Source organism: Diospyros lotus, chromosome 8, assembly GCF_014633365.1.
Source record: "Diospyros lotus cultivar Yz01 chromosome 8, ASM1463336v1, whole genome shotgun sequence".
Classification (NCBI taxonomy): Eukaryota; Viridiplantae; Streptophyta; class Magnoliopsida; order Ericales; family Ebenaceae; genus Diospyros; species Diospyros lotus.
In genome coordinates, this window is record NC_068345.1 from 17,321,579 (window position 1) to 17,465,757 (window position 144,179).

Here is a 144,179-nt window from a genome sequence, read left to right on the forward strand (position 1 = left end):
ATCGACGTCGCTCTTGCTTCCCATTTGCGCCTGATATTGAAGTTCTGAAGAGGTTACATCGACAAGGATCATTGTTGTTATTTGCTTCTGATGGCGCGCTCACTTCGTGTGTCGTTCGAGAAGAACAACAGTGATAAGATGGAAACTTCGGCAAATAACACGAAGAACAAGACGGTAAGGGATAAGGACTTGGAGGACAACAAGTATTTCACTACCAGAGTCAAGCGAAATGATCATTTTGAAGGCACCGTTGATGGCATTCGGACTATACTGAAGCAAAATCCTCGCCTGGAGGAACATTTTAAGGCATCTGCTTTTGGCCAGATTATATATGGGGTACATGGAATAACTTGGAGCATTCAGTTAGTCCACAGGCTATCGTTAAGCCTGTTGCAAAAGACAGACGAGGAAGGATCATTGTTCTTCAGGGTCAGAGGTAAGGAAATAAAATTTGGGAGGGAGGAGTTTGCGCTGATCACGGGGTTGAAGTTTGGCAAGAGTGAAGCAGCGAAGCAAAAAATCATATTGAAGGAGCCCCCACAAATATTTGCCAGGTTTTTCCCCGATTACAACCTAAAGACTGGGGTTTCAGGGTCGAGCTTAATTAAGGTGTTTCATCAGAATATTGTTAGCGAAAAGGTGGAGTGTTCTGATGACGAGCTCTTATCCATGTCATATCTGATGATGATGTGGGAAATAAATTCCAAGGCTCATGCCACGAAGGTGGATATCAGGTATTTTCACCTGGCCACTCATTGGGATGAGTTGAACCGATTCCCTTGGGCAACTGACTCCTTTATCACAACTACAGAGAGTGCCAGAAAAGACATATTGAATGAGTTCAAACAGAACGCTAAGAAGAAGACGTATTCCATTGGAGGTTTCCCACTTACCATACAGGTATTGATTTATTATGTGATATAGAGATATAGAAATTTAGTGTCGTTGTTGTTCCAATGATATGAACCGATATGTCTGTTATTAACCGACGTGGACTAACCGATATATCGGTGGAACACCGATGTGTACTAACCGATATGAAGGTAGATACCGGTTATACTATATCTGTAATTGTCCGATTCTTTTAACCAATGTCCTTGGTTAATCGATATTTATAATATTTATGTATATGCTGTCGAGAATCGATGTGGACTAACCGATACAAATGTGGATATCGGTTATTCAATATCGGTAATTGCTCAATTTATTTAACCGATATGTATGTTATTAACCGATATTTATAACCGATGTGTCTAATTTAAATCGTTCTTTTTTTTTCAATTGCAAATCTTTTTGTTTGAGGTCATGCCACATTTGGTTGACCTGAAAATTGTGAAAAGAATAAGAGAAGGCCCTCAAGCTCCAAGAATAAAGAAATGGAAACTTTATCCTTCGAAGATCTCCCAAGAAGAAATTACGGAGCTTGGAATTTTTAAAAAAAATGTTATCCATATGGTGCCAACAGAAGAGATCTTGCGTGTAGATTATTTTTACAACGCACATGATGTGGAGGTTGAAGAAGAAGAAGATGAAGCTGAAGAAGAAGAAGAAGGAGAAAATATCGTTGAAGGAGAAGGAATGGGTGAAAATGTGGTTGAAGCAGAAGAAAAAGAAGAACGAAGTGGTGAATCAAAGAAAATGCATGTGGAGCCGAAGAAAATAAAAACTTTAAAGAACTATTTACAATGTATAAAGAATGAAGTTGGGGAAATTAGTAGGGAAGTTCAGGATTTGAAAATGGAGATCGGAATGATGAAAATGGAGGTGAATAGAGAGACTGGAATGATGAAGATGGAGGTGAAGAGGGATATAGGTAACATTATGGATTTATTAAAAATAATTTGGGGGAAGGTGGAGATTATGGGGGAGAGGAATAATGGGGATGGGGAGGGGAATGAAATGGAGGTGGAGAAGGTGGATGAGGGGAAGACGGCGGAGGTGGGGAAGAATGTGAAGGTAGGGATGGTCATGGAAGGGCCGAAGGTGGAGGAGTTGGAGAAGGTGGAGGGGGGAAGGATATGGAGGCGGGCTGGAAATAGAGGGGACGAAGGTGGAGGAGTTGGAGAAGGTGGAGGCAGGGCTGGAAATGGAGGGGACGAATGTGAAGAAGGTGGAGGCGGGGCTGGAAATGGAGGGGACGAAGGTGGAGAAGGTGGATGAGGGGAAGGATGTGGAGGCGGGGCTAGAAATGGAGGGGCCGAAGGTGGAGGAGGGGGATAAGGTGGAGGTGGGGAAGGATGTGGAGACGGAGAAGGTGAAGAATGAGAAGAAGGAGACGAAAAATGTAGAGGAGAAAAAGGAAGGTATGACGGATGTGTCCTTATAAGTAGTCAGTCCAACAAGTCTTATTAAGGCGACGTATAAAAAGGGACGTATGCAGAAAGGGCAGAAAAGAAAAAGGCTAATTGAATCAATATTGAAGCTTGATGCTGAAACGGAGGACAAATGACCACCCACATACACCTCCAAGCTTGATAAGCTGAGTCCTCTAGACATAAGTGCTCCAACTGGTATTATTTGGGAGTCCTTTGAAAAATATATGAAAAAGCCAAATAGTCGGATATCAACTACAATCGCAAGCTGCTGTTCAATGAATAAGGACTTTTTTGAGACATTCACCACACTGAACAAGTGGCTCCAATCTGAGGTAAGTAATTCTCTAATTGTATAGTAATTCTGCTATTGGTATTCATATATCGATATTCATGTATCGATGTGTGATCGATATATGTTACCGACGGTTGTATTGCTATGTATATATCGGTTATGACACATTTATCGAAATTCATATATCGGTATTCATACATCGGTTAATGACTGATATATGTTACCGACGGTTGTATTGCTATGTATATATCGGTTATGATACCTTTATCGAAATTCATATATCGGTATTCATACATCGGTTAATGACCGATATATGTTACCGACGGTTGTATTGCTATGTATATATCGGTTATGAAACCTTTATCGACATTCATATATCGGTATTTATATATCGGTTAATGACCGATTTATGTTACCGATAATGTATTATACTTATATATCAGTATTCAATATCTGTTACGATCATTTATTTATAACCGATATGTGTTTATGATATTTTGTTTAAATCCTTGCAGCACATGGATTCCTACGTGTACATGCTTAACAAGAGAATGAAGGAATCGCATACTTACAATAAAGAGTTAACATTGGTTGATACAACATTTGCCATAAGTTATACAAAAATCAATATATATCCCAATATTTATATGGAATTAACTGTTTATTTTGGAAATTAATCATTTATCATTTTGACCTCACACAGCAAGCCTTGAAAAGTGATTGGGATCTTTATAAGGCTGGCAAATGGAAGACGTGGGATGATCACGACATCCCTGTTGTATTTTTTTGGGCTGAGACAGGTTACTTCAACCCTTTTTTGAACGCGGATAACATGCTCTGCCCTGCAAACATCGATAATAATCACTGGGTTCTGGTTAGGGTTGATTTGGGCGCTCAACGTGTTCATGTTTACTCCTCTACCAAACCCATTGGTTATGAAAAGAAGTTTCAATATATGGTAGAGATGATACCAAAACTTCTAACAAAATGTGGATACGGAGATTTGAAACTTGGATTTATTATGAAGGATAAATGGGAATTAAAGATTGAGGACGCTCCGCAGCAAACTGGGTAAGCAACGTTAATTTATTTTTATTATTTAAAATTGTTTTGATTGTGATGCCTATTGATTTTTGCAACTTGATTACAATTGGCAAGGATGGTGATTGTGGGATTTTTGTTCTTAAGTGGATGGAATTAATGGCCCACAACAAACCAATTGTAAAAATGACCCAATCAAAAGCTTCAAAATTCAGAACTCGAATGGCTTGGGAGGTTTATACGTTTGCAATATTGGATGCAAGGGATTTTACAGCCAAGATTGCAGATAAAACAGACAAAAAGAGAAATAAAAACTGAACAATTATATTTGTACTTATTTCTAAATTTATATTCTTTGCATAGTACATATTGTGTACAAGTTATTGGAATAGTTGCAATGATTGTTGTCACTCGTTGAACATAGTTGTATTATAACTGTAAATTTACCTTATTGTAATAAAAATTTAAATTTAATATAAATTATAAATGAATCTAGATTATTTTAATATGATTGGAGAATTTAAATATACATGTACTGATATCGGTTATGAAACCAAAGTATGTAATAAACATCTATACCAATATCGATACAACATATCGACCAAATACCGATATAAATTACCGATATCTTTTTATTCTATTTCATCGATTTACATACGTCGGTTATATGCACCGATATCCTAATACAAAGGTTATTCGTTTGCAAAATATCGGCCGATGATCGATTCAAACAAACCGATATCCTCCTCATTCATCGTAATCGGTTATCGTACGTCGGTTACCTGACCGATACATAAAAACTGATACCCTATTACATAATTTTGCATGTCAGTATATAACCGATATCGGTTTTTAATTATAAATTAAACTAGTGTTCCTTGTTAGATCGGTCTCTTAAAATCGATAGTGTTAGGACATGGATGTGTCGGTTAATATAGATCGGATATTAATGCTAATATATCGGATTCCATATACATTGTGTCAGTTACCGATTGTCGGATTCCATATACAATTTTGTTTCATCGGTTTACATAAATGATGATGATAACCGATATGTCCGAATTGATATCGATCATCAAAGAATTTCTTTTTAAATACTGCAATGATACCTGCTCCATGGTTTTTAAATATTTGAATGTATATTTAAATATTTATTATAACATTGGTGAAAGAAGCAAATATATGGGTTCAATACAAGCAAATGTATCAGATGAGTCAAACATGATCCACTCTTGCATCTTTATTGCTGCCTTCCTTTTTTTCATCCAGACTTATTGGATTTGAGCAAGTTTTGCGATTGTGGCCAATTTGACCACAATGACAACATTTTACCCTCTTCTTCTCTTCACCGGCTGAAGGAATTCGACATGTCTTGCGTCTTCCACATGGGTTAACAGATGCACTTTCGTCCGGTACGATCCAATCGGCCTGATTGCCCACCGCATAATCGGATCGGCATAGGCACACAACAGAGCCTCTGTTTGGTAGTATGCAGACGACAAAGTGTATGGGTCAATATTACGTGAACGTGCAGCAGCCAGGGCATGTCCACATGGCAATTTGTCGAAATCAAACACCCGACATGTGCAAGTTTTCGCCTTCAAGTCTACTATGCCACCGGAGTTACCATATTTAACATTGAATCTATACATATCAATCGGTTCTGACAGCCAATATTGGGATAATGCAAATCTTTTGGCTATTTTTCCTTCAGCCCAAGATGTGAGATGTCCACCCATTTGACTAGCATGACCCCGTCTCTCATAAAAGCATTGTTGCAGCATATTCCTAATATACTCCATCAAACATTGAATAGGTGTAATACCCCGAGAGTTCAAAGAAGTTAGTATATATCGAGGATAGTGTAAGAAAGGAAACAACACCAGCTGGATACCTTTTGGGCTGAATGTTGGCAAAGAACTCCCAAGTTAAGCGCGCTTAACCTGGGGTAATCCAGGGATGGGTGACCCCCCTGGGAAGTTCGTGTAGGCCCATCAGGATAAGTTGTTCCGGTTCTTCCTATCGCTCGAACGGGATGTTACAAATGGTATCAGAGCCGACCCCTGAGCCTCTGAGCGCGGTGGTGGGGCAAACCTCAGCGAGGAGGTTGAGTCCCGAAGGGGGCGTGAGGCCCCTATGGGGGGTGTGTGTAGGCACCTTAGGCAAATCCCACATCGGCCATGCAAGGGGGGAGATCTGGGACTGGTTGTAAGGTCTCATGACGGGGACGTCATGTGCTTAAGGGGGGGAGAATGTAATACCCCGAGAGCCCAGAGAAGTTAGTATATATCGAGGATAGTGTAAGAAAGGAAACAACACCAGCTGGATACCTTTTGGGCTGAATGTTGGCAAAGAGCTCCCAAATTAAGCGTGCTTAACCTGTGGTAATCCAGGGATATGTGACCCTCCTGGGAAGTTCGTGTAGGCCCATCAGGATAAGTTGTTTCGGTCCTTCCTATCGCTCGAACGGGATGTTACAATAGGCAATTTACGTGCATCCGCCAAAGCTGCATTGAGGCATTCTGCAATGTTTGTCTTCATTATATCAAACCGCTTCCCATCCGAATAGGCACGTGCCCAATGACTGAAGCCGGCCTCTCTAAGATAGGTTCCGATGGCTGGATCATATCGCTCGAGCTCGTTAAAAATTTCATGGAATTCTGATTCTCGATAAGCCTTCACTGCTTTGTAGAACAAAGCATGCACATTTTCATGCTTGAATTTAGCCTTAACGTTCTGGCCAATGTGATATATACAATGTATGTGTAATGCATTAGAGAAAACCGTCAGTATCGCCTTACTGATGCTTTTATGCCTGTCAGACACAAATACAAAATCAGGTATCTCATGGCCAATTGCTGATCGCAAATTAGTGAAGAACCATTCTCATGATGCATCATTCTCGGAATCTCCTACTCCCCATGCTATAGGATATACATTGTTGTTACCGTCTTTGCATGTGGCAACAAACAAACTACCAAGATAATTACCCTTGAGAAAGCAAGTATCAACTGCAATTACGGGCCGCATTTGGCTACGAAATCCGGCAAGACATGCACCAATTGCTATAAATAGGTACTTGAATCTGCTCTCACTCTCACTATCAATGCCAACAAACTCCCTAACTTCACCTGGCACCGAGCTTGAGTAGACCCCACATCATAAATTTTAATTATTGTATTTTGGCAAACACAATTTAGCGCCATCTATGGGAAACGCACAAAAAAATCAATCTTAACATAAGATGCCGAGAGGGATAAGATCAGCCGATTGGGCAAACCCGCCTGACCCTACCCGAAGGAGTGCTCGTACTAGGATGGAAGCCACGAAGGGGCCCTATCAGGTGCACTTTATAGTTCCAGAATTTTCAGTAGATCACCCTAACAACGAAGTGCATTCCGGGAACTTTCATGTGCTCGAATGTAACCATATCACCAGACTAAGGGGTATGAAACGTTCAGAGCAAGGAAAAGCACACGTACCTAGATTGAGGAGATATGCAACAAGGCGAGAAAAGCAAGTCCCACATGCAGCACCCGCTAGTCAGGAACAACACTCATTTGGGAAGTCTTCAATTTCAAATGGAAACCTCGTGGAAACTTCAAGAATAGCTCCACCCACAGTCTTACTCTCAGATTATGAACTATTGCGGAAGAATTTTGAGGAGCTGAAACAACAGAATGATGAACTCATGATGAATAATGAGGAGAATATGAGAAAACTACAAGAAGTCACTACTTTGTTACGTGAACTAATGCTGGACATTCACATTCCCCACATGGGACAAATCGATACGAGGGGAGAACATTGGAGATCCTAAGACAACCCTCAAATGGGCCCTCGGCAGGGGATAAGAATCACAACTCCAGGGCTAAATAGCCAAGTCCCGGAAGTAACAGACTCGAGAAGGAAAAATAGCATGAGGGCAAGAAAAGCTCCCACGTATAGAGACAACAAAAAACACCTACTCAGGAGTCCCTTATGACCCATTTCTTTGCCAAAATGAAGCAAAATATGAAACACTTAGCGTGTCTGACATCAAACGCCTCACAGAAGAAGTGTTGGAGTAGAAACATGTGATGATGGTTCCAAATGTAACTCCCCCGAAAGGGTTCCCTCTATCAGATAAAGTCTAAAGGTAACCAGTGCAACCAGGGTTCGAACTGCTACATCTTTCGATATACTCAGGAAGGGAGGACCCTGAGAAGCACTTACAACGTTTTGTCATAGTGGTCGTGTTACATGGATGGAATGAGGTCACTAGGTGCAGGACTTTCCCGCTCTCCCTAACAGGATAAACGTAGCAGTGGTTCACTGAATTATCAGCAGGATATATATGATCATTCGAACAATTGAAGAAAGAATTCCTAAATACATTATTTGTCTATCTCCCGAAGAAGAAAAGTGCAATATATCTAATGATCTTGCAGCAAAAGCTGAATGAATCCCTAAAACAATAAATCGAACGGTTCAAAGCTGCGATGCAGGAAGTAAAGGATCTCCTATTCGGATTGGCAACATCAGCCCTGCTAAGCGGAACTACATACGCCCCGCTTAGAAGATCATTAGCCTTATCTGAGCCAAATTCTGTGACTGACTTGTTCGACCGAGCAGAACAATTTGTCATCCAAATGGAAATTTTGGACACAGGGAAGGGTAATAAAAGATGAAGGGAAACCCAGCCCGAAGGGCGAAGGACCTTACAAAATTCAGAAGATGTTAGGCCCCAATATGTGCACACTATCGACACTACAAGGTGAGGTAATAGGAAAAGCTTGGAACACGGTGCACCTCGAGAGGTACTTCCCAACTTTAGGGACGAAGCACGAAACGTAGAGTTAAGCTTATCATTGGAAGCGTTACTCGATCCGGTTGGAGGCTAGAATTGTCTTTAATTTTCCATTGTAATAACATCCCTCGATAAATAAAAGAATATACCCCCTGTATTCCCGTAGAGTAGGCAAAACTATTAGTCGAACCACGTAAAATCTCCATGGGCCCAGATTATTTGTATGTGTCATGCAGGTATGGCGACTCAAGCACAGCTTGCTCCCGAAGGTCAAGTCGCCTAGTGGATATCTGGTGTTGATGACCATGGGTTGGCCTGGGATTATCAGAACATCCGATGCCTATGCCCGCAGACTCACCCAGATCCCTCGTTTGAGTTTGATGATATGCCTTTTTGGGCTAGACCCAACTCCTTGATAGATATGGCGCCTAGTTCTCCCAGCAAACTAGAATGTCTGGTAGAAATCCCGCGCTAAACCACTGGCCAAACCCAGATTTTCTGAGGTAGACTGGCCCTAGGAAGGCGGAAAAGAAGTGAAGTGATTACATGATAACTCTAGCATAAACCCACTCCCTAAGGTCAAGTCGCCTAGTGGCAATCTGATGCCGATGACCATGGGTTGGCCCGGGATTACCAGAACATCCGATGCCTATGCCCGCAGACTCACCTAGATCCCTCATTTGAGTTCGGTGCTATGCTTTTTTGGCTAGACCCAACTCATTGCTTGATCTGGCGCCTAGGTCTCCTGACAAACTTGGATGGCTGATAGGAATCCCGCGTCGGACCACTGGGCAAACTCAGATCCCCAGAGATAGACTGGCCTAAGGAAGGCATGGAGAGATAACAACCCTATGACGGTTCTGCTATGACCCCGCTTATCGGAGTTGAGCCACCCAGTCGTAATCTGGTGCTGGTGACCACAGTTGGCCCGAGATTACTAAAACATCCGATGCTTATACCCGCAGACTCACCCGGATCTCTCGTTCGAGTTGGGTACCATGCCTTTTTTTGCTAGACCCAACTACTTGATTGATCTGGCACTTAGATCTCCCGGCAAACCTGGATGTCTGGTAGGAATCTCGCGCTGAACCACTAGCCAAACCCAGATTCCCTAAGGTAAACTAACCCCTAAAGACAGACATGGAGAACACAATGATCCATCCTGGGATCACTGGATGCTCTGAAGACTGTGCCTGTAGGCTCGTCGGGATCCCTTGACTGAGTCCAGTACTATGCTCCCAAGCTAGACTCGACTCCTTGGTTGATCCAACGCCTAGGCCTCCCGGCAAGCTCGGACACCCGACAAGAATTCTGCAGTGGAACTTATCTATCGAGGGCATGGTTGCCCAGAGGTAATTTGGTATTCCAGCCCCCGGTCGAAGTAAGATATTTGGGTATTTTGGAACCCTTGATCGAGTCTAGGAGTTAGACCCGACTCCTTAGCCGATATTTTTACTTTTCAATTTTGTCTAAGGACAAAACAAAAGAGTGAGAGGTAATTGTTGTGCCATGAAAAATTGGTAGGAGAAAGTGAGGGATTTTTAAATAAATAAAAAAAGAAAATCCCTTTCGAGGAAAAATGCTGGCCGCAAAAGGCTAAGCTCGCGGTCGCTAGCTGGCCTTACGGTAGGATAAATCTCGCGGCCAATAGGTGCTGGCCGCGAGTTGCTGGCTACTAGAGGCTAGCTGGCGTAAGGGCCAGCCTCGCGGTCAGGCTAGCCACGAGCAGGCCGCAAGGGCCTTCCCCATGGCAGCCTACCGCGGGCTGGGCTGGCCGCGAGGACTAGCCTTGCGGCAGCTTGCCGCAAGCGGCCTCACGGCAGCTCCGTGGAAATTGCCCCATTTTTTTTTCCTTTTGCTAAATATTAACCCATTCAGTGGTCGACACGTGTCAACACTAGCCATCCTTAAAAGTCATGCCCTATAAATACCCAGCTACAAGACAATGAAGGGACTTCCAACTTCAATAAAATTTAAACATTTTGAATGCATTTTTACCGTTTTCGTGAATAGACATTGAGATTCGAGTATGACTTTAGCATCGGAGGGTCTTCGCTAGGGAAGATTCCCACAAGTCTTCTAACCCATTTTCTGAGCATTAACAGAGTCAAATCCTTGTGGTGAAACTAGCGGCGAAGTGAAATCTTTGTGGTGAACCTAGCGACAAAGCCAAATCCTTGCGGCGAAATTAGTGGCAAAGCCTTGTGACAAGAGTTAGTGGTGAAACCTTGTGACGGGAGCCAGTGGCGAAGCCTTGTGGCGAAAGAGCTAGTGGTGGAGTCTTGTGGCGGAACCTTGTGGCGAAAGAGGCTAGTGCAAAATTCTTGCGGTGAGCATTCTAGCGGCAAACTGCCGAGAGGTGACCTCTCTTACAGCAACCTAACTTCACCCGACACCGAGCTCGAGTAGACCCCATATCACAAATTTTAATTGTTGTATTTTGACAACAACAGGTATAATAAAAGTAAAATAAAAAATTGACTATGCATATGCCTTTTGGATTAGTTTGTTTTGTGAATGATAATTAACTTGACTATGCATGTGATTGATGTTTTAGTTAGTTTTGAATGTATGTTTTTGCTAAATAATTAATGCTATGTTTTAGTTAGTTTTGAATGTATTGGTAATTTTTTAGCATACTTGATTGTGTATAAATTTGTATTCTTTAACTATGTTTTTTACATACTTTTTTTGCATATAAATGTTAGGATAGAATAATCATTTACGAAAATAATCTTTTTCAAATTTAAATATTTTAGTTAAGATGACGTCTAATTTAGAAATGGGTGAATTTTCAATCAACTCGTCAACCTCGGATCAAGGAATCATGTGTGAGCATGGTGTGCTGTTTGATGCTATACTTCATGGACTAAATATAATCTTGGAAAGAGATTCTTGCGATGTCGATTCTAGAAGGTAACTTGTATCTTATAAATGAAATAACTGTTAATGATTTTTTTTAAGATTGATTGTTGGATGGTTTGGTGAACAAGATGATGATTGCAAATGGTTTCAATTGATCGATGATGAACGAACCAGTTGTGAGAAAATATTATGCGGAGCTTTGTTGGATACATTAAAACGCAATATCGCAGAAATAGCAGAAAATGAGAGATTATTTGAAGAACAAGTGAGGGCTCTTGAAGAAAAGATATCGAAGCTTCAAAAAGACCATAGATGTACAATAGAAGAGAACTTTCAATTGAAAATAAGGTTTCAAGAGTATAGGACGAAATAAATGAAGTTTGTTAGGGTTTTAATAGTGTTAGGATTGAGTTATTTTTTGTTGATTATATGGCTGATGAAAAACGATAATAGTAGATTTAGGTATTTGGCTTTAATATAAAGGATAATCTATGTTAGTAAAACTTTACTTGTTATGTGCAAATTGATGAGTAAAACTTTGCTTGGCTTTAGTAAAACTTTGCTTGTTATGTGCAAATTGATTGGTTATGACTTTGATGTGGTAAAGGCAACAGTTGTTTTGATATTTTATGCTCTTATTATTTGATGTGGTAAAGGCAACGAATTGGCTCATTTCTTATATAGGCTCAAAAACTAATTCAATCATATTAGTTATATTATACCATATTCTTCATACAAATCAGGAACTAATAACGTTTACTATGAATGAACAAGAAAATATTAAGGCTAATGAACAAGAAAATATTAAGGCTGCTTTTGTCAAAACCTAACAAGGGTGTTCGGATATTCAAAAGAAAAATATATTGACTTCTAATAGGAGGGCATGACAGAAGGCTGTGAATATTAGGGCTGCTTCTGCTTCTTCATGGCTCTGCTGTTGCCGCTGTCATCTACACAGCCATCATGATGATCTTCAAAAGATTGTTTCCTTTGCGGGTTGTGGTTTCTGGAAGCCAACTTTTTGAAAAAATTTCCACGTCTCTACAGTTCACTTCATATGACTGTATCATAGAATATCAAGTGATAATAATCAGTGCATAATATTCATGTAGAGCTATACCAAAATTCCAAAATTGGGCAATTGAACGAATATCTAATGTAAGCGTAATAAGTAACTATTTTCAAAAGACCCACACCTATTGAGTCTAAAAGAGTAGAATGGTTTAACTCAAAAGGTAAATGAAAAATCCAAGTGCGATTCTTAGTTTCAATCGCATATCCATATGGATTTATGACTAACCAAGAAAGTTTTGGTGGCTTATAACATAAATGACCAATATATTTAAGCCAAATAGGGAAACAATTCAAACCTAAATTTTCAAATTTCATTACACAAGTTTATCAGAATAGAAAGAGTATTCGAGTCAAGAATAAATGATATCAATTTAGCAAAAAAATTAAGAAAAAGAAAAAATGATAACCATGCCATCATGCAGTTTACAATAGGTAGCTCCATTTAGTGTTTAAAGAAGACGCATATTAAAATCAAAAGCCTTTACCTCTCTCATCTTCACCTCATCACATGACAACTGTAATACAATTGAAAACAAGGAAGTGACTATTACGCCAACAATTCAAAGCTTGGAAAGATAAAGTAGATTAAAACTGTGAGATTTATCATTTCATTAGAAATCAATTTAGCCAAGGTAACCATATAAAGGAGAAAAAAGGACACAAAATAATGAAATGAAAAGAAAAGAAAATCCATGAGGGAAAAAAAAGAGCATATCTAGCCAACCATTACTCAATTCAAAGTATAAGATTTATGCTGAAACAGAAAGTAGAAAGAAAGAAAATAAATAATGCTCTTTTCGCTTCTCTAAAAGATTAGGACAAGCAACAGAAAAATCTAAATCAGTATTCTTCACCAACCACTTTCAGTTAGTACCATTTATTTTTCAGTTATGAAAAACCAATGCCAGTATGGACATGATCGTTCATGAGACGATGAAGAAGGGTCGCATAGTTTAGCTAATGCTGCAAAAATGTTTTAATTACAAGTGTTGTAAGCTATTTGTGAGCTATACTACAAAGCAACAATCATAAATCAGAAAGACACTTAGAACACAAAGAGGGTTAGTGCACAATATAGTCGAAATCATAAATACCGAGCATAAAGACACTTAGAACACAAAGTAAACTCCCTGTTAATTGGCAACAATAGCAGTCACAAAGGTTGCATTCAAGGCTCAGATATGGGCCAGTCCATGCACCATTTAGGCAACATCGAGAATGGGGACACCAAGCCACATAGGAACCTAAGCAACCAAAAACCAAAATACAAAATACTTACCACTTAGGCTTGGGCTCCCCTATTTCTTGAGAAAATGGGCGAAGGCCCATTTCTCCTCCAAATAGAGGGTTAAGGGCTGATGGGCCATCTTCTATATGGGCCACCAATAAATAGTGTTGGACTTTATTCACTGGCCAAGGCCTATGAAGTTTAGATACACCCAATTACATCATTGCCTCGGGCCTTACCTATCATATCAATCACCTGCAAGATAAAGAGTAACATCATGAGCACAATTTCGGGATATATGGATCTCCCTTATTAAAAGCTACATTTCCATAATATAGGGATAACCCAAATTGAATGCAATAATGAAACAAAAAATACTTACCTTTGACTTGGAATGAATAACCCAAATTCTGCCTACTGGAATCACTACAACCTGCTAAATTTACTTACTTATATTTTGACAACCAATAAAATGCAATAATGAAACATAAAATAAGAAGACAAAAGAAAACTAGAACATGGAATGAAGAGTTTCTCGATTGAATTAGTGAAGTGAGTTCAACTTGGAATGAATGCCTCAAACATCTGGTGGGTTGTCATCGGGTTCTAAATAGGGCACGTACATCGGCATGAAAGGCTGAGTAATGCCAAAAGTAGGCACCATATGTAGTCCGTGAGCAGAATTCCATGTTTGATAGTCAGCAACCTGTAACAAAAGATAAGGATGCTATGCTTCTTGTGATAAACCTTCATTGAATGCTTGAGTGACTTCAACAGTGTTTTCTACCGAGGTCTTGGCTTGTTTTGATTTCGAGGATCACACCTAAACATCAAACAAAAGTAATAGCAATTACAGTTGGGAATTCCAGCATTACATCTTGCTTTCAGGTAAGTAAAAAATAGATTAAAACATACTTTTGCTTTCTTTGAACTCGTTTCCAATGAGCCTTTTTTGCGAAGGTTCCTAGGGGCTCCCTTTGTTTGCGAGCATCTTGGATCCAAGATTTGTGCACTTGAAACTGTTACTGCCTCTCCACAATTAGGAACTAGTTCTTGCACAATGTTCTTAGCATATTTATTACTACCATAGCTTGGATTCGCATTACATATGCTCAGTTTATTCATTTGAGATTCCATCCACTCCATAGTTGCTCGAGTACGTTCTTCGTCATCTGAAACCACGTTTGTAATCTTGAAAAACTTATTGCACAGTTCATCATATATTAATTGGCTAAGAGTACTGATCCACCTGTTGTAATTAATCTTGACTTTCATGTAGGCTCTACTTACATCTCTCCTCCATCGCCTTAAGATATACCTCTCAGGAATTGTTCTAACACAATTTTTTATCAATACTGTGATAACATGTCTGTAAATTATTCCCCTACACTCAAACATGTGGCAGCTGCAAACAAAATCGCATTGCTCTTTCTAAAAAATAATTGAATTTTTTTTTCCTTTACTCCTTGATCAAATATTATATCTTCGCGGACCTCGTATCATATCGAACGATCCCTCTTCGATAGACAAAACCTCACAATACATCTTCCCTGTGAACTCGTCCTGAAACTCCTTGAATTTTGAGATTGTGTACACTTCCTGAAATTGTTTCTCCATAGGATATCTCGAGGCACATGGGACCATCTGAGAAAATGACTTAACGTCAGTCTGAAATTCCTTTTCAACTTTAGACTTCATTGCCCGCTCATATTGTTCAACAAATTGTTTAAGCGAGGTTTTTAAGTGCACATAACCATCAAAAAATGCATTCATGCTCTCACTTTGTTGTGTTGTTGACATCCCAACCCAAAAACTAGTCTTCAAGAAACAAGGGAGCCAACAAGATCTTTCTCTATAGAGTTCAGACAACCAATTGTTCTCATGCAGTGCATACTTTTCAATCATTAAAATCCATCCATGTTCGAATTCTTCTGGACCCTGTGATTCATACACCACGTCGTGTAAGGCTGAAAGAATGGAGACCTTATATCTATGGTTCCCAAATTTTTCTGACAACTTCTTTAATATATGCCATAAACACCACTTGTGCTTTGTATTAGGGAAGACTATCTGAATTGCATTTTACATTTCCCTATCTTGATTGGTAATTATTCCTATGGGAGCTGGATCCTCAATGCACTAAAGCCATGTCCTAAATAGCCACACAAAGTCTTAGTGTCCTCATTGGATACTAGCCCACATCCAAAAAATGTCGACTGTCCATGGTGATTTACTCCAACGAATGGAGCAAATGGCATGTCATACCTATTAGTAAGGTATGTTATGTTAAATGTGACAAAATCGTTAAATTCTTTATATGCTTCTCTGCACTTAGAATCAGCCCAAAAAATATTCTTTAATCGACAATCTTCGTCCAAATCGACACTAAAGTAAAAACCTGGACAAAGGGCTTGCATTTTCGAAAAGTACGCCTGAATAGCTGCAGCATCTCTTTCCCCAAGTCTTAACTTTCTCACCTTATCAATATAATTTCTACAATCCTTTTTCACAAACTCCAAGTTCTCATACCCACCAGCCTCAACAACAGCTGAGTTATAAGTTTTATGTAGTGAAATTCCAGCTATATCATTAACTTCAAGTTGTCGCTTCACATGTTCGCTCAATTGCCTATTGCATCGATACAACCTAGATTTGCTTGGACTTGTTTCATAGTTATGCTCAAGATGGACTGTGCTTATTCACCATATTCCAAAAATAACTAAAACGGCTGTGATCTTAGCTTTACACCCTATTCAAATAGTTGGTTGAGGCTTTAGAGGGGTGCTAGCTTGACTAATTCATCTACATTCTTGACTACATGCATAGGTCACATATCTTACCACCCCATCCTTACTCTTCTTTGAATTCATTTTTTTTTTACTGGAAACCGCACATCATAAGCATATCTTTTATAAAATTCATAAATTTCATTCTCGTCATTAAATTTCATTTCAACCTTAGGGACAAGATCACTGTGTTCTCCTACCAGTTCGTCATTTAACAGAGAACACTCGTTATCTTGGAAAATTTTCTCATTATCTTCAAATGATTCCGGAAGCACACTATTATTTCCTATATCATAACAAGGTAAAATCATAAAATAATACAATGTTACCTAAAAATAATCATATATAATTTGCATTATCCACCTCCACGGCGGAAATGGAGGGGCCGAAGGTGGAGGAGGTGGAGAAGATGGAGGAGTTGTAGAAGGTGGAGGTGGGGAAGGATGTGGAGACAGAGAAGGTGAAGAACGAGAAGGAGACGGAGAATGTAAAGGAGAAAAATGAGGAGATGAAGGATGTGTCCTTAGAAGTAGTCAGTCCAACAAGTCCTATTAAGGAGACGTATAAAAAGATATGTACGCATAAGGGGCAGAAAAAAAAAAGGCAAATTGAATCAATATTGAAGCCCGATGCTGAAACGGAGGACAAAGGACCACCCACATACACCTCCAAGCTTGACAAGCTAAGCCCCCTAGACATAAGTGCTCCAACTGGTATTATTTAGGAGTCCTTTGAAAAATATATGAAAAAGCCAAATAGTCGGACATCAACTGTAATCGCAAGGTGATGTTCAACGAATAAGGACTTTTTTGAGACATTCACCATACCGGACAAGTGGGTCCAATCTGAGGTAAGTAATTCTCTAATTGTATAGTAATTCTGCTATCGGTATTCATATATCGGTGTGTGATCGATATACGTTACCGACATTTGTATTGGTAATTATATATCGATTATGACACCTTTATCGAAATTCATATATCGGTATTCATACATCGGTTTATGACCGATATATGTTACCGACGGTTGTATTGGTAATTATATATCGGTTATGACACATTTATCGAAATTCATATATCGGTATTCATACATCGGTTTATGACCGATATATGTTACCGACGGTTGTATTGCTATGTATATTTCAGTTACTAAACCTTTATCGAAATTCATATATCGGTATTCATACATCGGTTAATGACCGATATATGTTACCGATGGTTGTATTGGTAATTATATATCGGTCATGACACCTTTATTGAAATTCATATATCGGTATTCATACATCGGATTATGACCGATATATGTTATCAACGGTTTTATTGCTTGTATATTTCGGTTATGAAACCTTTATCGAAATTCATATATCAGTATTTATACATAGGTTAATGATCGATTTATGTTACCGATAATGTATTGTACTTATATATCAGTATTCAATGTCTGTTACGATCATTTATTTATAACCGATATATGTTTATGATATTTTGTTTAAATCCTTGCAGCACATGAACGCCTACGTATACATGCTTAACAAGAGAATGAAGGAATCGCACACTTACTATAAAGAGTTAACATTGGTTGATACAACATTTGCCGTAAGTTATACAAAAATCAATATATATACCAATATTTATATGGAATTAACTGTTTAATTTGGAAATTAACCATTTATCGTTTTGACCTCACACAACAAGCCTTGAAAAGTGATTGGGATCTTTATAAGGCTGGCAAATGGAAGACGTGGGATTATCACGACATCTCTGTTGTATTTTTTTGGGCTGAGACAGGTTACTCCAACCCTTTTTTGAACGCGGATAACGTGCTCTGCCCTGCAAACATCGATAAAAATCACTGGGTTCTGGTTAGGGTTGATTTGGGCGCTCAACGTGTTCATGTTTACTCCTCTACCAAACCCATTGGTTATGAAAAGAAGTTTCAATATATGGTAGAGATGATACCAAAACTTCTAACAAAATATGGATACGGAGATTTGAAACCTGGATTTTTTGTGAAGGATAAATGGGAATTAAAGATTGAGGACGCTCCGCAGCAAACCGGGTAAGCAACATTAATTTATTTTTATTATTTAAAATTGTTTTGATTGTGATGCCTATTGATTTTTGCAACTTGCTTATAATTGGCAGGGGTGGTGATTGTGGGATTTTTGTTCTGAAGTGGATGGAATTAATGGCCCACAACAAACCAATTATAGAAATGACCCAGTCAAAAGCTTCAAAATTAAAAAATCGAATGGCTTGAGAGCTTTATATGTTTGCAATATTCGATGCAAGGGATTTTGCAGCCAAGATTGCAGATAAAACAGACAATAAGATAAATAAAAACTGAACAATTATATTTGTAGTTATTTGTAAATTTACATTCTTTGCATAACACATATTGTGTACAGGTTATTGGAATAGTTGCAATGATTGTTATCATTCGTTGAACATAGTTGTAATATAATTGTAAATTTACCTTATTGTAATAAACATTTAAATTTAAGGTAATTTATAAATGCATCTAGAATATTGTAATATGATTGGAGAATTTAAATTTACATCGGTACGACATATCGACCAAATACCAATGTAAATTATCGATATCATTTTTATTCTATTTCATCGGTTTACATACGTCGGTTATTCGTTTGCAAAATATCGGCCGATGATCGATTCAAACAAACCGATATCTTCCTCATTCATTGTAATCGGTTATCGTACGTCGGTTACGTGACCGATAATAAGAACCGATGCCCTATAACAGAATTGTTCATGTCGGTATATAACCGATATCGGCTTTTAATTATAAATTAAACTTATGTTCCTTGTTAGATCGGTCTCTTAAAATCGATAGTGTTAGGACATGGATGTGTCAGTTAATATAGATCGGATATTAATGCTAATATATCGGATTCCATATACATTGTGTCGGTTACCGATTGTCGGATTCCATATACAATTTTGTTTCATCGGTTTACATAAATGGTGATGATAACCGATATGTCCGAATCGATATCGATCACCAAAGAATTTCTTTTTAAATACTGCAATGATACCTGCTCCATGGTTTTTAAATATTTGAATGTATATTTAAATATTTATTACAACATTGGTGAAAAAAGCAAATATATGGGTTCAATACAAGCAAATGTATCAGATGAGTCAAACATGATCCACTCTTGCATCTTTATTGCTGCCTTCCTTTTTTTCATCCAGACTTATTGGATTTGAGCAAGTTTTGCGATTGTGGCCAATTTGACCACAATGACAACATTTTACCCTCTTCTTCTCTTCACCGGCTGAAGGAATTCGACATGTCTTGCGTCTTCCACATGGGTTAACAGATGCACTTTCGTCCGGTACGATCCAATCGGCCTGACTGCCCACCGCATAATCGGATCGGCATAGGCACACAACAGAGCCTCTGTTTGGTAGTATGCAGACGACAAAGTGTATGGGTCAATATTACGTGAACGTGCAGCAGCCAGGGCATGTCCACATGGCAATTTGTCGAAATCAAACACCCGACATGTGCAAGTTTTCGCCTTCAAGTCTACTATGCCACCGGAGTTACCATATTTGACATTGAATCTATACATATCAATCGGTTCTGACAGCCAATATTGGGATAATGCAAATCTTTTGGCTATTTTTCCTTCAGCCCAAGATGTGAGATGTCCACCCATTTGACTAGCATGACCCCGTCTCTCATAAAAGCATTGTTGCAGCATATTCCTAATATACTCCACCAAACATTGAATAGGCAATTTACGTGCATCCGCCAAAGCTGCATTGAGGCATTCTGCTATGTTTGTCGTCATTATATCAAACCGCTTCCCATCCGAATAGGCACGTGCCCAACGACTGAAGCCGGCCTCTCTAAGATAGGTGCCGACGGCTGGATCATATCGCTAGAGTTCGTTAAACAATTCATAGAATTCTGATTCTCGATAAGCCTTCGCTGCCTTGTAGAACAAAGCATGCATATTTTCATGCTTGAATTTAGCCTTAACGTTCTGGCCAATGTGATATATATAATGTACATGTAGTGCATTAGGGAAAATCGTCAGTACCGCCTTACTGATGCTTTTATGCCTGTCTGACACAAATACCAAATCAAGTATCTCATGGCCAATTGCTGATCGCAAATTAGTGAAGAACCATTCTCATGAGGCATCATTCTCGGAATCTCCTACTCCCCATGCTATAGGATATACATTGTTGTTACCGTCTTTGCATGTGGTAACAAACAAACTACCAAGATATTTACCCTTGAGAAAGCAAGCATCAACTGCAATTACTGGCCGCATTTGGCTACGAAATCCGGCAAGACATGCACCAATTGCTATAAATAGGTACTTGAATCTGCTATCACTCTCACTCTCGATTTTAGCAATCGTCCCAGGGTTTTTCAACTTCAACATGTACAGATAAGATGGCAGCAATTGGAATGATTCCTCCACACCCCTCTCGGATCATGTCCAAAGCCTTTTCTCGCGATTACCATGCCTTTGAATAACTTATGTTCACTCCAAATTCCTTGCGAACATCGTTGATAATGTTCTTAGGCTTATGAATACGCTTCACATCCTCTTAATAGGGTTTTACATGAGAACCAATTACTTTGCTCTTCGCTTGGCAATGACCAGGCCGCATTATTGAAGATGAACATGAATGAGTATTTACATATTTCCTGACTACCCAACCAAAAGAAGTGCCAAGCATTGTTGCCCTCAACCGCCATTGACACTGATCGTTCTTACACTTCATGTACAATACCTTTGTAGTTGACTTTACCACCTTGTATTCATAATTATTTCTCAATCCCAACAAACTCATCCTTTGATGCAATTCAGATTTTGAAGCAAAAATTTGGTTTAACTCAACTTCTGACACCTGGGACGATGTTCTCGAACTAACCCTTGATAATCTCGAAGATGGGAGAAAAGTAGGTTGCTCAGCGCCTTCATCAACTTGTACATCGATATGGACCAATTTTTCAACATCAATCACATGGAAAACTTCTACTTCTTCAGACCCCGCTCTTGCATCATCACAATTAAAAACATCTTCAACGCCATGTCCACCATCAATACAATTGACTTCTTTAAGTCCATTCCCATCCACAGTATCATCACAATTAACATCGTGGTGAAAACCATCCATATTCATGTTCCTTGTGGCCTCGTTGTTCGACCATATTGGACTATCGCTGCCCAACCGTATCACCGGCAAATTACTGCATCCTTGATTCTCTGCAACCTCTTTATTCGGCTGTGTACTCGGTTTTAATTTGTCCACAAAATCAACACACAATGAGCTTCTGGATTCTATCCGAGAGCATTCCACTATAAAACACTCAACATCCATATCACTTTGATTCTGCATTGGTGGTGCCGATATATCTAGAGTCCTAAACTTGTACTTCATCACAACCGATTTCTCAGCATGACTAAAATTGAACCTTTTATATACGGAACTTACCAATTGGTTGAATGTGAAGCCTAGATGCACATGTATTACACAACAACATTTATCGGTCACATACTTATATTCCCCTCTATCAACATCCCACCAACCTCCATACATCACAGGTACAAATATAGGTCTATGAGCTGCCATTCTTGTAAATTATAAAAACATCGGTTGGATGCAAGTAAAAAAAGTTAGTTATCATTGGTTATATCGGTTTCATAATATCGGTCGCGCAAGAATATGTCGGTTATCATATATCGGTTCAAGTAAAATTACATCCGATACAGTTATACCGATATAGTAGTTGAAATAGGAAGTATATCGGTTACTATGTATTGGTTTATATGAAATTAAAACTGATACAATTATATCGATATATGATGTCGGTACATAAAACATTTTTGGGTACCGATATATAAACCGAATGGATATAAAACATTTTGGGTGTGCTTCTGGTTTGAACCTATAGTGAAATGCATAGCCTTCACTCAATCGAGCTTTAGAATGCAGAACCAGAGCGATGTTCATTTGCATACCCATTATGTAGTCATTACAAAAAATGCATCGAAGAGAGTAAAACACTCTGAAATTACCTGCAATGGTTTTGAAGGCGAAGACCGATGAAAAAACAGCAACCCTAGATGCTTAGAACAGAGGACGAGCGAGAGAGATGACGAAGAGGACGAGCGAGAGAGATGTTCTGATCGACGGGCGATTGGGGATGTGCGTGCGAGAGGAAGAAAACAAAGGGATCAATCCGGGGCATTTTAGTCCAATCAACTATTAAAAATCATAATTTTACAAACAAAAATTAAGTGTTCTATTTTTGCAAAGTTATTTGCCGGCGGTCCTATTTTTGCAAATTTCCCGTCATTGAGGCTGGCCGAATAGCATTAGTGTATCTGATCAATCAACCCGACCGACTTCAGTTATTTTCCTTCCCTGTATGTATATTTTTTAACTAAATCCCAAACGGGGTGCTTGCTTGAAGATTCGCCCGCTGGTGTGCTTGGCCTTGGGTTAGGTTATTTGGTTGTTCCCTTCACAGAGATGATGATGATGTATAATCTGTTTTCTCAAGCTTAATCGTCAACTCGCTTTTCTATAATGTCGCGCGCGTCACAATTTGGAGAGAGTTCGCACATCAACGGGGCTGCGAATTAATTTGAAAACCCAGCCGCCTCAACTTGAGAGGTGGAACTGTGTTTTCGCCTGAGAGAGACAACACAGCTCTTTTTTCGGCGAAAACAAATGGGGGACCGTTCCAGTAGAAGAAAAATGCAGAAGGGCGGCGGAGATACAACGTCGTCAGCTTCGTCTTCGTCCTCGTTCTCCACCAACTCTGACGATGACCACCGCGTCGAAGCCTCTTCGAAGCGCTACAAGGGCCGCCACAGGCGGCGCCGCGGGGAAGGCGGCTATGGGAGAGAGAGGGAGGAGAAGAGGACAAAGAAGAAAAGGAAGGAGAGGGAGAGAGAGAGGAAGCGCCATAGCCGTAGCAGTCGGAGATCGCGTCGGGAGCAGAAGAGAAAGGTCTCTGACTCCGACTCTTCCAGCGGTGAGTCCGAATCTGCCTCCGGGTATGATTCGGAGCCTCGGCTTCCACCCCAACAGATCGTACGAGGTATATTGAAGGAATTCCCTGATGTGAGTGCTGATCTGGAGCAGGTACTATTAATTCTTTGTCATTCAATGCGTCATGCTAATTGGGCATTAAGATTTACGGTTTTCTTTTTGCCATGCGTAGGTTAACTTTTGACTTGTTTCTCAATTTCGAATTGTTGATTTCTGACATAAGAATTGGCAATTCTATTTATGTTTGTCTGCAATATAAGCGTGTTTTGTTACACTGCCAATGTTTTGGTCTTCGTTTCTCTGCTTGTGTGAGCTCCTAGCTCATATTGGTCATGGGTTGAGAAGGGGAACTGCAATATCAACAACAAAAACAACAACGACAATCACAAGCCTTGACCATGCTAAAAGATTCAAGAAGTTTTTACAATGTGGAGGAGGTTATTATTATTATTATTTGAGAGACAATATGGGGGAAGTTGAGATAGGATTGAGTAACATATGCATTTCAACAAGTTTCCCAAAGCCAACTAAAAGAGAAGTCATGTTGCATCAACCTAAATTCTTTAGGAATAGGTAGCCACAGGATGGTGGTCATGGCCATGGTGCAGCCTAAAAATTAAGGAGATACCAGTTGCAGTATGATATAAATGTATATACCTTTTAGCTTTTCATTTGTTAATCTATGAGACAGAGAGAGAGAGAGAGAGAGAGAGAGAGAGAGAGAGAGAGAGTCCCAGTGTGCAAAATGTGCTGATAAAACTATGGCAATGCCCATGGAACAGATTTAGGTATGGAAGGCACACTCGATTTTTTTTTGACATCATTTTAAGAATTCTTTTAGCATAGGGACCTCATAAGTTTTGTATTATTTTTGACAGTCATTATTCTATGCGCATAATTTCTTGAAGGAGTGTTTATTATATGTATTTTGCTAAACGTGACTTTGTTTACATATACATTTGATGCATCAAGAACTATTAATGACATTTGTTATTTTTTGGGTAGCTTCTCCAAATGATTGATGGTGGACAAGCTGTTGACATAAGTGAATTATCTGAAAGGTCATTGGTTAAGCATCTGAAGAAGTTATTTCAGTCATTAAATCTCGAGGAAAGCGGGAACCATGTATTTCTGCTGCCTACAAATGTTCGTCCTACACTTGAGGTTGTTATGCCAATTATTCGATCTCAAACACAATCTGAAGGGAACAGTCTTGATACTTCAAAAGTACTTCAAGATGCTCCGTCCGTACCACCTGATGTAGGATGTAAAGATAAGGTGGATGATAATGTAGCAGTGTCCTGTCCAAGAGAAGATATTGCAGGTCCCAAGAGGAGGTAATTATCAATATTGTATAACTTGTTTAGTTCCCTAACATTTGTTGCTGTAATGCATTACATGAGATATATTTTGCAATTTATCCTTGAAACAACCATTCTGGTCAATAATCCTGTGTCTTAGTTTTGTATTTCAAGTAATCTGTTTTGCTCTAACTCTTGTATGGCATGTTTCTTTGTAAAAAAAGTTGCAAATGCTATCATGTTGAACAAAAGGACAGTTTTTACCTTTCTTCATGTTCACTGTTTCATTTGGAGTTGAGGTTGAATGTGATGGTCCTGATATGGATATCAATCACACCATTGTTACTTTCATGCTTGTTATTCATTCTTTTTATTTATTTGGGGTTAGTTAATGCTTGTGTTTATTTTTGTTTGTTTATTTATGAATTTATGGGTTACAAATGTAAAAGTGAGTAGAATTTCTTTCTTGAATCTAAATAGCACGGGGAAAAACTCATTACTAAATACCAACACTTGCGCCTAATCTAACATCAAGAATTTGGAGAGTACTCTCTCTCTTTCTCTCTGTCTCACTCTCTCACTCACTCACTCACTCACTATTCTGATCTTCTCTAGTTCTTTAATTATAATTTTGGTGGCTTTTCTTTTTAAAGTATCTTCATTGAATGAATAAATGTTCAAGAATGCTTTAGTGTTTTATTTATATATAATATTTGGTCTTAAATTGGTGCATAACTAAAGGACTCCTTAGAGTGATCACCATATTGAATTTGGATTTTTGGATGAGCAGTTGAATTACTATTGTTTTGTAGAGAGGACATTGAATGTTTTTCAAGAATCCATGTTATGAAGGTTCAATGATTTTTATGTTGGTTATTGATTACCTAATGCAACCCTCCTCCTTTATTTGGGTTAAGGTTATCAATGGGTCAGATTTGATTAGAATTTGACTCAAATCTGACTTGCAAAATCTGGCTTGTTTACACGTAGACCTGATTCAAATCCAACAAGCACTATGGATTCAATTTCATAATTGGGTTGGATCTGGAACATCCCAGTTGAATCCAGTATTAAACAGAATCAATTGTATAAACACCCAACTACAAAGAGCTCCTTTGGATGATTAGCTTGTTGCAAAAAGCCAAAATAAAGTCCCATATTTCTAAATGGTAATATTCAATTTTCTATGTTTTAAATCCTTTATTCCTCATTCTTAAGTAGCAGTTAACTTTCTAATTTCAGTATTGCCCAATAGTGAATTGGCACATTATTATTTGCCTTGGCTGCCGCCCTTTTACAATGCACCATTCCTCTACCAAAAGGCAATTGGCTGCCTCCCGCTACAATGCAGAACTTGCATCAGATTTGGTCTACTGAACAACTGAATATTTCTCTTTGTAGCTTATGTCCATGCTTTTTCATCTCCCAAGACTTCTTTATTTCAGCATCTCAAGCATGCCATTTCGTTCTCATTTATAACAAAAACTATGTAAAACCTGAGAAAAGCTGTCTCCTCATAATTGCTCCACAATCCAATCATTTTGTTTCCTAGTCATTTTGCACGTTTTCACTCAATATACATATATCACTAGAGAATGAACCTAAAGTGATTCAAATGGCCTCTATAATGGTATTTTACACACCCTCATGCACTTAAGAAAAATTTTCTACCTCAATTGCTTATGTTTAGTCCAGGGTAGTTAGGGGCGAAAGGCGCCCTTAAAGCGCTGTGAACAAGGAGACACCTAGTCCCTCAAGGTAGAACAACCCAGCCCTAGCCTTAGCAAGCCCAATCCTCTTCCTTGTGCCTTGCTCCTGTATCTCACAATGAGTTGAATAAAAAATAACATTGCAATTAGTATTCAATATGAGCTTTTGAATGGAGATTAGGTTAGTGAATAACTTAGGAACATGGAGCACATTTTTTAGAGTGAGATGTTTATTAAGAAGAACATCTCCTTGGCTCGCAACAGTGGTTAAAGAACCATCTGCTAGGGTGATTTTTTTGGAACTAGGACAAGGGCTATAGGTAACAAAGTGATAAGAGAAAAGGGCAATATGATTTGTAGCTCCAGAGTCTAAGATCCAAGAGGTAGAATGATTTTTTCCTGAAGCATATACAGCAAAAGAATTAGAAGAGATACCTGTGAGAGCAAGAGAGCAAGCACCCCCTTTTGCAGTCCCTTTTTCGAGAGATTCTGAGAAGTTCTATAACCTTTCAATCTCTGCTCGGTTAAGCTCTAGGGTGTCTCCTTGTTCAGACCCCTTCTGATCCAATTGTTGATGGCTGCTAGCCATGTGCACTTGGCCTTGATTCTTTAGTGATCCACCTTTGGAAGGCTCTCCATGGAGCTTCCAACACTTCTCTATGGTGTGCATCGGTTTCTTACAGTACACCATATAGTATCTCTATCTGTAGCCTTCTTTTCCTCTCTTCCCTTACCTTGACCATGAGTTTTCAAAGAAAGCAAGGCTGATGCCTCCATTGAGGTAGTCTCCAACATGACACCCATTCTTCCTTCTTTTGCACGAATAATAGAGATAACCTCATTTAAAGAAGTCAAATCCTCCTTACCAAGGCACCCTTACCGCATCAAACTCCATGTTTAGGCCGGCTAGGAGATCATATGTCCGCTCTTTCTCCACAAACTTCTTGTGTAAGGCTGCATCTTCGCTACACTTCATCTTTAATCATGTGGAAGTATTAAATACTTGAGGCAGTTTAAGTTGTTAGTTATATAGTTGGTGTTTCCTTTTCTTTGTTTTATGTTGTTTGCTTTCCGTGTATGTTGAGCTATTTATATAAATAGCTCAATTGTTTATTTTATATGATATGTAGTTTTCATTCTTGTGATCGGCTATACAATATACATTTGTTTTCTCTCTCGACTCTCCTTGTTCCTTTCTGCCCTATCTTAAAATCTCACATGGTATCAGAGCCACACTAATGGCTTCCGATCGAATTGTTGGCTTCGCCTCTTCTTCTTCTCCTCCTCGTCAATCTAACTCGAGTCTTTCAATTACCTTGCAATCTAATTTTTCTGCAATTGCGAAGGCTTTTAGCTATATTCCTCTGAAACTGGACATGAGAAATTACATCTTCTGGAAGGCACAAATTCTCGCCATTGTTCACGCCTTCGATCTTGTTTCGTTTTTGAACAAGACAACTCCTCCGAAGAATGTGACTGCTCCTGACGGTGAGATTGTGGTGAATCCGGAGTACATGAATTGGCTCCATTTTGATCAACTCTTGCTCGGCTGGTTGTTCTCCATAATCAGTGAAGAGGTGCTCGCTCAGGTAATACACTTAAAATCATCGGCTGAGGTATGGATTTTGTTGGAGAATTTATATGCTAGGTAGACACTAGCGAAATCTTTTCCACTTAAACAACAATTACGTTCTGTTAAGAAGGATAGTATGTCTATTAATGACTATGTTTTGAAGATCAAAACCATAGGCCACGCACTTGCAGCCATAGGAGAACCTGTAAATGACAATGAATTACTGCTGGCCATTCTAAATGGTTTAGATAAGGATTATGAGATTGTTGTGAGTCTCATAACCTATCAAATGGACGACATAGACTTGGAGAAGGTCTAATAACTATTACTGATGCACGAACAATGATTGTCTGCTAAGAATCAGCCTTTAATGACACTCAATTTTGATGTTTCTACACCTCTGAGTGTGAATGTGGCGTCATACTATACTGCTCAGAGCAGTGGAGGATATAGTAATAATATAGGAGGATTTGTTGATTGAGGAGGTGGTATTGGTTTTAGAGGCGGTAGAGGTCGTGGTAGAAATAACATACGTATCTATTGTCAATTGTGTGGCAAGGCTGGCCACTTTGCAGATCGGTGCTACTACCAGTTTGATAAGAATTTTCAAAGAGTGTCTGGTTATAGTAATGGCAGATCACAAGGAGGTAACGAGAGTGTTCCTTAATTGGATGCTTGTGTTTTTGGTCCTCAATTGGATGCTCATGCTTATGTGGCCTCCTTTAGTGACTCTAACGGAGCTTTCATGCCTGACTATGGTTTAACCCAGGGCTCTCACTATGGTAACCCTTCTAAACCTATTTTGCAGCCTTCTGACCAATTTACTTCTCCATCTGCTCTTCCAGACCAGTCTTGGTTCGTGGATTCTGGTGCCACAAATCATATTACCTCGAGTCTGAACAATTTGTCGGGGGATAAAGTTATTATAGGTAATGGTAAGCAATTACCTATAACACATGTCGGCATAGGTTCTTTACAAACTTTACCTCACTCAAATTTTGTTTTGTGTGTTCCAGACATTCTTCATGTTCCAAGTATGAAGAAAAATCTACTTAGTGTGTCTCAAGCTTACTCGAGAACATAATGTGATAGCTGAATTTCACTCTAATGTTTGTTTTATCAAGGATAAAATTACCGGACGGGTGCTGCTCTAGGGACACCTTATGGATGGGCTATATCGGCTGGAACCAGCTTCTAAGTCTACTATTTACAACAAGTTGGCCCATTCTCTAGAATGCATTTTAGTTCCTTTAGTGTCTTACCTTTCTTCTTATACTAGTGATAATAATCAGTGTAATAGACAGTGGTTATTTGGTCATGAGATGTCTAAGTCTGTAATTGTGGCTCAGATTACACCCAGAACAGTTGTATGTAAATAGTGGCATGATCGCTTAGGTCATCCCTCTCTACATGTGTTACGTTTGGTGCTAAGTAAAATTGGATTACCATGTTCTATTATTGATTTGTCTTTTTGTGATTGCCAGCAGATATGGTTTCCAATATTATAGATTATGATTAATTGATTTATTTATAAGGAATGTAGACTGTGTATCTTGTAGATTTAGATTGATTGTTTCTATTAGTTGCTGTATCCTAAAGTTATGTAGGTTTCCTAATTTAGTTTTTAGAATCTTTCTTTAAATGTTTTAGGGAACTTCCTAATTCTAATAGGAAGCTGGTGTATAAATCAAATCAGCCTCTTTTGAGGTGATTGAGACGATAATGAAGAATTTTCTTATCCTTCTTTTGTGACATGGTATCAGAGCCATAGAAGCGCTAATCCAGCTTCGATCATAGCCTGTTCTTCCAATCTTCCTTTGTCAGATCATCCCTCTTTCTTCTCCTTCTCATCATCATGTCTATTACGCATGATCCTATACCTGAATCTGGAGATTCCAGCCATGCGACTGAGGTTCCATCTACTGAAACTCAGTTTGCTGGGACTCATGGCAGTGGTATAGGAGGAGAATTACAAAACCTTCAAGTAGCTTACCGGTTGAATGGTAAAAACTACTTAAAATGGTCCCAGCTAATCCGCACATTTCTTAAAGGGAAAGGGAAACTTAGCCACTTGTTGGGAACAGGTCCTAGGGAGACGGATCCAGCATTTGGAGCATGGGATGAAGAAGACTCCTTGGTGATGTCTTGGCTCTGGAACTCAATGGTTCTAGAAATCAGCGACACGGTTATGTTCTTGACTACGACTAAGGATATTTGGGATGTAATAAATCTCACCTGCTCTAAAGTCCGCGATGTAGCGCAGATCTATGAAATAAGAGCAAACGTAGCAGCAACCAAACAAGGAACAAGGACCATCACCGAGTATGCTAACCTGCTGCAAACACTATGGCAAGAACTTGACCACTACTAGTGCTTGAAGATGAAGTGTAGTGAGGATGCAGCCTTACACAAACGATTTGTGGAGAAAGAGAGGATCTATGATTTTCTAGCCAGCCTCAACCTTGAATTTGATACGATAAGAGTACAAATCCTCGGTAAGGAGGATTTACCTTCCTTGAATGAAGTTATATCTTTGATTAGAGCAGAAGAAGGAAGAAGGGGTGTCATGCTAGAAACCCCTTTTGGAGAAGGTTCTACCCTAATCTCCTTGAAGGCTAATAATCCTAGTAGAGGGCCTAGAGAAGAAAAGAAATCAGTAGATAAGGACTCTTTGTGGTGTACTTTTTGCAAAAAACCTGGGCATACCATAGATAAGTGTTGGAACATGGGAAACCACATAAGGGAGGACCGGTGAGAAGTTCAATGCAGGGACAGGGGTACATGGCCAATTCCCAGTCATCTGAACCAGGAGATTTAAAACAAGGAGAGGTCCAGGAGCTAAAAAAATCAGAAATTGACCGGTTGAGAAGTTTCTTGGGATCCCTTGACAAGAAGACTGACAAGGGCACCTGTTCTCTTGCTATCACGGGTAATACTTCTTCTTCTTATTCCCTACAAGCTTCATAAATTATGCACCAGAATTCTTGGGTCTTAGATTCCGATGCCTTAGATCACATGATTCCTTTTCCTCATCTATTTCTCTCCTATTACCCATGTCCTGGTTCTCTCACCACTGTTGCAAGCTAAGGGAGTATTTTCCTTAATGAAAATCTTACTTTAAAAAATGTTCTTCATGTCCCCAAGCTGTTCACCAACCTAATATCTATCCAAAAACTTATTGAGGATACTAACTGTCATGTCTTGTTTCATTCAAAATCTGTGAGATTCAGGAGTAGGGCATGAAGAGGATGATTGAGCTTGCTAGGGGGGCTAGAGAAGGACTCTATTATCTTGAGGAACCTGATGGGCAGGACAATCAAGGATTTTTCTCTCGGGTGTCATGCCTGGTTCAGTCCAATTCAGATCAGTTTTGGTTACACCATTATAGGCTTGGTCATCATTCTTTTCATACTCTTAAGTTGATGTTTCCTGATTTAGCTAGAAATCTAGAAATAAAAAATTTTCACTGTGCTGCGTGTGAGTTTGCAAAACATAGAAAAGTGTCTTTTCCCTTGTCAAATAAAAAATCTGATTCTCCCTTCTCTCTAATGCATAGTGATATTTGGGGTCCATCAAATATCCCCAACATTTCTGGGGCAAGATGGTTTGTCATATTTGTTGATGATTGTACTAGGGTTGTTTGGATTTATTTGCTGAAAATGAAATCTGAAGCTAGCCAAATTTTTCCAACATTCTATAACATGATTAAAAACCAATTTGGTGTAGAGATAAAGAGATTTCGATCTGACAATGCTAAAGACTTTTTTAATCAATCCCTCTCGCTGTTTTTTTAGAAAAAAGGTATTATACATGAATCCTCTTGTCCCTATACTCCCCAACAGAATAGGGTAGCAGAGAGGAAAAACGGACACCTATTAACTGTGGTTAGAGCTCTTCTTTTCCATCACCGTGTCCCTAAATCCTATTGGGGGGAAGCAGCACTTACTGCCACTACTCTCATTAATAGGCTTCCTTCAAAAAGCCTAGCATTTCGTAGTCCAATTCAACTCTTGATTGATTATTTTCTAGATTTTCACACAATTAGTCATTGGCAACCCAAGATATTCGGGTGCACAGCCTATGTCCATATACTTGCTGTCAATAGAGGAAAGATGGACCCTCGTGCCCTAAAATGTGTGTTCACAGGGTATTCTCCAACCCAGAAAGGGTATCGTTGCTATCATCCCCCTACCAGAAAGTTTTTTGTGTCTGCTGATATGACCTTTGCTGAGAATGAGCCTTACTTTAAAAATTCTACTGCTTAAGAACGACATTTTAATCTGTCCACTGAGGAGTATCCTTTCATTCTCTCAAACCAGGACGTGTTATCATCTCTTCAACCACCTATTGATCTGCAGGAATCTCTAGGACTGACATCAGGAGAAAAGTTCCCAAATACTCCTAGACCACTGCAGGTATACTCAAGGAGGTAGAGGCCGGAACCTAGTCCTATGCAAGCCTTAGCATCCACTTCTGACTCTACTCCACTTATAGACGAGAAAGGCACTCACAAATTACTCTCTTTTTTGGAATCCTCTCCAGGTAATTCCATCTCTAATTTCTCATCTGTGTTTGTTTTTGATAAAGTAGACCCTATTTCCACAACTGATACATCTCATAATGATCTTGATTGGCCTGTTGCTCTTCAAAAAGGGACAAGAACCTGCACTAAACATCCCCTACATCTCTTCCTCTCATATTCTAAACTCTCCTCAGCCCATAAAACCTTTCTTAGCAATCTTCATACCATTCCCATTCCAAAACTTTTTCTGAAGCCATAAGGGGTAAGCATTGGAAGGATGCCATGGAAGCTGAGATGGTTGCCCTTGACAAAAATCGGACGTGGGATTTAGTCCCATTGCCTAAGGGGAAGCATCCGGTGGGGTGTAAATGGATTTATACTGTGAAATACAAATCTGATGGGACCTTAGACTGATACAAGGCAAGATTGGTGGCCAAGGGATATACACAGGTGTATGGAGTGGATTACTTAGACACCTTTGCTCCAGTAGCTAAGCTTAACACAGTTAGAGTGATTCTCTCATTGGCAGCTAACCTAGATTGGTCTTTATATCAATTTGATGTAAAGAATGCATTTTTGCATGGAACACTCGAGGAGGAAGTCTACATGGACGTGCCACCAGGGTATTTTGCCACTACAAAAGACCCTGTTGTTTGTCGCCTCAAGAAAGCCCTCTATGGCTTAAAACAGTCACTCAGGGCGTGGTTTGGAAAGTTTACCAGTGTGATGCTTCGTATGGGGTATCGGCAAAGTCAGGGAGATCACACTTTTTTTTTCCACCACTCAGCCACAGGGGGAGTCACAGTTCTGCTCGTTTATGTGGATGACATAGTAGTCACCGGTAACAATGAAGAGGGCATACAACAACTACGAGAATGTTTGGTAAAAGAGTTAGAAATTAAAGATTTGGGAAGTTTGAAATATTTTTTGGGGATAGAGGTGGCTCATTTCAAAGAAGGTATTTTTATCTCTCAACAAAAATATGTAGTGGATCTCCTCAGAGAAACATGGCTTCTCGGTTGCAAAGCAGTGGAAAACCCTATTGATCCCAACCATAAGTTAAGTGAGGCATTAGAGGATGATTTGGTTGATAAAGAGGCCTACCAAAGGCTAGTTGGGCGATTGATATACTTGGTTCATACTCGACCAGACATAACATATGCCGTGGGAGTTGTTAGCCAATTCATGCATACCCCAAGGGAATCTCATCTTAAAGCTGTCTATAGAATCCTACACTATTTGAAGGGCACACCTGGGAACGACATTCTATTTAAAAAAGGTGAAGCTATGTTACTAGAAGCATACACAGATGTTGATTATGCAGGATCCGTGGTGGATAGAAGATCAACGTCTGGCTATTGTACCTTCTTGGGGGGTAACTTGGTCACATGGAGGAGCAAGAAACATAATGTGGTTGCTTGGTCAAGTGCTGAAGCCGAGTTTCGATCCATGGCCCTAGGTATGTGTGAGCTATTATGGTTAAAAATATTATTGGAGGATCTCAAGGTTGGGTGGACAAAACCTATGAGACTCTATTGTGATAACAAATCAGCCATTAGTATCGCACATAATCTAGTTCAACATGATAGGACAAAGCGTGTTGAAGTAGATAGACATTTTATAAAAGAGAAATTGGATAGTGGGATGATTTGTGGGCCTTATATCTCCTCAGGAGATCAGCTTGCAGATTTGCTAACCAAAGGCCTTCCAGCAGTCGTGTTTAAGAAGATGACAAGCAAGATTGGGATGACGGATATCCACTCCCAATCTTGAGGGGGAGTGTCAGCAGATATGGTTTCCAATATTATAGATTATGATTGATTGGTTTATTTATAAGGAATGTAGATTGTGTATCTTGTAGATTTATATTGATTGTTTCTATTAGTTGCTGTATCCTAAAGTTATGTAGGTTTCCTAATTTAGTTTTTAGAATCTTTCTTTAAATGTTTTAGGCAACTTCCTAATTCTAATAGGAAGCTGGTGTATAAATCAAATCAGCCTCTTTTGAGGTGATTGAGACGATAAGGAAGAATTTTATTATCCTTCTTTCGTGACAGTGATGCTTGTAAAGTTGGAAAACTAAGTCAACTTCCGTTTTCAAGGTATGATATCACAGTTAAAGCACCTCTTGAACTGGTCTATTCAGATCTTTGGGGTCCTGCCCTTGTATTGTCCATAGAGGGTTTTCGGTATTATGTTATATTTGTGGATGCCTATACCCATTATACATGGTTCTATCCTCTTAGACTAAAATTCGATGCTTTGTTAGCATTCATGATATTCCACAAACTTGCTGAAATTCAATATAAAACCAAGCTTTGTGCATTGCAAACCGATAATTTTTTTTTTTGGGGGGGGGGGGGGGGGGGGGGGGAGTTTAAGTCTTTTGTTCCTTATCTTCAATCTCATGGAATTCAATCTAGATTTACTTGTCCTCACACTCATCAAGAGAATGGTATGGTGGAAAAGAAGCATCGACATATTGCTGAAATGGGCCTTACCATGTTGTCTCATGCTTGTCTACCCTTAAAGATTTGGGTTGAGTCTTTTCAGATAGCTGTGTATCTTATAAATTTGTTTCCCTCTTCATCCATACAATTTCAAATTCCTTTTGAAAGATTATATAATCACACCCCTAACTACAGCTTGTTGCAACCATTTGGCTGCACCTGCTTTCCTCTTTTACGACCCTATAACAAACATAAATTCGATTTTCATTCTACCTAATGTTTTTTTCTTGGCTACAGTCAAAACCAAGCTGGGTATTAGTGTCTCCATCCTTTAGGCAGAATTTATGTCTCTCGTAATGTTGAGTTTAATCCTTATGAATTCCCGTTTCTTCAGTTGTTTTCTGTTTCCTCTTCTTAATCCTCACAGTCAAGTTCACGAGGTCATTCCACTGCCTTTCTTCATCCTATTGTCTCTTCTTCTACGTCTTCTTTGTTTTGTCCTAGAGCAACTCAGTCCGTGTCCTCAGGATTCTCGGATCCTCCTTCCGTGCCATCTTTTAGCACATCTTTATCAGGCACATCTCCTACCTCTGGCATGCCCGTGCCTATTGCTCAGCCTGTTGCTTCTAAGCCCAAACCTGTTAAGCCTATCCCAACACCCTTTATTCACCCTATGCTCACCAGAATTCGAGCCAAGTCTCTTGCTTTGTCTCCTCCACACGCCTTCGTGAGTTCTCTTGAACCTAGTTCAGTTAGTGAAGCTCTTTTAGATTCACGATGGGTTAAGGCTATGGAGGATGAGTATCGAGCCTTGGAGAGGAATCATACCTGGGTGTTGGTACCTTTTTCCAGTGACATGAATCTGATTGGGAAGAAGTGGATTTTTTGGATTAAGTATAATTCTGATGGGTCCATCCTTAAGTATAAGGCTCGGTTAGTGGCAAAGGGGTTTCTTCAAAACCCGAGAGTTGATTATGCTGACACGTTCAGCCCTGTGGTTAAGGCTCGCACTATTCGCGTCTTGTTTTCATTGGCTGTTCAGTTTGGTTGGGAAATACAACAAGTAGACGTGAATAATGCGTTTCTCAATGGTGATTTGAGTGAGATAGTGTATATGGTCTAGTCTAAAGGGTTTGTGAGTTCTCAATTTGCTCAGCATGTTTGTCAGCTCAGGAAATCACTTTATGGTCTGAAGCAGGCTCCTCGAGCTTGGTATACTAAGCTGAAAACAACACTTCAGTGTTTGGGCTTTGTTCGATCAGTGTCTGATGCCTCGTTGTTCATCAAATGGGCTGCTGATCATGTGTTGTTTGTATTGGTTTATGTTGATGACATATTGATTACTGGCTCCAATTCAGCCGTTTTGCATACTTGTATAGCAGATCTTGGTCGTGCCTTTGCACTAAAGACTCTAGGAGTAGTGAATTATTTTTTGGGGTTTGAAGCATATAGAGATCACACTGGTCTTTATCTTAATCAGTCCAAATACATTCGTGATTTGTTGTGTAAAGCATCAATGCAGGACTGTAAGCCCTGTATCGGTTTATGTTGATGACATCTTGACTACTGGAACTTATTTGACTGATGATGGAGAACTATTTTCTCAACCTAGTTTGTATCGCACACTGATTGGCTCACTACAATATCTCACCTACACTCGCCCTGATATTGCTTACACTGTGAATAAGTTGAGCTAGTTTATGGAAGCTCCTAAAATGCAACATTGGCTGGTGTGTAAGAGGTTGTTGAGGTATATTAAGGGCACGATTGGTCTGGGGTTAGTGTTTACTTCCTCACCAAAAGATCTCTCTTTAGTGGTCTACACTGATGCAGACCACGCTGGTTGCCGAGTTACTCGTAGATCCACCAGTGGTTACTGTGTCTACATTGGTCCAAACTTGATTGTGTGGGGATCTAAGAAGCAATCAGTTGTGGCTAGGTCTGTTGGGGAGGTAGAGTACCGCGCAATTGCCTTGGGAGTGACTGAGCTTTTGTGGCTTAAGCAGTTATTGGTGGAGTTGGGTTATCCATGTGTAAATACTCCCATTGTGTGGTGTGACAATCTGGCTGCCAAAAGCATGGCAGAAAATCCAGTGTATCATTCTTGTATGAAACATATTGGTGTTGATGTTCATTTTGTGTGTGAAAAAGTAGAAAATGGTGAGGTGGAAATCAGGTATGTTCCTACTGCTGAGCAAGTTGCTGATGTGTTTACTAAGGGGCTGTCAAGAGATCGCTTTGAACTGCTATGCAAGATGTTAGGCCTCACAGAGATACCAGGTTGCTTACAAGTAAAGGCAATGCAAGAATGTTAAAGGAATCAGAGCCTAAATTGAAGGGGAGTGTGGAAGTGTTAAATACTTGAGGCAGTTTAAGTTGTTAGTTATATAGTTGTATGGTGTTGCCTTTCCTTTGTTTTATGCTGTTTGCTTTCCGTGTATGTTGAGCTATTTATATAAATAGCTCAACTGTTTATTTTATATGATATGTAGTTTTCATTCTTGTGATCGGTTGTACAATATACATTTGTTTTCTCTCTCGACTCTCCTTGTTCGTTTCTACCCTATCTTAAAATCTCACAAAGCACTGGTAATGGTCCAGTTCTTACCACGAAGTTTGCAGTAAATTTGCATACTCTGTGACAGATATGGTGCCTTGTTTTGTGGTTGCCACTTTTGTCCTGATTTCGTAGATTTGAGCTACATCTCGAACCATGGAGTAGGTAAGCTTGATCACCTCCCAAATTTCTTTGGCTTTTGTTAAAAATATTACCATGTCACTAATTTCAGGGGTCATGGAATTCCATAGCTATGATATGACTAGGGAATCATCTTCATCTCATGCTGCAAACATCGGATCTCCGTCTTTAGGACCGGTCCCTTCCAGATGGCTTAGTTTCCCTTTCCCTTTTAGGAAGGTACGGATTAATTGGGACCATTTCAAGTAGTTCTTACCGTTTAATCGGTAAGCCACTTGAAGACTTAGTAAGTCTCCTCCGGAGCCTCCACCATTGTTTCTAGCAAATAGAATCTCCGTTGTGCTGTTGTTGCTAAAATCAGCTCCATCGATTTGGGTATTTTGAGAGTTGGACATGGTGTTTGATAATGAAGATTGAAGATGGAAAAAAAAAGGAGAACAAAATAAAGGCGGAAGACGGCCACAATAGTCCCAAAAAAGCGGCGACTATTGTCCAGGCTTTGATACCATGTTAAGGGATAGAAAAAATAATTCTTCAATCTTATACAAATCAATGGGATACATGCTAATATATAAACAATCTTCTTGCTAAGTTAGGAAGCTCCTAAAAACTAAACAAGAAAGTTTCAAAATCTATTTTGGAAACTATACAACTTAGGATACAACTTAAAGATATAAAGATACAACAATATATACATTCCTATTCTAGAAAAAAAAAAGGGCATCAATCCCAATCTTGCTTTGATTGATTGACAGAATCTTGATTGACACCGATTGTTGACAGTAAGCACTGATCCCAACAAAGTGGCTGCCGTGGTTGCTTGGCCTATGCGTACCAATGTTAAGGGCCTTGGGGGTTTTTTTGGGGTTGACGGACTAGTATCGAAGGTTTGTAAATGATTATGGGGTAATTAGCCGTCCCCTTTTCGAGTTGTTAAAAAAAGAAGGGTTCAAATGGGATTCTAAGGCTAAGGAAGCATTTGACAAGCTCAAAAAGGCAGTGAGTGAAGTGCCAACCCTTGGATTACCAGATTTTAGTAAACCTTTCATTTTAGAAATAGATGCTAGTGCTAATGGGATTGGGGCTGGTGCAAGGGGACAGACCCCTAGCATTCCTTAGTTAGACCTTGGCTTCTCGGCATCTTGGTTTGAGTATTTATGAGGAGTTGTTGGTAGTGTTGATGGTTTTGGACAAATGGTGACATTATTTGTAAGGGAACAAATTCGTGACTAGAATAGACCATGAGAGTGAAATTTTTGTTACAACAAAAGTTACATACTTACTTGCAAAGAAAGGGAATGACAAAGCTGATGGGCCTAGATTATGTTATACAATATAGAAAAGGGAGGGAGAATATAGTTGCTGATGCATTGTCTAGGTGTTATAAAGAAGGAAGCTCTAGCCAAGTAAGTAAGTATCTGAAAAGGGGTCAGAACCTGTACCAAACACCCATTAGCCAATTATCTCTCTTACCATCGCCTTTCCATAAGCCACAAGAGCTTCCTAACCTCATTGGATGCTATTCTTGTTCCCAAATCAGTGGAGGAGGCTCTAAAGGATCCAAAGTGGAAGGAGGCTATGTTGGAAGAGATAAGGGCACTCAATAGAAACTAGACCTGGGAATTAGTGTCTAGACCCAAAGGAGTTAAGCCATTGGGTTGCCGGTGGATCTTCACTTTGAAGTACAAAGCTGATGGCACACTAAACAGGTATAAAGCTCGACTTGTTGCCAAGGGTTATACTCAATCCTATGGCATAGATTGCCTTGAGACCTTTGCCCCAGTGGCCAAGATGACTATAGTTCGAGTGCTTATATCCTTTGCAGCCACTTATGGGTGGAAGTTACAACAATTGGATGTTAAAAATGCTTTCCTACATGGGGATTTGAAAGAAGAGGTTTTCATAGAGGTGCCTCCTGGATTTCACCAGGAGGGAGCAGGGCACGTATGCAGGCTTAAAAAGGCCCTGTATGGGCTCAAGTAGTCCCCTCGTGCCTAGTTTGGCAGTTCTCTAAGGCTATGATTTTTATGGGATATCATCAAAGTAGAGGGGATTATGCTCTCTTCATCAAGTATTTGGGTGAAAAGGTAACAACATTAATAGTTTATGTTAATGATATTGTGATAACTAGAAATAAAGCAGCTGAACAGGAACTTCTAAAACAGAATTTAGCCAAAGAGTTTGAGATTAAAGACCTTGGGGTGCTGAAATATTTTTTAGGGGCTATGGCCCTTGGTGTGTGTGAGTTATTGTGGTTACAGATTCTACTAGAGGATTTAAAAGTCTCAGTTTAAAGACCTATTGAGCTTTAGTGTGATAATCAATCGGCTATTCGTATTGCCCATAATCTGGTCCAGCATGACCGAACAAAACATATTGAAATTGACTGCCATTTTCTTAAGGAAAAGTTAGATTATGGTCTACTCACTATTCCCTATGTGCCATCTAGCCATCAAGTGGCAGATGTTCTTACCAAAGGGCTGCCTATCACACGGTTTGAAGATTTAGTAGGCAAGCTAAGGATGATTGACATCCATTCCCTCGCTTGAGGGGGAGTGTTGAAGATCACAATTGGCTATTTGTGTGCGTGTTCATGCATGGTAATGTGGGGCTTGCATATCAATCAAAGATGCTGCAGTATCCACTGATTCCTTCCTCTTTAGAATAAGAAGTTTCCTAAGTTTAACTTAGGAAACTTACTTAAAGGTGTAAATATTTCTCTCTCTCATTTATGGTAGTTCTTGTAGATGGTAAGGTTATATAGATTGTAGTTTCTATTTTATGTTTCTCTTCTTCTCTATAAGAGGATGTCAACTCGTGTACATTGGAATACAAGATTACTATTCTTTTTCTACAAGTGTCTTGTAGGAGGGACGCCTGGTATTTGGTTTTTCTAACTACTGATTTTGCCTTTAACAACTGTGTTAATATGTCCACCGGTAAAAGTCCTTTTCAGATTGTTTATGGTTACTCCCCTTGCACCCTTATTGATCTTGTGCCCTTACCCCCGAATGCTCAAATTTCTAAGGCTGTTGAAATCTTGCCCAACACATCCATGACCTACATGTTGAGATTAGAAGGAAAATTGCAATGAGTAATGTTAACCATAAACTTGCTGTTGATGTACATCACAGGGCTTGGGAAATTAACGAAGGTGACTGTGTCATGGTTCTTATTCACCCCAAGCGCTTCCCTAAACATTCCTCCAAGAAACGACATGCTCAAACTAGTGGCCCCTTTCCTATCATTTGAAAACATGAACTTAATGCTTATTTACTTGACTTACCTAATAGTATAAATATTAGTCTTGTTTTCAATGCTGAAGATTTAACTCCTTACTGAGGCACATTTGAGCCTCCTATCTTGCGTACTATTGTTCTTGCTGGTCACTAGGTTCCTTGTATCCCACGCATATTGCAGCAAAAGGATGTGATTGATCTTGTGCTTGATAATGAGATTGTGACTTCTTCTCGTGGTGGTTATTGCCGTTTTCTTATCAAATGGAAAGATTGACCAAATTTAGATAATACTTGGATTACTTAAGAGGATTTCGACTCCTAGGTCCTGAGCTCTTAGAGTGGTATTTACATTCCAACTTGTTGGAGTCAAGTTCTTTTCAATGGAGGGAGAATGATGAAGATCACAGAGATAAATATTTTGGGAAGCAATATTTTAGACGTAAAAGTAGAAATTAATATTGTTTTGTTAGTTTCTTTATTTTAATTTGTCTCCCAAGTTTCTTTTATTTCCTAGAATCCTAATTAGATTGAGATTTCCTTTTAATCTTAATTAGATTATATCAAGGAATCCTAGTTTGAATAGTTTGTATCAATTAATTGTCTATAAATAAGCCTTTAGTGAAGTATTGAATGACAGATTTTGATAAATAATATTGAATATTGCTATTGGTTTCGAGTAATTAGGATTATTCTTGTTTCTTTGGTTTGGGTTCTACATCAGCATGGTTTATCCATATCACAATCTGTAAGCATTTGCAGCAAAGGTAATTAAGGATATAGTCAATTTTGTCCCACCCCAAATCATCTGATAATTTATCTTTAAGTTTTTCTTCATGAACTTATACCTTCTAAGGATCACAATGGGGGAAGCTAATCTTGTGTCAGCAATTGAAAGAACCCTTAGACACAAACTCATTATACATTTTAATGTGAAATGCTTGATCATCATCACAAGCTCTACCATATCACTAATCCAACAACAATCTCCATTTGTGAAAGCATTGTTTTTAATGTTCCTTGTGGCTCAAAAGTTCTTTAGAACAAGATTTATAGTGTGGACAACATAAGGTGCCCATAGGATGTGAGGAAATTGTGCACTCAGGTGTTGTGCCACCTTCTAGTTTGGATTACTTGAACAATCTTTTGAGGCACAGCCTCCAGGAATACTACCTTTAGCAAGTTAGAATGAAGCACTTATCCTTTGTTTTACCTGAACAATTCGTTGCTTTATAAAGAGAAGGCTTAACCAAATGAAGAGGGAGGGAGGGAGCTAAAATTAAGAGAAATTGTTGCCTTTATTAAAGTACTATGCTTATATAGTGACATTCCATGTTATCTTTGCATAATTTCAAGAAATGATTAGTTCTGTTTCTTATCATGTACCGGAGATGTATCTATGGAACTTACTATTTTTGCCTGGGGGCATTCATTCAACAGTTTAAGAATGAGCTTTTATCTTGCTTTCCACCCCACTTACCATGCACTTTGTAATTATAATAGTTACCGAGGGTAAATGAAAATGCAATAACTATTATAAGTTGTGAAATTTTGTTCTTTGAGCTTCTATAAATATTATGACAGTTATTTCTAGCATCGTGTTCTAGTGGATTATTGTCGGCATGGTGCAGGGTGATTGGGCCTGAAATGCCTTCTGCTGAGCTGCTTGCTGCCGCGGCTAAATTGACAGAAGCAGAAGCCGAGTTAAGGTATTTTATGAAAAAGTGTCATTCTACATGCATTATCTGTTCAAAGTGTTAGAACATCTGGAAGGTAGGCGAGGATTGAATGGTAGGGGTTGAAGTTATACCCTACAGCTCCTTCTCTTTATTTATATAGAATGGAAGATACAAAATAGGAAACATAAAAAAGGAAACAATACAAAAGCAAATTACTGAATTTACAGCATATTTACAGAATAACAGAAAGCTGTCTCCCTTGACTATTGCCTAGGAATTAGCTGTCATAATTGGCTGTCATTCTAGTCAATCATCCTATATTTAGCTCATAATATCATATATTTATTTTTTGATTTCAAACTTGATACCCACATAAAGTGTGGGATATGCTTATTTTACTCATCATAAAGGAAAAATATGGAAAAGAAAACTTTTAATAGGTCAGTTTTGTTGATTTGACATTATATCATTGTCACGGCTTATCAAATGCAGGGAGGTTGAGTTGGAGGAGGAGGCTGAACTGTTCATAGGACCTCCACCACCTGCTATGGTTAAAGAAGCTGAATCAGCAAATGAGGCAGAACGATTTGAAGAGGTGACTGATTCAATTCCTATGCCTTTCTAATCTCTCTCTCTCTCTGAATTCTTTATCAAGATTGAGAATATCTTTTTCTCATTTTTGATATCTTTGGTCGTGAAGATGTTTAATATATTTTCCATAAAGAATTTCTTAACCCCCCAATCAGCTCTGGAAAACTTTCATTATTAGTCTAAAATGCAATTAATTTTTGAAGTAAAATGATGACATGGTGATGCAAGACAGGGTTAAGAATGAATCAAGTTAATACCAATTGGTGTGTGACAATCATCAGGCCTGTTTGACATGTCTATGTACAAACAGAGTGATTGTTCTTGAAACTGTTGAAATCTAAATACATGATGCCTATTAGGAAAGTTATGGAATTATGGTGCTCTTCTTGTTATCCTCTCTGCTGATGAACATCATCTGGGATGTGTGTGGTCTGTTAAGAACAAAACTGTCCTTTATGATGAAAAACTGAAGTTGATAAACCACTAGATATGTGAAAGAAACAAGCCTGGAATGTTTTCCTGATTGCATGGTTTTTGCAGGGAAGTTGAACCAATTCCTCAGGATTGCAACGGAAACAAATCTGTTCCTACTTTGGTTTAGGAACATATTCTTGGAAATTTAAACTTACTTTATATCAAGCTCTTTGCATTGTCATACTGATTTTGGAGGATTTTTGTTTTAGGATTCCTTGATGATTCAATATCATGTTATGCTGCTGGAAATAATTTGGGTTAATGTTCTGTTTTGCTGGTAAAATTTATGAGGGTAGGGAGTATATCGGAGTTTTAGGCTTTTTTTATTGTCACAACAGAATATTACCTCTGGCAAATATATATATGGATTACAGGCTTTCCATCCAGTAATTTTATTTTTTTAATTACAATTGTACTGTTGTATTTTAAAATTACCAGTTGATTCAATTGCTTATGAGATTGCTGCATATATCTATTTAGGTTACAAGAATTATGGGAGTCGAGGTTGATAGTCCATATGATGTTATTGGAGTCAATAGAAATATGTCAGCTGACAACATAAAGAAAAGGTAAAGCTATAATTTGTTAGAAACTAGACTGATCATCTATATATTTTTTTTAATCTTTAGGTCTTGAATCTGCATGGTTAGCAGGTGCTTTCCAATTTCTTCATGGGGACTTAGTATTTGTTCAAGTACTTTAATCATGAAACAGTATATTTCAGCTCATGTTACTTATCACACTCAAATGCAATTAAGCTATTAATGACCAACCAATATATAGGTTTTTGTACTGGTTTCTCTAGGTCTTTTTTCTTAATATTATTTTGCTTCCTCCTCCCCCCCACCTGAAAAAATAAATAAATCAAACTTTGGCTGTTAAGAACCAAGTACATGAAGAGTGTAGGAAGCTACACTTTACATGGAATGTGTTGTGAGATCTAGTTCTGATGTAAGCTGAAATCACATTTGATGCTCTGGACATTTACAACACATGCAAAGTAATGCGTTTATAAAATGAATTTGTTGTTTTTGAGTTCAACAAGTGCAAGAGGGCTATGGATAACATTGATTGTGGTGGTTAGTGTTAGCTTCATGTAATCAATGGCATCTCACACCCAAGAGGGGAGGTGAATGGGTGTTTATGATTTTTAAAAGTTTGTGAAAGTTTTCAAAGGTGAATCATAAAGCATTGAAATATGAGCCAAAGAATCAATCAAAATATGCTAGACACACAAGAAATTTAGAGTGGTTCGGCTAAACCCAGCCTACTCCACTATTTTAGCTCTCCACTAGAGATTTCAAAATTCACTATAGTCTTATACTTCACCAAGTAGACTCTTTAGTAAAACTGCTAGGAATTCCAACCTCTTACTTATACATAAGTAGGCCCTTTAACACAATCGCTAGGAAATACAACACAATGTACAAAGAGAAAAATCTAAGAGTTAATACTCATAGTTACAAAGATCTCTCTAAAATATGCAACAAAGCTTTAACAAGATATTACAAAAGATAAATAGCCTTGGTTGAGAGAAAAAATTGAAAGTATAAGCACTATTGAGAAGAATTAAAATACTTGTAAGCTCTTATCACTTCATTAGCCTCTCTAGTGCATCCTTGGGTTGGTATTTATAGGCTTCTCTCAAGCTTGAATTAACTAGCCGTTATTTGGAGCCGTTGGAGACTTTTAGAGCTTGCAAAAACAAGCCGTTAATTATGTTAGTGAAGAAACGGTTGATAGTTTTACCAAACCGATCAATAGTTTTTTTCAAGAAATCTGAAGCACACTGATGGCTTTGGGCAAACGGTCAACTTCTTTACAAAAACAGTCAACTGTTTTGACAATATGTTGATATTATACAGTGATGGTCGACAGTTTTTGAACTTACGAGAAAAGAACCAAGACTTGAAATTTGCTCTGTTGACAGCTCAAGAGAACGATCGACTGTTTTTGCTAAAAGGTCTAAAACGGTTGACTCTTTAAGCAAAGAGGTTGGCAGTTTAAGCTTGATTCAACAGCTCAAAATACAAAGGTACAAAATTGGCGACAGTTTCACTAATAGTTGACAATTTTGCCTTCAAATAGAGTGTTCATGATATAGAAAATATTTTGACACACTTAACACATTTGATATCAAAATAAATACAAAAAATTTGATTTCATAATAAATGTAAAAGATTTTACATATATTGAAAGCATATTTATCCTTTGTCATAGATTGGATATTTCATTTTCAATCTCTTTCAATTTCCAAAGATAAAATGTAATTCATTTTCAAATGCCAAATATATAAATTTTTTTTATCATCAAAACATCATCAAAGGCAAAACAACAGTCTTCTCTTTTTCGATGATGACAAAACTATTATGAAAAACCCAAAATTCTCTCCCTTTTGTCATAATCCAAAAAGGACATTTTTTGTAAAGATTTGAAAAGAATTTGCCATTTGCAAAGGAGGGAATTGGGGCAAAACAAAAATATAGGGTAGGATAAAAATTCAATACTCCCCCTTAATGACATATATCTAAAATTTAATACTCCCCCTTAATCACTACATATATCAAAGGTTTGAAAATAACTTTGACAACATAACTCCCCCTTAATTTGAGAAACCAATATGACTGAAACTTTTAGACAAGGATTTGTAAGCAAAATCTTAAAAAAAAAATCATCAAAATTATCACAATAGGGATAGAGATATACCACCAAGATTGAATTTTTAAAGCTTCTTACTCTTGGTTGGTAAATTAAGGTACTTCATTTGAGGGGTGATTTTCTTCTTCACTTCCCTCTTTCCTTCATGCTTGATTCATCCTTTAATGATTTGACTTTGAGCTTCATTTGAATGTCAAGCATACCTGCAAAAATAAACTATCCACAAGATTTTGGTGTCTAAACCACTTTGGGTTCACCATTGTGAGTTCCCTTTGGAACTCATATTTGTTTGAATCTTGTGGGATGATTTCTTATAAAGCATTTATTTATAGAATGCCCACATTTTGCACAATAATGACAAATAATTTTATAGTGTGGGGCAAATTTTTGTTTTCTTTTTATCACAAAACTATTTTGTCATTTTTTTCTTTTGTGAAAGTCTTTTCTTTGATCAAGGGCATTTTTCAAATTTTCCATTTATTTGTTAAGATTTTCAAGAGATACTTCTAAACATTGATTATTCTCTTGAAGTTCATCATTTTGAGCTTCCAAAAATTCCTTCTCATTTTTCAAAGAATTGCTTCATTTTCTAGAGATAAAATTTTCTTTTTCAACGTAGTATTTTCAAACTCAATTTCTTAAAATTATGTGCTAATTCATCAAAGCCATCTTGTAATTCTTCAAAAGAAAAATTATCATCTAAAGTATCAAAATTTTGAGGATCTTCATGTTGAGCCATTAAGCATAGGTTGCCATCACTTGATTTTGCCTAAAGTGGATTGATCTTCATCACTCCATGTTGCAGGGGCCTTCTTCTCAGATTTTTTCTCTCTTCTTAAAAAATGTACATTTGAATTTGATATGTCCAAACTTTTTACATCCAAAACATTTTACGTCTCTTTTATATTTTCCCCCCTCAAACTTATCCTTCTTCTCTCTCGGGTTTCTTCTTCTTCCCATTTTTTCTCCAACGTTTTTCCCTCTAATGAATCTCTTGAACTTCCTTGTCAGTATTACTATATTGTCAACGAGGAAGCAACCAATCTTGTCCTTATTCTCGGACAAGATTGGACCAGCAGTGATTGGGTTTGATTGATAGTGTTTGATTGATAGTGATTGATTGACAGTGATTGATATTGGTTTCCTAAACCAAGGATGTGCTTTCTAGAAGATAGATTGCTGTATATTTGTTGTTTCCTAATTAGATTTTTAAACTTTCCCATTTCTGTTTCTTAGAAACTTCTTAATTTGGTAGGAAGTCTTGTATATATTTTTATCTAACCCTTTAAGGGAAATGAGATTGATAGCCATTTTTCACGTGTTTCTTGACATGGTATCAAAGCCATAAGATTGTAGGCATTGTTTTCTGATTTTTTGTGTGGCCTTCATCAATCTTCTTTTCAAGACACTATGTCTAATACTCCAAACCCTATACTAGACTCTGCCGATTCCAACAATACAATGGAAATTCCATTTGTTGGAACCAATTGTGGAGGATTAGGGGGAGAGTTACAAAATCTTCAAGCAGCTTACCGGTTGAATGGTAAGAATTACTTGAAGCTGTCTCAACTAATCTGCACGTTCCTAAAGGGAAAAGGGAGGTTGAGCCACTTATTAGGAACGGGTCTTGGGTAAGGAGATCCAATGTTTGCAGCTTGGGATGAGGAGGATTCCTTGGTAATGTCCTAGTTATGGAACTCCATGGTTCTAGAAATCAGTGATACAGTAATGTTCTTGACCACAACCAAGGACATTTGGGAGGTAATCAAGCTTACCTACTCCAAAGTTTGTGATGCAGCACAGATCTACAAGATAAGGACCAAAGTGGCAGGCACAAAACAAGGTTCAAGGACCATTACTGAATATGCTAATTTGCTGCGGACCCTATGGTAAGAGTTAGATCATTACCAATGCTTGAAGATGAAGTGCAGTGAGGATGCTGTCTTGCATAAAAGGTTTGTGGAGAAGGAAAGGATGTATGACTTCCTAGCTAGCCTCAACATAGACTTTGATGCGGTAAGGGTGCAAATCCTCGGTAAGGAGGATTTGCCTTCCTTGAATGAGGTTATTTGCATAGTGTGTGCAGAAGAGAGTAGAAGGGGAGTTATGTTAGAAACTCCCCTGGTGGAAAGCTCTGCCTTGGTGTCCATGAAAGCTCAAAATCAGAGCAAAGGTCCTAGAGAAGAGAAGAAAGCCATGGATAGAGACTCTTTATGGTGTACCTATGACAAGAAGCCTAGGCACACTATAGAGAAATGTTGGAAGCTCTGTGGGAGGCTACCTAAAGGAGGACCATCAAGAAGCTAAGGGCAAGGTTAGGTGCACATGGCCAACAACCATCAGCTCCTTGAACAGAAGGATTCAGAATACGGAGATGCACTAGAACTAAACAAGGCTGAGATTGAGAGGTTGAGGAATTTCTTGGGATCACTCGATAAGAAGGCTGAGAAAGGTACTTGCTCTCTTGCTTTCATAGGTACTTCTTTCCCTTCTTTTTCCCTACACCCTTCAGAAATAGTTCACCAAAACTTTTGGATCCTAGACTTTGGAGCCTTTGATCACATGACTCTTTTTTCCCAATTATTCATTACCTATAGCCCTTTTTCTAGCTCCAAAAAGATTACCATGGTAGATGGCTCTTTGACCACTTTCGCTGGCCAAGGAGATGTTCTCCTTAATGAACATCTCACCCTAAAGAATTTCCTTTATGTCCCTAAATTATTTACCAACCTCATCTCTATTCAAAAACTCATTTTGGACACTAATTATAGTGTTGTTTTTCATTCAAATCTATGTGAGATACATAAATAGGGCATGAAGAAGATGATTGGGCTTGGTGGGCCAGGGCTGAGCAGGAAAAAAGGGAGAAATTTCCTCTAATGTCATGCCTGGCTCAGTCTAGCAAAAACCAGTTGTGGCTGCACCATTACCGGCTTGGCCATCCTTCCTTCCAAACTCTTAAGAGTGATGTTTCCAGATTTATATAAAGGTCTAGGTATTAAAAATTTTCATTGTGCTGTATGTGAGTTTGCTAAACACAAGAAGGTGTCTTTTCCTCTATCTAATAAAAAAATTGCTCTATGTTTCTCTTTAATCCACAGTGATGTTTGGGGTCCATTAGGTGTTCCAAATATTTCTGGGGTACGATGGTTAAGAACCAATTTGCAGTAGAAATAAAAAGGTTTAGGTTTGATAATGCCAAGGATTTTTTCAATCAAAAACCTATCTATTTTCTTTCAACAAAAAGGCATTATACACAAGTACCTAAACATTATTGGGGTTGGGGAGAAGCAGTTCTAATAGCCACCTTCTTAATAAACGGACTACGCTCACAAACTCTTGAGTTCCACAATCCAATTCAAGTGTTAATCAAACACTTTCCCAATGTACATGTGTCTTAACCACTGGAAACCCAAGATATTCAGGTGTGTATCCTATGTTCATGTCCCAACTACTAACAGAGGAAAATTGGATTCTTTGGCTCTAAAGTGTATATTCATTGGATATTCTCCTAATCAAAAGGGCTATCGGGGTTTGTCATCCACCCTCCAAGAAATTCTTTATGTCAACAGATGTAACTTTTGTAGAGACTGATTCTTACTTTAGCCATTCCAATTCTCAGGAACAAAACCTAACTATAACCAAATATCAGCCCTTTACTTTTACTAACCCTAAGTTATGTTCCTTCACAATTCCCTCAACTACTTTGAAGGACTCACTGGGTATGACATCAGAGGAATCTTCACCCGAGACTCCTCGACCATTGCAAGTGTGCTCAAGAAGGAAAAGGCTAGACCCTGCGCCTATGCAAGCCTCAGCATCCAAGGCAAGCCCTAGCCCTGCTTCAGACGACACTGACCGTTTAGATAGTCCTATAGATAGATCACCAAGTAACTACTTTGATTATTCTTTAATACTTGATGATGAGCCTATTGAACCTATTGAAACTATACTCGAAACGAACACCTCTATTAGTGATCTTGATTGGCCTATTGCACTTAGACAGGGACTAGAGTCTGCACTAAACATCCCTTACACTTGTTCTTATCTTACTCTAAGCTGTCATCCCCACACAAAGCTTTTCTTACCAATCTTCATACCATTCCTATCCCCAAAACTTGTCAATTCCGTTGCCTACATCAGGGTACTCTTTTTTTGACTGCTCCATTTTAAGGAAGTCCTCTTTGTTAAGACTCCCATGATAATTCTCGAAGAATTCAGCAGCAAAGTTGTAATGATACTTCTTAGTAAGTATCATTGCAAACTCTTGCAGCTGTTCGTGTAACATACGTCCAAATTCCTTGCATGCTCCATGTATCCCGCTATTGTTTTTTTTGTCAATTTGGCTAGGCTCATTATTTAACCTTTTCTTTGCTTGATTCTCCTGGCTAAAATGATCATGATTCTTGTTGTTGCCAACTGAAAATGCAGCCTTCTCCTGCTGCCATTGAGGCTCTAATTGCCTCATGTATGAACTGCTTCCCTTGGCTTCCCGAACAGGACACCCCACTGAAGATACAACATTCTTCTGCTGCAATTGAGTCTCCCATGGCCTCACGTGTATGTTATCTATCTTGGCAAAACTTTCACGGGCGAAACCAGCCACAGGCCAAGAAACTGGAACTCTTTCCACCTTGCTTCGCATCCCAAATTCACACGTCCAAACTGAGGTTGTTCTATCGCTTGAAATTAACCATGTTAGCCGGTAAAAGCCTAAATGGATCAGAATTCATCTGGTTAGCTTGTTGATGAAGTTTGCTTCTCGAACTCCAAACCTCAGTGCTATGACATCCATCTATCATCCCAGGCATCAAAATCAATTTCCGAAAATCAACTGTCTCCTGCACTACTCCCAAGTTGCTTCGAAATTTAAGCGATTCTACCTAGATTCATCCAGATCCAATTCAATGGCCGAAGATTTAATTAGCCTCCTACAAGTTGCCCCTCTCTGTGACGCCATCCAATTCACAGTCGCCTGGCCTTGAATCCGCTTCAGCTTAAGGCAAGTTAGTCGCAGTTCCAGCAATGCACGGGTCGGAAGCTTCACTGTCTGTCCGCTCCAGTCACGATCACTACTAGTCACATACTTCTTGCCAATGACAACCTAACTTGTGATGCATCAAAGCTTCCTTCCCCTGGCTCTGCCCAATCACCGACTGTAATTTGACAATGGCCGCGACACCCACTACCTCGCTCGACCAAACAACGACTGCCAGAAACCCACTGCACAATCGCGATCGCTCGGAACTCCTGCACCAGTCGCGACCTCTTGGCCGTCTGCATCAACCTCTAGTCGCCCGACCAAACCACGTCACCCCTTTCCAGTCACGACCTCCTGGTCGTCTGCGTCAACCTTCGATGGACTCAAAATTGCCTCAGGACGTCCACACTCTTCGTCCGCTACAGTTACGAGCGCATGTTGGTCCACGTCACCTTTGATAGACTGTCGCCTCTCATGAATGACCGTCCGTTCACGTCCCCTCCTGTGTGCTCACGGGTCGACCCACCTCTGTTCGGCTGCCCAAACTGTTAGCTTTGTTGCGATTAACAGAGGTTGTTGGCTCTGTTATGAATTGGCGACGGGAATTACGACCGATAAAAATCGACCAACTCACTTACAAGGACGATTGAATTTACAATCGAGGAATGATTGGCTTTGGTCGGAATCACCTTTCGATCCAAATGAGCAGCACACCGCTGATCCCCAATCGGATTCGCCTTCAAAGTGGAGTTGTAACAGAATCAACACCAAGGATGGTACTGCTCTGATACCAAATTGTCATGGTCTTAGGGTTTTGCCTTAGACTAGAATGGAAATCGGAAGGATCCGATACCATTAAGGTCAAGAATAAAATGTATAGAAGGGAAATTGAAGAAGAATGGGGGGAGAAAATTAGAGAGAATTGAGGGAGAATGGCAGAAGAACGAGGGAGAGAGATTAAAGACAAAATGTAGAGAGAAATTAGAATTTCAATTATCATTCAACATGAGAATCCCCTCCATTTATAGCAACCTTATATAGGCATATTTGTCTCCTAACAACCTTGCACATGTAGCCATGTGCTCCTAACTAATTGCTAAAATATCCAAAATATCTTCTAACTATTATCAACCTATTACTATATTACCCTTCTATGGATTCTAGGGTCATGACAGAATGCTATGGAAGCTGAGATGGCAACTCTAGAAAAAACGAAACATGGGAGCTTGTGCAGTTACCTAAAGGGAAGCATCTAGTAGGCTGCAAATGGGTGTATATAGTGAAATACAAGTCAGATGGGTCCTTAGATAGATATAAAGCCAGGTTAGTGGCTAAGGGGTATACACAAGTATATGGGGTAGACTACCTAGATTCCTTAACACCGGTTGCAAAGCTAAACACAATTAGGGTTCTCCTATCTCTGGAAGCTAATCTAGGTTGGCCATTACAATAATACGATGTCAAAAATGCATTTCTACATGGGGAACTAGAAGAGGAAGTTTACATGGAAGTACCATTGAGGTATGGCCCAACAATTAAGGAAAAGGTAGTATGCGAAGTGAAAAAATCCCTATATGGATTGAAATAGTCCCCAAGGGCCTGGTTTGGTTGGTTTCCAAATGTAATGCTTGGCATGTGATATGAGCAAAGCTAAGGGGATCACACCCTATTTATCCATCACTCGACCACAGAGGGAGTGATAGTTCTCATAGTGTATGTGGATGACATTGTGGTTACTGGCATTGATGAAGAAGGAATGAGCAAGTTAAAGGAGTGTTTGCTAAATGAGTTTGAAATTAAGGATTTAAGGAGGTTGAAATATTTTTTGGGTATAGAAGTGGCACATTCAAAAGAGGGAGTATTTATTTCTCAGCAAAAGTATATAGTAGATCTCCTAACTGAGACTAGAATGCTTGGTTGCAAGATAGTTGACATACCCATTGAACCAAATCACAACTTGGGGGAAGCTCTAGAAGACAACATGGTTGATAAACGGTCCTATCAAAGGTTGGCTAGGAAGTTAATCTATCTAGCCCATACTCGGCCAGACATTACCTATGCAGTGGGAGTTGTGAGCCAATTCATGCACAACCCTAAGGAGGTTCAATTAAGGGCAGTGTATCTACATTACTTAAAGGGAACACTTGGGAAAAGTATTTTGTTTAAGAAGGGATAGGCTATGTCACTTGAAGCCTACATAGATGCTGACTGTGCAAGATCCCTTATGGATAGGAGGTCCACATCGGGCTATTATACCTTTTTAGGAGGAAATTTGGTGACATGGAGGAGTAAAAAGCAAAGTGTAGTGGCTCGGTCTAGTGCAGAAGCCGAATTTAGGTCTATGGCACTAGGAATGTGTGAGCTGTTGTGGCTGAAAATATTGCTGGATGATCTCAAGATTGAGTGGGCAACACCTATGAGGCTTTATTGGGATAATAAATCAGCAATCAACATTGCTCATAATCCAATTCAATATGATAGAACAAAGCATGTTGAAGTGGATAGATATTTCATTAACGACTCTTTTCTCCTCATTATCATCTTTCTTCATCATAATCTCATGAGTCATGAGGGATCCAATCAAATCATTAAAAGATAAAGTATCTAAATCCTTAGCCTCTTGAATGGCTGTTACTTTGGGATCTCATTCCTTGGGCAGACTCCTAAGAATTTTTTTAACTTTCTCCCCATTTGAGTAAGTTCCAAACTTGTGACAATATCATTAAATTTAGTAAACATATTCTTAATAAACTCCCAAGATTTCATAAAAAAAAGTTCATACTCATGAATTAGTAATTTTTTTTTTTGTAAACCATGAATTAGTAAATTTACCTTTGTTTCCTTAACTTGACTTGTACCTTCATGAGTGACTTCCAATTTGTCGCAAATCTCTTTAACTGTTTTACATGTGGATATTCTATTGAATTCCTCTAACCCAAGTGCACCAAAAAGGATGTTCATGGCTTTGGCATTTATCTTTACAATCCCTTTTTCCTCTGTAGCCCATTCTCTCATCTTCTCCCTTGAGGGTAATGTGACTCCATACATCATGGTTTCATAAACGTTGAGGTCTTGCATCACATAGCAAACGATCCTCTTCTTCTAATATGCATAATTTGATCCATCAAAGTAGGGTGGCCTTGCGGTGCTTTAACCTCCAATGATTTGTGCCATTTTAGGATCCTCCTTGGGTGGTTAAACTTGAAAAGAAAATAGAGAAGGAGAGCAAGCTCTAATACCATTTGTTAGCTTTGTGTAATCAATGGCACCTCACACCCAGGGGGGTGAATTGGGTGTTTATGTTTTCTAAAAATTTGTGGAGGTTTTCAAAGATAAATCACAAAATAGTGAAATATGAACAAAAGAATCAATCAAAATATGCTACACACAAGAAATTTAGAGTGGCTCGACTAAACCGAGCTTACTTCACTATTCCAGCTCCCCACTAGAGATTTCAAAATTTACTATAACTTCCTACTTAACCAAATAGTCTCTCTAGCTAAATGCTAGGAATTACAACCTCCTACTTATACACAAGCAGACCCTCTAGAACAACCGCTAGGAAATACAATGCAATGTACAAAGAGAAAACTTTGAGAGTTGACACACTCAATTATCAAGATCTCTCTGACATATGCAACAAGGTTTTAACAAGATATAACAAAAGATAAATAGCCTTGATTGAGAGAAATATTGAAAGTATAAGTACTATTGAGAAAAATCAAAACACTCGTAAGCTTTTATCACTTCATTAGCCTTTCTAGTGTATCCTTGGGCTGATATTTATAGGTTTCTCTCGAGCTTGAATTGACTAGCCGTTATTTGGAGTCGTTGGAGACTTCTAGAGCTGGCAAAAACTAGCCGTTAATCATGTTAATGAAGAAGGTTGACAGTTTTACCAAATCGTCAACAGTTTTCTTCGAAAAATCTAAAGCACACTCATGGCTTTGGGCAAACGGTTGACGTTTTTATAAAAACGACCGATTGTTTTGACAATAGGTTGACATTATACAGTGATGGTTAACAGTTTTTGAACTTACGAAAAAAGAGTAGAGACTTGAAATTTGCCCTGTTGACAGTTCAAGAGAATGGTCGACTATTTTTGTTGAAAGGCCTAAAACAGTCTACTCTTTTGGCAAAGAGGTCGACAATTTAATCTTGATTCAACAACCCAAAATACAAAGGTACAAAACGGTCGATAGTTTCACTAACATGGCCGACTGTTTTGCCTTCAAATAAAGTGTTCATGATATGAAAATATTTTGACACTTTTAACACATTTTGTTGAGTTGTATGGTTGTGTATATAGTACACCTAGGGTTAATCTTATGTTAGAGCCCGTGGCTCCGTTTAGTATTTTGTATATATATAGGTATATAGTCTATGAGTTTAATTAATTGAATATACATACCTAAAGCTAGGGTTTTCTTTCTCTCTAAGCTTCACATGGTATCATAGCCAAAATACAAACCCTAGCTGCTGCCATACAAACCCTAGCTGCCGTCGCCATTGCTGCCCACATCACTGACGACCACCGTCGGTCGCGTCGCCACTGACCGCCGTATCCTATCATGTCACCGTCATTGTCGCTCACCATGTTCCTGTCGCTCGCCCTGCTGCTTTGCAGCAGTTCTCCACTGTTCGGCCACCGATCACGTGCACAATCGTCGCAGTTGCGTTCGCCGACCTCCGATCTGTCGACCCTCGGAGGCCCATTGCCGTTGCCACCGTCACCCGCCGCCTCTCTCACACTGTTCACGGTGACTTTTTTTTCTTCAATCTCTTTCTCTAGTGCTTCGATCGCAATGCCGTCTTCACCATTGGACTCACATCCTTCAGTCCATCCCAATCCCGGTGATTTCGTCGCCATCCACTGCCATCTGCCGCCGCTAGTTGCCAGCCTCCATTGTCTGCCGTCGCTCCAGTGCGCCTCCATTGCTTCATTCTTTGTGCTGGATCATCCAGCCTTTCTTTTTGGCTTATTTAACCCCTTTTGTTTCAGATCTGTTGATCTTGTAGGGCTCCCTTTCATCCAACATGACTGGTACAAGTAAATCTGGCTCATTCTCTGTTATTCTGTCTCCCTCTCTAGCCATTGCTACTAAGAAGCTGATGAGCAGTTCCAATTATATCTCCTTGTCCAAGGCAGTTGAACTATAGTGTATGGGTCAAAGTTTGTAGGATCGTCTGACTACCAAGGCTGAGAATGTGATTACAGACAAAACTGAGTGGCATAGAGCTAATGCTTTGTTGTGCAGTCTCCTGTGGCAGTCAATTGATCATTCTCTTCATTTGATCTATACTAACTATACCACGTGCTGTGAATTGTGGGCTCAGGCCAAGGCGTTATATACAAATGACATTCAACGCCTGTATTCAGTGGTGTTTAATTTGCTTAATTTACGACAACAAAGTCTGACTCTTCCTGATTTTCTTGGTTGGATGGCCTCTATTAAAGCTGAATTTAACCTGTTACCTGCCGGTAAGACCACTGTAAAGGATCTCGCTTAGTAGGATAAGTTCTTCATGGTGTGTACTCTTGCTGCCATTTGTCCTGAGCTTGCTCCTGTTCGTGATCAGATTCTTGCTAGTCTTACTGTACCTACTATGGATGAAGTGTATTCTCGTCTTCTTCGGGTTTCATCTGTTCCTACAGTGCCTCTCTCTTTCGCAGGTGATCATTCAGTTGTGGCTTCAAGTTAGCCAAATTGGGGCTGACTATGATGAGTATCTCAAGTACAAGACGTCCTAGCAATCCTCATCCACAGTTGCTTCTATCGCCCACTCTGGTGATTCCACTGCCTGCCTCGCTCAGTAATCCTCTTTAAGACAGTGGGTCCTAGACTCAGATGCTTTTAACCATATCTCTGGTAATGCCCATTTGTTCTCTCATTTTACTAATTCTATTGCTTTACCTTCTGTAACATGGGTCCAAAGCGGTTGCTAAAGTTGTTGGCACTGCCAAATCCTTACCTTCTCTGCTTTAGATTCTGTTCTTTATCTTCCTCATTGTCCTTTTAATCTTGTTTCTGTTAGTAAACTTACGTGTGCCTTAAATTGTTCTATCACCTTTGATGACCATTCTGTTACTATCCAGGATCGTGGTACGGGATAGATGATTGGCGTTGGATGTGAGTCATAAGGTCTCTATCATCTCGACCTTCCTACAACTCCTATTACTTGTTCGGTGACTGAGTCTCCTACTCTTCTCCACAATCGTTTGGGACATCCTAGTTTGGCTAAGTTTTAGAAGATGGTCCCCAATTTGTCTAGTTTGTCGTCTTTTTATTGTGAGTCTTGTCAACTTGGGAAATAGTCTTGCACTTTTTTTCCAAAGCGTGTCAATAATCGGGTTATCTCCCCGTTTGTTTTAGTTCATTCCGATGTCTGGGGTCCTAGTCGTGTCATGTCTGTTTTGGGTTTTCAATATTTTGTAACGTTCATTGACGATTATTCTCGTTGCACATAGTTATATTTAATGAAAAATCGTTCTAAGTTATTCTCAATTTTTGAATCCTTTTGTGCTAAAATCAAAATGCAATTTCATACCTCTGTTCAAGTATTGCGCAGTGACAATGCCCTGAGTATTTTTCTATTCCCTTTACTATCTTTATGCCTTCTCAGGGAATCTCGCATCAGTCGTCTTGTGCTTATACAACACATCGGAATGGGGTTGCTTAGCGTAAAAATAGACATTTGATTGAAACTGCTTGCACTCTTCTTCTACATCATCATTTCCCCTTTTGCTTTTGGACTGATGCTGTCCTCACTGCTTGCTATCTCATTAATAGGATGCCCTCCTCGGTTCTTCAGCACCAGATTCCTCATTCTCTCTTGTTTCCTGATCAACTGTTATATCTTCTTCCTCCCTGTGTCTTTGATTGCACCTGCTTTGTCCATAACATGTTTCCTGGTTAGGATAAATTGTCTGCTCGGACCATCAAGTGCATTTTTCTTCGTTACTCTCGCCTTAAGAAGGGTTATCGATGTTATTCTCCTGACACCCACCGCTATTTTCTTTCGGCTGATGTTACCTTTTTTGAGTCGTCTCTTTTCTACTCTTTGCCTCATTCTGAGTGTCAACCCATTTCTAAGGCAATCCCTATTCTCTCGAGTCCTCCTACTACTATTCTCCCTGTTCCTTCTTCTACCCCATTGCAGGTTTATCATCGGCGTCATCAGCCTCGATCTCATCCCGGTGGCGATGTTGTTACTGAGCCTTCTCCAGTGTCTCGTACTACTTCCGGAACTCCTGTTGCCTCACATCTTGCTCCAGTCTCTCCATCTGCTACGGCCTTGCCTTTTGAGGATCCGCTTCCTATTGCGCTTCGGAAAAGTATCCGTTCTTCTCGCAATCCTCACCCCATTTATAATTTTGTTATCTATCACCATCTCTCGTCTCCTTTTTGTGCTTTTGTGTAATACCCGAGACTTTTTGTAAGCCATGGTTATTTAATAAATAAGAAATGTTCCAAGGAATCGCGAAAATTCGGGGCTAAAACCTCTACTTTAAGGAAAATCGGGTAAAAACGTAATTTCTCCAAATATCATAAAAACGTTTGAGGAAACGTTAAAGGGCGAAATGAACCTCTTTTAAGGAGTTCAAGGATTAAAATAAGAAGTTATGCGAACGGTTAGAATCTCAAAACTTAGGGGGGACAAAGTGTAAAAATACCAAACTTTGGGCCAAAGTGCAAATTGTTAAAAACCTTCAAGGGGACTCGTCGGAGTAACCAAACGAACTGACCGCTGGCTGGAGAGGCCATCATGAACCCTCAAGAATAGGCTTGAGGTGGCAGGAAAGCTAGAAGAAAGGGATTGGCCAATTTCTCTTATAAATTCAAGTTTTTGGATAAGGATAAAGAAAACTTAAGAGATTAAGGCATGACCGAGCAGTTTGAGGGAAAAATCCTGTTCTTAGAAAGGTGAGGAGTATTCTGAAAGTGAGAGTGAGTGATTTCACTAAGAAATAAGAGAGAAAAAGGGTGGCCGGAGCTGCAAAAGCACTCGTCGGAAACTGGACGTGGGTCACCTGAGGCAACACGATAAGTCTAATTTTAAGTTATAATCTTGTAAAGGAAGGAAAGATGGAGGTGTAGGATCAAACGGGGAGCAAAACGGAGTTAAAATGAATATCCAAAAAAACAGAGAGCTAGTCTCTGTCGCGTTGGACGCTGCCGGAGAAGACGATCGGCGCGTGCAACGCAGGTGCCAGATCTGCTTGCGCGTGCAGGCGCGTGAGGGCTCTTTCCGGCGGCACGTGCAAGCTCCATTTTACCTGAAATTTCCAAAAATGTGTATTAAATTATTTCCTACAATTCCATATAAAAACATTTGATATTTGGTTCCCGAAAATATACTGTTTATGCAGAAAATGCAACGAGTCGTTGTGAATAGTACCCGAACCAGATTGCTGAAGTGAGTGACTCTTGTTTTATGAACTCTCGCATCCCTTGCATGTCGTATCTACATTTGGGTGGCTGGCATATTATTTATTTACCTTTGTATTGCATTTTTATTATACTTGAGCATACATCACTACATTCATGGCTAGTGACTTGAAATGGACTGCATCATGTACGTGGTCTTGGACCACACCATTCCAAGCCAGGAATGGCTATGGCTTTATGATAACATGATGGCCCGCGGGGGTGATTGCAACGCCCTGGCGTCACTACCATTGGGTTACTCCACGACATGTTGCTTAAAACATTGCACGCACTATAATAATGAGTTCTCTCACTTAGATATTTGTATCTAATCTGGGTGTTTATACCCCTGGAACATTCAACGTTCCAGGCGCAATAGATGTTACAGGTATCTCAGGCTCAGGCAAGGACAAAGGGAAAGCAACAAAGCGTTATTTTAGTAGCTTTTGTAAAAATAGCTATTTTAAATTAAGCTTCTAAATATCGCCTTGTTTTATTTTAAACTCCTAGTTTGGTGTTGGTGAAATCAAATCCTTGAGAGAAAAATCAAGAAAAATAAATATGGTAATTTGCAAATAAGTGGTGTATGTGTAGTTCATGTTTAATTTTCCAAGGGAAAGTTGTTAAATCCCATGTCTCTTAAGTCATTTTTTTTAAAAAAGAAATAATAGTAATTGAAACCAAGTAAGAATTTCTTTTACCATTTTTATAAAAAATGATTGGCCTTGAGGAAGATCATTTCCATAAGGGTATAAAGGAAATAGTGGGGATTAATTTATGAGTAGAGTCACGTAATTCCAAATTATTCTTTTGAACATCAACATAAGAGACCAATGGCTTATGTTTTGGTACAATGGGTTTTCCATGTTTAAACACCAGTTATATGATCATGTGAACTTGAGTTGTCCTCATTATAAAAGAGGTTTCTCTACGAAAAATTAATTTGGGCTTTTGAATATAATTTATGGAATCCAAAGTACATAACAATAATGAATTTTGAAGGATTCCCAATTTGAGTCACTCATTCCATACGAGTGGAGCAAAGAATTAGTAATTTGAAACTAAAAAGGATAATGTTCTCAGCTCATTTTCAAAGAAAAAAAAGAGTGGAGTTAAAAGTGGATTTATAAAGTTAATTAATTCCTTTATTTTAATTTTCAAACTTAATTCATTGGAGCACATCGGGGCGTTACATTTTGTGTCTTCCTTATCCTCTGTTTTTATCCCTAAGACTGTTTGTGAGGCACTTTCTGATCCGGGGTGGCGACACGCAATAGTCGATGAGATGACTGCTTTGCATTTCAATGATACTTGGGATTTGGTTCTTTTAACCCCAGGGAAATCTCTTCTCGGATGTTGGTGGATCTATACTGTCAAGGTGGGTCTTGATGGGCAGGTTGATCGCCTTAAAGCCCGTTTGGTTGCCAAGGGGTATACTTAGGTTTATGGTCTTGACTATGGTGACACTTTTTCCCTTGTTGCTAAGATGTCCTCTGTGCGTTTGTTTCTCTCTATAGCAGCTATGCGCCACTGGCCGTTGTATCAGCTAGACATTAAGAATGCCTTCTTACATGGTGAGCTTTAGGAAGAGATTTATATGGAGCAACCTCTTGGGTTTGTTGCTCAGGGGGAGTCTGGGCTGGTTTGTAAATTCCGTCACTCACTATATGGGTTGAAACAGTCTCCTTGAGGCTGGTTTGGTTTTTTCAATGCTGTCATTCAGGACTTTGGTATGAATCATAGTGAGTTTGATCGTTCGGTATTTTTATAAACACACATTACGTGGGAGGTGTATATACTTGGTTGTCTATGTGGATTATATTGTTATTACAAGTGATGATCAGGATGATATTGTTCAGTTGAAGAAACTCTTTTCCATCATTTTCAAACTAAGAACTTGGGATTACTTAACTACTTTATTGGCATTGAAGTTGCTTAGTCTAGTTCTGGTGTTGTTATCTCCCAATGAAAGTATGTGTTAAGACATTCTGGAAGAAATTGGGATGCTTGATTATAAACCTATAGATTCTCCTATGGACCCTAATGTAAAGCTTTTACCAGGACATGGGGAGTCTCTTGCAGATCCTGGGAGATACTGCAGGTTAGTCGAAAAACTTAATTATCTCATTATCACTCGGCCTGACATTTCTTTCTTAGTCAGGGTTGTCAGTCAGTTTTTACAGTGTCCTTGCGATAGCCATTGAGATGCGATAGTCCGGATTCTCAGGTATATTAAGGGAGCGCCAGGTAGAGGACTATTGTATGAGGATAGAGGTCATACTCAACTAGTCGGATTTTCTGACGCTGATTGGGTAGGTTCTCCTTCTGATAGATGGTCTACTTTAGGATATTGTGTTCTGGTTGGAGGAAACCTGGTATCTTGGAAAAGTAAGAAGCAGGAGGTTGTTTCAACGTCGAGTGCAGAAGCAGAATATCGTGCTATGACCTTGGCAACGTGTGAATTATCTGGTTAAAACAATTGCTTCAGGAGCTCAAGTTTGGGGAGATATCAATGATGAGATTAATTTGCGACAATCAAGCTGCATTACATATTGTCTCCAATCCAATCTTTCATGAGAGGATCAAACATATATAGATTGTCACTTCATTCGAGAGACGATTTTATCTGGCTGTATTACCACAGATTTTGTTAATTCCAATGACCAGTTAACAGATGTCTTCACTAAGTCTTTTAGGGGTCATCGAATTGAGTATATTTGTAGCGAAGTTGGTGCATATGATATATATGCTCCAGTTTGAGGGGGAGTGTTGAGTTGTATGGTTATGTGTATATAGTACACCTAGGGTTAATCTTATGTTAGAGCCTGTGGTTCATGGCCCGTTTAGTATTTTGTATATATATATATGTGTATAGTCTATGAGTTTAATTAATTGAATATACATACCTAAAGCTAGGGTTTTCTTTCTCTCTAAGCTTCACACATTTGATATCAAAATAAATACAAAAAATTTGATTTCAAAATAAATGTAAAAGATTTTGCATACATTGAAAGCATATTTATCCTTTGGCATGGATTGATATTTCATTTTCAATCTCTTTCAATTTCCAAAGATAAAATGCAATTCATTTTCAAATGCCAAATATATAAAGTTTTTCATCATCAAAACATCATCAAAAGCAAAACGACAATTAGAGCTGGATTTCTCGAAGTATTCTTCTTGGCTAAAAAATGTAATTTTGATTAAAGGGTTAAGCTGTTTTTTTTAACTGTACCCTTCGTCAGGTGCATAATTGATTCATTTCCCAGGAATTTGGTTAAAAAGCTGTCTATTCTATTTTTCTCTCTTCAGTAGTGCAGTTCTCTTTTCTCACAAAGTGTTCCTGCAATCTTGAAGATAATAGAGAACTTTTATTTGAAGATTGGGTTTTTCTGTATTTAATTTCAAGGGACTTTTGATTGCTGAACGAATTATTGCTATACTTTCATGGAAGCATACTGGTCCACCCTAAATTTTTAGGCAAAAATGTTTTCTTGTGGGGACAATGCAGGCTGCTCACTCATGTTGCAGTTCACAGAATAGAGTTCTTTTTCTTGTCTATATCATGTTAGTGTCATCAAATGAATATCTAATACTGCTAAATAAGTTATAGTGGGCTATACGACACATTTCCCCCTTTTACCATTATGATTGTTTTTGTTTAACTATCAACTGTTTGCATAGTTATTGCTTAATACAAACAACTTACTGCCTAGATGATGCATTTCCCCCTTTTACTGTTATGATTGTGTTTGTTTAACTATCAACTGTTTGCATAGTTATTGCTTAATACAAACAACTTACTGCCGTATCTTTGTTGCCCGTTTAGGTACTGGAAACTGTCTCTTATGGTGCACCCTGACAAATGCTCTCACCCTCAAGCTCACCAAGCTTTTATCAAATTAAATAAAGCTTTCAAAGATTTGCAAGATCCAAATAAGGTATGTATCATGCACTGCCAAGTGATATTTCTGTTACCTTTTTAATGCTTTTGATCTTTGTTTTCTAGTTTCTTGAGTTGATGCCTGATACTGATATGTTGTTATTATATGTAAATGGTGATATGGCCTTCTGTGAGAGTTCTGTGTTATTATCTCTCTAGTGGCTCCATAACATTGTGGATGCTGTATTCTGCTCCCTATATTAGTTTTAGTAGGTAATTGTTTGATTTAGGGTTTCTTATTAACCTTGTTATTCGTTTACAGCGAAAAACACTGGATGAGCAAATTAATCTCAAGGAGGAACAGGAGAAATTCAAGGTAACCATATTTACCCAATTATTTGGCTAGGCACTTACTTTTATAATGGTCTATGCTTTATAAGATGGCTTTTTCTTTTGCAGGTGGAATTGAAGGCAATGCGTGAGGCTGCACAATGGAGGCACTCACAAGGTTAGCCTGTGTTTATTTGGATTCTGGTTCATAGTTGTAAATTTTTGGCTCAAATTTGTCCCAACTGTTGAGTAAAAGATGAGATTTATGTTCTTCTGATAACGACAACCAAATTCAAAATGATTTGCTCTCTGATTTTTTTCTTAATGCATGCTTGTGGAAGTTGAATGAGAATCCTAATATGTATAACAGATTAATTATCCTGATTTAGTATCTTAGGGGACTTTTGATTCAGTTCTAGTTTATAATAATCCTTAAATAGTTAATATGCCAATAGAATGGATGCACTTGCCTACTTAAATTCTTCTCAACATGTATTCTAGTAACCAGTTGTGTACTGAAGGGAAAGAGAAATAATATCTATTCATAGGGTATCATTCATAGGGCTATCAAATGTCGTGTATTATTGTTTCCTTGTGTTTTCATGTAGATGTCTTGGATTGACTAGCTGACTGTTCTTCAATTTCTACTTTGACTTTGGATTTCGCTTCACTTCACAATCACTGACTGGAGCAGGAAAAATAGGTTGTCCTTGTCAGTAGTATCATGCTTAATGCATTATCTTTGGGGAATTAATAATTCCAGGGATAAAATGATACAAACAGTTTCTGCTATAATATTGTTCTCTGGTAATACGAAGGAGCACTTCCAGATCAATGGTGGTGTGCAATTTGCTTTTGGTTACAAATGCATATTGTAAATAACACAAAAAATTAAAATACCTGATTCGTCCTAGAATCTGGATCTTGAAGCTTTGTCTTACCACTACCCTTCTTGATCTTTGAGGTCAGATGTGCAATCACTGGATGGAAAGCACACACTAGCCACGACCAAAATAACTACAATCTCTTTGATATGTTCTGTCTAAAACCTTGTGTAGGTAGCTCTATTTATGGGGGGGAAAACCTTAACTGATTAGGATATTGTCACGACCTCACTCTTGTGATAGGAATTACTCCTATTCTGGTAGGAATTTTGGGAAGGATTCAGAGATTAGAGTACAGAAAGTAGAGAGAAAAAGGAATTAGAGAGAGTAGAAAGTAGGAAGGAAAACAGAATCTGGTATTCTCATTCATGCCCCCTCATGATGGAGGGGTGCAGATATATATAGGCTGCTTGGAGGGGATATTCCCCTGTCAGAGGTGGGCCCACACCTGGTACAATTCTAACAAACTATATTCCTTTTGCCTCCCTTCCACCTGGCCGATTCCTCACTCAAATTCGGCTAATACCTAAATATCAAAATGGCTAGCCTACCAACTACTATCGAATAAGATAAATGCAGAATTTTAAAAATGCAACGGATCATTTCGTGACAGATATAAACATCAACTTGAGTTCTAATTCCGGTTTTATCTCACGTAGACAATTTCAATTGTCAGATTAAGATGAGAACTTATCTCATCAATTTGATTGTAATTAGATTGAATCATCATGATTGCTCAAAAATTCAGTAAATAAGTGACCTTTATCGTCAATTAAATTTATCTATACTTGGAATCCATGGGTGTCGTTTTAGTAAAAGATTTTCTTCTATCAGAAATCTTTCCTCCTATCAATAAATCAGACTGTCTTTTGCACAAATATCCCTGTATATGGGACATAGAACCATACTTGATAATCAAACTATTGGAAAAACTAGATCCCAGCTCCAATTGCACAAAATATTGTAAACCCTGAGAAGAGCATTTGTGTTTTCATGAAGGAACGCTTTATTAATATGAAAGTGCAATTTCTCATCTTGAAGTGTCTCAAGAATGATGTGCAGATATGTAGGCTAGTTATAGAAAGATATTACCAAAACAGAGTTTAGGGTTTTTGATCCTCATAAAGATACTATGGGAAAACCCAAGGGCATGACTGACCCCTGGCTTTAGCTGCTCATTTAGTATATGCTAGTCTCAAAGGATGTCTCCTATTCATCGTTGGATCTAGTGAAAACTTGATGATGTCTACTGTGCAGATCCATCATGGAGAACCATTTTGAACAGGACATTTGGGTTAAACATATCACTAAGTCAAGGTATAGTAAACCTTGTTAGTAGTTCTTTTGATAATGCTATTGTTAACACACATTCTTCAAGAGCTATCTTTGTTAGGAGTTAAGATGGCAGGTACCCAACTAGGAATAAAAAAACAAAGATCTAAAACAACTACAGTACCTGAAATTTTGAAATTATTCATTCTAAGTTGTGTAGGCTCCTTGCTTCGTATTCTACTTTTTCTCCTAAAAATAAGTCTTGAATTCTTAATCTGTATTAGACAACCTCCATGTGTCCCTTGTCAATGAATTCTTTACTAGTTTGGGTGCAAGGTGGGGTCACTTCACTCTTGGTGTTTGGGCCTCACTTAGGCCGACCATCTAGTTGAAAGTCATTTGGAATGAGGTTGAGAGGTGTGAGAAAAGATTGGCCTCTTGGAAGAGGCAATATCTCTTAAATAGGGGCTAGACTAGATTTCATTACAGGTGTTTGGTCTAGCTGGCTCACTTGCACTTTTTCTTTTGTTTATGGCCCCTGACTTCGTAGTTCAAAGATTGGAAAACCGTTGTAAGAAGGGATTATAAATTTAGGCTAAACTTAGTATTGTTGCAATTGGAGAACCTTTGCATTGGTTGCTAAACTCAATACCATTCGAATTCTCCTATCTTTAGCAGCAAACTTAGATTGGCCATTGCTTCAATTTGATGTGAAGAATGCGTTTCTAAATTGTGCCTTAGAAGAAGTATACATGAAGATTCTCCTAGGTTTTGAGACTCAAACTACAAAGAATCAAGTATGCAAGTTAAAAAGATCTCTATATGGTCTTAAGCTATCACCAAGAGCATGGTTCGATAGGTTCACAAGAGTGGTAAAGTCTCATGGTTACTCTCAATGTCAAGTTGATCATACTCCATTCATGAAGAGGTTGTTGGAAGGTAAAATATCCATCGTAATTGTATATGTTGGTGATATCATTGCCATAAGTGATTTCATAGAGGAAATGGATGGTTTAAAGAAAACCCTTTCCAAAGAGTTTGAGTTCAAAGATTTAGGAAATCTCCGATATTTCCTAGGAATGGAGGTGGCTAGATCTAGTAGTGTAATCTTTGTGTCTCAGAGAAAATACGTTTTGGAGTTGCTAAAGGAATGTGGAATGCTCGGGTGTAAACTTGCTGACACTCCAATTGAAGCCACCACCAAGCTTGGAAGGGGAGAGAAACATGCTCCAGTTGATAAGGGCCGATATCAAAGGTTAGTTGGAAGACTCATATATCTTTCTCACACCAGACCAAAGGTTTCTTAGTCAGTGTTGTGAGCTAGTTCATGATTGATCCAAGGGAAGAATATATGGAGGTAGTCTACAGAGTCTTGAGATATTTGAAACTAACTCCAAGGGAAGGGTCTCTTCTTTAAGAAAGGTTCTAATCAAGGGGTGGAAATTTATAGCGATGCAGACTGGACTGGTTCTATCACAGATCGAAGGTCTACCTCCAGATACTGCACCTATGTGTGGAGTAACCTTGTTACATGGAGAAGTAAGAAACAGTTAGTGGTCTCCAAGAGTAGTGCAAAAGCAAACTTCCACGCCATGGCTCATGGTATTTGTGAAGGAATGTGGATAAAGAGATTACTTGAAGAACTTGGAGTCAAGACCAAGGGCCTTATGAAACTCTTTTGTGACAATCAATCTTGTTAAATAAGATACGTAAGGGGTATTAGTGTAATTAATTTAAAATACCTATTATATATATATATTCTCTTATATTATACATTATTGACAACATACACATTATTTTATTCACATTGTATTTGAGCCTCAACCCTAACCCTAATCCCAATTGCTGTTGTTGACTTTGCCGCTACCGCTGATGGCCTTTGCCTCTACCATCGTTGGCCTGTTCTTCCCTATCGTTGATTGCTTTGTCTTCCTCCTGCTCGTGGCCACTTCACAGAAACCAATTGACCTACTCAAGACTGTCAGCCAGTTACCGATGTTGACGTCGGACTTGCAGACGCCTTTGCCATTGTTTGCATGACCGAAGGCCCTGGCTATTCGTCATCATCGGATCCTTTTTGGTCGTCATCTTTGTCAGTCTCTTCTACCCTCATGTTCGATTGACTTTCTTTGCTTTACCATCCTCGACGGATGTCCCTTTTTCTCGCCGTCGTTGCTTTTGGTCGCCGTGTCTGTTGCCATAGATGTCGTCCGAAGCCTCGCCTTGCCATCGATCGATGACTTGCTCCATTGCTAAACCTGCCTCTGTTTGCCATTATTGAAGCAACCAAGCTTCTTAGCTTCAAACCCAGATCCTTGCCCAGATTCGGATCTGGCCCACTCCAAACCCACTTCAGATCCAATCAACCAGAACATCCCAGATCTAGATCCGACCGTTTCTTTCCGTATCATGTATTTATCTACAACACACTCTTCATCACAAGCCTTTCCACCACATCCACAATTGTAACCATTCCTCATTTTTCGGGCTCACCAGTTATTACCACAGAGAAGTTGAATAGACAAAATTATTCTGTCTGGTCAGCAGCGATCGAAGTTTGGTTTCTTGGACATGACCTTGAGGATCCTTTATTAAAGACCATGTCAACTATTCCCGAGGGAAATCAACCTCTTTGGTGAAAGGTAGATGCACAGTTACTAAGTTTGTTGTGGCAGACTCTACCCTTGATGCTTATATGTTTACCTCTTCATGAGTGTAGTGCTCTATGGACTCGGGATCATGAGTTGTATACGAGTGACATCACTCGTATTTATGATGTGATTGGTGCTTTGTTCAGTCTACGAAAGATTGATTTAGATATGACCACCTATTTGGGTAAGCTCCAAGCTTCCATTACTGATTTTAACGAGTTGATGCCATTTGATACATATACCAAGAAACAACAAGAGCAACATGATCAAATGTTTACTGTTCTCTGTCTTTAGGGGATTCGACCAGAACTTGAATCAGTTAAGGCATAGATTCTCGGCAGTGCCTCTCTACCTGCTTTGATAGAGGTATTTGCCGAGTTACTTGTAGTCTCTTTTATTACTACTGATCATGGCACGTCTGTACGTGGAGATCACTTTTGCCCTTTCTACTACCTAGACTGATTCTCATCCTAGTCATGGAGGTAATTCAGGTGGATGCCGTGGTGGTGGTGGGTGTCCTCAGTCCCAATGCTCTTATTGTAATTGTCTTGGTCGTACTTGGAAGACTTGCTATGGCTTACATGGTCGCCCACCTCAAACAGCTAGTACTGCTAAAATTATTGTTGGTGCTTCAGAGGGTTAGGTGTCTATTACACCTAGTGATTCCTCACCAGTGACTATCTTCGAGGGAGAGTATGCTCATTTCGTTCAGTTTTGGATAGCACAACAGGCCACTTCACTTGTCACATCCCTTGCTCACATCGGTAACCCTACTGCTTGCTTTACTAAGTCCTCATCTTTTCTTAATCCATGGATCTTTGACTTCGGCGCCACCAATCACATGTCTGGTAATCGTTTTCTTCTATCCCATATTCAAACTTTGAAGTCTCTACCTCTTGTTACATTGGCTATTGGCTCTCACACCTTAGTTGTGGGTATCGACACAACATCACTCCTTCCTACTTTATCATTGTCATATGTTTTAGATTTACCATAGTATTCCTTTAATTTACTTTCTATCAGTTAACTCACTTGTAGTCTTAATTGCTCTATAACTTTTTCGTCTGATCTTGTTCTTGTTCAGGATTGGAGGACTGGACAGATGATTTGCATAGGGCTTGAGTCTCAAGGACTCTACTATCTGTCTCACCCTGCTTCATCAGTGTCGTGCATAATGGCTGCTAACCCATTACTTGTCCATTGTCGGTTAGGGCATCTGTCTCTACCCAATCTCAAGAAGATGGTTTCTAGTCTCTCCAGTCTGTCTTCCTTAGAGTGTGTGTCTTGTCAACTTGGGAAACATAGTCATTCTTTCCCGACTAGAGTTAATAAATGTGTTAGTTCTCCTTTTTTAGTGGTCCATTCGGATGTATGGAGTCCCAGTTGTGTTAGTTTCAAACAAGGTTTCGGTTATTTTGTAACCTTTATTGATGATTTTTCTCGAACATGGCTATATTTAATGAAAGACTAGAGAGCCATGTATTTCTGTTCCTCATTAAATATAGCCATTGTTTTAATATTATTTAGTTGTTTTTTAATGATTGCATTTTTAATAATTTATATTTTTTTGTGCTTATAAATGTTTGTTGTCTTCATTCCATTTATATGTGCTTTGATTCGCTTAAGCATGCACTTAAGCTTTGTAGGCCTTCTGCTCTTTAAGTGTGCTTAGTGCTTTTTAAAACATTGGTAATATCATGTGTTACATTATTATATGTGCATTGGCATGAGTATGATTGCCGGTATGCATTTGTTGCATTTGGAATGAAATGAGTCACTCGTCCTATGATTCATTGTTCACTGGTCTAAGGCATCCAAATTGACTTTATGCCATGTATGCTAGACCAAGTCTTGTGTGAGGCTTTCTTGACAGGCATGGACATAAAAGCCTAGTGAAGGGGCTATTTGGGAAGTGACTTGTGGACCATGGGGAGGAAGTGATTGTAGCCTTATGGTCAAGGGGTTCCCAGATGACCGTATAAAGATGGTTTTCTGGTTTGAGACTTGGTTTTTGCCTGCATGCATGTGATATTACTAGCTCATTCTGGTATTTTTAACATTTTTCACAGATGTACATATTAGAGATAAAGATCATGAAGATGTCTAGAGGCTTTACTTTAGGGTGTACTACCAACTAGGGCTTGTGACTATTTTGTGACTGGGTTACTGTTTTGACGTAAAAATATAATAATTTAACGAACTCAGTCTAATATGCTTTGAGTTTGACATGGGTTGTACTTATATTATTATTTCACAGTATGTATCAGGGCCTGTAGTGAGAGGCCAAGATGACAATTATATGTTGATATTTTATGGGAATTGATGAGTAATCTAATGGTATAGTGATGTTGTGGTGCACCTATGTCATAGATGGATTGCCTTAAATGTTTAGAGAGAGACCCTTGATATTGCATGATAAAAGAGGAGACATGATGAGTAAAGAGTTGGTTTGTAAAGAATGTGTGTTCATAAAGGCTTAGACAGTCTTAAGGCAACAGTTGACTCTACTGTGCATCTCCAGAGGAGCTGGATTTTTGGTTGTCGGGGAAAACAGTTGACTGGGAAGGCCAAAGTTTCTGAAAGGGCATCTGTTGTTGGGGAATAGTTGACTACTGTGACGGTCATCTCAATCAATTGTCTAAGCAGAATGTCAAGAATCGTCTGTGGAAGGGAGTAGTTGCTTATGGGATTGACTGTCCAAACCAGTGACCAGATTAGGTAGATGATAGGTAAAGCCTGACCACACGTAAATAATAATATAAAGGAAAATTTACATGTATCCTTGAGGTTTAAGATAATTGCAAAAATTACCCTTAATGTTTGAGAAAATATAGCGAGTACTCACTAAGGTTTAATGCTATGTTGTAATTTCTCCCCCTTAGTTAACCCCAATTAAATATTCGTAAATGACCAAAATGCCCTTATATTTAAGAAACTCTCCCCCCCCTTCTCTAGTGACCGAACCACCACCAAATGCCATCACTGTCACTGTCACTATCACTATCGTCATCGCTTTTTTCTGACATGTTTTTCTTCTTTTCCCTTTTTCTTGCGATCCAATTGCCTTTATTCTCACCACTGCCTATGTAATTGTCACCACCATGGCCATTGCCACCAATCGCCTCTACTCTCGTCCAGCATGAGATAACTCTTTTTTTTTTCTCTTTATTTCTGGCAATCAAACCATCTGTATCTGGGTTTAATGTAAACCTTTATCTAGGTTTGATTGAACACAAATGTAGGAAAGGGTTCGAATTGAACCCAGATGAGCTTGCATCTAGGTTTGAATGCCTTTCGATTTCTAAAAAGAACTTAATGGCGACAGTGACATAAGGGTGTATCTCTCTCTCTCTCTCTCTCTATTCCTTGAACTCAAATCTAGGTTTGAGATGAACATCTAGATTCCACATTTGGGTTCAAGATGCATTTGGACGATGAACCCATCTAGGTTTATTTGAATCTGCTGCGGTGAACCCAAAATCCAGAATCCATATGGTTTCATTGCACATCGGCACGAAACTAACCTCGTTAATTGTTTTATTTTTAGTTTTTTTTTTTTTCTAAAATCAGAGGAGGGAGGAGAGAGTTTTACCCCTTGTATGTAACAATAAGGGAGGTTATTGTTATTTCTGAAACGTGAAGGGTGGTTCCTACAGTTATGTCAAACCTTAGGGGTGGTTATAGCAATTTTGCTTCATGTAAAAGGTAAAGTTATCCCTTCATCTACGTCCTTAATTTTTTAGATTAGATGATGGTTAACAATTTAGTGGAAGTGTTCTAAGTTTTTTTAGAATTTTTAGAGTTCTTGTTGGAGATTTATGATTTGCTAGATATTTATCTCTTTTATTTTTCTATATTTTTATATTCAAGTGATTAGATTAGGTTTGTTAGAGGAGAAGATAAGAAGATAAGATAGGTTTGTTAGGGAAATATAAGAAATAAGAATCTCCTTGATTATAGGAGATAGAGATAAGATCGTAGTTCTGAAAGGCGCGAGGCGCAAAAGGTCCTGGAGCCTGAGGCGTGAGGCGCACGAGGCGAGGCACACCTTTTAGGAAAAAAACTCAAAATCTTGTAAAATCATAAACAACTATCAAATTATCAATAATAACACATTCATATCATTCATGATTCATTATCTTCAAATTCTATAAACTAACAACATCAAAGTTAATTCATTCATCATGCAAATTCTAAACTAGAAACATCATCAAAGTTCAAACTTAAAGTCTCAAACTTTACGAAGTGGTTGACGACATTATTGGGCTGTTGCAACACAGTTTCAACTTCCACAAAATTCTCCTAATGATAGAAATAAACTATAAAGACTTAAAAGAGATATCAACAACCAGCTGCCAGCAAAAGAAATTAGGCAAAAATGCAAGAAATAAACAAATAAAATACAAGTAAAAAACTTACAAGATAGGAGAAGATCGTGGGCAGCCTTAGCAGCTTCAACTTGAAGAAGAGATGAGAAGAGAGGCAAGGAAGAGAGGAGAAGACCGTGGGTAGAGGAGAATAGAGGAAGAAGGCGCAGCTGGAGAGGAAATTAAGAAGCTAGGAGGTGTGCGTGGCTGGATAGGAGAGGAAGAGAGGAGGCAGGCGTTGCTGGAGAGTGGAGAGGAAAGGAAGAAGAAGATCAAGGGGTTGCGGCTGGAGAGGAGAGGAAGAAGAAGATCGGGCGAGCTGGCTGGAGAGGAGAGGAAGAGAGGAGGCAGGTGCGGCTGGGGCTAGAGAGGAAGAGTAAGATCGGGCGAGCTGGAGAGGAATAGAGGAGGGTGTCGCGGCTGGAGAGGAGAGGAAGAAGAAGATCGCTGGAGAGGAAGAGAAAGATCGGGCGAGCAGCGAGCTGGAGAGGAGAGGAAGAGAGGAGGCAGGCGCGGCTAGGGCTAGAGAGGAAGAGGAAGATCGGGCGAGCTGGAGAGGAAGAGAGGAGGGGGTCGCGGCTGGAGAGGAGAGGAAGAAGAAGATTGCTGGAGAGGAGAGGAAGAGAGGAGGCAGGCGCGGCTGGGGCTAGAGAGGAAAAGGAAGATCGGGCGAGCAGCGAGCTGGAGAGGAGAGGCAAGCGCGGCAGATGCTAGAGTCTGGAGGAGTGAGGAGCGATTGGGCTGTAAGATTTAGTTAGAAGACCTAGGTTTCATGAGGCGCGCCTCACGCCCTAGCGCCTAGGCGCGCAAGGCGAGGGCCTCGCCAAAACTGCCCCGCCTCGGCCCAGGCGAGGAGCCAAACTGGCGCCTCGCGCCTAGGCGCGCCTTTGATAACTATGGATAAGATAGGTTTGTTAGGAGAAGATAAAAATAAGAATTTGCTTATCGGCTGCAAGGGATGGCAATTGCAATCGAAACCGTGGGGAATCGAATTGGTCAACGCGGTTAAAAACCGTTTAACTGGATAATAGTTTGGTTTGGAGAAAAATCGAACACTGTTTCAATGGGTATGGTTTGGTTATGGTTTTCACTAAATCCAAACCAAAACCCAAACCAAAACCGAACCGAATGTGTGGATAACCAAATCAAACCGAACCAAATATACATATATATATAATATATATTTATTTATTTAATATATTATATATACACATAATATATATTGACTAATACATTTTTTTACAAGTATTTTAACTAATGCATTACAAATATATAAAATATTTAACATTTACAAAGTAATTAACAAATAAAAATAAAACCTAATCTTAAATTATTTTATTTTTATCAATCAAATAATTATATCCAAGAAATTTGAAGTTAATTTGTAGCTTTCTGCAAAAAGAAGGTAACTTTATTAGAATTTGTCTTTGTTTGTTATGGAGTTATAAATTTTTTTTATGAATGCTATTTGCAAGAGTTTGTTTTTGTTTGTTGGTATGGATCAAACTAAAAAAACGATGGTTAAAATCGAAACCAAATCGAAACCGAATGGTTTGGTTATGGTTTTTAATTTTTAAAATCAATGGGTAATGGTTTGGTTTTGGTTTTAGTAGTTTAAGTTTGGTTTGGTTATGGTTATGGTTTTGGCAAAAATCGAAACCAAACTGAACCATTGCCAACCCTAGCTGCAACTCCCTGAAAGGATTGGAATCCACCCGGTCTTCCACGTATCCCTCTTGAAGAAGTCTGTAGGACCCCATGACTCAATCAGTCCAGAGTTTCCCTCCTTAGAGACAGACCCTCCAGAGCCGTTGGCTGTGTTGGATAAGAGAGTCATCTACTATGGCTCTCTACCCTTGACATAGGTGCTAGTGCAATAGACCGACCACCATCCAAACCACACCACGTGGGAGTATCTACTGGAGCTGCTCACACAATTTCCCCAAGTGATCAGACTATTGTAATTTCTTGAGGACAAGAAATGTTTTTAAGGGAAGGGGTTTTGTCACGCTCCTAGGGTAGAATTGTCTATTACTTTAAATTCTTGTAATTTCCATTATGTTGAGTAGGAGTACTGGAGCCGTTACATGCTATTGGGTAGGAGGATACCTTCTAGAAGGCCCCTAACCACCTATATATGTAAAGGCCACATGCTTCTAAAAAGGCAATCGATGAGAATATTCTGATTTGCCCCTCTCTCTTTTCTGTTATTCTCTCTCTATTCTCTCCCTTTCTCTTTTTCCTTCTCACAACAACTAGCAAATTCCTCATCGGAATTCTGTCATCGCCCTTGTCAGTACATTTGGCACCGACAAAGGATATAGGGAAGAAAGGATAAACCAGTCTTCAAAATAGATAAGGGAATCCAAGTTCAAATTCATTCAAATTTGTAATGTAGTACATTTAAATTTGTTGTAATCTATTCCTGTAATTTAGGAGAGTTCTAAGGATATTTTTGTATATATAATTCACCATCTGGATCAATGGAATGGAAGGAGGAACATTCATAGTTCTCCTATTCATTTTTCATGGTATCAGAGCCACGTTTTTGTGGCAAACGTTTCCTTCTTACCTATGAATTTTAGAATTCCTCAAGTCTACGACATGGCTAAAACTCAATCAGCCAGTGAGACATCTGCTACCGTCCGTCTTTCAACAAAGAATAGACAAATTCCAGCCATTCCAATAGCTCTTTACAGCCACAACCTTCAGATTACTCAGCATAAACTGAATAGAGCTAACTTTAGAGAATGACCCCAATCAGTTCTACTGGTAATTCGGGGAAAAGGGAAGGTTGGTTATTTGACCAATGCAATTTCTAAGCCTAGCACATAATAAGCAACCTATGGCGTTTGGCAGGCAGAGAATGCCACTATCATGGCCTGGTTGGTCAATTCAATGGAACAAAAAATTGGAAGAATATACCTGTTCTACAAGACAACCAAGGAAATTTGGGAAGCTATACAAGAAATATACTAAGACATGGAGAACACTACTCAATGTTTCTAGATTTGGTCTACTATTCGAACGACAAGGCAAGTACTAATTCTGTTACTGAATATTACAATACTCTTAACAAAATTGTGGCAGGAGATGGACCTATTCTATTAAGTCACTTGGGAGTGTTCTGAAGATGGAAAAAAATATGACAAGATGATAGAAAATTAGGGAGTGTTTGACTTCCCACACGGCCTCAATTTGAATCTAGATGAAGTTGGAGGTAGATTACTTGGGATAAAGCCTTTTCCATTTATAAGGGAAGCTTTTGCAGAAGTTAGACGAGAAGAAAGCAGGAAGAAGGTTCAAATCTAGATGAAGTTGGAGGCAGATTACTTGGGATAAGGCCTTTTCCATCTATAAGGGAAGCTTTTGCAAAAGTTAGACAAGAAGAAAGCAGGAAGAAGGTGATGCTAATTGCATCAGGGCCTTCCAATAATGATGTATACACAAAACCCCATCAGCCCTGGTTACTTCACAAATGAAATCACCTAACACATCTAGAGGAGAGTCCCAGAAGGATAAATAGTGGTGTGACCATTGCAATAAGCCATACCATACAAGGGAGACATGCTGGAAAATTCATGGAAAACTAGTAAATTGGAAGCCAAAGAACCAGAGGAAGGGGGGTCAATCTGCCTATATGGTAGAGGCCAAAGCTGGAAAACCAACTAATCTAACTCTCTGAGCAGATCAGTTGGAAGTGTTACATTAGTTGTTAAGCCAGACCAAGGTGATTAAATCTGAAGCTGCAGATAATCCTAATCCGATAGTATCTTTCGCCAAACATGGTACATCTAGATACTCCTTAATCTCTCAAAAATTCTCTACAGACTACTGGATAATAGATATAGGTGCTTCGGATCACATGATCGGTTTACTTAAGATGTTATTAGATTATGAACCTTGTGATTAGGGTATAACTATTTCTATGGTTGATGGCGCAACATCTATCGCTCAAGGAGAAGGAACAACTTTTGTGGTAGGCTTAATCCTAAAATCAAAGCTATATGTGCCTAATTTAAAATGTATCTTGCTATCAATAAACAAACTAACTAGAGAAAAAAGCTATTTAGTAATATTTTTTTCCATCTTATTGTGAATTTTAGGACCTATCTTTGGGAAAGAAGATTGGTAGTGTTGAGAAAAAAGGAGGTCTCTTATCATATTTCAAGGCTTGGTCATTCTCTTGGATCTAGGTTACATATTTGATTCTCTTGGATCTAGATTACATATTCGATCCTCCTTGTCTACTATTTTAGAGTCTAAAATCATGTTTATGAGTTTTGTATCCTTCTCTTTTCATTAATAAAAGGTGGCATATTTTTCATTGTGAACAACATATCCTCGCTAAATAAACCAAAAGCTCATATCCAACTCATATCTATAAGTCTTCGAAACCATTTCATCTAGTCCATATTGATATTTGGGGACCATCAAGGACTCCCAATTTAACTAACATTCATTGGTTTATCACATTTATAGATGACCATACAAGAGTTAGCTGAGTGTTCTTAATGAAAGACAAATCTAAAGCTTATCTTGTCTTCAAAAGGTTTCATCAAATGGTAAAAAATATCTTTCCATCCTCAATCCATGTGTTACGCTCAGACAATGCCATGAATATTTTTCCAATGACTTCAACCATTACCTAATTGAGCATGGTATCATTTACCAAAGCTCATGCCCTTACAACCCTCAACAAAATGGGGTAGCAAAAAGAAAAAACTGTCATCTTCTTGAGACTGCAGGGGCTATCATGTTCACTTATTCAGTACTAAATTCCTACTAGGGAGAAGCAATTATCATAGCCTCAGATCTCATTAATCGACTTCCCTCCAAGGTTCTAGAATTTAGGACTTCCTTAAGTGTTTTTCTTGACTTTTACCCTCATCATACTTGAGTCTTGAATTCTCTTTCCTTGAAGGTTTTTGGATGTACTGTCTTTGTACACAAGTACCAACCTACTCAATCCAAGCTTGAACCTAAAGCTCTCAAATGCACATTTATTGGCTATTCTCCTACTTAGCAAGGATATAAGTGCTACAACCCTACTACCCGTGCTTTATTGTGTCTTGTGATGTCTATTTTCTCAAGCATCAACCATTTTTTTAAAAGGGTGATTTTTGCAAGGGGGCACTCCTAGTATAGAGCAATATTGGGACTCCACCATATCTATTCCTACTTGTTCTCCTCCTACCTCTCCTTCTACTTCCCTACCTGCTCCTGAACTTGTTCCTGAACCACCTCAACTTGTTTCTAAACCAGTCCCAATCCTTGTTTCTACCCAAAGCTATCAAGGGGGAGATGAGAACACCTAGATTTAGGAGAATGATTAGGCTTCTGACAAACCACCATTGGTTTATTCCAGAAGACCTTGTGATCCTCAGTCAGTCCCATTGTCTAATCTAGAGATAAGTTTAGATGCTGGGGTTATGGAAGATGTTGGTGCTGTGGAAAGTTTGGAATGTAAAGGATTTGATGACTTAGATATCTTAATAGCACTAAGGAAATGGGTGAGATCATGTACCAAACATCCTATTTCCTATTATTTGGGTATTCACACCTATCTCCTCAGTCCAGGGTTTTCACTGTCAGCATTGATGATATTGTAATTCCTAGAGATATATACCATGCATTACATGATGAAAAATGGAAGGCAACAGTTATGGAAGAGATGCAGGCTTGAGAAACCAATGACACTCGGGAGGTTGTGAGACTACTTGATGGGAAGAAAATTGTGGGCAACAAGTGGGTATTTACTGTGAAGTACATGTCAGATGAGAGCATTGATAGGTACAAGACTAGACTAGTAACCCATGGGTTCACACAAACTCAAGGACTTGATTACGAGGAAACTTTTGCCCCGGCAGCGAAGCTAAATTCTATCCAGGTGCTACTTTCATTGGCTGTTAATCTAGGTTGGAAATTACACTAGTTGGATATCAGAAATGTTTTCTTGAATGGTGAACTAGAAGAAGAGATCTATACGAGGATTCCACCTAGTTTTGAGACAGAGGATACAAGGGAGAAGGAATGTAAACTAAAGAAGTCACTATATGGCTTTAAGTAGTCACCTAGAGCATGGCTGAAGAGGTTTAGTGATACTCTAAATAGGCTTGGATACAAGCATGGGCAAGTAGATCATACTCTATTCATAAAACTTGAAGTAGATGGGAGAAGAACAATCCTAATTGTATATGTGGATGATATTATCATCATAGGGGATAACAACCAAGAAGTTGAGAATCTCAAGAAGCAACCAAGGAATGTATTTAAAGTGAAAGATTTGGGTGAATTGAGATATTTCCTTGGAATGGAAGTGGCTATAAGTAAATAAGGAATTTTCATATCCCAAAGGAAATACACAATAGATTTGCTAAAAGAAACGGGCAAACTTGGGTGTAAACCTACCAATACTCTTCTAGAACCCAATTGGAAGAATAAAGATGACAATAGAAGTGAATACCAAGCGGATAAGAGAAGATACCAGCGCCTAATGGGAAAACTAATCTACTTATCTCTCACTCGTCCTGACATTAAATATGCAGTAAGTATTGTTAGTCAATTTATGCATTCACCCACAAAAAGACACCTTGAGGTAGCACACCACATCCTTAGGTATCTCAAGGGAACACCCGAGAGAGGACTAATGTTTAGGAAGAGCCAAGATAGGGGCATTAGTGGATATGTAGATGCAGATTGAGCTGAATCCATTGAGGATAATTGATCTACAACAGGGTATTACACTAAACTATGGGGGAACTTGGTTACATGGAGAAGCAAGAAATAACGGGTAGTGGCTTGTAGTAGTGCAGAAGCAAGGTATAAAGTCATTGCTTAAGGCATATGTGAGGTTATTTGGTTAGAAAAATTGATGAAGGACCTAAACAATTATAGTTGTTTTGAATCAATTAGAGGCAAGCTGGGAGTGATGGATAGATTCACCAGCTTGAGGGGGAGTGTTGGAGAAGATAAAAGAAAAGGAAGATTGAATTAAAGTTGTGGACGAGTAGATTAGGAGATAAGGTTGGTGTGAGAAAAGATCAGAACAATTCAAACTAAGAGGATGTCACAACCTTGGGTATTATAGGGGCAAAGCTGTAATTGAGTTACAATTACAGTTAGGGGGTATTTTTGTATTTCGGTTACTACACATGGGTGTTGGTATTATGTTATTTTCCCTTTTTGTCTTGTAGCTTAGTTGGTTAGAGAGATTTGTTTGATAGCTAAGTGAGGCTATATATATTGCCTCAGCTGTAGGAAGGGGATATGCTGAAAATGAATTGAATACTCTATTTTCTCTCTAATATTTCTCCTCTCTCTCTCTCGGTGATCTCCTCCCTTACCTTCTTGCTGATTTCTCCCTCTCAACTGATCTCTTCCCCAAATTCTTCTCTTATCATTCTCGATCTTCCTTTCATACCTTAGCTCACCTCCTGGGATCATGACAAATGGTATCAGAGCTGTTGTTCTTCGGCAGTGGTTCATAGGCAGAATTTGACAGCGGTCTAGCTAAGCAATTTCCGATCGGTTATAGGCTATGGCTTCCCGACGTGGTTAATTAACAACGCCGATCTCTCAGTTGGAATTGTAGAGGAAAGGTACAAGGTTTGACTGGTGAAGGCGGAGCAGCAGGTTGATTCGCTGCTGTTCTCCGAGTTGTATAGTCTATCAAGGAAGGTGAAGCAAAGCTGGTAGATCGCGACTAAAGTAAGTGGTGTATAGAAGCGGTTTCAGTGTCGAAGTTCGGGTGACTTTGGAAGCTATGAGTAAGGTGATCTCAATTGGAATGAAGAGCAAGCCAAGCGACTGCCAGCAATCTAGACAGCGAGTGCGATTTAGCAAGGCGATTTCTGTAACTTTCGGTGCGAATTTGGAAGCGAAGTGGGAGGTTGACTCTCGGCTGCAAATCTCGGTAATTCTTGCTCGTAACTGATGTGCAAAGCGAGTTAAGCGATTTTCGGCTTGAATCCGACAAAGTGTACTGACTGCATCAAAGTCGATCAGCATAGAAGATAGATTCTGCTGGGCGATTCTGAATTGGTTAGTGATTGGGTTAGAAGGAGTCGGCCGGAGAAGATTGTTGAATTCGTAGCAATCGCGAGCATAATGGATTCTGGCCAGCGACAACAGAGACGCTGGTGTTGGTCGGTGATTGGGCGGTAGCTGCATGGCTGGGCTTTCAATTCGAGCTGAAGGTAGGTCTAGTTGAGAAGACTTGAAGGCAACTTGGCTGGGTGGTGTTCCAACGACTCTGGACATCTGGAAGGTGATTAGGCGCTGGGAGGTGTTAATCTCCAAGCAAACGAGCACCCTCAACTCGAACTTGGAAGGTGTCGCAGGTGAGTGACCCTCGGCCAATTCCGTTACCATCCTTAGCCTTCAATTCCAGTAGCTTGTGTAAATTACAGTTGTCCTAGTAGCTAGATCCAAGTCGTCGTGTGTGATTGAGGCTTGGCTGTTGCTCCTTAGCAACGGATCTCGGCCACTGCCCAGCTTCCGATTCCTCTTACTACTGTTAAATTCTGTGGGGTCTTGGCCAAATTATAAGAGGCTAAAGTCCAAGATTGCAAGACTGATTGGGTGGTAGGAGGTGGACGAACAATTCTGGCCTAGATTGAGAAGGCTTAAGGCGACTTGTAGGGCTCCTGTGAAGGGATTGAGCAGCGAATCAGTGAAGAGGAATTTCTCAGGTGGTAATTCCAATAAAAACATCTGAGTTGTAAGTAAGGGGAAACAAGATGCAAATTTCGGCTGTGAATTATTGTTAACCTCTTTCGAATTGCCTTGGCTATTGAATTGTGTTGAGGCTGTGAGCGAAGGGAAACAAAGGTTAATTTTGGCTTTGAATTTTGATTTAACTTGTTTGAAGAAGAGCGGTATGTATTGGTCTTCCAAGTGTCATGTCCGTGAGATGTTGACCATGGGAAGCAGGGTACACATGAATCAAAAGGGGTCTCAATTGCAGTCGAATGATGCTGCATTTTTAGTGGTTAATTTTCAAGCAAGAGAGCAGCCTCAATTGCAGCGGAACAGCGCTGCATTTTCAGTGGGGAGTCCTACTCGTGAAGCTAAGGGTGACAGTGCATGCATGAAGCAGAATGCTTCACTTTCAGCTGGAATGGACTTCAATGGCAGCCAAAGAAGGCTGCATTTTCAGTTGACAACAAGGATAAGCAGCAGTGTAGCCGGAAGAATCAAACATGGGGAAAGAAGTTTGAGAATGAGTCTAGCCGAAGGGACAAAGGAACAAGCAGTGGGATTCATAAAGTGTGCGAGGAATTTGGTCGTATGTTCCACGAGAAGCTACAGGAGTTTGTAATGATATTAATCAAGAAGTATCATTACAACTTTTCCATTGAATACTTCGATGATTATTGTGGGAGTTTTAACAAGGAGGAATTCCTTAAAGTGGAGCAGCCGAAGGAGGACAACCTTACTGAAAGTAAATCCTTGGTGTACTCCAGCTACCAGCAAGTAAAAGTATTTCCACTGGAGGAGGCCCCTACTGAAGATATGAATGGGTCTAAACATAATACTCCCTTGGTCTTGGCTATGGAAAAGGCTGAGGAGTACATGGAAGAAGAGGGTAAGGAAGAGGAATTGGAGAATGACAATCTCTCAAGCGCTCTTACTAGTGCTAAGACACTTGATTCTATTGATTTCTGGAAGCAGCAGAAAAAGGAGCCAGAAAAGCCTCTTCACCAAGTACTTGAGGAGAAGGAACAAGGGATTGCACTGGGCACTTTGCTTGGAACATCTCACTTGTATGACATTGGCACGAGCACTCAAGACAAAACAAAGTTAACATTGCAGCAAGAAGAGTTGGAGATAATGTATAGGTTTTTACTTGCAGAGAGAATTGAAATTCTGTCCATAATTGAAAAGGATGGGGTTGTAGGGCTGACGGCACATTTGGAACCATTTTTAATGGCACTAAGGAAGAGGCGGATGGCTGAAATTGGGGTGGCGTCAAGACATAATTTTGTTATTGCTGAGGAGAAAGAAACAAGAAGGCAAAAGAAAAGGGAAAACAAGATAAGAAGAAGGAAAAGCGAAGAAGAAACCATTGGGTGAATATGGGCATTGGATAAAGAAGCAACGGCTAGGTGGTAATAAGTTTTTTGGGGACAAGAAACATTTCCGGGGGGGGGGGGGGGAATTGTCACAACCTTGGGTATTATAGGGGCAAAACTGTAATTGAGTTACAATTACAGTTAGGGGGTATTTTTGTAATTCGGTTACAGCACATGGGTGTTGTTATTCTGTTATTTTTCCTTTTTGTCTTGTAGTTTAGTTAGTTAGAGAGCTTTGTTTGGTAGCTAAGTGAGGCTATATATATTGCCTCAGTTGTAGGAATGGGATATGCTGAAAATGAATTGAATACTCTATTTTCTCTCTAATATTTCTCCTCTCTCTCGGTGATCTCCTCCCTTATCTTCTTGCTGATTTCTCCCTCTCAACTGATATCTTCCCCAAATTCTTCTCTTATCATTGTCGATCTTCCTTTCATACCCTAGCTCACCTCCTAGGATCATGATAGAGGATAAAAGGGAAGAAAGTATAAATCAGTCTTCAAAACAAATAAGGGAATCCAAGTTCAAATTCATTCAAATTTGTAATGTAGAACATTTAAATTTGTTGTAATCTATTCCTATAATTTAGGAGAGTTTTGAGGATATTTTTGTATATATAATTCACCATCTAAATCAATGGAAGGGAAGGAGGAACATTCATAGTTCTCCTATTCATTTTTCAGTTTAGTCCCACATTCCTATTGGGGAGAAGCTATCCTAGCTGCATTTTACCTAATAAACCGTCTCCCTTCTAAGACACTTAAAATTTCAAACTCCTTTGAGCATCCTCCCTGATGACTTCCCAAACACAAAAATCCTCAATTCATCACCACCAAAGGTGTTTGGGTGTATTGTTTATGTTCATAACTCTCAAACAAATCCAAGCAAACTCTAGCCCAAAGCTCTCAAGTGTGTATTTGTTGGTTATTCACCTACCCAAAAAGGGTATAAATGCTATTTTCTAAGCACCTAGAAGTTCCTTATTTCCTATGATGTAACCTTCTTTGAGAGTAGGTCATTTTATCTCCAAGGGGAGAAATCCCAAGAAGATATGTCTTAGGATCCATCCATCTCTCTTCCAGTTCCCACTGAAAGTTGTCTAGTTCCTCAAACTAGCCCTAATTCAACACTTGAAGTAACTAGGGGGAGACTAGGTTATAAACAAACCAACCTTGGTTTATTCGCGAAAACCGAGAGATCCTCAACAAGGCCAATCATTGGATTTGGGGCAGGTTCCTAGTACTAATGAGGGAGCAGTTATTGATAATTTGGATTTGTCTATCGCTCTTCAAGATGGGGTAAGATCATGTACAAAACATCCTATTTCTAACTACTTGGCTTACTCAAAATTGTCTCCACAATTTGCTGCTTTCACCACTAAGGTTGATAGTGTTGAGATACCCAACAATATCTATGAAGCACTCAAAGATCCCCAGTGGAAGGAGGTAGTCTTGGAAGAAATGAGAGCATTACACATGAATGGCACTTGGGAAGTTATAGACTTGCCAGAGAACCAGAAAGTTGTTGGAAGTAAATGGGTATTCACAGTTAAGTATAAGGCCAATAGAGACATTGAAAGGTATAAAGCACGACTAGTTGCTCAAGGCTTCACATGTACGGGATTGACTATGAGGAAACATTTGCACTAGTGGCAAAGCTGAACACAATTCGAGTTCTTTTATCTTTGGTAGCTAACCTAGATTGGGAACTCCATTAGCTTGATGTAAGGAATGCATTCCTATCCTAAATGGTGACTTAGATGAGGAAGTATACATGAGAATCCCTCATCGATTCAAATCTGAAGAAGAGAAAGGGAAAGTATGTAAATTAAAAAAATCTCTATACGGTCTCATGCAGTCACCCTGAGCATGGTTTAAAAAATTTAGTACGACACTCTTTTGGCTTGGATATAGGCAAGGGCAAGTGGCCATACGGTCTTCATCAAGATGGGAGGAGGGAAAAGATCTATACTGATCATATATGTAGATGACATTATCATCACTGGTGATGACACATACCAACTTTGGCAACTCAAGCAGTAGTTGAAAACAGAATATGAGGTTAAAGATCTAAGGGACTTGATATATTTTCTCGACATGGAAATTGCAAGAAACCATAATGGTATTTTCATCTCTCAACAGAAATATACTCTTGACTTACTAAGAGAAATCAGGAAATTAGGATACAAACCAGTTGGGATTCTGCAACAAGGTTGGAAGTGGAAGCTAGATGAAAATGATCCTCCTGTAGACAAGGGAAGGTACCAACGACTAGTTGGAAGACTCATCTATCTATCTCCCACAAGGCCTAACATTGCCTTTGCAGTTAGTATTGTTAGCCAGTTTATGCATTCCCTAACTCAACACCATCTAGATACCGTGGGACACATCCTCAAATATCTCAAGGGAACTCTAGGTAGAGGATTGATGTTTCGAAAACATGAAAAGATGAATATTGAAGCTTTTGCAGATGCAGATTGGGCTGGCAACATGGAAGATAACAAGTCAACTTCGGGGTTTTACAGAAAGCTGTGGGGGAATTTAGTCACGTAGAGAAACAAGAAGTAGACGGTGGTGGCTAGGAGTAGTGCTGAAGTAGAATTTAGAGCCATTGCACAAGGCATATCCGAAGTTATTTGGCTAGAGAAACTTAATGGATGATCTACAAATATCTATTTCAGCCCCTACACTCTACAGTGATAACAAGTTTGCCATAAGCATTGTAAATAATCCGATACAATACAATCGAATGAAACATGTTAGAATCGACAAGAGTTTTATTAAACACGAGCTTGAAGAAGGGGGATTGAATTATGTCACATTTCCACTCAAATGCAGGAAGCAAATGTTTTCACAAAGATACTACCCAATCTTGGCTTTGAACTTATTCTTCGCAATTTGGAAATGGTGAACATCTATTCTTTAACTTGAGGGGGAGTGTTGGAGATTTATGATTTGCCAGATATTTATCTCTTTTATTTTTTTGTATTCAAGTGATTATATTAGGTTTGTTAGAGGAGAAGATAAGGAGGAGGTGTAGAGAAGAAGATAAGATAGGTTTGTTAGGAGAAGATAAGAAATCAAAATCTCCTTGATTATATGAGATAGAGATAAGATAGGTTTATTAGAAGAAGATAAAAATAATTATCTCCTTGATTATAGGCAGTGGTGGAGCCACATATGGTCAAGGGTGTGCCATTGCTCATCCTGAATTTTTATTTTTTTAGTTAGTTAAAAAATAATTATTAATTTAAAAAAAAAATAATAGATGAAAGTCACAAAATGTATTCAACACGACATTCAAAAGCTTTCGGTCTCCATCTCTCACTTCCTTGGTCTCTCATCATTCTCTTTCACTATCGCCGATCAAGTAAAATTGGTCATCGAATGCTGGTTGATGATAGTGTTTTCTCCTTCTTCAACATCTCCTTTTCTATTTTGAATGTTTTGAAGAGATTTAGGACTGAATTTTAGGCCTTTTTTAAAGGATTTAGGGGCTTAAGGTTGGGGCTTTTTTGTTTTTTGAAGAATTTAGGGACTGATTTTTGAGGCTTTTTTGAAGGATTTATGGTCTGAATTTTGGGGCTATTTTGAAGGATTTATGGACTGATTTTTTGGGGTTTTTTTTGAAGTATTTAGGGACTGATTTTTTGGGGCATTTTAAAGAATTTTAGAATTGCAATTTGAAGGATTTTGGGACTGTATTTTGAGGCATTCTTGAAAGATCTTAGGTTTGCTTTTTTTTGCATTCATGAAGATTTTCCTGGTAGCCTAGTGACGACAATAGCTCTCATTTAGTCATTCCTCCACTTAGCTCTCCATCGGATGCCAAGACAACTATTTTGAGATTGTTTATTGGGATTGTAATATATGAAAACGCGTTGAGAATAATTGTAGTAATTTATCAATATATATTTTTTAATATTATGTTATTTCAAATTTTCTTTTGCTATTTAATTTTTTCCCACCCAGGTAAAAACTTTTGGCTTTGCCACTGATTATAAGAGATGGATTTTTCCTTGTTTTGAATTCTTAGGAGATAGTTGTCAAATCTGTATATATACATGTGATCAGCTCAAATGAAAAAATCAAGAGAGAAGAATTCATTCTTGAATATCTCTTGTTTCAGTTTTATTATTCATGAACTTTAAGAGTATTCAGAATGTTATGCTTTTGATTTGTCTTTTCATTTTATTTTATATTCCTAGTTTGGCAAGGTTACATGAGTATAACTTACATAATGATTTTATTCAATTTTATGATTGCCAGAAACTGTCTAAAAGCAAATAACACCAATGGATTTTCTTAGAACTAAGTGGACTCTGAAGTTTCTGTTGACTGCATGCTTGTCCTTCAGTATATTTATTTATTTATTTTATGCAACTTATTTGAAGCCTAACCTGTGCACGCATCGGGTTTTCCATCTTTGCTTGTTAAAGCCACTATGCGCATGAAACTAAAAATAGCTGGCTTCACTTTTAGGCTTATACATGGACGGTGATGATGTGCTCCTGGCAGACATTGGAACAGAAGTGGCCCCAAAAAGAGATGAATGGATGACAACACTGCCTCCAGAAAGAAAAGTAAGTATTAGTGTCATGCTGGATAAGTCCTCTATTAGTGTCATGTTGGAATAGGAAAAATAATTTGTATGGCATGTTGGTTGTCTGTTCTGTTCATTTGTTAATGCAGTGACAGGAAATGCATGGAATTTGCTTAAACTTACAGGACACGACAAAACGTAGGTTGCAGCAGCAATCCATTCATGAAACTGAATGGTTGCTAATTAAATTAGAAGTAATATGTCACGACTAGGGGTATAATTGTAATTGGCAGGCATTTACCTTGTATGAGCCATTTAGCTAACTAAAAGGGGTTAGGCAGGTAAAGGCATAACTAACAGAAACTGTACAACAGCTATCTGTTATGGCTGTTATGTTAGTTGGGTGGTTGAAGTAGTTGATGAATTGTGCTAGAGGCTCTATAAAGAGACCTACCGCAGCAAGGAAGGGATCATCGAAGATATTAATCAGATCATCTCTTTCTCTCCCCCGTTCTCTCTTTCTTGCATTCTGTTTTTTCAAATTATTGTGATTGCCCAGCCCTAATCCAAGGGCTTGAAAATTGTGGTATCAAAGCCGGACGAACTAATTGTGGGGATTGTCGGCATAATCTTCACGATGAGGAAGGCGTTGGAAGAAGCTGGAGACGGCTATTTCGGTGTGATCGAAGAGGAACTGGAAGGGGTAGTGCGATTGAGGATTAGGGGGATATGGCGGAAGGTACCAGATTGAAACAGTTGGAGATCAAGATAGAGGCTTTGGAGTATGGAATGTCACATACCCTGGAGGTGATGGTACAAAGTGGGGAGGACATGGTGGAATTGAGGGACACTGTGTGAAGGGAATTGGAGAAACACTGGGAGGTGACGGAGAAACACCAAGAAGCATTGCAGCGATGTCAAGAAACGATGGAGTAGTACAGGCAGAGGCTCAACATGCTGTCCTCCCTGCCCCAATTCCAGTTGTTGCCAGAATTTTCGCCAAGGCAGACCACCGACCCAATTCTTCTGCACCAGGTTAATTGTCCAAGAACGGAGGGGGTTCTTAAAGTAGAAGACCAGCCTGCAAACAAAGAGACCCAGGTGAGAAATCTGCAGCCCATGACTCATACTCATTCCCCTATGCCAAGATTGGAGATTCCAATGTTTGAGGGGGAAGAAACCAAGGTGGTGGACAAGGAGATATGAGAGATTTTTCCAGTTTTACAGGATTCCAGAAGAACAGAAGATCAATTTGGCCACAACTTACTTGAACAATGTAGCTGATTCTTGGTATCAAGGGTGGATCCAAGATGAAGGGAATCAGGGTAGCTGGACAGATTTCGCTGAAGGGTTGTGTGAGCGATTTGGAGATAAGAGCATGGCTGTTGTAATAGAAGAATTCAGTAAATTGAAGCAAGAAGGGACGGTTGTGGAGTGAAAATTCCTAGGCAAACTTGACTCTAGTAGAATGGCCCATCGTGTCTTGAGAACAATGAGGCTGCTTGTTTGCAACAATGGCTTGGGCAGCCTAACGCTTCCTCTCCGCCTTAGCTTCCATCTTCTTGCGTGCAATATTCACAAAATGCCCCATCTTTTCAAAAAAGGAAACAAGATGTTAATAAATCAAACTACCATAGAAAATGAAGAAAACTGAAAAAGAAGAAAATACCCATAAGAGAAGCATACTCTTGTAGGGGCATGGAGGTGTGCTAGTAAACCTCCCCCCTTCTCTTGCTTCTCCTCTCCCTCCACACCCCTCAAAAGAGGATGCATCATTAAAAGAAAAATCAAAGGACTCAGAAGGGCCCTTAATGATGTCCAGAGGAGAGTTGCCTCCCTCATCAGGAGAATTGACTGGTGAACCTTCCTCCACCATTGGAGACACTGGAAGGTCAATAGGGATCTACGCATTTGCAGTAGGTAGGCCCCATCTGGCCGGGACTATATTCTCATGAGTATCACCTCGTGAAAAGCAAGAGGGACTCGTGGGGTCAATCACTCAATGGCCTTAAAGCAGCGAGGAGGAACATCCTTGAGAGGAGGTAGGCGAATCTCATGTACCTACCTCTCTCCATCACAACACCATTGAAGAGAGGCATTCTAGCTCGCTGGGGGTCTCACCACAAATCACCTGTCGTCGAAGTTTTTAACTTTGTTAGGGTGGTTAGGAAAAAGCTTTCTAACTCTTGGCAAATGTTAAAGGCTATAAAAACTGGCGCGTTGGTTAATCCTCCAAACACAGTAAAAATAGCCACCAATTGCCAATCCTCGAAAAGGCCACAGTAAAAACTCGAACGTTGGTCAATCCTCAAAAAGGCCATCCCAAATTTGAGAAGAGCAAATCGATGACCAGTTGCCACAGAAGCCTCATGGACTCTTATACAGTCATTGTCCACATAAGTCGCTGGTATTCCTCTCCTTGGGAAGACTTGTCTTGTACTCCTAGGGAAAGGATATAGTAGACGGACCCTTGTAAGATCAACTCTCGAAAAACGAGACTGGTTGCTTAGAATAAGTTGCATCTGTTAAGGAGTTGCAGGTTTACTAACTTGCGTCACCCTCACCATGATAAAAGAACTTGCCAAAATTGAAGATTCGAGTGTGCAGAAGATCAAGAGACCTTCAAGAGAAGTGCGAGTAAGTATCTGAGAGTTTGTAGAAAATTGAGAGACCTCCAAGAAAAGTGCGAGTAAGTTTTCTTGAGAGTCCACGGAAGATCGAGAGACCTCCAAGAGAAGTGCGAGTGAGTTTGCGAGAGAGACCAAGAGAGGCACGAAAGAGTTTTTTGGAACCTTGGGTAACTCCAAAAAAATCGCTTTAGTGAAAGGTGAAAAAGAATTTGATTGAGGCCCCCTAGGGAGACCCCAGAAGGTGAAATGACAAAGGGTGTGTCAATTTGGCTTATTCGGTGAAAAAGCCTGTGGAGGATCACAGTTGTTGGATCAAAAGAAAAAGATCTAGTAAGGTAAAGTCCACTTTGATGTCAAAAAGTGATTGCCATTAGAAGAAGCCAAAAAGGCCTTCCTCAAAAGAGTCTCTGAGGAGGACTACTTGGCAAAAATAACACTCTTCCCTCTGAGAGACCCATAGGAAAGAGTAGAGAGCAATTGATGTGTATATGGGACCAAGGCTCATTTTTGAAAGCCCACGAAAGATAAGCCCAAAAGTTGAAAATAAAGCATAAGGGTTAAAGGTGCCCACAAAGGGGCTCGGGGGACCCTCTTGACAAACTCCTGCAAAGGGAGGACTAGGAACCTCCAGGGGAGTCCACAAGGTCTCTCGGAGACCCTCCATCCAAACATGCAAATAGTTACGTCCTAAATCCCCTTCGAAAATTGTGTAACGGATGTCCGAAGTAGTCCTAGTCTCGAGATATCTGGGATTATTATCATGTCCTAGCAATTTCAATTATAAATAGAGTAGAATCCATGCTACTTGGTAAGTCACTTTTGCTCATTCAAGAAGCTATGTAACTTCCTCTAATTTTAGCGAATCTAATTTAAGCATTAGAGTATTTGCATAGGGAATATTCTGTGCCCTTTGATAGTTTTCTTCCTTACAGAGTATTTGAAACTTTGAGACGGTTCTTACCACCCGGCAAATAAATTATGTTGTTGTGTTCAAGTGACAGGAATACTTAATCTCAAAATGTAAATAAAGGAAATAATGCTAGAAAGAAGTAGGAGTAGTTTATTCTGCCTGTTCATTTTAATAATTAGCTTTCTTGGTAACTTAAGCGAATATTGATATTTTTATCCAGCCTGGTATGACTATGCATACCACAAGGTTTAGCAGGAACTCTAAAGGAGGACGCGGTGATACGAGTGTTTGGACAGATACGCCTGTGGAAAGAGCCCAGAAAGCAAAAATGAAGTAAGTGTTTGATGTATGCATTATATGGTTTCTCTTTCTTTCCTTGGTTTTGTACTCGTTAGGCTGGCTTGGGAATTAGATTTTTAAGTTGAAAGGAAAACGAAGACGAGAAAGATAAATTGTATATATCTATCTACTTTAACGTTAGGGAACTGATTATAAATCATTGTTGGCAGTTATTTAGAAGCCTACAATGAGGCCAGCGCACTCGCTTCCAAGGAACAAGCAAAGAGAAGTATAGATTCTGTGGCACAATTGGTGGACGACTACAACGAAGCAAAAAGATCAAAATCGTTGGTAGAAAAGCACAGAGAGGCTGCTGGTGCTGGGAGTAGCTCAAAAAAGAAGTCCAAGCAGAAACAGGAGCAGGCGGCAAAAGAGGAGTGGGAGGGGCAGCATCCTTGGAAGCCATGGGACCGCGAGAAGGACTTGACTGCTGGGCGAAAAACAGTAAATTTTGATAGTGAAAACCTGGCTCAGGGTCTGTCTTCCAGATTTTCCTCTGGTTCCTTCCAGAGGAACTTCCTTTAGAACATGAAGACAACAAAATGGAAGGGCTATTTACCGCTCATGCATGCATACGCACGCAGATTACAGAAAACTGTTTTTAAGTTATGGATCCAACTCTTTGTCCTCTTGTGCTAGTAAAAGTAGGTTGCTAAGGATATAATGTCATGTAATAGTTATACTTAGTGTGAGTCTGTGATCCAAACTACAAATGTAGATCACAATGCGAAGTTTGTTAATCTGCATGTATTCTACAATCTTGTTTAAAGGGATTTTCTACAAATGATTGGCTTGCTCGCTTTTAATTAGTAGCCTCGCTCATAGGTGCAATAGAGGTATCTATAGAAGAGGTCCCATGTGTCTTCTTCAATTCCTAGTAACTTTGTTAAAATCAATAACTTTTCAGTTTTTGGAATTGATTTAATAAAAACAATTAAATTTACTAATTGAAACCATTGAAAAATTCCAAAAAGTTTGTGGGGAAATAGGCCTATATTGCAATAAATTATTTTTTCTTTTTTCCCTAATAGTTAGAATTTATAGAAAAATAAAAGGAAAACAAAATAAAAAAATCCGTAATATTCATGATTATGGCACAACGAAATTAAAATTATGCTACAAGAAACTAAATTGCGTTTTTTGTGACAACAAAAGTTAAAATAAGGCATAGCTCCCCATCACCAAAATAAAAAAAAAAAAAAAATTGAGTAAAGAAGAAAAAAGGGAAATGAAAAATTAATGAAGGAACCGAAGTTGGGGTTGGTTCTTATTGTTAACGAGTTTTCGTGCAATGTGGCACGATTTAAAAGTGTACCGAATGCACGAGATTTGCTACATGGGGTATGATTTGTGCGTGTATATGGGGGGCGGGGGGGGCTACAAGTCAGTCAGTCAGTCAGTCAGTCAGTCAGGCAGGCCTGTGAAGAGATGGCTGGATGTATGGTGGTCATGAGCAATAGTATCATTATTATTGACGATCTGGTGGTGGTGGTATTCTTGGGAGATGAATGAAAAGCAGCTGTTGGAATAGGTATTAAATGATGGAGGCTCATGATCAGCCTGCAGCAGCAGCAGCTGCTGCTGGGACCCAAACATATCATCGAAAATTTTCCAATCAACAGCAGCATATTGGCTGCCGCTGCATTGATCATCAGTACTGGTACTGCTTGCACCTTTTGCTGAAAGGGTAGGGCTATCCGCTACTTCTACTTGTGGGAGCTCAATTATGAGCTGGTTCTCAAGGTGGCGGTGGCGGTGGCGGTGGTCTTCTTCTTGCCCTGATGAGCATGTTGATGATGATTGCATGATTGTAGAGCTTTGGATCAATGGATAACAAGCCATTTGCCTTGGAGTACGAGTAGGAGTAGTAGTAGTAGTAGTAGTAGTAGTAGTAGTAGTGGACCAACCATTGAATGTTCCATTTTCCCTGCCCAACACCACCCATCCTCCTCCTTGCCTCTGATTTGGACTGGGCTTCTTGAATGCCCTACACACCACCCATCCTTCTTCCAGCTGCAACAGCAACAGTAGCAATATCAATTAGCTTGCATGCATATATATATATATATATATATGTTGATAATTTAGAAAACCAAAACAAAACATAACATTGTTGGACACTTCAAAATATAAATTAAATTATAATTGCATCGATCTTCAAAAGCATGCATGATGAGCCTATCTGTATATGCTGTAGAGTACAACCACAGATTCATGTTATCTATATATTTTAATAAGCGACTTTGCTTTACTGGCTGTGTATGTAACTCCAAAGATGGAAGACTATATAAGCAAGAGAGAGAGAGAGAGAGAGAGAGAGAGAGAGGGCGGCCATGCTTTGTCTGCTTAAAAGTACTTCACTTTAAAGCTAGCCTAACCTCAAGAGACTAACCAGCACATCTAGGATAATGTTATTTAGTCTTATAAATTATTTTAAACTTATAATTATATAGTATAAATTATTTAATAATAAACCCTTGTATTTTGTTCAAATAGATCAATACAATTTTTTTTAAACATTTTTATCCACTAAAATTACCAATTCAGATTAATTTATAAAATTAAATATATATCTTCATCATCATTCATATATCTATATAATAAATATATATTCATTGTCAACGCCGTTGTTTTCTCCTCCACTTTCGTCGGTGACCTCTATTTCCTCTCCCTCCCTCGTGACCAACCTCTATTTTCTCCCCCCTCCTTGAGATACACATGCACTGTCAATGAGTTGCCAACAATTTCGTCCCCTATCCCTCGTTGGCGACTCACTCACAGTGCACGTGTATCTCACGTGTATTTAGAATTTCACGTGTGAACTAGGAGCAAATTTGAAACTTGAGAGATATGATAAGTCCCCATTCAAGTTCAAGCACATGTTTATGCCTTAAGTCATAACTCAACAGAAATTGCTTATCTTCACTTAGTTCAGATCAATAGAATTTCTTTTTCTTTGGCAATGTGATAAAATAAAATTTTAAATTTGTGTTTATTAAAAAAGAATTCTCTTATAAGAATGATGTCATTTTTTTATAAGTAGAGTGATAAATAAGTCAATCTATATATTTTGCCTTGTGAGTTAAAATTGTCAATACATTTTAAAAAGAGTTAAAAAATACATTGTATTTTAGATTTAGAGGCATATTAACTATTATGATAGATATTAATTTTATTTTGTCTGATAATGTTTTAATATTATTAACAATATTAACGCTATCCTTAATTAAACCCGAATTAAAAAATTAAACTGAAAATCAAAGTCGAAATGACCAAATAGTTTGTGAGTTTTGATTGAAAATAGAGTTCGATATTAGACAAAAGCATTAAGTCATTAATAATAGATAATGTATTATTGAGTTTGAAAGTACAGCACTTTGTTTGACACTTCGTTTTTATTATTACAAGAGTCAGGTATATATATATTTTGATAACAAAACTAGATAGATAGATAGATAGATAGATAGATAGATAGATAGAGGCAGGCAGGCTAAGATTAATAGAAGAAATAATATAAAAAGTGATGGAAGAAGCTAGAGCTAGCTTGCCTGATGAGGAGGTTGTTGAGACGTGTGGAGTCGATATTCATGCATGATCCAATCGGTCTTGCTTCCATTGGGGGCTCTTCCCCTGTAGAACACTAGGGTTTTCCTCATCCCTATAATTTTGTTGTTTGAAAGTATGGCCTTGTCTCTTCCCGTTGCCTTCCAGAACCCAGCTGCTGTGGCTCTGTTTGTCCTCGTTCCTGTTGGGTATTTCCTGTCCTTGTGGCTAAAGAAGTACCACTCCTTCTGCTCTTCGTACCCCAATTTACATCTCTCTGACCAAATTGAATTTAATTAATCAACTTAATTGTTAGTTAGACTACATATATACATATATATCATAGAAGAAGAAGAAGAAGAAGAAACCTTGAATGTCCCAGGGTTCCATTCTGTAGAGATCAATTTCCACAATGACATCCAAATCAATTTTCAAAGAGTTGATCTTCCGGTTGAGGTAGTAGCCCACAAGCTCTTCCTCCGTTGGGTGAAATCTAAAGCCTGGAGGCACACTTGCAGATGATTCCATCTCCATTAATGAATTGAACCCTCCTCTATGGTTTCACCTAGCCAGCCAGTTTAATTATAATAATAATAATAATAATAATTGGTAATTAATATTGCTGCTAAATGAAAATTTAATCATATTTTTTTATTAATTCAAGCATGTACGTACACAAATTTTAGATATATATATATATATATAGAGAGAGAGAGAGAGAGAGAGTAAATTCAAACGAAATAATATCATAAAATAAAAATCTTTTTTTTTTTTGTTTTTTGTTTTTTTAATTTTGATCCACTTCCACAAATTATATATTGGGAGACCAACAACAGTTGTAACCCACCAAACAGCATTGATTTGGTCTATGTAAGCATATATATATATATAGGCATATATATATATAATAGACGTAGAACAGTAGTACTAAAAGGAGCCGAAAAGATTGACTGGATAGCCCAAGGCATGGCATGCTGTATATATGCGCCAAAATGTTGCTTAGAGTGCAGTCCACTCCTATCTCCTCTCCTCCTCGTGCCGCTGGAAAAAGCTTTCTCACCAACCATTTATATATATTTATATATATATTTATATTATACAGTACTCAGCTAGCTAGCTTATTTACCACACAACTGCTCTACTAAATTAAAAACGTAAAACCTCCTATTTTGCTAGTAATATTGTTACTGTTAAACCATTCAAAATCTCTGTGTGTGTGTGTGTGTGTGTACAAGATTGATTCAGATCTTAATATGCAAACTGGTGTGAATATCAATATCTGTCATTAACTTTCTGGCCAATAAGTATAGTCTATGTGGATATATGTGTATATGTGTGTGTGTGTATAAGGCAAGCTGGGATGGTGCATGCAAGACCAAAGAGATTGAAGAACTTGAACTCATCACTTATGAAACTCGGAAACAATTTTAGTGCATTATTGATGACGTCAAGCAATCTATCTATACATATATGAATTTAATAAAAGCCAAGAAATGCGTCGTTGATCGAGAAATTTAATGTTATACTAACCAGAAAACCCAAGCTGGACGTGTTCTTGATTGCAGCAGCACTATCCACAGAGAGAGAGAGAGAGAGAGAGAGAGAGAGAGATGAGTTTATAATATATACGGGAATAATGTTAATTGAGGATACAAAGTAAGTATATGTATATATATATATATATATATGAGGGGAGACAGACAGAGATCGATGGTTGGGTGGTGTGGTGTGGTGTGTGTGTGTGTGTGTATAAAGGAAGGAAGAGTGATTGATGATTGCGCGTGGGGTGGCAGATGGATGAAAGGTTTGTTTGGACGGCGTGACAACAAAACCTCACGCCACCCCCCGCACCACTACTGCTCCACCTGTATTGTACGTGTTCCTGTTCCAAACGATGTGCACACACACACACACACATACACAAACATACATGTCAACTACCTAAATTAGTTTTCATCTTAATTCTCCCTAGCTAGCTAGCTAATTAGTTCCCACTTTACATTTGAAGAATATATATATATATATATATATAAACAAACCTTGCAAGTTGATATATAAAAGACATATTATGTATTTTTCACTAATCTTTTTTGTTTATCATTAAAACGATGCAAAATTCTTATCAGGGTGAAGCTAAGATATTTAAATAGTAAAAACAAATAACAATGACAAAAAAATGTAAAATTTAAAGTTATATAACAATTATCCATATTAATACAAAAAGTATTGTACTATAAAGTTAAAATATAATATCAAATATCATTATAGTGTTTCTACAAAACTCCAACACATGTTTATCAAAAAAATTTTTTTATTTTCAAAAACAAAAATATTGTACTTAAATTTAGGTCTTAACAAAATTATAGTTGCTCTCGTTGAGTCTTTATATTTTGAAACCGCTGCATGACTTTTTTATTGTCAGTTGTATTAAATAAAAATAAGTTAAATAATTTTTAATCTACTTTAAAACTATTAAAATGTTAAAAAATAAAAAAAGAACTAAGAAGGGGATTTTAACTATAGTTAATAATTTTTTTTATTGAAACTAAAAAAATTGAAAATCCATCTTTAATATTTCTTCCTAACTTGTTAACAAAATTTGAGAGAGATAAAAAAAAAAATGTCAAATAAATTTGAGAGACAAAAAGAAGGCAGAAGAGTTAGAGAAGAATGGGAAAGAATATTTAGGATGAATTAAAATTATAAATAAAATTATCATTATAACTTAAGTTTTAAATTTTTTTAAATTAAAAGATTAATTGAATGAGGGAATGTAGACTCAAAATAAATATAATAAATTTTTCAAAAAAATTGTTGGGCAGTGGGGGCAGGGCGCAGTGGATCCGCCACTGAAACTTTGATTATTTGTATGTAATTTATCACAGTCCAAATCCATCTGCTTTTGTCTTGTCTGTTTGGTGCGCCGCCCTAATTGGGACAGTAGTTCGGAAGCTAAGGAGCTGCCACGTGGATGTCTTATGTCCACATCACTGAACTAACTAACGAAACATTAATCTCACTCTCCGTCTCTCTGTGTGTGTGTGTGTGGCTACCATTTTGTCCGAGTGATCATGATCTGAGCCTCGAGAGCCTCGCCTTTGCCTCGAGAGCTCTCTCATTCTCTCAAAGAGACTATATACACACACACACACACACAGATTCCAAGTCCAAGACAGACAAGAAGAGCCTCTTGGATTTTAAATGAGGTGGAGAAAGTGAAAGTGGAACAAGAGCGAAAAGTGAAAGGCGAAGAAGAGAGAGGCTAAGGAAGAACTCTAGTGGCCTACAATGGTATGCATTTTGCTATAGGACCGTTGTAAGAGTTAAATTCTGGAGCTCACGGTCTTACAACGATATTCATACCGCTATAAAATTGCTTTAGGAATTGTTTTTTGGAGCTCACAAGTCTGCCAACAAGCATATCATGGTAGGACCGCGATAGAGTTCTGAACTTCAATTCAAAGTGCAATTTTGGCCCGTCTTTGTCCAATTCAATGGGGAATGAGAGTTTTCACAAAGCACGACTTGAAAACCATAGGGATGGCTATACAAAGGCTCCATTTTGGAGTTTTGGGGGAGTTTTTGATAAAAGAGGGGCCAACGGAAGATTGAAGAGGTAAAAGAAGGCAACTTGAAGACTACACTCTTGGGTTGTATTTTTCTTTTCTTTCTCAATCTCTGCTATGGATTCCGACTCTTTGCTTTTTCTTTTGATTGTAAGAATGCATTGCTAAGTATTTATAGCTAGGGTGAATAATGAAACCTCGACTTCTAATGGTTTGATTTAAAGTTACTTGGCTTGCTGTTTTCTTATTCATTCGGGTTGATTGTTTGTTATGTTCATAATGTCATTTTTGATTCCCTAATCACCATTGAAACGTATTTGTAATTTGTATTGCTTTCGAGAAATTCAATATAGATTAGACATGGTAGAAAACAACGTAGGGTCCTATAATAGGTAGAGATACCATTATGCCCTGTGAAATCATTTTGTGATGATCACCGTGATTGAATGCATGTTTATATGTTCGAAGGTTGATTAGAGATAGTCAATCTCATATATATACATAGAAATGAATGACTATCGAGAGAGGCTTTTGGTTTTGATTGGATGATCAATTTTTAACCTAAGATAAGGAATAACAAAATTCGAGTAATGAACAATTGAATCATAAAAGGCTAACGGTGGATTACTAAACCCTAGTGCCTTATCCTTGTGAGTTTTGAATCAAAGAAATTGTTCTAGTTGCATCTTTTATTAGTAAATTAGTTTTCATTACAGTTGAAGCCATTATTAATAGCTATATCAATGTGTGTGTTAGGTTAAGGTTAAATCAGTTAGGGTAGACGTCAAAAGTTAGTCCTCGTGGGTACGACACTCTACTTATCACTATATTACTTGTCACGATCCGTCCACTTGCGGGATAGAAATAGGCGGGCATTGATCTTGTAAGGTATACCTTCCTTACCCCTTATGGATGGATTTGTTTTTGTTGTTGTTACATACCGAGTCTTGCAAGGTGATCTTGTTTCCATTTTTGCTGCCCATGTTGTTGTTCTAAAAAAGTTTTGAAAACCAAATAAAACCTTTGCATGAACCACCAAGTTTTGGAGTTGTCTTTCAATGGTATCAGAGCCTCAACTCGGTATTTTCAACCTATGGTTGAATGTTATGTAATGTATCATGTGTTTCGGCTATGGTTGTAGCTCTCTATTTTGCAGGTTTTGCAAAAACTGTCAATTGGCTTATCCATCTAGTCAACCATTTTTGGCTTTTTCCTTAAAAATAGTCGATCAGTCATGGAAACAGTTGACATTTTTAGTGAAACAATCGACTTGTTAAAAGAACTGTCGACTATTCAAGAAATCGATCGACCTATTTCAAAAATGGTCGACTAGTTCAATGCAAACCCAAAAAACAATCAACACCACTTCAAAAGTAGTTGACCATTTTTTGATTCATTAGGAGAATTGTCCACTTGTTCTATTGAACGGTCGACCATTTTCTATAAAACTGATAAAATAGTCAACTATTATGAAGCACTGTTAGCTTGCTGGTTGTGTTTTTTTGGTGAATGTCGAAATGCAATGAGATTGCATTGGAAGACATAACCGAAAGAGTTTTGATATGAGATATCAAAGGCTCGAAAAACGTATACATTACATAAACATGTTTTAGATATATTTATGCCATTTTATTCAATGTGATTGAATGGATGATCATGGAGTTAGTTCAATGTGATTGGATGGGTTAATGAATGAATGGGTGTTGTAGGTATTTGACTTGATTAAAATGTAATTATTCTTTCATTTGATTTGTAAGAGAGACATAAGTGTCCTTTTATTTTTCATTTTTTATTTAAAATTGCATTGTATAATAGAACATGTAAAATGAAAAAGTAGTTACTGTATACCCTATAAGCCAAGTGTGGTGATCTTATAAATGATATATTGAGACATAAGTCAGTGTAGGCTTCATGAACCAAGTGTGGTGGTTTGGTGATTGTAATGACTCGTTAGCGGATCCGGGTGTTAACTGTGGGAATAAAATATTTGCTTTGTTTGAGCCATTATTTTTGAAGGATTATATGTGATGTTTTTAGTTGGTTTGGAACAAAAGGTAAAATGGTGGAAAAGTCAGGGATTTGACTATGACGAAAAGGGACCCACGACTTTGCAATGTATGTGTGTAAGATATTATATGAGAAATGGAAAAGAAAAGAATTATGCATTTATATCAAGAGGATTTATTTAAATGAATTATAGGATAATTGCATTTACTTAGATGGCTAAGGGACATGGAGGGAATAAGAGCTAAACTTAAGGGACAAATGGGTAAATGGGGGAAAGAATAAAAAGGGAGGAGGTGGTGGTGGCGTGAGCCACTTTTCCTCCTTTACTTCTCCTTCTTCTTCATTTTCTTCTTTCTTCCTTTCTTCTTCAACATCCCTTCTTCTCCTCTTGGGATTTCTCTCTCTCCATAGATTTGAAGCTTTGGGAGAAAAAGATAGTATCTTGTGTGGCTTGGAAGCTTAGTAGGGCTAGCAAAATCCACAAGGCAAGTTCTAAACTCCTTTTCTTCCCTTTGATTCCTTTAGCTTTGGTATTTTTCAAGAAAAGCTTGATTTGGAAAGCTATGTAAAAATTGTTGTAAATCTCTCAAACCCTTTGTTTGATAATAGAGGTTGTATCACCTTTGGGATGAGGGATTATGGTGGAATTGGAGTTTATTGGAAGGTTTGGAAAGGGTTTGAAGGGTTTTGGGGGTGTTTTGTTCGTCATTTTTGGGTTCCAGAGGTTCAACAGTCGACTCTGGGGTGTTAGGAGTCGACTTTGCATGAAGGGTTCTCGGCTAGGTCGACTCTGGGCATGTGACAGTCGACTTTTCCTCAAGAGTCGACTCCCGGGTGTCGAAAGTCAACTCCTGCGGTAGACTACACTGCGCACCCTATACTATTTTAGCCATAACTTTTTGTGTAGATATCCGATTGATGAACCGTTTGAATTTTCATAAACTAGACTCGATAAGAATCGATTTGGTATATAATTTGTGGATATTTAGATAAAAATTGGATGAGTTGAAGCCTGACAAACTAGAAGCTAGAAATTGAAATCTTCAATTCCAATTCAATAATGCTTTGGTGTTTGCGGCATAACTATTTGTGGCATTGTCCAACTTGAAACCCATTTTTTTACAAAAGAACTAGGCTTATTAAGCTTTGTTTTAGAGTGTATCTTGGATCATTTGAATATGTTTTGAGGCCGTAGCAATCCAGCTAATCTTGGCATGGAATATGGAGTTCTTCCGTTTGAGAAATTTGCTTTACCCCAATGTTCGGGAGATAAATAGTTTATTTGGGGGCATCATTGGAGTGTGATGAGATTCACTAACAGGCAAGATTGTAATGCTTTTAGATGTAATTCTTTATGAGAATAGAAAAGGTTCCCTGAGTATTGCTGATGCATTTTGTATTTGCTAGCCAAGTAGGGCTATTTCTCCCTACATTTCTTTGTGGAATGATGCTGAACCTTATCGGGGTAGGTTCCAGATGGTTTCTATTTGGGGTGGTGTTATATTTTGATTTATTTATTATTACACATTGCATGGTAATGCATTGGGACATTGGGCTATGGGTTTGCATACATCTAGGATCATGTCTTGTGTTCAGTGGTGGCTTGAGCATTGGCATGACATGGTTGGCTTGTGAGTACCGACCTGTGTATTGTAGGTGAGCATGGACACATGGAGCATGTGTATGTGTGAGTTCTTATGTGGGCGTAGCATGGCTTGATGTTTGGCTTATAGGGGCCTTGACATCATGTTTATGTTGCATAAGCCGTGCATTTCTTTATTTGTTGCATTGAATGTTGAAGATATGGGACTCTGGGGAATGATCTGGTGTATACCTCGGGAGTCTTTGGATGTTGAAGTTATTTGGTCCCGGTGGGGAATGATCTGGTGTATACTCCACGGGTGTACTTTTAGACTTCGGGGAATGATCTGGTGTATACCTCGGAAGTCTATAGTAGCCTATATTGGGTTACAACACGTTTGTATGCGGGACTTGGGGGCCAATGTGTGTCTTGTCTTATGTGGACCCCAAGGACTATGTGTGTGCATTGATGCATTTACGTTATGATTTGGTATCGTGGTACATGGCATGGTTTGATATGCGATACATATCATGGGTGGGTATGTTTATGGGCGAGTCAGCTATCAGACATGTTATCCTTTTTTTTTTATATACACTTGCTGAGTCTTGTGACTCACTCTTGCTTTTCATCATTCCAGGTAAGTGTGGAATAGCAGTCGAGGGTGGGACCAAGCTTGGTTCTCCCTATGTTAGATATTGTGTACAGAGGCACCCTAACCGAAAGATTCTTGGACGTTTTGTCTTGTTTTGAGTCCAGGAATGATATTGTCTTGCTATGCTAGACATGGTGTTTTTGTGTGTGCGGGCATGTGAGCCCTAATGTTGTCATCAAAGAATGTATACTATAAGATTTTTGCTTCCGTTGTGTATATTAATGTAAATCTCATTTGAGATATTTTGTTGAAGTTTGCATCTGTATCCTTTCCGTGAGGGCTTCCTCTTGAAACTCCTGTGTTTATGGGACTTTCGGGAGCGGGTCCTTACAGTGATAGATACACAATGATTGCTGTAATGATAAAATAAATTAGGCATAATTCATTCTTTGTAGTTAATTATCTATAAATGTCTAAGGATGAAGTCTCGAGGACTAACCTATGTGGAGAGTGGTTAAACTGTGACTTTAATTATAAGAGCACTCAACACATACACCAAAAGGTTAATACCTTAAAACATAGTTCTTGGTCAAAGTATCATTGACAAGTGATATCAATGATGCATGTGAGACTGGTATACATATGTTGCCTCTATCTTTAAGAAGACAACATACAATCTGAAAAGGCTGGTGGTGTGGGATCCAAGGCAAGTGTATGGGTGTTTATTGGAGAACATGTTCACTGGACATGACTCAACATGAGACACTTTAAACCAATGAATGGATAACATTACACATACATGGTTGTAGTCTCCAATTAAAGGTTAGTGATCACCTTTATTCTTTCTACTAATTGGGGCCTTTTACGAGAAAGAATCATTGCTAACATATGTAGAAGGCTAATGTGTCATACGCAATAGGACTGCATGATGAGATAATTACAGGCTCGATAGGTTTTTGAGTAAACCTAAGTGTAAGAGCTGGTATTTCTTAAATATTAATAAGATTAATATTAAGAAAATTAATATAAATAATGATCCTAATAATATGGGATTAAATTCACTTAATGTTTTTGGCAAGGATGCAAACCCTAATTTGGATATGGATCCTTATTGGGCTTTAGGGTTTGGTGACTTTTTAGCCCAAATTATTAGTTGATCTTATTTACCACTTATCTATGGTTAATGGGTTGGATTAAGGAGTTTACTATGGGTAATAAATGGTTGGTTTAAAAGGTTTAAATAAAGCCAAGCCCAATGAAAGAGGAGCCACAGGCATGGGCTTAAGCCTATACAAGCTAGGGTTTCATCAAGGGTCTATATATATTGTAATGCCCCGTTCTTCTCAAAGCATTTCTTATCCCGACATTTATTAGTTAATAGTTATTTTATCAATTCTACCTCACATATATATATATTATTTTTTTTTCATTCTCTTCATTGGGGTAAACCATAGCTAATAGCGGAAACATGATAGATCGTAACCTAATACTCAACAAGCTTATAACATCAAAATCGTAGATTCATATACATAACAAAATCATAACATCATTCTCAAACGTACTAGTGTTTAAACATAATCATGATCATCCTTTGATATTACATGCCGAAAATATCATAATCAACATCATGGATAACATAACAGGACATAAACATGACAGGTTATATGCATAACTGATACATTTACGCACTTCAACAAGTGCCATCACATGCCTTCATTTTCTTTGTTTCTGCTATGACTTTCATCTGGAACATTAGATATTCCAAGGGCATCGCCCAGTTAGATGATCGTCCATTTAAGTAAGAGTATAATATTTATGTATGAATGTAAATGCATAATGTCCTGTCATTTGGCCTATTTGAGCCGACGGGCATCAATACTTCATATGCCACTTACCATTTTTTACGACCAGCTCTTTCCAGCTCGAGGTGTATGGGTGCACTGATTGCTACGCTACCCTGCACATTTATTTGTCAAAACAACAACCAAATTTATCAAACATTAATCCTCTTGTTAAAGCAGGTATAGGGCGATTATACTCGTCAGTGTGCGAGTGTGCGTGTAGTACAATTTTAAATTTATAATTCGGTGAGTCCGAGTCGGTTCACAGGGAGATTATTTTGGATGAAAACAAAAATCACTGAATATTTGATTTTAAGAGGTGATTAAGATAATCTAAAGGAAAGGATTAAAACTAAATTAACAATGAATTTAAGTAGCTTGGGTCAAGACAATTTCAGTGTCAAAACCAATTAATTCCCAACTTAATAGAAAATATCAATAATATTCATTTGAATTAAGTTTTTCAGATCTGTCAGTAATTTTAGTTCAAGATAATGATAATTCTTGTTTAAGCAATCTCCATACATGGCATGGAAATTCTAAGTTAAGCAATTATCATAAATTGAATTATATCCCACAGACAGAATTTATAGGTACAGATTAATCATTTGGGCATGGGTATGAAAACATTTTCAGGTCTAGCAATCTCCACACGTGGCATGGAAACTCTAAGTTAGGCTTATGCTCCAATCCAAACTCAAAGATACACTATACGCACACTGCTCAAATTAAATCAGATTAATATTACACAATTGAAGAGCAGCTTTCTTTGGGAATCATTGGCGTTGGACGCTATTCTTGCCTTAACCCAAGATTGGATTTAGCTACCCATCTTCATTTGAAAATAAATTGGCAAGAATTTAAATGACGGGAATTAAAAGACAATATTTAAAAGACTATTTTTTAACCGACCATATAGGCGGTGTATAATGAAAAGACAGTAATTGAAAGACTATTTTTTAACCGACCATATAGGCGGTATATAATGAAAAGACAATATTCAACCGACCATATAGGCGGTATATAATAAAAAGATAATATGAATAACATAATACAACTATATGGAAACAAAAGTTGAAGATTTAAGAGAGAAATTCTAAGAACGAAACTATATTGAAACTAAAGTGAAAAATTTGAGAGAGAAATCTCAAGAACACAACTATACTTTCATTATAGGAAAATTGAATGGTTACAAATCTATCCCAAGTGCTCTATTTATAGGGTAAAAGATGCAATAGAGACCACTCAATTATATAATTTAATAATACAAAATATCTAAAGAAAAATAAAATAACTAATTTAAAAATACAAAGATAAGTAAAATATCTAATACATGATGTAAGCGATGATGTCATTCCAACCCATGATGTAAGCGATGATGTCATCAATTTGTGAGACTTGGGCTTTTCATATTTTTGGGCTTGGGCCTTCCATATTTTTATATTATTATATTATTATATATTTTATATTTATTTTTTTATATTTTATATATTTTATATTTATTTTTATATTAATATTTTTAAACATGCACAAAATCACAAAATGCATGATAATATTCAATTTAAACCATTTTAAGATCAAAATAAGGGTAAAATTATAACAAAATTTTTACAAAATTGATCACTAATAATGCACCCTTGGTAAAGCAGTGATACCTGCCCGTACTCTCAAACATATGCGATGCATGAGCAACGATGGATTACACATGAACATATGCATATCATCATCATATTATGTAAATGCATCTACGTGACATATGCACGCATCATATCATGTCAACATGCTAAAACATATTTTAAAACATACATCGTATTTAACATATAGGCATACTATCAAATCATAGGGCACATTTTAGAAATTACCTTTTCCCCAAAAATCACCAAATAAATATTTCATTCCATATTCTTCAGAAATTTCTTCCATAATAATTCATAAAATAAAACACCTGATTTGTTTTTTGGAGTTTTTCTGAAAAATTAAACATAATAAGATAAAAGAAAATATTATCAACTTCCATCTATTTGAGATATTTACACTTACCTTATAATACTTTCTTCAAGCTTCTATTTGATGTGCCTAAATTTCTATTCCTTACTCCTTCCTCCCAAATCTCTTTCATAAGCTCAATTTCTTTCTCACAATCTCTTTCTTTCTTTCTTACAACCTTTCTCTTTCTAATTTAAGTCCTCCAATCTTTCAAGTTTTCTTTATTTATAAAAGGTTGAATTAAGCTTAGCATAATTGTAGTGACCCACTATCTTTAATTATTTTATCATATTTCTTAATTATTTTTCACTAAATCTCATCCATAATTTTTAATTATTTGTCCACACCCTACTTTGTTTCCCACATTTCTCAATTATTTCACCCATTATTTTTAATTATTTTGTCACATTTCTTAATTATTTTCCACTAAATCTCATCCATAATCTTTAATTATTTGTCCACACCCTACTTTGTCTTCCACATTTCTCAATTATTTCACCCATTATCTTTGATTATTTATCCACACCCTACTTTGTCTCCCCCATTTCTCAATTATTTTACCCAATATCTTTAATTATTATTATTCTCAAAATACTAGAATATTACATTTTCCTCTCCTTACAAAAATTTCGTCCTCAAAATTTGTTTATTTTTCGATCATTCTATCTAAAGACTCCTCAAACAAAAATGGAAAATTGGTCTTCATATCTTCTTCTTGTTCCCAAGTCTGCTCTTCACTTATCGAGTTTCTCCACAAAACTTGCACTAGCGATATTGACTTGTTTCTCAAGACTTGCTTCTTTTGATCCAAAATCTTAACAGGCCTCTCTAAGTATCAGAGATTTTCTTGAACCTCAACTGCTTCTGATGGCATTACTTGAGAGGGATCCGACTCGTGCTTTCAGAGCTGCAACACGTGGAATACATCATGAAGGTTGGATAAGGCCATAGGTAAGGCCAGTCAATAAGCAATTGACTCGATTCTCTCCAATATATCATACAAAACTATATACCTAGGACTCAACTTGTCTTTCTTTTTGTTGCTTCAAGTGACCATTCTAAGAGGAGATAACCTCAAGTACACCTTGTTTCCAACTTGGAATTCTAAACTCCTTCTAATATTCGCATAAGATTTCTAACGACTCTAAGCCTCTTTGATTCTTTCTTGAATGATCTTTACTTTCTCAGACGTTTGCCGAACTATCTCGGGTCCCAACATTTGACATTTTCTCACTTTAGTCCAACATAACAGAGACTTACACTTTCGACTATACAATGCTTCATAAGGAGCCATACCAATGCTGTTATGATAACTGTTATTGTAGGCGAACTCTATCAACGGTAGATGCTCTTCCCAGCTTTTCAAAAAATCTATAGCACAGGCTCGCAACATGTCTTCCAAGGTCTGAATGGTCTTTTCTGACTGATCGTCAGTCTGGGGATGATAGGCCGTACTTAGTCTAAGCTGAGTGCCTAAACACTTTTACAGGCTTCTCCGAAATCTCGAAGTGAATCTTGGGTTGCGATCCGAGACAATACTTACAAGTACCCCATGCAATCTAACATTTTCGTTGAGATATTGTTGGGCAAGCTTGTTGATTGGTTGACCTACTTTCATTACTAGGAAATGAGCAGACTTAGTTAGTCTATCAACAATTACCCAGATGGCATCATTTCCCTTAGGGCTCTTTGGTAACCTCGTTACAAAATCCATTGTGATGTGTTCCCTTTTCCATTCCTGGATTTCTAATGGTTGCAAACTTCCACCTGGTTTCTGATGCTCGATCTTGATCCTCTGGCACGTATCGCATTGTCTGACGTATTTTTCCACGCTTTTCTTCATTCCAGGCCACCAATATACCGACTTCAAATTTTGGTACATTTTAGTGGCACTAGGATGTATCGAGTACCTAGATCGGTGAGCTTCTCCCAAAACCACATGTCGTAATTCCTTCACCCGAGGTACATATACAAGGCCCTAAAATCTAAGGATGTTTTCTTTTATCTTAAATTCTGGTTTCTTTACCTAATCACACTCATCAACCGATAGTCTAATTCGGGGATCTTTTGAATAGGCCTGTATCTGATCCCTCAAATTTGGTTGTAAGGTGAGGCTAGCTACATAAGAAGAGTTTTCTTGAGAAACTGCCCCCCATTGTCATTAAGCTAAAATCACTAAAAAAAAAATTGATTTTTTGCAGTGATTTTGAAAAACTGTTGCAAAATTCATTAAAATATTAAATTTTGTGGCAATTTTTAAAAAATCACCGCTAAATTTAGAAAATAATTAAATAATTAAAAAAATTAAATTAAATTTCATAGCAGTTTTTGAGAAACAACTACTAAATTAAAAAATAATTAAATAATTCGAAATAAAAATTAAATTAACATTTGCGGCGATTTTGAAAAACTGCAGCTAAATTCATTAAAAATTTGAATTTAGCGACGATTTTTGAGAAATCATCGATAAATTCAAAAATAATTAAATAATTCAAAATTAAAATTAAAATTAAAATTTTAATTATTTTTAATAAAAGGAAAAATAATTAAAAATTAAATTTTAATTCATTAAAAATTTAAATTTTACTAAAGAGAATAATTAAAAATTAAATTTTTAAAGGAAATATAAAATCTTAAAAAGAAATTTGAAATTTAATGTAAATTAATCACAAAATTAATTAAAAATTTTAATTTAAAATAAAAAATAAAAAGTAATTTAACAAAATTTTAATATATAAAATTTTAATAATTTTAAAAAATATATAAAATCTTTTTTTATTCTTTTAAAAAATAATAAATAAATTAATTTTTTTAATTTATATTAAAAAATATAAACTATAATTTTAGAAAATAGTTGTTGGATTAGTATATAATTTACATGGGAAGATATATAATAAGGAGGCTTGGCAAATTAGACCGTTACGCGCGTGCACGCGCATAGAGGATGTATCGTGTTTGAATCTGGGGACGGGGAAGCTAGAAATTCAATTTCCAGCATCGCCACATGGTGTGCAGGTCCAGAGGGTGCGTGAGCCTGCGCGAGCAGCTGGGCACGCTCACAATCCCATGCGTAGGTTTGGGCGCGAGCGCTGGCGGCCCTTGGGAGAAATTAAAATTTTAATTTCTTTTAATTTTTGCAGCAATTCCAAAATTGCTACAAAAAATGTAATTTGCGGCGGTTATTCCAATGGTTGCTAAAAACCGTCGCTAAATGCTCTACGACGGCTGATTTAGCGACGATTTTCAAAACTGCCGGTAAATGCAAAAAAAAACTGTCGCTAAATGTCATTTTTTTTGTAGTGAATGCTCAACTAGCTTCCATTCGGATAACATTAATCCAGCCATAAAAGCGGTTTCTTTTCTACTTAAGGCATCAGCCACACTATTAGCTTTGCCTGGATGGTACTGGCTAGTGCAGTCATAATCTTTCAAAAACTCCATCCATCGTCGTTGCCTCATATTCAAATCTTTCTAAGAGAGCACATATTGTAAACTCTTGTGATCAGTGAAAATTTCAAACTTCTCACCGTATATGTAGTGCCTCCAAATTTTCAGTGTGAACACCACGGCTGCTAACCCCAAATCGTGGGTCGGGTAATTTCGCTCGTGATTCTTAAGCTGTCAGGATCCGTAGGCAATAACTCTACCGTGCTACATCAACACACATCCCAAGCCATTCTTCGAGGCGTCGGCATACACCATATAGCCTTTTGACCCATCTGACATAGCTAGCACCGGTGGGGTTGTGAGGTTATCCTTAAGCATCTGAAAGCTCGTCTCACACTGCTCGTTCCAATTGAACTTCACTCATTTCTGGGTTAACTTGGTGAGAGGTGTAGAAATCTTGAAAAATCCTTCTACAAACTTTCTGTAGTAACCAGCCAACCCTAAGAAGCTCTTAATTTCTGTAACAGATCGAGGTTTCTTCCAATTCTTTACTGCCATTATCTTTGCTGGGTCTACCAATATTCCTTCGGCTGATATGACATGCCCCAAAAATGCCACTTGACTTAACCAGAATTCACATTTAGAGAATTTGGCATAAAGCTTATGTTCTTGCAATGTTTGCAACATCACCTTTAAATGCAATTCGTGTTCTTCCTTAGAAGGAGAATAAATCAATATGTCATCTATGAACACGATTACAAACTTGTCCAGAAACGACTTGAAAACTCGGTTCATAGTATCCATAAAAGCTGTTACGGCATTGGTTAGCCCAAAAGGCATAACCATAAATTCGTAATGTCCATATCGTGAACAGAAAGTCGTCTTGGGCATGTCATCTATCTTGATTCTCAGTTGGTAGTACCCTGATATCAGATCGATTTTCAAGAAAACCTTGGCTCCTTGCAATTGGTTGAACAACTCCTTTATTCTGGGCAACGAGTACTTATTCTTAATGGTTATCTTGTTCAGCTATTGATAATCTATGCACATCCTTCTTCCTGAAAAAATGTACCGGCGTTCCCCTGGAGACATGCTAGGTCTGATGAACCCCTTGTCCAACAATTGTTGAAGTTGAACTTTTAATTCTCTCAATTCCGCAGGAGCCATTTTATAAGGGGGTTAAGAAACTGTACTTGCCCCTGGCATTATTTCTATGGAAAATTCGATCTCTCTCTGAGATGGTAACCTAGGTAATTCCTCTGGAAATACATCTCTGAATTCATTAACCACCCGCACCTGCTCTATTTTTAAAGGATCTTCTTTCTTTTCCTCGATATGAGCTAGATACTCATATGCCCCCTTTTGCAATAATTTCTTTGCCTTCAAGGCCGAGATCCACTTCTTTTCATTTACCCTTTATTGCCCTCGAAACTTGACAATCGAGTCTCCAATTTTGAGACTGATTGTTTTGGCTTTACAATCTATCGAGGCATTGTATTTCCCTAGGAAATCCATTCCTAGGATCACGTCGAAATCCCAAATTTCTAGTAGGAATAGGTTTACTAGGAATTCAGCCTCTCCTATTTGGATTGGCTTATCTTGGTACCTCGATGATGTTTATAGAGACTTCCCCACAGGGGTTGCTACAATCATACGACAATTCATTTGTTCAGGTTGTTCCCTTAGCTTTTTAGCTAACATATGTGATATGAATGAATGAGATGCTCCGGAGTCTATCAAAACATGCATAGGTAAACCAAAAATGAACATGGTACCTTGAATTACGGTTAGGTCCTTTGCCGTATCTTGCTGTGTCAGGTTGAATAACCTTCCTTCCTGCACCTTAGCATTTTTTGGTGGTCTCTGAGACTGTCTTGCTTGTCGTGGCTTTGTGTAGTCCATTGCGAAATGTCCTAGTTGTTGGCAGTTGTAACAAAGGATTCCTCTCTTGGGACAATTTCAACTGAAATGTCCTTCCTCCCCACAGTTGTAACAGCCTTTCATTCCCTGACGACACGGCTTCCTAGGGTGTTGCTTCTGGCATTGTGGGCATTGTTTGCTAGGCTTGAATTGAGACCCTTTGGGGTCCGACTTCTTTTCTTTCCCTGGCCTAGAGTTGTTGGCCTGTTGGCTTACTCCCTGAATGGCTTCGATATGTCCCAAGTTAGCCTCAGTGGTGACATAGGATTGAGTGCTTACATTGCTCAAGGCTCTCTAAATCCTGAGATTCAATCCTCCCAAAAAAATTTGGGCTTTAATTCTTTCGTCTCCTTCATAAATGGGTATATATTTAATTAACCGATTGAAGGCATCCTCGTACTGAGCGATGGTCATGTCCCCAGTTTGCCTTAGTTCCATAAACTCCTTTTCCTTTTTCATTCTCAAACTCAATGGGAAGTACTTTTCGTTGAAGAGTTCTTTAAATCGATCCCATGTGACGTATGGTGCCCTGGCTTGTGGGGTCATCACCCTCTTAACTCCTATCCATCACCTATCTGCTTCATCTTGAAGCATGAAGGTGGCGCAGTTAACCCTTTCCTCGTCGCCACAATGGAGGTGATCTAGCAATTTCTCCGTCTCTTCGATCCAAAATTCTCCTTCACTGGGATTCGCTCCAAGTCTTCCTTGGAGGGTGGGAGGGTGCTGACGGCGGTACAGGTCGAGCATATTGGTCGCTCGACCATCTTGGGTTTGGGTTCCTTGCACGAACCCTATCATGTTCCCCATAATCCTCTCCATTTGATCTAACTGGCTTTCATTTGTTCCCGAGTTTTCTTGGCTTGCACTACTCCCAGGAACGTTGCTAGCACGTCCTTCGGTGTCATTGTCTTAATGGTTGGGTGTTCTGGGTCCTACGACTAACATTCTTCGAGTGTGCACCATCTACAAACAACATTTCTTATTAGACTACAGGAACTTAACATCTACCAAGGCATAACTTAAGCAACTTTCATTGACTCATAAGGAAATACATATTCGTTACATAGTCCATCAGGGAAATTAAAACACTCCAAAGATTCTCCTACTTGAAACTAGTCGACTTCCATATCCAGACATTTTCCTCGTCTTCCGATTCCCAAGAAGGTCCCTCGAGGTCACTCCTATACTTTTATAGTTCCATCTTATCATCGGAACTATCGAATTTTGGAGGGTGATTCTCGATTTCTAATTCCAATAGGTCCTTTTCCTCTTCATCCACGCTAGGATATTCTTTGTCTTCCTCAGGTTCCTCCCAAGGCTCTTCGTCGTACAGTTCTGCCAAACGTTGACGAATCCCCTCACATAGGTAATAACATAAGTGAAAGATTCCATTTTGCTGGACCCATTCGGGAATGGCTTTCAGCTCTCCCTCTAATGCATCAATAAGGAAATCTATTTGGTATTGGGCTAAGTCAGGCCATAGCCAGTAACTAGGTGGAACATCCTCGATAATGCCCTCAATTTGAGCTAAGTATGCATAGATACCATCAGGGTCTTGTTCCCTTGTGTTAAGGCGATGTGTCCAATGGTGAATTAACACATGTTCAGGAAAGTTTCCTGCCATCCTGTCGACTCAACACAAGACTTCAATAGTGCTTCCAACTAAAACCTCAAGTTTGGTGTTTCTAATCCTTTAAGTCTTCCATAGGTTGCTACTAAGTTTTCTACTGGGTTTGCTCTGATACCAACTGTAACGCCCTGTTCTTCTCAAAGCATTTCTTACCCCGACGTTTATTAGTTAATAGTTACTTTATTAATTCTACTCATATATATTATTATTTTTTCATTCTCTTCATTGGGGTAAACCATAACTAATAACGGAAACATGATAAATTGTAACCTAATACTTAACAAGCTTATAACATCAAAATCGTAGATTCATATACATAACAAAATCATAACATCATTCTCAAACGTACTAGTATTTAAACATAATCATGATTATCCTTTGATATTACATGTCGAAAATATCATAATCAACATCATGGAACATTAAATATTCTAGGGTCATTGCCCAGTTAGATGATCATCCGTCTAAGTAAGAGTATAATATTCATGTATAAATGTAAATGCATAATGTCCTGTCATTTGGCCTATTTGAGCCGACGGGCATCCATACTTCATATGCCACTTACCATTTTCTACGATCAGCTCTTTCCAGGCCGAGGTGTATGGGTGCACCCTTGGTAAAGCAGCGATACCCACTCGTACTCTCAAACATATGCGATGCATGAGCAATGATGGATTACACGTGAACATATGCATATCATCATCATATTATGTAAATGCATCTACGTGACATATGCACGCATCATATCATGTCAACATGCCGAAACATACTTTGAAAATCGTATTTAACATATAGGCATACTATCAAATCATAGGGCACATTTTAGAAATTACCTTTTCCCTAAAAATCACCAAATAAATATTTCATTCCATATTCTTCAGAAATTTCTTCCATAATAATTCATAAAATAAAAAACCAGATTTTGTTTTTGGAATTTTTCTTAAAAATTAAACATAATAAGATAAAAGAAAATATTATCAACTTCCATCTATTTGAGATATTTACACTTACCTTATAATACTTTCTTCAAGCTTCTATTTGATGTGCCTAAATTTCTATTCCTTACTCCTTCCTCCCAAATCTCTTTCATAAGCTCAATTTCTTTCTCCCAATCTCTTTCTTTCTTTCTTACAATCTTTCTCTTTCTAATTTAAGTCCTTTAATCTTTCAAGTTTTCTCTATTTATAGAAGGTTGAATTAAGTTTAGTATAATTGTAGTGACCCACTATCTTTAATTATTTTATCACATTTCTTAATTATTTTTCACTAAATCTCACCCATAATATTTAATTATTTGTCCATACCCTACTTTGTCCCCCACATTTCTCAATTATCTCACCCATTAGCTTTGATTATTTGTCCACACCCTACTTTGTCTCCCATATTTCTCAATTATTTCACCCATTATCTTTAATTATTATTATTCTCAAAATACTAGAATATTACATATACTCTTGTTGAAGAGGCAAATATGTGAAAAATCATGATTGTAGAAAACCCTAGAAGAGAGTGAGACTCTCGACCATCCTCGAGTTGTGTACTCTCCTCCTTCCAAAATCCACCATCCTATTGAGCTAACACTCCACGATACCTTAGGGAAGTCACTCACTCTTCAATTCCAAGTGTTGTTCATGTGGATTACATGTTAGAGGCTGAGCGTTTGGGCAGCTAAAGGTGGTTATTCTCTTTCGGTGACTTGTGCTATAAAAGGTAACATCTTAACCTTCCTTTGTAATCTATTCCCTAAGAGCTAGTCCTCTGAGGGAATCCATAAATAAAAAATTTTAAAAATCCGTTGCATATGTATATATGGATTCTTTTATTGGTATCAGAGCCAACTCCATACGAAATAGGTTCGATAAGCACATATCACGTGTTTGTTTGATTATAATCATGATGTTCTTTTTGGTCAAAGGCATAAAAAGGATTTTAATGAGATTGAAACCTGATTTAGGTGAAAATAAATTGATATGAAGTGTTCATATATGGTTTTGATTGATATGATCAATTAAAATTGAAATTCAAGCTTACCTAGGTTTCATGTGTTGCGGCTAGGATTTTAGTGGTGACTGCTGATTTTTGTTGTGTTCATGGAACTTTATTTTCAAGATTTTAAAAACTCGATTAATGTATTTTGATGTTTTTAAATGAAATAAAAAACTATTGTATTTTCTGTTTTATGAAAAGAACAAAATCAAACATCCATGAACATATAAATATGTCACATCTTATGGATCTGGGCATCTAGGCACTATCTAATCTTAATTGATTAACAAAACTTTGTTTTTCATGTTATTGATTGATTAAACCAAGCTAGAACTGAATCAAAACAATAACATGAAAAACCAATAACATGGTAACCTTATTATTTGTGTTCGTAATTGTTTTATTTACATAATGAATATAATGATCGAAGATTTGGTGTACATGAAAGCTGGAGTAAAGCAAGGCTCGCAAGACACTCAGAAATAGCTGCAATCTGTATAGCCTGAGCTACCGTAGCTGTAACACCCAGTAAGCCTAGTGTATGAGAATGAGAAAGGAAGTAAGAAAACTTCCAAAGATGCCCTTGAGAAGGTGATAGATCCTTGAGAATATTGGTGCCCTATGAGAGGGGCATTTTGGTAATTTGGAGGGTGAAGTCCAATAAAAGGGTATTTTGGTAGATTGAAAATAATTCTTATGTGGAATTAGGTGAATAAATGAATTAAATCCCAATTTTGTATTTATGTGGAGATATGGGATTAATAATTCATGAAATGGTATTTTGGTAATTTAGAGTGATTCTATGGAGGAAATTAATTATGGAAAATAGGGAAAATCGAGAATATGAAATTATTGGAGGAAATAATTATTTTTCCCTAAATTGATGAATAAAGGTGGTGATGCTACATGGATGGCCAAGATAAAGACTTGGAAGCCAAGTTTGTGTCTTAGAGTGACACTTGGCATAATCTTGAAAATTTGAGAGAAATTTTATATATTAGTAATGTGGGGGCATATATATATATATATGTGGATTTATGAGTTGGAGAATGATTTATATAAATCAAAAAGAAAATGAAAAAGGGGTCATTTTTAGCCCATGTGAGTGTAATTATTAGGTTGCTTAAAGAAAAATGCAAAAAGAAAATGGAATTTAGTCACTCATTTATGAGTGAAAATGAGAGGATTATTTAGATAAAATGAGTGAAATTAGTCAAAATAAATATATGAGAAAATGGCTAATTTTGGTATTGGAAGACTAAATTGATCCAAGGGTTAGGATCAAGTCTTGAAAAGGTGAAATATATCCAATGGCTTGTATTAAGTCTTGAAAATGGCATAAAATTGTCTCATTAAAGTAAATGAGAAAGAAACGGAATTTTCAAGAGGGATTCAATGGTTGAGATTTAGCCTTGAAAAAGGGAAAGAAATCCAATGGTTGGGATTTTAGAATACTAAAACACATGGATTGTGCTTTTGGTGGAAGGCTAGGATTTGTTCTCTTAAATCCATAAAGATCCAAAGGCCTAGATTCATTCTTGAAATATGGAGGCCTAGTATAAAATGGCAAGTGTGGAAGACTTGTCTCCCTTTGGCCATTTGTAGAAAGAATAAAAGAAAGAAGAGATGAGAGGAAAGGAAGAAGAAGAAGAAGAAGAAGAAGAAGAAGAAGAAGAAGAAGAGAAGGGAATGAAGATGGAAGCTCTCTTGAAATGAAGATTTAAAGATTCAAGAAGAGGTAAGGGATGGCCCCATGTGGAGGAGGCCGTGCATTGCATTGTAAGTAGGTTGCATAAACTTTTATGTATCTCTTTGCATGCTTTACTTGTACATGAGACCTATGGCTATGGGGGTAGGAAAGAAATGGTAGGTTGATGCCTCAAACCATGTTGGGTTGTGAGGATGGAATGACTTAACCATGCTTGCATGCATTTGCCATTACATAGACTTTTTATGCTTGTATTTACTTTGCATATGTACCCTTACTGAGCTTTTGAGCTCATGAGGTTTGTTGGACCTCTTTGTAGGTGTTGAAAGCCTCATGGAAAAGGTGGAAATGGGAGAGAAATGGCTATGAGTGTTGAAGGCTAAAGTTGTGTAGCCTATGTATTTTGGTTGGTAATGTAAATAAATTGTATTTCATTTTGGTTTCATGTGTATGAAGCTTCCATGTTATGTATGGTAGCTAAGAGAGGGAAAAATTTTGATGTGTTTGAGGTATGTTGTAATAAATAAAATAAAGATGGTTTGTTTGTGAAATAAGGCTTTGGAATGAGAAAAATGGAGGTTTTGATGCATATTAGGGGTGTTTAAATTTCTAGAAAATTTGGGGTTTAAAGGCCTAAGAAAAAAAAAGAAAAAAGAAAAGAAGTGAGGAGGCCAGCAGCAGGGGCAGGTGGCAGCAGTAGGCTACTGGGCACGCGGGCGCACACTGGGGGCATGCGAGGCCGCGTTGCATGTGCACTGCGGGGCCCCGAGAGTGCCAGCAGGCCCCGTCGGCCAAATTTTTTTAAAATTTGGAATTTTGGAGAATTAAAGGGCAATTCTAAATTGATTTTTGGGCCCCGAAGGAATTTTCAAAATATCGGGGTTTTTCGGGCATTTTGGAGAATAATGTCGAAATTTTGAAAAATTAAAAATGATGAGTTTTTTTCCTCCAAAAATTGGTAATCAATTAATGGATTGATTTAAATGGTGATTTTTATGGAGCCCGGTAAAATTCTTGGATGGAAAGAGAATTAAATATAAATAAGAAAATGGCGGTTGGGCATCTTCATGAGCTTTCTTTTCAACCAAATGCGGTGTGGTTGAAGCCCAATTCTGCTAGTGAATCCTGGAGTTGAGGAAATGGAAGGACGAGCCTAGTTCCCACCTAGGGCGTTTCGTCTTGAAACATGGTTCGCCCTTCACCAAAGGCTGGGTAGGTGGACAATTCGGGTGATTATTCACGAGTAACACTTGTAAGTGGGAGCGGGGTGTTACAGTAGTTACTGTTATATCGTTCCAGCCCTATAACTAATAGTCGAGTTGGGTAACATGATGATGCAGTCAGGTGCTTCGGGCGACAAGGGCTCTGAGTCTCTTAGATCTTCTGGGGTTTCCACTTCTCTGGAAGGACATGCTGGATCCATTGTTTTAAACTTTTATTTTTCCCTTGTGTTATATGTATGTTGTAACATCCCAGTACTTTGAAGGAATAATAATAAGTAATTTTGAGTATTGGAAATGATTTACTTATGATTTATTTGTGGTTTTAAGGAATTTAATTGAGGATAATAAATTTATTATGTTTGTGAATGAAGGAAATGAATGAGAATTTGTGAAATTATTGGGTTTGAAATGTAAGCTGAATTGAGCATTGATTTAGTACAAAATGAAATTTTGTGTAAACATGTAACAAGGAGGTTGACAATCTAGCGGTTGTGTGTGCAAAGGTATAGTAAGAGGTTTTGGGTTCGAGTTTTGTGAAGAAAATGTTGGATTTTATTTTCAACAAAGGAGATAGAATCACCTTAAGATTAAAATGCGCATATATAACATTGAAGGAGGTGTGTACTACGGGCGGTCACGCACGGAAGAGGCTGGCAGGGTGACCCGAGTTCGATCTTACAGGTGTGCATGTGCTAGGAAAAAATGATTGGCATAATTCCAGCCACAACACGTCAAAACGATGCCCTTTTTTTGGGGGGGCGGGCAGCCATGCTATAAGAACCCATATTTTCGTAACATTGCCACGTAATTTAGGCAAGTTTAGAATACCAAAAAAAATGGTTTGATAGCAGTTATACGTACCGAATCAACTGCAGGGAATACCTCGGAGTAAAATTGTTTAAGGAAAATGATATGGTCTCGATGAGCGTTCCGAGATAAGATTTATGGTATCGAAAGAAACTGCATCATGAACGATTTTCGGTACAGATAAAATACAACTGCCATTTAGGCTGTAAAATCGAATTGTTGTAGGAGACTCCCGAAAAATCAACGAAACCGTAGGGGGCTCCAATTTTTCTTAATAAGCAACCCTTCAGTGGTTTCGGGATGAAACAACAGCCTGGTGAGCACAGTGGGGGTGAAATCGTCCAAATCGAGTAACTTTAAAGTTATTAATTTTGCGTTTTCAGTATTATGATGTCAATTAATTCAGTATTTGAGGATATTATTGCAATTAGAGAATTATTCTAATGAATTTATGATAAAATTTGAGGTTTAAATGTATAAATTTGTTGTTAATATAGTATAATATATATAGCATTATATATATATTTATATGTATGTACGTAGTAAGCGCCTCTGCAAATCTCCATGCCTTGATAACTTTAAACCATGCCCTGCAACCTTCACCCATGCCTTGCAAATCAGCCACGTCGCTGCAAGATTTGGAGAAACTTGCACGCAATAAGGAATGGGTCGAGTGATGGCCAAAGTAGTGGAGTGGGTGGTGTGTTTGCTTATAAATAGAGAGGGAAGTAGCAGATGGGGAAGAAGCAGAGGGAGCTTGCGGTAGAGAGAGAAATGGCTGAGAAAGAGAGTTGGGGCAGGGAGCTTGGGGGAGGCTGAGAGATGCGAGAGAGAGAGAGAGAGAGTTCGAGCTTGGGCTGGGCAAGAGAGAGAGATCAAGAGAAAGGGAGGGGGGGCGCGGCCATGGCAGCTCGAGCTGGCTGGGGCGGCCGACAGCGACCAAGTCGATAGCCCAGCAAGGTGCAGCGGTGACCTTCGTGCTCGGTGGAGGCTCGGGAAGTGGCCAAAAGAAGCGAAGCAACGGCCATGGCAGCCATGGTCACGAGCTCCAGCAGGCCGTCGCGTCGCAGGGTCGGCCGCGGTGGTTCGTGAGGCGGTGGCTGCTGGTGCAGGGCGATCGTGAGCTGCGGGGGTCGTGTGGCGGCGAGGTGCAGCCGGCGGAGGTAACGGGAGCCGGCGGTGGCAGGCGGCTATGCGCAAGTTGCAGGCTGCATATAGGTGGGAGGAAGGAAGGAAGGAAGGAAAGAAGAAGAAGAAGAAGAAAAGAAGAAAGAAGAAAGAAAAAAAAAATTGGAAGAAGAAGGTCGTGGGTTGTAGGAGAAGCAGAGGAAGAAGAAGGTGAATAGGAAAAAGAAGAAAAAGGAAAAAAGAAAAAGAAAAGAAAGAAAAAGAAAATGGAAGGAAAATAAGAAAAAAATAGAAGAAATGTGGAAAAAATTCTGAAAAATAGGAAATGAAGTTTTATGGTTATTTCGGAGATTTTGGCGAGAAAAATGGTTTGGGCACGCGTTTTGAGGATATGACACGCATACCGAGAAAGCCTGAGAGGCTAAGCTAAGATAAGTAAAATTTCTTAGAAAATTTTATAAATTCAGGAATATTATTTATGAATTTTCGTAGTGAAATATTTTAGAAATATTTAGTTTGGATTTATTGAGGAAAAATAGAAAAATAGAGAGAAAAATAAAGAAAATGCAAGAAATTATGGAAAATAGGTTTTAATACTTATTTAAATAAATGTGGTGATTAGGATACTTTGAAACTTAAAGTTGAAGTGATTTGTGCGAATTTTGAGGTTGGCACACAAATCGAGATAATGCACGAATTTCGAGACAAGCGCGGATATCGAGGTAGCCCGGTAAGCTTGAGAAGGTAAGTGGTACTTCCCAACTAGACTTAGTTTTATGAAAAATGCTTGGTTTGTAAGTAATGTATGTTTAAAAAACCCGATCCTCGGGAATGTTTTCATCATATTGACATGCCCTGATATGTATCCATCACGTAGACGACATACACGTTGACTATGAAATGCATATGTACACGTTGATATCATTGATCACGTGCATCATGGCTGTAGGGAGTACGAACTGACATCGCTACTTTACCAAGGGTGCCCCGATACACCTCGATTTCGAAAGAGGTGGCCGTAAAAATGGTAGGTAGCATGAAGGGTGCAGTTGACACCTACGATGAGTAAGACATTGCATTCATGCACATAATATGTTTTCTGTACCCTTACTTAGATGATTCATCCTCTAACTTGGGCTTTTCCCCTGGAATAGTCAAATGTTCTAGATGAAAATTGTAGCAGATATGAGGATGAATGAGGTATGAAATGTCACTTAGCAGAGTGTATGAGGAATGAAATGTAAGTTATGTAGCCCATGCATTTAATTTCTACTACTTTGAAATCTGAATGTTTTGAGGAATGATGATGTAAGATATGATTAATGTTAAAATATCAGGTTCGATCCTTGCTTCCGCATTTGATGTGTATAATGATTCTCTTTCGAGAAAATGATTGGGAATTCTGGGATGAATTCGAGGAATGATATGGTTTAGCATTAGTTTGAAAGAAAAAAATTTATTGTCCCAAGTTTATAACGTGCTCGGGAAACGGGGCGTTACACATGCGCAGCGTTGGGTGGCACCACGTGGCGCGTGCTAGGAGGCCCCCTGGCCTTGGCCGCCAAGCTTCTCATTTTTCCCGCCTATTTAAGGCCTTTTGATAGCCAAATTTTACCACTCTATAAGAAGAAAAATTACAGAAACTCTGCCAGTTTATTCGTGCAAGGGAAAACTATGTAAGTGAGATATATCTAATATTAATTTGGCAGTATTTATTGAAATTATTCTCGAGCCTTATTATATTATTTTATGATGATTTTGGTTAGAGGATTTTGGGATGCGGTATCGGTAATTTTAGCAATTCAAAGAAATTTCGCAAGTAAAGCAATAATCATAAATTCGGTAAGGGTTTAATATGCTTTTGTGTGTAAATTGTTCGACCATGACATGCATATGATGAAGGGGAAGTGCCTAGGCATGAGGTTGTGAGGGAACCACTAGGGTACACCAAAATCCAAGTTAAGACGTGATGGTTGAGCCTGTATGTATGATTCACTTCACGTTTATCTATGTTTGTCATGAATATTAATTTATTATTTTACATATTACCTTTACTAAGTCTTAGGACTCACCCCCATTTTTTTTCTCACTAACCACACAGATGGCTCGGGGTCCAATTAGGGAAAGGCGGTGCTTGTTAATGACCTGCTGATTGATGAGGGTGTCAAACCATGAAAGAGTTTAGGTCAAGTGTGCTTGTGGTTAATGTAATTTAAGTGTTTTATATTAAACATGACGGTGACAATTAAGGCTTAAGATAATGGAAGTTTGGATGTGACGATTGGGAATTAATTTTAAATTGCAACTAATTAATTTTAATCCTAAGGCCTGGTCAGTTATGAGCATCAAGTGACTCTCTGCTGTTAATGTATTATTGGAGTCGGGTTTCTCTTCAGACGAAGGTAGCGAAGCGTGGACCCCACTCAGGGCGGCCTAATTATTTTACTTCTTATTATTGGAAGAATAGCTGACCTTCGGGATAGGCCATGTCGTAACCTTAGGTTACGGTGTGTAATACCCCAGTGTTATTGGTGTTAGAAAACATGGAAGGTTGATAGAAACTTTCGAAAAGTGCCCTTGCGATAAGTGGATCTATAGGATTAATGGTGCCCTCGGGAAGGAGTATTTTGGTAAATTGGGTAGCGAGACCTAATGAAAGCTAATTGGGAAATTTGGAGAGTATTTCCTAGTTGGAATAAGAATTTGCTGAGAATTATTCTCATTTGTGCAATTGAATAGAATTGATGGAATTGTTAATTCCTAAGGGCATTATGGTGATTTGGATTTTATCCCATTAAAAATGAATTATTATGGGGGAAAATGTGTAAATAAATCTCATGTGAAGGATTTAATTTTGTGTAATTTAGGGAGAAATAAGTAATGGTCAAATTAAGTATATGGATGACACTTGGCAAATTCTTATGAGAAGAGAGATATAAATTATTTGGTGGGAAATCACACACATATATATATATGTATGTGTGTGGATGGATTTTTTGAGTAAAAAAGGGTGATTTAATTAAATCTAAAATGATTGAAAAATAGTCTCTCTGGCATTTAATGTAGGGAATCATTATGGTAAATAAGGAAAATGAAAAATAAATTGAAAAATTGTCATGCATTTATGATGGAAAATAGGCTTATTAAATTAAATAAAAAATTATGTGAAATATGTCTATCAAGGTGATGTATATGAAAATAGTCCCACTTAAATAAATGATGAGAAAATTGGAAATTCAAGTGATCTAAGGGTTGGGATTTAAAGTCTCCAAGTGGCATGGATTGTGCTACTTTGGAAGGTGGAGATTTAATCTCCAATCTCAATAAAGGGTTGAGATTTAAGGAGAGGAAATGACATGGATTGCCAAGTATTAAAGTATGAATGGTGGAGATTAAAGCTCTCCGAAGCATATGGATTGTGTAACGGCCCGCCTCCCGGAGCCCCTGTGCACAAAGAGGATCCGTGAGAGGGTCATTATATAGATGATACTAAACAATATCACAAGCCAACACTAACACACAATCCATATTTAAACTATAACCTTTTTATCACACAACATTTAATAACCATCCTTATATAACCGCTCGCAAAAAGAGCCCACTTGGGCTTGCATAACATACTCCTATCTCAAGAACATAAAAACATTACCTTGACTAAGCATAACGACACCCAAGACCTAGACTTGGGAGAGTTCTGCACTTGTTATTATGGCACAACAACCGGGACCAAAACCCTGCTGAGCATACCCGCCACTCAAGCGATCCTCTTACTTGGAATGATGGAAAACAAAGGGTGAGTCGCAAGACTCAGCAAGCATAACAAGAAACAAGGCTGGTTTAGCTAAAGATAACACCCCAAACCACCCGCACGCCACATGCAACTCAAGCAACAACTCACACCCCCATGCCCAAGACACACATATGGATGACATGAACCACAAGTCAAATGAAAATTGCATAAATCAACATGCACATAATGGACCTTGGGGCTCACATAGAAGACATTGACACCCAAGTCCCCAACAAACCTGCCACTGCCATGAGCTGGCAAGCATGAAACCACAACCAAGTATACCTCATGTTGGTACTCTCGCCTGAAACGAAATGATACTTTTGTGAAAAATGCCAACCTCAGGTCGATACTCCCGCCTGAAACGGTATGGTCCTCCCATCCGTGGTAATAACGCCAACATCAGGTCAGTATTCCTGCCTGAAATGAAACGGTCCTCCAGTTCGTGATAACAACCTCAGATCGGTACTCCCGCCCGAAAAAGGTACCTCGAGTAATCAAAATCACCGCGCGCATAGAACTATGCAATGCAACACATAAGAAATGCAATGGCTTCTGCAGCATAAACGTGATGACAATGCCCTCATAAACCGAGCATCAGGCCATGCTACGCCCACATAAGAAGACACACATGCGAAATGCTATAAATGCATATGTTCACCTAGTATACCCAAGTTGGCTCTTAGACCAACCGAGTCATGCCAATGCTCACGCGCCCCAACAAACACAAAGCATGTTTCCCCAACGAATGCAACCTAAACCCGACACACACTGTCAACATCAACTATAATTAAATAAATAATAATTGCACACACAAAAACCCAAGATCCACAACCAGCGCGTGCGCGCGCGCACACACACACACACACCCATCTAGAACCAACCCCATCAGGTACGACATCATTCCTAAGGAAATGAGGTGATACAAAGCCCCATGTCGGTTAGCAAGAAATATTGCACCAATAATAAAAATGATTGCCACGCGTAGTTATACAATTAATACGTGGAACCGAGTAACAACAAGAGAGGGAACAAAATATAAATAATGGCAGAGGCTTGTGGAGGAATACAAGCTCATGATGAAAGAGTTAGGAACTTTCCTTTAAACGGCTAATTCTCGACTTTCCCGCACTCCCATTGCGAAGTAAAATGTTTAATAGAAAATAATAAGTTTACGGCTTATATTAATCAAACGGCCTATATTAAGTTTACGACCTAATTAAATCCGTAATTTAAATGTATAATACTTCTGATAATTTTACCCACTTACCTAGGTATTTTAAACACCGAATAGCCCTAAAATCTCTTAATTTCTCTCTCACTTTCTTCTCTTTTTCTTCTATTCCTCAGCTACCGTGCGCCTTCTCCTTCTTCTCCTTTGTTTCCCTCATTTTTCTTCCCTTTTCCTTTCTGTTTTCTACCTTTATTTTGCCCCGAATTGGGCTTCTGGATTGGCCAAATTGGCCTTAAAAATGACACAACGAATGGAGCTTGTGTTGGAAAAGTGTCCATGCTATTAAGTAAGTGATTCATGTGATGGGTCGTTCTTCACAGTTAGGCATGAATCATGGGTACTTAATAAGCAAGAAAATATTACTCTTGATCTTTTGATAGAACTGGGCATTCTATCATGATAAGATCATTGTGCAATAGATCCTAATGGAGGATGGCTTGCCTTAGCCAGTAAACAGTCCGTTTACTCTAATTGTACAAGCGCATTTGGAATGCGTAGAGTGGACCTGTGATAGAAGCTAATGACAAAGTACTAATTATCATGGAGCTAGTCTATCACTGCTACTACGTGGACGAGTACTCTAATACTTGAGTATTAGTTGGTGGTCTAGTGAACCTAGAGCTATATTCTTAGATTCATTGTAGGTGAGGTCTATCAAAGATCAATATCCTTTTGAGTTGGGAGTATGGTTTCTAATTAGCTAAGACAGACTAATACAAGATAGTTTCTGTGATTCACCCCCTTGTGATTGTCCAAGAATAATCGAATAATCCAGGGCCCTGGGAACGTGACTTATGAGTGTGTGCTTCTGGGTAGCTCCCAGTGATAAGCAAGTACATTCGAGTAGTCACAGATTATTGGACTAGTGATCTAAGGATGGTAGAAGTCATTTAGAAAGGTGTTAGTACATTATTCCTTTCTAAATGATGGGTGTTACGCAGAGGGGTATTTTCGTCATTACACTAGTAGGTCAAAGACATGGCATATGCAAAATTATTCATGGGGTCAGTGTTACCATATGGTGATAGTTGGAACACTTAGAATGACAAAATATAGCTACTAGGTAGCAGGGATATTTTGATCATTTTAGTAGCCGTGAATAATTTGTCTTTTGGTCCCCGGGGTAGCTCGATGTAACTCATGTATTTTTTAATACATTTGGCTTGTTGGATGAATTACATTGAGAGAGAATTATTTTATTCAGAATGGTCCATTAATTAATTGGACTAGAATAAAATAATAGTTCATTAGGGTTTTAATTAATTAATTGGGCTAACCCAATTAGAAAATTAATTAAAAGATCTTGGCCCATTAGGGTTTGGCCCACTAGGGTTTTAACCCTAGGGTTCTCCCTATATATATCTCTCTTTAGTTGTTTTTTCGTCTAAGTCGTTTTTCATTCTTCTTCACCAAAGAGAGGCCACGAGTTCGAGTCATACTCCGGAAGATCGAAAGGGTGCGTTTGATTTCTGATGCGCCGGAGCCGAAGGCTAGCAGGACAGCCGTCGTCTCCACAACGCGAAGAAGCTCCCATTGCTCCATTCCGTCCGGTAATCCGCCGCAAAAGTAAGTCTCCTAGATTCTAATCAATACGAGGAACGTTTTTGATTTTAAAACGCTTCCGTTGCATGCTTTGTTTCCTCGTTCATGATCCTTCAGCTTGGTGGCTAAGGCAAATTGCATGGCCAGCAGCTACCGCGCAACCACCCCCTTCCCCCGAAACGATGTCGTTTCGGGGTCTTCTACGCTGAAAAATTCAGTGAAATCCCCCAGCGCGCACAAGCCTCGAACCCTCGACCTCAGACTCCCCATGCGCGCCTGCGACCACCCACGCTGCTGCCTCTTTCAATGCATATATGCACACTATTAAATTTAAAGAGACCTTTGGCCCACTTTCCAAATTGGCACCACAACCCCCAAACTTTCAAAATTCACACACACACCCCCGTTTTATAATTACATTGGCACCCTGAAATTTCTGAAAATCCCAACTACACCCTAATTTAATAATTTCATAAATACTCAAAAATAAGATAATTAATTACCTTAATTACCTATTTCCTCAAAACAATATAAATTAATATTTTTTCTAAATTCTCCAAATATTCAATAATAATCTCAAATACTTGGATTAATGATTATTATTTATCTCTAAATTTTGGGATGTTATAGATTGTGCTTGTTGTGGAAGGTGTGGATTTAATCTTGTATTAAGAAGATCCAATGGCCAAGATTTAGTCTTGGAATGGGTTTGGATTAGTGAATATGAGAAGGTAAGGGAAAAGAAAGAAAGAGAGAAAGAAGGAAGAGATTGGGAGAAGTCTCCCATGAAGGAAAAGATAAAGAAAAGAAGAGAGTAAGGTAAGTTTCATGCTTCTCTTCATCTTTGATGTCATCTTAGAAGGAAAAATCTAATTGTAAGAATTTTTCCTTAGGTGGTAAGCAAGTTTTTGGCAAGGGTTTCTCTCTTGAAGTTAAAGATTTGAGGAATCTAACAACAAAGGTAAGGGATGACCCCAAGAGGTGGTGGTCTTGCTTGCATTTGTAAGTGTTTCTTTATGAGTTGCATGTTGTGGGAAGGGTTAGTTGATGCCTTAACCTATGGAGGTTATGCGGGCATAGAAGACTATCCATTTACATTGCATTTTGCATTACATGCTCTCTCATGCTTCATTTACTTACGCATTGCACCCTTACTGAGCTTTATGGCTCATGAGGTTTTTACCCCCACCTTGTAGGTCTTTATGTGACAAGAGGTTGGGAATGTTGCAAGCTTGAAGCCTTGGAAGACCTAAGATGCTTTGATGCAATTTTTGTGTTAGTTTATGGCTTGTTGAAGCCTAAACATGTATTGTAATTTTTATGTATGTTGTATAAGCATATGGTTATTGCCAAGTGTATTTGGGTAAGACTCTCATGGTTCATTGTGAAGCTCAATGGAAAATTTGAATAAAATTTGATTTGAAGGCCAAAGAGTCAAAGTGGAGTGAAGAATGAATTTTTGTGTGTGTATATTTTGGTATTTAATTTCTGAAAAATTTTGTGCTAAGAAGCCCAAAGAGAAAAAAAAAAAAGTGAAGGATGACACCTGGCAGCAGATGGGGCCACAGCAGGTAACAACAAGGCCCAGGGTGCATGGGCGCGCGGGCAGCAAGCGCACGACTCGCGAGGGAGCGATCGCGAATGGATGGGGCACGTAGCCAGCCGCGCTGACAACACCCAACTGGGCCCTGTGTGGGCCTCAGGTGCGCCAATAGGCCCTGCCAGCCAATGTTTTTAAAAAAATTAAAATTTTGGGGGCATTTATGGATTAATTTTGGGCCATGGAGGAATTTTCAAAATAAAAGGAATTTTTCGATAATTTTGGAAAAAATGTCAAAATTTTTAAAAATTTAAATTATATGAGTTTTTCTTAGAAATTGGTAAAATCAATAGGTGATTTGAAAATTTGAACTATATGGAGCCTGGTGGAATTATTGGGAAAGAATAAGAATTAAAGTATTTAAAAATAAAGGAATTGGGTAAATTAAATAAAAATTAATTAGCTGGGTATGGAATTGTTAAAGCTCAATTTGCTAGTCGATCATGAGATTGAGGGAAGGGAAAGACGAAACTTAGTTTACACTTAAGGTGTTTCGTGTTGAAAGATAGTCTGCCATTCACAAATGACCGGGCATGTAAGCAGTTCGGATGATTGTTCATGAATGATACCCGTACGTGGGAGTGGGGCGTCACATGGTAGCACCCGATAATGGGGTTGGGATGACATATATGTGATGCACGACTATTCCCAATAGTGGTGTTAGAGCTACATTCATTATTTATTCATTGTGTATTGTTTTGGAGAGTTTGATAATTTGATTATCGAGGTAGCAGCAGCACAAAACGAGGCAAAGGGGCTGGGCATGGTCGTAAAAGGGTCAAACAGGCCAACCCGCCCATTCAAAACGCAAAAACAGCATTGGTGGCGCACTCCCAGCACCCAGTCGCTCAATGGTTGTGCTGAGCCGCGGGCGCGCAAGGAGCTGTGTGCAGGCAGTCGTACGCGTGCGAATGCCGCGCGGGGCTGTCGTGTAGGCGACAAGGCCTGCACGCCGCGTGTGTTCATGCTGCGACCCAGCTACTTCAGGGTGCAACTGTTGCAGCGCCGCAGTGCCTGGCGTGCAAGTTGGGCCCAATGAGTTTTGGGAAAATAAAAAATATATATATTAAAGAAAGCTTTTTTTTTTCTTTTCTTTAATTATTATAGTGTTTTTATTTTCATTTTGCCTCAATTTTTCTAAAACTAAAATTTCAAAATCAAAGGAGTTTGATTAGTAATCAAAGTGTTTGATTAAGTTGAAATTTTATTTTAAAATAACATAAATCTTAAATTGTTTAGGATTTAATTATAAAACGATTTCCTCAATTTTTTCTAAAATTAAAATTTCAAAATTAAAGGAGTTTGATTTGTAATCAAAGTGTTTGATTAAGTTGGAATTTTATTTTAGAAAAAAATCATAAATCTTATATTGTCTAGGATTTATGTATATATTGGTTTTATGCCATGTTTATCTCTTGATTAATTATTAATCAAGTATAATAATTTAATTGCTTGTGATGTATATGATTAGATTATTATGGATGGTTATGGGCTATGGACCAATGTGATTGGATGAATGATTTATTCATGTTTTCATGGCAATGTTATAATGTGATTATTTCATTAAGGCATTTGTGCCTTCCTTTCTCTTATTTCGGGTTGTAATTCTTTCCTCATCTAATTTTCCTCTATGTAACGGAAGTTTCTCAAAGCATGTAATAGTTATATAGTTCAGAGAAGTTTTGTAGTTAGATTTAAAAATATAATTTTACAATGACATGATAGAGACAGGTGCCATGAAAAGGAGGACCTCAATGAGCTTGAGAAGACTCGCACGCAAGATATGACCTTCTAGGATTGACCTTTAACCCCCTTGTGGCTTGGGGAAGTTAATTAGAATAAAGTCCATAACCATCATATTGTATGATGCATGCCTATTTATATTATATGTTAGTATATTGTGGATACATTTTTGATGTATGAGACCTCACTTCAAATAACAAAATCCCTTGAATTAATATTAAATCCTTTTAATTTTCCTTCTATTATTATAGTAAAAACCAAAGTCAAGGTTGATTTCCACATGATGAAATAGTTACCTTAAGAGAAAGATGAATTAAGCTTTTTCACCCTTAAAAAAAAATTAAATAACTAAAATAAAATAAGAATGTAAAAATTATAGTACACGAGATTTAAAGTGATTCAGTTTTAAACCCTAATCCACTACCTTGATTTATCATCAAGGATTTTGGCAAACACACAAATTCTACCTTTTCTTTTACTTTGTAGCTTTTGAATAAGATCAACTACTTAACCTTTACAAGTTGGTTTTTAACACTTGGATCAGCTACAACCAAACTGCCTTTTAAGATTTAGGCGTAATCTTTACAAACTTTCACAACAAATGTGAAATGATTTCTCAAGAATAGAACAGTGATTACAAGTATTTCTCTTGAAGAGAAAAGAGATTGAAAATATAGAGTCATAGAATTTCTCTCTTGAAATCTCATAGAAAAATGATTTTTGAAAGCACGTGAGAAACATAGAGCTTTGAAGGATTCTTTGAAGATAGCTCAAGCTTTTTATAAAGTATTCTTGTGTGCTATAACCCACTTCAACATTCTCTATCAGCTATTTATAGATTTCCTGCATTTAATGCTTTTTGACAGTTTATTAAACAATTAGAATATTTTGATTGAGTCCAAATTGCTATTTTTTGTCTCTACAAAGTACAAACATTAAACAACTGTTATTGTTATTGTCAGATTACAACAATTAAATTTATTTGTGTTAAGATTAGCTAAAGCAAAGTTTCCTAAGAGAACAACGATTTTCGAGATGCCTGAGAGATTAACTAGGGCTGGGCTCAATCTGTTCTTTGGGAGAGTTGAGGCTTCAAGCGATCCAGATGAGCCCTCGGAGTCTTCGGGTCAGTTGCACCCGGAGAGTCTTCGAGGGACCAAGGATAAGAGGGTCCTAGAATGTGACGACCCGCTCTCACCTATGGACGCCACCAGTGAATAATCAACCGAATTACTCACACAACAAACCGTTAATGAAGAGATGAACTATGTTTCAACAAGAAATGCCCTAGGTAGGGACTAGACTTCGTCTTTCTTTTCGCTCCACTCGAGGAATCAATCCCAAAACAATAAAAAGAAACACAACGAACAAGACCCAAAACCAGAGTGAGGTTCAATTTTCTTCAGCTCGTATCACAACAAGCCAAAAGTGATCCAGACACAATGATGAGAATCATGGAGGGCCAACTAACAATGATGCAATCAAATCAGTCAATCCAATCAACTGTGTTGGAATTGGATAAATACTAATTCCTTTTTGACTAGGATTCTTATTTAACAAGATATTTACTTATTTCCTATATAGTTTAGGATTGAGTTAGTTTTATTATTCCAACTTATAGTTGGATTTGGATTAGCTTAGTTTTATTAATCCAACTTGTAGTTGGATTGGGTTACTATTGTTATTCCTACTTCTATTTGGAGTGGGCTAACTAAAACCCATTAGATTTAGGATTTAGTTTATGACTAGAATTTGGATTTTTATTAGTTTTCAAGTAGAATTAGGATTTAATTATTTTGGCCTATTTAAAGGCTTTACCATTGTGAAAAAGGGGGAGAGAAGATTATGAATTGAATTTGAGATATTTCTCTTTTCTATATTGTTCTTCAATGAACATAGTTTCGAACTTATCAAAGGAGTGATTTCTTTGTGGCGTTCAAATTCTAAACTTATCAAAGATCTGGGCAGTCTTTGTGGCATTCAACAACACCATTCTTGGTTCTTGTTTTCGCATATCAACGGGTCTAGTTCTTAACATAATCTAGGTTCTTGGTTCGTGAATCAACGGGTCGAGAATTATTTGCCTTATATCCGATTTTGGCTTTTCTGGGGTTCATTTCAATCTTTTGTGGGTTCCTTTGGCTTCATTCCATCGCAGGTTCACATCAGTTGCTATCAGAGTTCCGGAGCGCGTATCAGTCAAAATATAATATATTACAAATCTGCTGAGTACTGGAGATTTACGGGACATTCATTTCGATCCTTACACAAACCAAAAACTGGCCTCTACCAAACTAAAGCCTCTTACAATGATAAACCTTATAAGCACAACTACACTATGCTGATTACAACAATCTGGATACCATCCAACGCCTAACAACATATATACATTCAATACATAAGAATATATATATATATACATGACATATGCAACATACAAAACTTGGGCAACATCGCTAGTCGCCACTCCATTCTCTTGACATCATCCCTACTTACATCTGTACTTGCAACATCTACAACACGAGGTAAAACCTCATGAGTCACAACAACTCAGTAAGGGTGCAAATAAATGTAAACAAAATAATATATGAGATACAATGACAAGTAAGTATGCATGAATGGTGAGGCATCACTGCCCTTCGAACCTATCTATTCGAGGCATTAACCTCTCATATTAGCTCTAGCATGCATCTAGTCTCTCCCATGGCCATAGGACTCCACTAGACCACCTATAAAACATGCACAACAACCAACTGTACATAACATATATTTATCGATTTTACCAGACATTCGCAAGACCGCCCACCCTTGGGGCCATCCCTCACTTGGCTCGAAGCATCTTTTGCTAAGAGCAAGAATGCTCGCCTAAACTCCGAGCTCTTCTAGGATCACCGCTTCTCTAGTCGAACCTAGATGCAATCACACAAAAACCCACAATTTTAGAAATTACTAGGGCTTATGTTTTTGCCATACACTGTAAAAATTGACCCATCAACAATTTTCAAACAATCCCCAACCAAGGGTTTAATCCAACTAACGCTTAACATTATCTAACATAATGCAATTAACTCGAAAAGAAATAATTAATTTACCTCAATCGATCTAGAGGAGTTAATTGACCAAACGCCCACACTAGCGTTGCCTCCTTGACTGCCATCTCAGGCCCAGATTCCCATTTTTGAGCCTCTGGCACGTTCCTTGAGTCCCAAAATAATTTTCAGAATTTTTTCCAATTTTTTTGAATTTTTTCAAGTATTTTTCTCCATTTTCTCATTTTTTCCAAATTTTTCTTTATTTTATTTTCTTTTCTTTTTCTTTCTTCTCCTTCCTTGTTCATCTTCTTCCTCCTCTAGGTCCTTGCCTGGGCACGCCGCCCCTAGCCCTCCCCCGATCGCCACTGTCTTCCAATGCCACCATCGGTCGACCATCGATCCCTCTTCATTGTTCTCTTCTCTCCCAAACTCGGTCCAAGCTTTGCCATCTTTCATTCTCTCCTCAGATTTAAATTTCAGAGACAAAGGCACTATTGGAAGCTTGGCCCCCAAGTTTGCACGCGCGCACGCGCGCGCGCGCGCACACACACATATATATAATTACACATTTACCTCACTAATTCTCCATTAATTCCACTTAAGGATTTATTAAATATATTTGGACCCTCCAAGGTCTAAATTCAATTACCCTTAAGCCATTCAAAACCTTAATTTATCAGAAAATTAATTACCAAAAATTACTCTATAAATTCAATTTCTTTATTCCACCCAAAAACACTTCAAGGTTGCTTCACTCACAAAATCGAACCACCCCTAGGGTCCCCTTAACTTCCTAGAAGTCTCTTACGACCATTTGACTCAATCAACAATTCGGGCTTATACAAAAATTATTTCAAAAACTATTCCCGATCTGATTGCTTTTAGCATCATTAGCCTCGCCTCGAAATGCTCACCAATCTCATGCCCTCTTTCTTGGACATCCAAATCCCGGGACATTCCCTACCGTCAATTCAACAATTTATTAATTAATTTCTCGAAATTCACTTTTTGAGCTTTCCGGACCACCCAAGGTCCTTTAAAATCATTGAAAATTCTTCTTTTTTTTTTTTCAAAATCATGTAATATCGTGTATTACATAAAGAGTCTTTAGGGGAGGGTCTCAATCAATCCTCTTAGTTGTTGCTCCAGATGAGTCTGCAATTATAGAGATAGTTCATTCTCCTTTTCGTGCTTTGTGTATGGATGGAAAGAACTTTCTTGTTTCGAATCAATGCTGAAGGAAATGAGAGAGAGTAAGTGATAATTTTTTAACTCTTAAAAAAGTACAAAAACTTTCAATAATTTAAGCAACCCATAAAAGGGTATTTATAGAGGAGCAAGCCTCCTAGGATTTATCTTAGTCCAATTAAAAATTAAATGGCCCAAATTCAATTAATATTAAGAACTTAATTAAATTGTTTTATCTTAGTCCAACTAAAAATTTAATTAAATGGCCCAAATCTAATTATAAGTTTAAATAAAATATTTGGTCTAAATTCAATTTAACCTAAATATAATATTTAATTTAATATTTCTCCAAAATACCCTATTTAGCCCAAATATTAATTTAAGACCAAATAATATATGTTTTATTTTATTTCCTATTTATCATTCCAACAAATATAAGAAATTATTAAATTAGAAACTCTTTCTTAATTTAATCAATTGTCATTTTAGGAAACTCCTTTCTTTATGACGACCCCTTGTCAAATCGACATCATTACGTTTATTTATTTTTTTTTCGTGAGAACCTATGACGGTACAACTTTTTACCGAAGTGTCCCACTTAATCGTACGTCTACTCTCTTTGTTTAAACCATGGACCATACTTTTTGCGTATGACTCATTAGACTTCCGAATATATTGGCAATGTGTTGGTACTGACACATAAGATAAGTTTGTCCTCTAGTAAGGCATCATGCCTACTTAATTATTCAGAAGAATTTATGATCTATAAATAACTTTTCACGAGCATAGTTACCATGTAATTCGATTCTCTTGTTAATGTGTCTTTTGTGATCTCAAGTCTATCGATGTGTTGCTTGATAACGATCACATGAATTTCTTCAATCCTCCGGATATCCTCACTCAATAGAAAGTGAATCAATAACTCCTTATTGATCTCTTTCACCATGGACACGAATTTAAAGTGAATATCCACTAAAGGCGCCTTAGATACATCATCCTCTTTCAAGGGATAGACGAATTCCATCTTAGTTATGCAGCAATCTTCGTAAGCCTCACGATATACCCAATGATTGCCCATGTGCAGCCTTTGTCTAGGCCCATCGTAACGATGTCAAAGTGTATCGATCTTCTTATGACATAACTGTGACAACCTTAGGTCCAAGTATTAGTTATATCCATCTCATATGAGAATTCCATTAACATATAACTAAAATGGATTCTCATGGCGAGTCATGTCCAGTGACACGTTCTTCAACATTGGTCACCTATGTACTTGTCTAAGCATTCCATGTTTATGGGTGTGAGACCCCCAATACTATCAGATAGCAAAAACATAACACATACAAATCTTACCGCAATTATCAATGTCCATTCTTAATATTGCTACGACTTGAGACATTTAATGATATCTACAAACTATTATGCATCATTTCACATCTTTATAGATTAATCATAGTATGCATCATATGGACTTCTATGTAGTTTCACCCAGTCATTACAATAACAATAAGGAACTAATAGAATGACTTCTTGTGAAATTGAATAACTCCTTATTCAATAATAAATAAGATTGCAATTGTCAGTGTGCAAGATGTCCAATCTGATTGGGTCTAAAGCACCTACTCTAATAATCTCTCACTTGCACTAGAGTCAATCACTCATGTATCTCATACCTGATGATTAAACATGACTTTCATGTTTCTCTTTGGACAAAGCTTTAGTGAAGGGATTAGCGACGTTGTCATCCGTTAACACTTTCTCTATATATGTCACCTCGGTTGATAATCTCCATTGTCAGATGGTGATGCTGCAATACAAGTTTGGTCCGTTGATGAGACCATGGTTCATTTGCTTGCGTAATGGCTCCATTGTTGTCACAATAATTGTTATCGGATCAGCAATGTTGGATACCACTCTAAGTTCATTAATGAGCTTATGGATCCATACAATCTCCTTAACTGTTTCGGAGGATGCTATGTATTTGGCTTTAGTTATTGAATCTGTCACTATCTTTTGTTGGAACTCTTCTAACTCATGGCCCCGCCGTTTAAGCAGAATATGAACTCAAACTTTGACTTGAAGTCATATTGGTCAAATTTGAAACTGGCATCCATGAACCACTCCTTCACGGTATCCTCTCATTCTCCATATACAAAGAACATCTTTTTAATCATTCTCAAGTACTTAAGGATGTTATTCACTACAATCCAATATTTCTTACCTGGATCAGTTTGATATCTACTACATATGCTTGAAGCATATGCGACATGAGGCCTCGTACATAGCATGGCATACATGATCAAGCCAATTGCTAAGGCATATGATGTTGGACTCATCCTATCTCTCTCATCTTGTGTCTTCAGACACATAACCTTGGAGATGCGTTCCATGTGACATGGGAAGATTTTTCCTCTTAAAATCTTCCATACTAAACGTCTTTAACACTTTATCAATGTATGCGCTTTGGGAGAGTCCTAGTAACCTCTTGGATCTATCTCTATAAATTCTTATTCCCAGAATATAGGCTGCTTCTCCCAAATCCTTCATGGATAAATTTTCTGAAAGCCATCTTTTAATTGATTGCAACATGGGAGCATCATTCCTTATGAGTAATATATCATCCGCATATAGAACTAACTAAAAAGACCATCGCACTCCCACTAATCTTCTTGTAAATACAAGGATCATCTTTCTTTTGTGAAAAATTAAAATTTTTGATTGTTTCATCAAAACATTAATTCCAACTCCGACATGCTTGCTTTAGACCATAAATGGCCCTTTGTAACTTACAAATTTTATTTGCATGTTCTTGGATGATAAAATCATCGAGTTACGTCATATACACATCCTCAACTAGGTTTCCATTAAAGAAAGTTGTTTTGACATCCATCTACTAAATCTCATAGTCATGATAGGCAACTATTGCAAGCAGAATTCAAATGGATTTTTATCGTTACCATAAGCGAAAAGGTTTCTTTATAATTAATTTCTTGTCTTTGATTGAAACCTTTAGCCATAAGGCTAGCTTTGTACGTTTGTACATTACCTTCCATGTCAGTCTTTCTTTTGAAAACCCACTTACACCCAATGGGTCTAATACCCTTAGGTGAATTCACCAAAGTCCATACTTGGTTAGTGTACTTGGAATCCATTTTGGATTTCATGGCATCAAGCCATTCCGTAGAGTCAATGTTTGGCATTGCCTATTCATAGGTGTTTGGTTTGTCATTCTCAACTAGAAACACATCTCCATGTGTCGAGATGAGAAATCCATATCTCTCAGACTCATGACAAACTCTTGTTGACCTACGATGTCTTTGTATGGAAGATTGAGGAATTGACACATCTTGCATCTGATCTTCCCTGAGTACCTTGAGACGAGTATTTATTTGTGGTTTGTCTCGAATCTCCTTGAATTCAACATTTCTCCCACTAGCCACAACATCTAAGAATTCCTTCTCAAGTAATACAACATGCTTGGCAACAAACACTTTTTGTTCCTGTGGGTGGTAAAAAGTAATATCCATTTTTTTTTTTTTTTGGATATCCCACAAAATGACATCTTGTATATTTGGATTCTAGCTTATTACTGTCAACATGCTTGACATAAGCTTCATAACCCCAAATCTTAAGGAAATACAGATTTGACTTCTTTCCTTTCCATATCTCATATGGAGTCTAAGTAACTGACTTACTAAGAGTCATGCTCAAAACAAAGATCGTGATGAGGAATGCGAATCCCTAAAATGAAGCGGGGAGTTTAGTGCGACTCATCATGGATTGGACCATGTCCAACAAGGTCTTATTCCTCCTCTCAGACACACCGTTCATCTCTAGTGTTCTAGGTGGAATCCATTGCGAGAAAATCTCATTCTGTTTCAGGTGATTTAGAAACTCACTGTTCAACTATTAACCACCTCGATCTGATCAAAGTACTTTGATACTTTTCCCAGTTTGTTTCTCTACTCCAAATATGAATTCCTTGAACTTTTCAATCAGATTTGTGTCTCATGAGATACACATAATCAAAATGTGATCTATCATCAATAAAGATTATGAAGTAGACATGCCCACCTTTAGCCTGGGTGAACATAGGCCCACACACATCAGTGTGCACAAGCCTTAACACGTCTATAGCCCTTTCTCCATTTCTTTAAAAGGACTTAGTCATCCTACCAAAAAAATAAGATTTGCAAGCACCATATGATTCATAATCAAATGTGCTAAGATATCCATTTTTATACAAGTTGAATATGCGAGTCTCATTTATATAGCTAAGGTGACAATATGGATATGCGAGTCTCACTGTACAAACCGTTACGTACTATTATTTTACCACGTACTATTGTTTTACCATAAAACAACTCATTTTTATAAAATGAACAACTATTGTTCTTAAACAAAAATGAATATCTGTCCTTATCCAAACAAGAAATAGGAATTATAGTCCTAATCAAACTAAGAATGAAATAACAGCTATGTAACTCCAATACAAGCCCTGAGGGCAATGTTAATGAAAAGGTTCCTACAACTAATGGAAGAACTCTTGATCCATTTCCCACGTATAGGTACACTTCTCCTATTATTAATCTTCTCGTACTCCTAAGCTCCTACACAAAAGTGTAAATATAAGCACTAGATCCAGTATCTAATACCCATGTGGATTGATCAGAAATAAATAGATTAACTCCAATAACATAAATACCTGAAGTGCTCTAAGTAGAACTCTTCTTACTCTACACCTCTATAAGGTTTTCTTTACAATTTTGTTTCCAATGGATCGACTTATTATAGTGGAAACAGACCGCATCCTTCTTACCCTTTTAGGCTTTAGTCTTCTAGACTCTTCTAGATAGCGTTATGGAAGAACTCTTTTTCCTTTTTCCTTTTTTACTCTTGGGCTTACCCTTATGCGCCTTGGACTCTTCAACTAAGAGAACACTTCCCTTGGCCTTTTAATCAATTTCGGGCTCGACCTCTCTTAGCATGGACATCAACTCTCCATGAGTCTCTTCCATAACTATTAAGTAAGGATTGTAGCACCAAATCCATGGTAAGTTTATACATCCATACCCAAGTTCAACTCTACCAATCTGTCAAAATAGCCTATCATCTTAGTGGCATGCTTTTCAACACAGGATCCCTCAGCCATACGGCACCTGAAGAGCTTTTTTGGCAACGTCATAATGTCCATACCTAGTTCGCTCTTTGTAGAGATCCTTGAGCATTTCCATTATCTCATAAGCATTATAACCTTTATGTTGCCGCCTATGTTCTGGGATCATGGCAACAAAGATAATACACCAAGCGATGATCATATCACCCTCATGCATCCTCTAGGCCTCATGTCTTACTATTTCCTCAACTGGTGGGTTCGTAAGAAGAGATCTCTCTATCACATAGAAAATCTTATCATACGCGAGAACTATCCTCAAGATGATCTCCCAGTCACAGAAATTAATTTCGTTGAAGGTATTATTACCCTCGAGTATCAATCTTATCGACACGTTTCTAGACATTCTGGATCAACAACCTGAATTATAGAGATTTATAATCATATTAAATTATGAAATCATAAATTGCAAGAAGAAACATTTTTATGATTGCTCCCACTATTTTCTATGAGTTCGCCACCCTCAAGATGTAACTCGGGAAATCTAGTTGGAAGATTTTCTAGTGAGCTAGGATCCAATCTCCCCTCGCACAACCTTAAGTGACTCAACAAATTGTGCTATGATCAATTAGATAAGTACTTGCTACCAATTGCATCTCCATGCAACTCCTAGATACATTGGGTTGACAACTCCTTGTCATGCATATCTCATGTGACTCCCAACCTTTGCCTCTATACTCAGTGAGTTTTGAGTGACTTAACAAATCCACCTTTCTAGTTAAGTCAGACCCATCATTCAGGGATATCTGATGTCCCATGAAACACAGGTATCATAGGTGACACTTACCTTGAGTGACTCACCAAATCAATTTCCAGGCAGAACCCTAATACCTCATAATGATGGAAACCAAGTTTGCTTAATATTAAGAGGGATTTATTACTTATTCATTTAGGTCTCATCACATACTGTTGGTTCTATATAATGACAAGTATATCCCAAGAAGGGGGTGAATTGGGATTCGGGTAAATTTTCAATAACTTAAAAACTTTTGCTTGCAGGACACTATGTTTCGAAACTTGAGGGAGTATGTTTTGAAACTAACATTCTCTGTTAAATATGTTTCGAAATATAGATGAGTATGTTTCGAAATCAAACTTACTGTCAGGTATGTTTCGAAACCTTACTCACTGATTTGCAAATTTTGAAACTCCTTTAGATTTTCAAAAATAATTCTTTTTAAAAGCATGAACAAGGATAACAACAAGTATGAATATAAAATCAAGTACACACAAGATTTATAGTGGTTTGGCACTTGCCTACTCCACTACCTTCAAGCTTACTCACTTGAAGGATTTGCAAACACAATCACTTTCACTAGCGATCAATGACACCAAGGGTTTTACCACGGTTCACCCTAAAACCTTACACAATGAGTTTTTACGGGCTCAACTCAAACCTTACAACAAGATAAATAACACTTATCTTTTACAACCCAACAATTTGAATGTATATAAACACCTTACCAAATAGTTATTACAAACATATTGGTATGGATTGAGGAGAGCTTGAAGGAATGAGAGTTTTGGTTTCGGCTTGCTTCTTCTTTTTACACCACAATGCATACCAAGGAATGATTGAAAGGATCTTCTTTGAGAGTTTATTAGAAGAGCTTCGTTCACTTGTGCTTGTGGCAAAAATCTCTTGTAGATGTGTAAACTTGTGTATGTTTGTATAAGAGTGTATGTTCTTATTTTCAAAAACTGATATATATATCAAAAAGATAGCTTTTTGGCTAATTATAACCGTTAGAGACAAGATAATGAAGTAGGTTTCGAAACACATATTTTAGGTTTCGAAATATTACATTTTTACATAGATGTTTCGAAACATACATACCATGTTTCGAAACATACAGCCTTTACAACTGGATATGCACCAAGAGACAAAATGAGTGGAAGACATCTTTTAAAAACAAAATGATTTGGTTTTATTCTCCATTTAAAACATATCTGAAATTTGAACATCAGGTATGGGGATTATTTCAAAAATAATCTTTTAAAAATAGTTTTTGAAATAAAGAGCAAAAGCATGACAGATTTTTAGATATTCTTCTGACAGAGTCAGATGTTTCGAAACATGAAAAGAAGGTTTCAAAATATACTTCAGGAACATGTTTCAAAACATGTTGAACAAGGATTTTAAAAACACTTCTGACAGAGGTTTCGAAACAGACTATATAGGTTTCGAAACATAAGCTTAGTTTTCAAATAGCTTTCGAAATAGAGCATATAGACATAGCAAAACTTGAAACCTTATCAATATACATTTCGGAACATGTTTAGAAATATGACAGAATGATGTTTCGAAACATGGAAACTTTGTTTCGAAACATGATGCTTAAAAAATTGAATTTATTCAAACATATCAAATAGCATTTCGAATATGGATAGAAACATAACAAAACTATGTTTCAAAGCATAGAAATATCGTTTTGAAACATGACACATGAATTTTGATTTTTCAAACATTTGAGCTTTCGTGCTAAAACACTAATCATGCATGTTTCGAAATATCAAAAACTTATTTCAAAATATGAGATTTTCACATAGTTTTTCATTACACATTTTCTCATATATCAAAAAATATAATACAATAATTTCCCCCTTATTTTTTTATAATGATGAAAACCTTTTGAAAAAATTGATATGCACTTAGTATAAATGAAGATTAATTGGCCTATTATCGATGAATTTTTCCATAAACCATAAGTCTTCGGGATAGAGTTGAGCATAATTACCCTTCCTAAGATGCAAAACTTGGCAAATGATGCAAGATACAGAAGTCAACAGATAAGGCGTTAATGGTTTTGAAATCCTTTTTAAGATTAGGGTTTCTCGAGATTTTCTTGCATGCATCTAAGGATTTGAAAGTATAAGGAACATAGATATTGCTAGTGGCTGGACTGTCCAAAAAAATAGCGAGATTTGTAGGGTTTAATTCAATTTCAGTATTTTGTAGAAAGGTTTTAAAACGATCGGTATAATCATGCTCATCAAATGAAGTTTGAGCATTAGAGTAGAAAATACGAACATAATCTTGAAGAATCGAAACTCGAAATTCAAGAAGTTGTAACCAATTTCTTTCTCGAAGAGTAGTAAGATAAGATAAGTTAGATTTTCCTAAGACATCAAGATCAAAGAGGCGAACGGGGTTTACCTTTCGTTTCTCGAATAAAGATTTGAAGATCTTGAAGGATTGAACGGTAGAAAAGTCGTCGTGATACTCTTGAGAAGGTGGAGATGACGAAGTTAGGTGCGTTGACACTTGCCGGCGAATCTCTTTGACCTTACCATGATTGATTTGATAGAATGGAGAGAGAGAGAATGAGAGAGATTTCGGAGGCTAGGGTTTCGAAATAAGAAGGAAATTTCGGAAGAAATGGGGTTTTGAAGTAGTTCGGGTATTTATAATCTGGACATTAGGTTTCGAAACATGATGTTCATGTTTTGAAACATACCTCTCTGGAAATAAGGTTTCAAAACATAGATCAAGTATGTTTCGAAATAACGCTCTCTGGATAACAAGTTTTGAAACATGGGACAACATGTTTCGAAATACAACTCTTTGGAAAGAGTGTTTCGAAATAAAAAGATATGGTGTTTCGAAACATGGTTTACTCGATACAACACATGTTTCGAAACTTGAAAAATATGTTTCGAAACTTCTTTAAGCAAAAACACTTTGAATCAAATTTTGATTGAAGAAAAACTAAAACTTGATTTCCAACAAATTAAGGCATGATCTAAAATGTTTAAACTTTTTGTTATCCAATGGTTTGGTAAAGATATCAGCGATTTGATTATTTGTATCTATGAATTCTATTGTGATATCTTCTTTTTGAACATGATCCGTTAATAAATGATGTTTGATTTCAATATGTTTGGTTCTTACATGGAATACGGGATTTTTTATAAGGCTATTGTACTCGTGTTATCACACTTGATTGGAATTTTTTCTAGATGCATGCCATAATCTTCTAGTTGATGCTTAATCCATAAAACTTATGTGCAACACAAACTAGCTGTTATATATTCAGCTTCTGTTGAGGATAGGGCAACTGTATTTTTCTTCTTACTACCCCAAGTTACTAATGATTTCCCTAGAAAGTGACATATTCCACTTGTACTTTTTCTATCAATTTTGCATCCACCATAGTCAGCATCGGTATAGGCCGTAAGTTCAAACGTTTTTTTATTTTGAATAGAATAGGCTTAAGTTTTCAGAACCTTTAATATATGTTAAGATTATTTAGTGGCTTTCAAGTGAGATTCTTTTGGATCGGCTTCATATCTAGCACATATACCAACACTAAATACAATATCGGGCCTAGAGGTCGTTAAATATAG

At 38.1% G+C, this 144,179-nt stretch overlaps 3 protein-coding genes across 3 annotated transcripts; 2 read left to right on the plus strand and 1 right to left on the minus strand.

Moving 5' to 3' along the window:
- Window positions 1-1,578: 1,578 nt before the first annotated feature.
- LOC127808551 (uncharacterized) lies at window positions 1,579-2,160 on the plus strand. The gene has a single exon (XM_052347118.1). It carries the CDS (start codon window positions 1,579-1,581, stop codon window positions 2,158-2,160), a length of 582 nt encoding a protein of 193 aa, XP_052203078.1.
- A 20,602-nt stretch (window positions 2,161-22,762) lies between these two features.
- On the plus strand, window positions 22,763-92,408 carry LOC127807988 (uncharacterized). Its single transcript, XM_052346274.1, has 11 exons — window positions 22,763-23,532; window positions 24,445-24,776; window positions 42,560-42,637; window positions 43,100-43,202; window positions 44,153-44,241; window positions 63,570-63,681; window positions 63,946-63,999; window positions 64,083-64,131; window positions 87,685-87,785; window positions 91,506-91,618; window positions 91,795-92,408. Exons 1-11 carry the CDS (start codon window positions 23,116-23,118, stop codon window positions 92,147-92,149), a joined length of 1,803 nt encoding a protein of 600 aa, XP_052202234.1. The 5' UTR covers window positions 22,763-23,115; the 3' UTR covers window positions 92,150-92,408.
- Window positions 92,409-92,567: 159 nt separating this feature from the next.
- Window positions 92,568-96,778, minus strand: LOC127807989 (NAC domain-containing protein 30-like). Its single transcript, XM_052346275.1, has 4 exons — window positions 96,698-96,778; window positions 95,536-95,732; window positions 95,173-95,444; window positions 92,568-93,637 (listed from the first exon to the last, which is right to left on the minus strand). Exons 2-4 carry the CDS (start codon window positions 95,699-95,701, stop codon window positions 93,029-93,031), a joined length of 1,047 nt encoding a protein of 348 aa, XP_052202235.1. The 5' UTR covers window positions 95,702-95,732; window positions 96,698-96,778; the 3' UTR covers window positions 92,568-93,028.
- Between the last annotated feature and the right edge of the window lie 47,401 nt (window positions 96,779-144,179).

Bases quoted from the DNA above. Each gene is read 5' to 3' on its own strand.
- LOC127808551 (XM_052347118.1), top strand. From the start codon at position 1,579: ATGGGTGAAAATGTGGTTGAAGCAGAAGAAAAAGAAGAACGAAGTGGT.
- LOC127807988 (XM_052346274.1), top strand. From the start codon at position 23,116: ATGGGGGACCGTTCCAGTAGAAGAAAAATGCAGAAGGGCGGCGGAGAT. The intron at 44,242-63,569 runs GTAAAGCTATAA...TTGCCCGTTTAG, and splicing joins GCTGACAACATAAAGAAAAG to GTACTGGAAACTGTCTCTTA. The intron at 87,786-91,505 runs GTAAGTATTAGT...ATTTTTATCCAG, and splicing joins CACTGCCTCCAGAAAGAAAA to CCTGGTATGACTATGCATAC.
- LOC127807989 (XM_052346275.1), bottom strand. From the start codon at position 95,701: ATGGAGATGGAATCATCTGCAAGTGTGCCTCCAGGCTTTAGATTTCAC. The intron at 95,445-95,535 runs GTTTCTTCTTCT...CAATTTGGTCAG, and splicing joins GGAACCCTGGGACATTCAAG to AGAGATGTAAATTGGGGTAC. The intron at 93,638-95,172 runs GCAAGCTAGCTC...TTGCTGTTGCAG, and splicing joins CTCAACAACCTCCTCATCAG to CTGGAAGAAGGATGGGTGGT.